Source organism: Trichoplax adhaerens, genomic scaffold (assembly GCF_000150275.1).
Source record: "Trichoplax adhaerens TRIADscaffold_5 genomic scaffold, whole genome shotgun sequence".
Taxonomy (NCBI): domain Eukaryota; kingdom Metazoa; phylum Placozoa; class Uniplacotomia; order Trichoplacea; family Trichoplacidae; genus Trichoplax; species Trichoplax adhaerens.
The window spans coordinates 605,032-749,210 of record NW_002060947.1 but is presented as its reverse complement, the minus strand read 5'-3'; the positions used below and the strand labels follow the sequence as shown (position 1 = coordinate 749,210).

The following is a 144,179-nucleotide window of genomic DNA, read 5'->3' as shown; positions in this document are numbered from 1 at the left end:
AGAAACCAAGTCCTCAATAAATTTTTGATTGTAAATTATACAGGTTTAAAAATCCGTCATAAATAATTACAATTAAAGAAATAAAAAAATTATAGCTGTTCTAAAGGAATCTCTCCTTTTCAGGGATAAAATATTATTTTGAATGATTATTTAATATCTATTGTAATTTTTAAGGTATTTTCTAAATTTTATTAATCGAGACTATCCATTCATTATCTGCTCGATAGCTTTCCAGTTAATAGCAGTGAAAAATTGCATAGCCATTTCTATTGTTTTGGTAAAACTTACTATAGCAATAAATTGCTAAAGAGTTCACACATGTCTGTGGAAAACTTCATAAAAGAAGATCATGCTTGCTTACGAAAATTGCTATGAATGTTGGTGTTTATGTAAAGTGGGAATATTTAAGGTAATTTACTATACAAGAATAATATTATACGGCATACCCACTTTGCCTTACGCGTAGTAGAAAACGTATGAGTTTAAATTACCAGCTGTAGAGAAGAAGGATCGAAATAGCGATTAATGTGTTATATTGTTTAAGTGTACAGTGTTCGAATCCATCTGAATGTTTGATGGGGTAGTCTGGAAATCTAGATGTGGCTTTTTTACAATCCAATTTTGGTGTACTCTTCGATGACGTCTTTTAGAATAGAATATAATCGGATTAAACACGCTATTTGAGCACGATAAAAGGAGTAGATAGAGGTCTACAGTTATAGTCGTTTTGGCCGCTCTAGTAAAGTGTAATAGGTTGCTGATTGCGAAAGGAGAGTAAGATATCATGAATAATGAAAAGACGGTTAGCAGTGTCTTAGCTAATGATATATCACTTGGACGAAACTTCACATGCCGGCTAATTGATGTACCAGTGGCGATGGTACTTTTATCCTCTCCAAGCATATTTCGCCTATTATGGGGTACACTTGAGTCATATTGAGCGACAGCTTTGGAACTTTGACGAACAACTCTGTAAATTCGATAATAGCAATAGGCAATGATATTGGTGTTGATTAAAAATGTAGGATACATAATGCAAAATGCATATAGCATCTGATTTAATCTTATTTCTGGACCAAAATCAAATAGGCAAATACCAAGATTAGGATAATAAGTTAATTTTCCAAAATATCCAATTAAAGGCGGCGACAATGACAGTGCAGATACCAGATAAATACAGCAAACTATATACCATGCTAACTTTCTCGTTATTTCTAGTTTACTTTGTACAATTTTTAAATAACTAGCCACAGCAGACGCAGCCAGTAAGTAAAGATTGACGTAAAAGGAAAAAGCACAAGAAACCATTAGCAATCAGCAAAAAAATGAATTAGTAGAAAATACTGGTCGATGAATTCCAGGCAATGCCACAGGAAGTAAGACCCAACTGCTGTCATAAATAATAATAATACGAACGTAGAATCAGAATTAGGTAAAGGAGAGTAGGACTAATGATTATATACTATTATTATAGCCTATCATATTATGCCTAAAAGAATAAATGATAAATCGTATTAAGTATTGCTGTTGACTGTAGTAGACATTAATAAAATTTTATCTTCAAACTGAAGATTAACTAAAGTTGCCTTGTAGTAATACTAACTACGAAAGCTTTTGAGCTTCAAAATATGGTGTGCCAATTCTATACTAGCTAAGTAGCTTGCAGTTCATTTTTAAACGGTTTTATATCTACATGGCTACGGTAATTCATAATTTATCATTTTATACTCTTAAAATGTAGAACATCAGAGTAAAATAGAATAGAATCTAGTATAGTCGCAAAATATTATAGGGATCATTATTTCAATAACAATTTTAATACGGTTAATATAAATAGCTCTACTTTTACCGGCTATTGAATATCAATAACATGATTAGAACTAACATGAAGTAGTACACTACCATTGATTTCGATCGACAGCTTCAATTACATCTTATAGTAGGCAAAAAAGATCCTTCAAATTCCAACTACTAAAGCTCATAATATATGTTTATTTAATATAATACTCACAATGAAATAACGTAATAAGCGTCGGAGATTGAGATATTTAATATTAGAATGTCATGAGCAGTCCAGCTTTTACGACGATAAATCATTAAAGATATAAAAAATCCATTGGTAGCAATTGTTAAAATGAGAACCAATATGTAGATGCCAACTAGTAATCGAGCATTTTCATTTGTTGGAAGCTGAGAGTAAGAATCGGATAGTCTATAACTTTCATTAAGTAAAGTTAAAATTGATGTTGAGGTAGTGGTTAAATTTTCATCATAAACTAACATGATAACTAAATTAATATTTCTTCCGCAAGCTATAGTCCTCTGCTAATAATTTTATTATCATGCGTCAAATGGCTATAGAAAGAAATGTGGGTATAAATATAGAAGAGAGCAATGTAGCCTTTTAACCATCTGCTAGACTGATAGGCAGAAGGTAATTATTGCTTTTTTAAAAAGACAATGTTTTTAAACTTAATATGTTGGTGTTACCAACTAAGTAAAACTTTTCAAAGCGGCCATTGTTTTATAGAGAAACAAATATGCGTAAATTAATTAATCTGAAGACACTAGATAAAAATGGTGGAGTGATCCTGCTATTGGAGTAATTGCTAAGAAACGTAGTCATTGCTCTAAAATAGAGCCAGTTTTTGCATCTTAAAATCAATTAATAAATCGAACCTATTCTCTTGTGATTATATTAATCCACTATATCATTCCAACTCACTTTTAACCAACAATAGATTAGTATTATAATCATTATTACAAATAAAGTAAAATAATTTATAGATTTATCAGTTGTTTTTATTGTTTAGGAATCTATATTTAATACGAACCCTAGCCAAGCAATGTTACTGGAAGGAACATTAACAAGGAAGCACTTACAGAAACATTAGATTTTTTAAAAGCGAATTTATGAATTAAATTCTTGATTATCAGGATTATTCATAAACAAAATGCTAACTATTATCCACATTGTATAGGGCCTATAAGCCTTAAATTTACCAAACATATACTGTTTACAACAAAGTTTACTATAGCTATTGAGAAAATTCGATATCAGCGGTTGTTAGTGAGGACAGAATTGATCTGTTATTATAATGGGAACAGAAAATAAAGAGGAGATGCTGGAAAATGGATATTTAATAAATTAAAAGACATAATTGTAGCTCATTTGGGATTAAATTTTACTACATTCTTCAGGATTGCCGAAGCACTGGCAGTGTTTTTGCAGATAATGACTAACTATTTTTTTAATATTCAGCAACAATCTATTAACGAATAGTGAATTTTGTAAATAAATTTTACGGAATTTACTTAATTGGAGAATAAATGTGAAATTTGATTTAGTCGCAAAATTTCTGCCTATCATGATATATTTAGATTGCGCTTCAACAGAACTAGTTTCAAAGAAAACAGTAGTAATGTTTAAAACAATTATACCTGATTTATAAATTAAATAAAGCACAAGATAATAGCACAGGGATAGGCATTGAAATAAATTGACGTACCTTACAGAATAAAATCTATAAGCTTCAGAGAACTATCCAATTTTTCTTTTAATATTGGACAGGTTGATAATATTCTGATATGATTTATCTCTAGTAAAACTCGGGCAGCATGAAAGCGTTAGAGTAAATGCTGCGTCGTACAAATCAAGTTCATCGTTTTCATATTTATTTAATTTCAGTGCATGTTGGTTAGACATCAGATTTAATAATACTTGTAAAATGACCTAATTCTGTCTAGCATATATTTCTATTAGCCCGTTTGACGGAAAATAAATATATTATGTAATGGAAAAGAACAAGACAGTCCCAGAATATGGGCTATTTTTAAATATTTTTCCAATAATAGATTGATGATATTTACGTACGTAATCTTTCGTAAGTAAAAAAACCTGCTGCGAATTATTTATAAATATACGGCAGATAAATCATCCTTCATTTGTTGTATGAAATTCTCGTCTCTTATGCAGTTTTGTGTTTGACTAATTATCAATTGACACTGTAGAACAATATACTACGGGAAATGCGATCAAAAATGATTAAACCTACATCTTATTTAGCGGTTTACTAATTAATAACATTTTAGCAAGTTCTAAGCAGGCGTAATTCATATCCTGAAGCTACATATACTAAAGGAAGTATTAAGGAATATTAAATTTATTATTTATTACAGGCAAACTGAGTAACTGATAAGGAAACTAATTCGTTTATTATGTATAAATTTTGTTTCTAATCTAGATTCTATGTTGGATAATAATGACTTGACTAGTTATAGTAAATCTTAATATGCTCAAAGTCTGTGATAACGCAATTTATTTTAATTCATGTTAATTACTTATTATTATGAATTAAGCTTACGTAGTATGCTTACGACTGGATATCTACATTTGTAAGCAATTTATATTATTCACACCTAACCTAAAACTAATCAAGGCAGAATGTGAACGTCAAATAGCTTTATTTATTCTTCGCCTACTATTTCTTTACTGTCGTCTGATTTATCTATACCAAATCAACCTAGAGAATAAAAGAAGGGGTTATTTAATTTGTGACAGAAAAATAAAAATATAGACGATGTTTTACAATATTAGGTACGTGAGCAGTTCATAACATGAGCCCATGCAGGGTTAAGATTCCAGGCGTGAATTAACATTACAATCTAAAAAATCCAATCCGAGCAGAGATTAACTCACTGATTCGATGTTTATGATTTCGATTATCTGCCCTGATTATATCATCTTTTGACTCTATTTAGCAGATTTTTTGCTTTGAGTTATTATTTAAAGGTTACAGTTACGTAAATTCGGGATATTCATAGGTATATAAGATATACGACCTATTTGGTATCATACACTCCCAGTAATCTGTAAGCATTGAATGGCTGCTACCTTTAAGATAGCAATATTTCCAAATAATAGAAATTTAATTTTGATTTTAGAAATATATCGGAGTTATAATATTCTGTTTGATTAATAATTCTATTCAAAATAGAATTTAATTTCATATACTAGTCAGAGTCTCAGAATGAAATGATTCGAAATCGTAGCATCATTAATGTAATTCGGTTCAGAAGCGAACGAGAAGCATGGGACTAGTTCTTCTAAGCAAAATTACGTAGGTTTCAGCGTCTATTTTCCAACACCTCATTAAAACATCGGGTATTTCAATAAACTTAGGCTATTGCCGGCAAATGACGTCTCAAATTTCATATCACGGATAGCATGCTTTGTTATGTATTTTTATAGGATTTGGTGTTCCAGTCGAAGTCGTTCAAAATTAATAATCTACAATACTTATGACCGTCTCAAGCTTTAACATCACTCATTTGTGATGTAACTTTCTTACTTAGGAATTAAAATGTCTCGCTGGAGATTGCCCTAAGACAGATCTATCATTCTTAGACTTCAATCTCTGATTCTTATAAATTTTACTATATTTTAGGTATTTACCGTAGCTATATTGATTTGCTTGGTATCAATACTGTGGTGCTTCAATAGTTGCATTTAAAGGTGTTGCTATGTGTCTACTTATTCGTGTTGAACTCTATTACACAATTAGTAAACGAACTCGTAACAAGTACTTCGACATTTAGAAAACGAAAATACAAAGAATTTTTATCGTACGAATCACTCAATTATTTAGTTACATCAAGGATTCCATATACTGTAATAAGCTATATTATTGACGTGTATATTGGAAATTAAAGGCAGATCTGGAAAGCAAAATAGAATACAATAAGGCACAAGTCTGCCAATGATTTAGGCTTGATGTAAAGTCAATTTCTGGATCCTAGCAAGTTGAAACATCACATTTTATTTTTATCGGATTGCGTGTAAAGATATGGCTTTAATGCATAATATTGGAATAGTCAGTTCTGTGGCATACAGTATAATGCGTTATTTAGTAAATTTTACTCGTTTGTTAGATTTCAGAATTGTCTCTTATCCTTCACGTTGAAAACTACTGTTCTGTTCATATCTTTTCATAATCATATAATAATCTCTAAGTGTAGTTTCCGCTGCCGGATATAACCTTGCGATTTAAAGGATATTGGCATAGCCATTTCTTCCCGGTAGCTATAGTTTCGCGTAATAACTATTATAACAGTCCAAATTCTTCCTTATGTTGCCATATTTTATCATATTTTAGGAATAAGCTCGATTTATTGCGCTGTCAATGTTAGCGAACATTTAGCAACCGATTAAGTTTACTAAATTAAATTCATACCGAGAAATTGATACTTTGGCTTAATAATTAATTAAAATTTGATACTAGCATCCGATTTTAAGCGTTTATGAATAAATATCATCAAAAGCTTTTATTTATTTAAAGATCAGAACGGTTTGCTTTAATAACTGGCAATTTGACTGAAACTCTATAGGGATAATTCCGTGTAATACTTTATCTAATAAGATTTGGTATCGAGCAGTTAAAATAAAAATTTTGATAATTATCTCCTATCTGTTGTGGACTATTTTGATTTTAACACCAACCGCTGCATGAAAAGAAATTTAGTCATTCTTAATCAGAATAACTTAGAAAACAAGAAATTTTGCTAGAAGCCAACGTAAAGGTAAAATAAAAGCACTATTCCATGGATTACTAATTCTTGCAAACATTGGTAACTAATGATTACTATCAAATGTGTACTTTTCTCAATTACAAATAGCAGCCAAAAATCTATTAATGTTGCAAATTACAAAGTGCAGAACAGAAGATAAATTAATTCCCTAACAATATCCGTGTTAAAAGCGGAGATACTTGAATTAAAAATGTGCAAATTTTCTGTAGTATGCTATACAATGTATTTGCATAATTACTCATAAATACAGTGATTACAGTCGTTGTTGTTGTAATACTGATTTAATATTAATAGTTGATCTTTTCATAAACATGGGTACCAGGTTTAAATTTCCTATGCTTTAGAATCTTACTGATTAATTACATAAATCATTTATTCTACATGTCAAATATCATTTGAAATATTATTTCAACGAATTTAGTAAGATACACCATATTTCTCTAAAGTAATACTAACGTCAGACGGTAATTTGTTTAAGTGCAGCATGATTATTAGTTGAGAAATAGTTAGTGCATATCTGGCCGTTATTTTCGAATACAACTTATTAAAGACAAAATATCAGTAGCAATCTGTATTATTACTTATAAAGAATCTTTATTTTTCTGATTACTGCGATATAATAGTTATGGAACCTTCTTTGCGTACAGCAAATACGTATTCGGTAACACTATGACAGAATCCGTACTGATTCAATAAAAATAAATTTTATGAAAATACTACGAGCGAATTGCTAATTAATATCCCAAGATTATACAAGTTACAATTGGCGTTTTTATTATAAAATTAGCAGTACATGATACTAAAATTACAAGGTTGTTTGGCTAATAATAATGGGCAAACATTGACGAATCCCATGACAGCAACCTACATTTTCTCCCAGGGAAAAGAAATCCGCAAAATGATGAGACAGATATCAGAAATAGGAATTAACAGTAACTATAAATTGTTTTCGATCAAAATAGCCATACTTTTTGACTCGTAGCATTGTGACATGTATTAGAAATTTAACTACCCTAGCATTTTCAGGTAGCGTAAAATAGAATTAAATGGCAGTAAAATAATTTAAAATCATACAAATTTAATGTGTAGGGGTAGATTAAGTCATGTAAGTTTACATTTAGTTCATGTGCTAGTTACAGATCTTAGCAAAATATTCTTTTTAATTACTTAAAATATGATAAAATGAGGTACTTGTTTGAATTGAGAAAACACCTATTTACATTAAATTTATATAACAGTACTATTAGTACCTATTACTGATAATAATGGTAATGAAATTGATTATATCATTAAAAAAATTATTTACGAGAATTACCGAGTTTGTAGATTAATTTAATAGCATAAAAGTTGTTATAACTATTTTTTGTCATGATTTATAGTGCAATTTTAATTTTGGGGTAATTTTTGATTGGAATGACATAAATTCTTTATTCCTTCTCTATCACTATAGCGCATGTAATTACCTTTTCTTTATAGATAACTTTCTAGTTTGACTATAGTCACTAAGAAATGAATAAAAATTCTTTAGCCACACTTATAATAAGCCATGTTGCCTAAGAACAGCTCTGTTGGCTGCAGTTTCTGGGCCTCGATTCGCTCGATGGCGTTTCCGATTTACTTTTCTTGTACTTCGCAAACCATAATTTCGGATAATCAGAATAGGATTAACTATAGTATTCGCGTAGCTTACGATCATGAATATTAATATAACGGTTAAATTCCATTTTGTATTACCAGCAAGGGTGAAAATAGAATAAATAATGCAAGGTAACTGAACACACAGGTCTAGCCAAAGCATTAGGAATAATGTCTTTATTAAGGCAAAATCTCTCTCAACATGAAATAGATCGTTGTTGACAATTCTAACTTGACGATCACCAGCCTTGTTTGTGTTGGCTATTTCAGGTGCAGTTTGAAATAACTGTTTTCGAATAGTTGATCCCAGTCGACAATAACATATAATAATTATAATCAAAATGATCGTTTCAATGCCAGTAATAAGTGTGATGTGGTACAAAGCGCCACTTAACGAAGTATAGCTATTAATTGCAACGATACATATGCCAAGATTGCTTAGATAACTAAGATTCCCTAAATTACCAGACAGTGGAGGTATCATAAGTATCAGTCCACATACGTAAGCTATAGTAACCAAGATAAATGCCCTTTTTGTTGTGAAAACTTTGTTGAAAAAGTTTGTTTTTTGCATAGAGAAATAGCACGACATGATTGTTAATGACAAAATCAGAAAATTAGCTATATCAAATATCCTGATGCTTATGAAGCGTAGTCTGCAGCTGAACGATTCATGTAAAAATACGAGAGCGTTTGAAGAAGGCCATGAAACAGGAATAATGAAAGCTAAACTACAAAGTAATACAAAAAGAGAAGTTTTTAATATATTCAAAATGTAGATGAAAATAACAATACTTCTGGAAAACTGGAAAGAGTCGATTGCATTATTCAGACCATTAGTGAAAGATTTATTTATAAATATTAGAAATAATATGTACGTAAGACTAAGTATGGCAAATTGAACTAAGATAGAAAAGAGATATAGATCAGGTATCGATATGAAGGAAGAAGTTAAAATTCAACCGAATCGGAAGAAATGAGAAATAAAAGGTAACGAATAAGATGAGGGATCGCTAACTTAGAAAAATTTCCATAAAAAATCCTTTATGAACTCATCAGATTTTAACATTTATTTTATTTTAAATTTAGACGTACATGAAGATAAGGGTGCAGAATTACCGTAATCGAAACGCGTGATCTTGTTTATACGTTTTCAAATTAAGCTATATATTGTCAGTCAAACCAAATCATACTTACTTTGATATCACATAAATAATATCCGAAATTGATAAATTAAGGATAAATACATGGCATATGGATAGAGATGTTCTTTGGGCTATCATAAATAAGATCAATAAAGAATTAAGTGCAATTGAAGGTACTGCAATCAATAGCGTGGCAATAGTTATAATGGTAGACATTTGAAGATTTGGCTGTTGAATATTTGCAGCCCAATTGATATTTGTTGTATTATTAGAAAATCTGATATTTTCCATCTTGATTTGACCAAGAACTTTAGCCTATCACTATACTAAATAAATAAAAGGAAAGAAATATACTTTACGCACGGATCAACAAATATCAAGAATAAACTGAGTAGGAATTAAACATTAAATGACAATGTACTTATAAAATCAAGGCTAAGTTCCCAATATTTACAGTTACAAATATGGCTTTAAGTTCAAACGCTCATTCCAACTCGAAACCCACGATATAATTATGCACAGATTTAACCGAAAGTGATCTTCTCAGATTTTTTCCTTGCTTTCAGCGCTCTCTTAATATTCTGTATTATAATTCTGTATGGCATAAAAATAGTCGACACATACGTTGGGCTTTGTTTAAGTAAATAATGTACTTGGTAATAGCTTTATGCACTAGAATGGAGCAAGTTCCCATTGGTAGTAATCTCAAAGTGAAAAGGTTAAATGATCTACCACTAGTAATTAAGGGCTTTTGTCTCATATTCTAGTATAAAAATCTATTAATTTAATAGAGCTTATTATTTTTGATATAATTTGTCAGTTTTTACAATATCTATGCTAGTGCTATATGAATTATGAATTGAATATAAAGAAAGGTAAAATAATAAAAATTAAGATAAGTAATATCGTGGTAAGGTTTTAATTAATTTAACGCATTTATTACTTTTAACATAATCTAATAAAAGATGCAATAATGATTATTTCACTAGAAAACCATCTTCATTAGTGATTTATTTGTTTTTTTAAAGTTAAGAAGCTGTGGAATTAAACCATTTAAGAATCTCACCGAAGGAAAATAGCTAATACATGATTTTTAAAGAAAATTATTAAACTTTTTGAATTTGAAATCTATACTGTGATCAAATAACAATGAAGACTTTTTTTAAAAATTATTGCTTATAACCTTCGTAATCGAAACTTTCGTTATGAAAACTAACGGAAACGGTTTTATATATTTCTTCTGATAATTATCTTAACTCTCTAAGGGAAGCTTTTATGCTACTTAAATCGGCTCTATCACTAGTTTTGATTCAACTTTTAATGCAATGAAAATCTTTGAATTACCTTTACAATAGATTTTTTGCAAAAGCAATAATAGTCTCTCATGTTGAATCTTGATAATTAGTACTTCCCCATAAAGTTTTTCATAGGTCTTAACAATCTATTCTTTCTTCATAAATAAATTAACTCCTCTTTAAAACAATAATGATACCAATCAACTAGAAATAGATATTATCAGATAAAGTAATACAAATCTGTTTTTTTTGTCGTGATCTTCGATATGTAAGTAGCACGAGTAGTGTAGCATACTTTGCAATATGATAAAAATTGTTTTCATTAAACACATATCGGGAATGAAAAGTTATAAAATGTACTGGTCATCGCTTAAAAACTGCCTTTCAGTGTTAATTTCTTCTTTATTCGTCGCTGTAAACAACAGAAGATGATAACGAGGCTGCCAAAATACGTTATATTTGGCGTCAAGTTTACGTTTATTCATACGTAGCCTACAGGAATAAACACTTCAAAGCAATATTTATCCTTGAAAGTTTCACCCTAACACGACTTATTAATAATAAAATCTACTTTATTCTTTACTGGATACTATTCTTTTTGCCGATAACTTTAAGAATTTGTTAGGAATCGAAAGATAAAATAAAGTTAAAGATTTAAACTGGCTACTGTATAGTATTTTACTTATCATACAGTTTATTTATCTACTTATTTTATTTTTCCACTATACGTATCATAAGCTAATTAGTAATGTAAATTAAATCGTAGTTAATAATCTGTATTGATTATTGAAAGTATACTTTATTTTCAGCTGATCTGATGTTTAAAAAATTAACTTAGGATAAACAATTATCAAGTACTGCAGTTATTGATTGATGAAACCTTATAAATTCGTTATGCCACAAAATTACACTTGATTGCCGTATGCGTTGCCATCAGTAGCATATTCTTTCAATGACATCGATTGCTACCCTCTACATTAGAATAATTAAATGAAAATTTTTAGTTATTTCTTGGCTGAATATACATGATAATATAATTATTATTAATTCCTTACTTAGAATTTATACATCATTCACAAAATCTATTATTTATGCTTCAAATTAAGAATAATTGTATTAGAATTGCACCTCAGTGCTACGATTTCAGAAAAGCGGAGATTTATTCAATAACGGTAATATTCAATATCCAATGGGTAATTTAATTGTATAATAGATCATAATAAAAGTGCCATTTAATATCGGAAGATATGAAAAGAAATAAATTTTATCTTATAAAGTTGCATACAAAATTGGTTTAATAACAACTCGTTAAAGAGGAAATAAGAAGGAAATATTTGCGGATTATGATTAATTACTAGCTGATAGGCAGATGGAATTAATATATTTTGGCAATAATACAACAGTATTTAAAGTATCGATAATATTTTTAAAGCTAGATTTTATCTTTGGACAATGTGTGTGCTATGGAACAACTTTTGCGTAGTTGTCTTAACATATATTCCATAAGAAAAATTATCTAGGAATGTATCTATATTAATTTGTCTATGACGTTTTACATATTTTTAATTAATAACTGCATAGTTTTATAATATTTTCTATGAACTGGTAATTGATGTTTATGGAGATTTTCCATGAATTCACTGCCTTTTTTCGATTAAATTTGGATTCAGTTATGTCTAAAAGAGACTAGTGTTGTGTTATTATTCCTCCTTGTGATACGAGATTCTAGATTTAGGGTCGTATTATAGGTAGACATCCGAAAGAAAAACCTGACAATAGGCTCACAGTGTAATTTCTATAATATTTATATTTTAATTTTTATTAGCACAGACACATTACAACTTTTCGCTAAATAACTACTTACTTAAACGCTCTTTTACTAAACGTTAAACACATACAGCAAAGTACCGTGAAGATAGAATTTTTATTAGCACAGACACATTACAACTTTTCGCTACACAACATAACTCAAGTGTTCCCGTTTATATATGTTAGGAACTGTCTAATTTTTAAGCAGCATATTTGTAGTACTAGGTAAGATAAGTAATGCCTTAACGCTGATAATACTTGTGGTAGTTTATTAATAACCTTACATATTTGATGTTGATTGTTATTATGTGTAGATAGTATTAAGATGATTCAAATTCTAGCTAATGATAGTTGAACTAGACCACTGTAAGACAGTGTAATATTGTATTCTAATTTGATGATAGATTTAGCAATATCTACCGTAGTTATTGTGTTCAACGTGTGATAAATATTCCGTTAGAGGCTTAAGTATTAACTGTCTTTAAAATTTTATGAATATTCTAATGATCTCATAAAAGCAAATATTTATGATGGCGATACTATGGCCAATGTTAGAAAATGAATTTAGCTGTATCTTTAATGCTATATTCCGTAAATTCCAAAGTTTATCGATATTTTTTATGATATATTAAAAAACATTTTCTTACTAATGGTCATTTCTGGGGTCATAAACAAGTTTAAGGATATAGTTTACTATCCATAGTATGCTTATTAATAAAACCATTTGTGCCATAACGTAAGATCTCTTTGTTAATCAGGGTTATAACCACAAGGAGTAATATTGTTATGATAAAGTGTCTACTCAAAATTACAGTAAGAACTACAGTTTCTAGTAAACTTTACTGAATTACGTAAGATTAAATTCGACTTACAACTACCAAGGATTATCTAGCTGCGATCAGATGATCGGATTTTTATAATAAAGTTCACAGTTTATATACTAATAGATACAAAATGATTTTTAACGTTATAATCATATCTTACCAAGTTAGTCGCAAAATCAGACACAGCATTTATCATAACGCGATCTATTCATAATTTATGCATCTATTTAAGCATTAAAATACAATGTTCACAGCACTACCATAATTAGAGCAGTATATTATGATCTCAGAATCTTCATATAAGCATCGCAACAGAATTATTGCAGTATGTACTGGTGAAAATTAATTAATTATTGCGTCATCAATGACATAATTTTGTTGAAGAATGAATCAAATGTTAACACCTAGCCATTAATTAACTACTATTAAGTGTCATAGAAAATGTGTCGTGATTCTTGCTATATTCCGCACGTAGAGTTGGCTATAAATTTATTATTGTTTTGCACCAACGAAGTTTGTGAGGTTATATAAAGGTCTCAAAGTTCTTAACGGAGGGAGTTGATAGTTAGTTGATAAGAGATGGTTATCAGTTGTTAGTAGTAGATTGTAAGTTATAAGTTCAGTCGGTTATTTTAATAAATAGCTTTTAGAATAAAGTTTTAATTCTTAGCACGAGTATTCTATCGTCTAAGACTCGAATCTAAGTTTGTTAGATTAAAGAGTGCTTAGAGCTAGTTGCTTAGATAGTTGAGACTACTCTAGAGGAAAGAATCCCGGTAATTTTTGTGTTGCAATCTTGGTTGTGACAGTACTGTAAAAACCTTTTACAACTATACACTTATGCAATCACATACTTTAAGTAAGATCGGTGCAGGTCGTCAAATTATCGCTATAATTGTAATTACTGTAGCAGCAATGGTACTGATGCTAGGTAGACAAACGGTATAATTACTGTATACAGTATATGGTATGTTTGCGTGTGATATATACCCAATCACGAGATTCCAAATTTTAGAAAAATAAGGGCTTTATTGAATCTTATACAAAGATTAACTACTCACAACTCTACTCTAGCCGAATACTACTACTAAAGACTTCTACAACGAACTAACAGAATAATCTAAAGTTGCATGCTTTTATACTTTTCGTAGCATTCGCAGCTACAATCCGCATGGTAAACTTTTACCTTATTTTACACATAGTTAAATTATTCTTAGTAAGACTATTCTACTGCGGACCATCATTAATCCAATATGGATACGACTACAGTATTTACGTAGACGTTATTCACACCAGCCAAAGTACAATGAATTAACCATATCTTAATATATGGTTTACAGTTCTATTTTTACCTATAGCCTTATTAGTAACTCCACACCTTACTGTATATAGTCATCTGTACTCTAGCATAGAGTCTACACCACTACAGTCTGTAGTTATAGCTACCAAATATCTCTTAGGATAAATATCTACCGTATATTATACTAAACATGGCTAACAGTCTACAATCGCAATACTAGTTACATTACATTGCGCTATAATATTCTGTATATTGCGCTTAATCGTTGCAAGTTGTCAAACTGTCAATATAGTAACTACCCCCAATAGGGTAAAAGCTTATACACCAGTGCAAATCCATGACAAGTCGTCAAATTGTCACTATAATGGCGCTTACCCTGATGGCCCTTCATATGGCACGTATGCTTCAAAATTTTCTGTGCATTAGGAGCAATCAGTATAAAGTACTTAAATTGTTACTATAAGGATTACTGAATGCCTAAAAGCTCGAGCATCTTATCTACTATTGGTATACTTATTTCATATTTAAGCAGTATGAATCTAATAAAATTGCTTTAGCCTAAAATCAGTAAGACGACGAACTCTACGTTCTAATATAAATCGATAAAGTGGGAAATTGGTGTAACTAGCAGCAAAAAGTTTTATCTGTTTCATAGTATATAAAATTCACACCTGTAGCTTATACTAGCATCGATCAATTTCAGGAAATCATCACACTTTGATGATGTATAACTTAATTTCACTCAGCACTCCTGTAGATAATGTGTCAATAATGACAATAGCCTAAATATATTACTTGCGTAAGCTATCCTAATCAATGTATTACATCTTATATTAAGAAATTAACAGTACGTTTAAAGCAGTTTAGACTATTATTTGCACCTTTTCTTGATGAATATGAGGCAAAATGTAAAACACGAAACTTTTCATGTATTAAGTCAGCTTTTGCTTAGACTTTATATTCTATACATCATCAAATCATTTAATACTTCGATATAATAAGTATTTGAAACTTATTATAACGAATCATTTTGCCAAATCTAAATGAAACACAGCGGCAGTCCTTTAAAAGATTTTTTGACCCTTTTCTGCAATTTTTTACCAGCAACTAAACGAAATTGCTATGAAGCAGATTATGCCACAAAGTAAAAGTAAAAAATCATCCTAACTAATTGAAAGCAATTTCATACGGCATAATATCGGATAAGTTGAAAATGCACGCTAAAATCCGGAATGAACATCATTACAGTGCCTTCAACTCACTGAGTAACAGTACGAAAGTTTAATAGCTCATATTAATACGTTTGGCTCTATGATTATCATGTGCAAACAAATTTATTAGACATCCGTACAATTAAGTATTAGCATTAACGTGACTTAACGTCAATTCTCTACAAAAAGATATAGTAAAAAGCAATAGCAGTCTTTTGCAATGGATTCGAACATCAATATCATTTTCCTGAAATGACCTCAAACTCTTAAATTAGTGTAAATTTTGGACACGCTTACTATCAGATTATTTATCTTTATTGCACCTATAGAGTACACGGTAAAAAGTTACTGAACCTCTGATAGGTCTATCAAATGGTAATACTATCTGTTAAATGAGCACATTATCGTAAACCGTCAGCAAAGCGACGGGAGTTTGCACTAGTGTTACTGAACTACGTTCCTCTGTTAATAATCTCGGATGTGTTAATAAACTAACTTTGGTTAGCTGTTTATTTTAGTGCTAAGTTTACATGCATTAGTTGGCTCGTTAAATATTTATCTCTGATTATAATTATAATGTTATTTACGAATCAAGTCCATACTGAGTAATATTGATTGCCTGAAGAAAATTCGCTACACTAACATGTACAAAATGTAAAAGGAGTCTCTTACTCGTATGACCCATGAATATCCGTAGAAGGTATAAAAGGCGAACGAATAATCGTCACTCAGTTCCTATTTTACTAGTGCACTAGACATTAATCCGACCTCAGATGGAGTTGGTCATTATACATAAAAGTATTACTACCTCAAGATGATTAGGTACGGTAGATGCTTTACTGTGTAGGAAAGTTAGTCCTCCCTCAGTAAGATACTTTTAAGTTAGTTGAAGTCTACACACTGCTACTGTAGTATCTTAATAAATCGTTCACAAATAATTTGTGATAAGTAATAATTCAACTTTTATTCTCGATTTATAGTACGTTGAAAACTATCACCATGTTCCTAAAGACAATTTCATATTTCATAATAACCTTATAATATTATCGAACTATACATTTGTCAGATTTGGAGGGGTTAATAACACTAAGACTTTTTCATCCTTGTTTACCAACTTTCACCAACAATCTAGAATTTGCATGCTTTGAGATTGCTTGGATATAAAGTATTTGCCTTATATCATTATTTATGCACTTATTTTTTAAAAATTGTCAAAGCCGACCAAATCGACAACGTCAGCAACTACTAGTCTACAACTGAAAAATTGAAAAGTTAAAGTTCATTATAGATATGCAAATTGTACGAAGTGTTAAAAAATCTTGCATTCAATCTTTTCAGCATCATCGTACATTATGACAGGTTGTAACGCATTTTAGTGTTAAAAATTCCTTTTAACACTTGGCTATTTACTGTATTAGTCTATAGAAAATACTCCATTATAATATGAAATGATCATTTTAATTCTCTATAATAAGTGATGAAGTATCAAACATACACTTCAGTATACTTTATGATTTAAATAAATAGTCATATTGTATTTATTTATTTACATTTCACAGAAGTTAACTTTGCTGTATAAGTCCACCTACTACAGTTGTACATATATCATCCTTGAGAAGTCGAACATCTAATAGTCGCCATTGACGAAGTAGGCGTATAGTCTTAACTTGAACTAAAAATAACTTACTTATTTATTATAAAAATTTATGATCGTGCTCAATGATTTCCTGCTACTCAAAAATAAGTAGTACAGTTCGTAACGGTATCAAGATAAATTTTCTGAAGTTTAAATTATTTAACCACTTCCTTTACGGTAAAGATCAGCCATAGTTTACTAATTATTTCTCCGACGTCATTGTCTCTCGATTTATTGATTATCAGTGTATGAATAAAACGGGCAGGATAAAAGTTCTCCTTTGCTTCTTCAACAATAGTTAATGATTACAATTATGAATATATTGCAGCAACAATGGACCGCTGTTATAATTTTTGACGTCACTTACAAATAATTAGTTACAGGAGATTATTATCATTGCTTTCTTTAGGATAAATACAGTCGTAGCAAAAAAACTAACCTATAAATTAAAGTTTATTTTTATCAGTTTTACTTCTGGGCTTAAAGATTTACATTTCTGATTGCATCAAAAAGTGTGATAGAACAACATATCGATGACTATTATTAAATCTGTTTATATTAGCATCATTAGCCACAAGATATAAATACGGTTTTAGTTCTAATCAGTACCACACTTTGCTATCCATTATTCATCAGATTGGTCTTAAATCTAGTAAATGTACTAAATTCAGACTTAGACTCCTTCATCGAAGACTTCGAATTAGTTTAACGAACTGTTACCGAAGGAAATAGCAAACGTCATTTCTTGAATTTAATGAAAATGAAAATCAAATTTCGAACAATTATTTTAATCATCACTATTTATTATCTGCTACTTTGGCCTCTGTCATCAGAAGGTAAGATTAAATTAAACACCATTATATGCACTGTGCTTCCAAATTTGATACAATCTTGAGAATATACTCTCCTTCTAGTATTTAATCCGTTGAGCTTACCTAATACGGATAAATTTTTGTCTGCAGTAAAGTAGCGTTTCAAGCAAACGATTTCTTAGAATAGACAGAAAAGGGAAATAATGCTTGACAACGATCTATCATAATCTAACATAAGTATATGCTGCGATGTATAGAAAAGTAGCAAATGACTGAATTTTTCGTCATTCTTGTCACCACAGAAGGGACTATATTAAATGACTATGATGTATTAATTCGCAAATCTTCAATTGAGAAGTCTCTAATATACTGTAGGCTGAAAAGTTCTTGCGGTACCTAAATCAGCAGTGCGACATCGCTGTCATTAATTCAAATAGTTTTAAGACGACATTACTAAATAGTATTATTTGCTATCTCCGTTAGAGCATATCAACTGTTGTAGAGCATTTATTAGCTGGATCATGGATTATTAGATATATCTAGTAGTCCTTTATCGGACTTTTATTCTAGTTCTTTAGTGTTAACCTTTCTTAATTGCAAAATTATCTCGCATCACTGCTACTAATATATTCTCTGGCTGAACTAGTGCTCTTAGAGCGAACATCAGTAAATCATATCAACATTACTATTACAATATCATACGAAGAGTTTTATTTTGTTAATTGATACAATTTAAATTTATTTTACTATAGCATTAAAGACATCGGTAACTAATTTCGGTAAGAAATTTTATCTTGGATACATGCAGGCTGCTACGACAAACCAACATGGTTCACATTTTCCTTTTGTCGTTATTACAACTTTAAATCAAGCTGCGCAAGTGACTATTACTAATAATTATGATAAATCCATTAGCCTTTTTAGTATTAGTGCACAAAGCTACCGAGAAATTCCGCTACCAATATCACTCGAAAATAGTGTAAATGGAGTAAGTAGCAAAACTGTTCTTGTGACATCGGATCAAGATATCATTGTTGAAGGATATCATGTACACCCATTATCAGCTGATGGATATCTTGCTTTACCGACAACAGCTTTTGGCAAACAATATGTTATTGCAACGTATACACCGTACCAAAGGTCTCAATTTTTGGTTACTGCATCTCAAGATCAAACCCAACTCAGCATTATTTTCCCGCGAAACGTTAACTATCTAGGTACCATTTATTCTCGAAGTAATCATCTGATCGTCAATTTACAGAAATCGCAAAGTTTCTACTTCGGATATAATCAAGACATAACCGGAACAATCATCAACTCAAATAAGAAAGTCGCCGTTCAATCTGGCAATCGATGTGCATTAGTACCTGTGAGAATAATTGATTGCGAATATCTTGTAGAGCAGCTATTACCAACAAATTCTCTTGGCAAGAATTATGTATTGACAACTTTCGCTGATAGAACAGCTGGTGATATATTTCGTGTTGTTGCTGCTTACGATAATACAAGCATTCGAATGCATTTAAATGGACAAATTCATATTATTTCTCAGGGTTCATTTCTTGAATTTCATCTAGCTAGCGATACAGGAACGTATTTAACATGCAGCAAGCCTTGTGCAGTAGCTCAATACAGTAAAGGGCAAAATGCCGATCATTCTATTTCAGATCCAATGATGATTCTTGTACCATCAATTAGTCAATATCAGTCGAGTTATGTATTTTACAGCGTAGACACTGATGGCGATGAGATTATTGACCGCTTTGTTAATATCGCAATTTTGGATAGCCAAAAAAATGGATTAAGATTAGATGGTAGCGCCCTTCAACATGTTCGTTGGGTTACAGTTCAAACTAGCAACGGCACATATGCGGTGGCACATGTCTTCATCCATGGAGGTAGACATGTGCTCAATCACAACAGTTCTAGCGTCCAATTTTCCTTAATCCAATATGGTTATGGTCCAATAGGGTTGTCCTTTGGATTCCTAGCTGGAATTAAGCTATCCCTTGAATTGGATGGTCAGTATTCTAATTAACTGAATAATCGTTATAAAGAAATAGTCGTTACTTTCGTAGCAAACAAGATACTTCCTTTAGTTCTTGTAATCGTATAACCGTTAAGACTGAAGGGTATGTATTATCAATTTAATTATTTTTCTAGATTATTTGTACATCAACCAGCATCCAAGTTCAAAAAATGTATCTGAGGGTCAAACTGTGATACTAAGATGTCGAGCAAGCAGTAACTATCAGCAAATTAACGTTATATGGCTCAAAGGCTCCACTCATATCAGCAATTACACCACAACAAATTCCAATGGCGAAAGTCAACTAACACTTCCCAAAGTAGCTGAAAAAGACATAGGATGGTATCGTTGTAGATTTTCCAATCCTGCAGGACTGAATGAAACTGAATCTGCTTATGTCGACGTATTTGGTTATTATTAAATTTTATAAATGACTATCTAGCATGTTAAATTGTCACTAAATGTCTGTTGATAGCGCCGTACATTTAACTAATATTATGAATTTCCTATCTAATTTCTACATTAGAAATACCACGTATTGTTATCAATCCTCAAAATGTTCAAGTAAATCAAGGGAGTTCTACCAATTTTCATTGTAAAGGAGAAGGTCTGCCTACTCCTACTTGCATTTGGCTCAAAAATCAAGTTACAATTAACAGCACTAGATATCTCATTCTCTCATCCAGTGAAATTAAATTACAGCTAAACAATGTAGTTATCGGAGACGCCGGCAATTATGTTTGCTTCTGTTCTAATGGTATTGGAAATGCAACAAGCAGTATAGCTACTCTAACTGTGTTAAGTAAGTTAGGATAAATATAACAATTATTAAGTTTATCCAAGGTATAAATTTTAATTCGGAAATAAACCTAGATGAGCCCAGAGATTTCTGGACTTACTTGCAACTTTGCTGGTATGCGTAGCATACGAGCGCATACGCGCAGGATATCACGAATGATTAACTAGACTAACTGTGACTATAATAGAATCTCTCATATTAAAACCTTGAACGGTTTCTGTGATAACATTTTACATTAAAAGCTTATCGGACCCTAAATTGCCTTTCAATTTTGGGTACAGGCTTACCTATAATCATCACGAATCCAAGTAATATGGCAGCACTGATTGGCCAATCAATAAAATTACTCTGTAATGGAACTGGAAATCCGATACCAACTATTGCCTGGATAAAGAATGGACAAGTTGTAAACAATTACACAGTAATCAATGCTGTTGTTGGTAGCTACCGAAGCAGTGAACTGACTATCCAAAATATCAAAAGTTATGATATGGGTAGATATTGGTGCAGTTTTAGCAATAGTGCCGGAACAAAAGTATCGCTTGCTGCTACTATTACCATCTATCGTAAGTACCAAGTATTTCAAATACTTGCTTGATACGATACTATCTTTCAGTCAATCTCTATCATCTGTAGTTATTTCATAATATCTCTTTTGTAAATTTAATGTATCATCTTAATCATTCAAACATATCCATTTTCAATGTTATAATGCATAGTTAAACCGACAGTCATAACTCCACTCACAAGTTATACCGCGATACAAGGAATAGCTATTAATATTAGTTGTCAAGCCAACGGATATCCTATTCCATCGATTAAATGGTTCAAAGATGGAAATCTGATTAATGCTATACACCAATCATCGATATCAGGTGGCTCCAATCTATATTTAACTAATTTAACGCCTCAAGATGCCGGAAATTATACATGCTACAGCGAAAATATTGCTGGAAATACGAGTAGTCTTGTTGGTATTTTGATTATCTACAGTAAGCCTATGTTATTGCTGTTATTCAGCTTCTATTCAAACATCTTCAGTTACAATTTGAATTTGCTTTACAAGAAATTCAATTCCTATATACTTCATTATATTTTCTCGTAGCAAAACCTGCAATTATTATTTCACCTGTGAATACCACTGTAATCCAGGGGAATACCTTAATGCTTTCCTGCCAAGCTAGCGGCAAGCCGCTACCAACTATCCAATGGATTAAAGACGGTTACTTAGTTGATAGTAGTCTTTACTCGTCTTCAACTTCAGGCTTATCGCAGCTTCAAATACCTCTTATCAAGATTACAGACGTTGGAAATTATGTTTGCTTTTCTTCGAACTCATTTGGAAATGCTTCAAGTATGGCAGCTTTCATTACTGTATACTGTAAGTATAAATTCCAACCGCAGCTCTAGATATATAAAACTTTGCTTATGATTTAATGTGTTTATCTGATTACCACCTTCATAGTAACTTAAGTCGCATTTAGCAGCGACATTATGCTTAAAAAACTTGCTTTCATAGAGGCTGATATCACGTAAATATCAAAGTTGAGCAGAAGCATAATTTATGCCAGTGGAAAGCTAATCGATTAATTATTTTAAATGTCGTTTCTCTATTAAACTGATAGATTCTCCAGTTATTAAACTAAATCCTAGTAATACTGGAGCAACTGAAGGACATTCGATCACGTTACTTTGCAGTGGAACTGGAAACCCATTACCTCAAGTCTCTTGGTTGAAATCTGGACAACCAGTCGAGAAAGGCGACTTTAGTAGCTCCTATACTGCATTCTCTATTTCCAGCAATATCACCATCCAAAATGCAAATCTTAATGATACTGGCCTATACCAGTGTAATTTTTCCAACAGTATAGGAAGTACACAGAGTAGTAATGCAATCGTAACGCTATACAGTAAGTAAATTTGGACTTTAATAAACAGCCAATGCACATATTATATCCGCACTGTTAATCACTTAGGAGTATCTGCACAACAATTACTATTATGCTGCTCAAAATAGCTGATTTGAAATTATTGTATCGATAACTAAGTAGCAAAGACATTGCTTCTGTAGCCTATTAATTCAAATATATGATTATAGTGTTTTTATAACCATAGTAGCCAAGTTGTAATCTGTTGCTATCAGTTAAAGAATTACTACTTTCATTACTTCAGTCTAGATTACAGCTTAGACAGCAAGTTATGCAAATTTTATAAATTATATACCAGATTTTTCAAAGCTTATAGCATGGTTATCTTCTTCTTACTTAGAATTTTAATAATTACATGTGTGACAAAATTTCTTTCACCTCTGCATTTTTTCTAATAGCAAAACCTGTAATTACGAGATCACCGAAAAGCCTGATGATAACGGAAGGTTCCTCAATTAATCTGACCTGTCAAGCTACGTCTAACCCTGCACCAGCCTTCGTGTGGCAAAAAAATAAGCAAATTTTAGACTCAAAAATGTTCTCTTCATCTATTAATACGTCGATTTTAATGTTGAGCAGCGTAACTAAAGAAATTACCGGCAATTACTCCTGTATTGCAACAAATTTTGTGGGCAATACAACTAGTAATGATGCAGTCGTGATCATACATTGTAAGTAATAAATCTTTTCACAGTTTTTTAAGTCAACTTACTATCAGCTTATGAATTGATACAGTTCTAAGCCTTCACAGGATAGGATTAATTTTAAATCTTACATCCAATCATGAAGATAATAATTTCATGAAAATCTAATTTAAGCGTTACAAGGACTGTTTAATAATGTTCACCTTTTAGAATAGCATTAATTTTCGTTTTAAGTTGAGTACTTAATAAAGTTCCAATCTTCTGAGATCTCTTATCATAAAATTTTATTTCTAACTTTTGGCCACCTTTTCTATTTAGATAAGACGGCAATCAACAATAACCCTACCGATATAGCGGCTATTGAGGGACAAAATATTACATTATATTGTAGTGGAATAAGCGATCCTATATCTAATGTTACATGGTTTAAAAACAATAATTTTGTTGGAAATAATCACAACTATACCATAGTAAGCAGTGTCGATAACCTGATAGCTAGCAGTCTATTAATTATTTATGGTGTCCAGCTAGCAGACAATGGTGCATATCAGTGCAAATTTACAAATCCGATAGGATCATCACTAAGTAGAAATGCAACGCTTAAAATTTATGGTAAGTCATCCTATATCACTCAATAACCTACAGATCGACGTTAAAATTTGTATGATTCAATAGATCATGTAGCGTAACTGCAATTCTATCGTAATTGTGATTATTGAATGAATATTATGGTATCAAATCTGACAGAATTTGGCAAACTTTAGAGTACAGAATATTACGATAATAACATTGTGCTATATGTTATTTCCTTCTGCTTAGAAAAACCCATTGCAATCATTAGTTCTGGTACCAGATTTGCAGTAACTGGAAAAGTTTTGACATTGAGTTGTAGATCCATCAATTATCCCCCACCAAATTTTTTTTGGTTCAAGAACGGTCAAAAAATTAATAATTCTGTAACATCATCTCCATCACCGAACTTGTCTTTACTGACGATCAGTTCTGTTACCATGAACGACGAAGGAAATTATACCTGTTTAAGTACAAGCGTAGCCGGAAATGTAACAAGTAGCCCAGTAAAGATCATCGTATTAGGTAATTATAATTTAAATATGATAGCAGATCATTGGATCATATTTAGCTATTAAATGACGAGGAAATCAAATAAAGAACAGAAACTCATTCCCATTTTCTATTGTGCATGAGTTTGATTCATGCTCTATAATGTCTCGTAGAAATAATATCTTCTTCAGAATTATCTAATTCTTTTCATGATTTTACTACTAGTTTTTCCGGTTATTGTTGTTCAGCCACTCAGTACAGGAGTAATAGAAGGGATGTCAATCATATTGCATTGTAACGCGACAAGCAAGCCAATAGCCACTATTAGTTGGCTAAAAAATGGATTTTCGCTAAGTGTTAACCACAATATCGCAAGTTTTATATCCAATGGGTATATAAGAAGCAGACTGACAATTTACAATAGCACTGCCAAAGATTACGGCTCATATCAATGCAACTGCACCAATACCATCGGATCCGCTATAAGTAGCATGGCAAATATAACTATATATAGTAAGTGATACTAGATATTTGGATGCAGTAAATATTATAAGCTACTTTACTGTGAAATTAAGATATTTCACGATTTCAGTAAGAAAATGATGATATCTACAGCTTTATTTAAATTTCATAAAATAAGTGCTGCTTCTCATTTCTGCCAATTTTTTGTTTTAAAACTATAATAGGTTCACCAGTTATTGTTAATACTTCAAAAAGCATCACTGCAATGCGAGGAACCTCAACTGAAATGCTGTGTCAAGCAACAGGCAATCCTCAACCAAAATTCAGTTGGCTTAAGGATGGAGCTAATATTGCGGAATCCCAGTTTTATTCACATAGCGTGGATCAGTCGGTGCTTAGGCTAATTAACTTAACATTAAATGATGAAGGAAACTATACATGCGTGAGCAGTAATCTCGCTGGAAACACTACAAAGACCATTAAAATAACAGTACTTGGTAAGTAAAACTAATAACAAAGTTTTAGGAAAATATAGATATTGAAATTAACATGCAATTTTACGACTCAATAATCCTACTGTACCCATCTAACCTCAAACTCATTATCAGATCATATTTTTGGTATAATAGTAAACATTGGTAACTGTAATACATCACTGATACATCTTAATGTGAGCTATTGAATAAATCACTATTTCTGATATTATATATATATATACTTAAAGCCGAAACGATAGTTACTCAACAGCCCAAATATATAGCTATCATTGAAGGGAATCCTATCAAATTAAATTGTAATGCTACTAGCAAACCTATATCGACTATAATCTGGTTAAAAAATGGTAATCCGCTTAGCCAGAACTATAGTATCACAGCAATGAACAGCAAGTTACTTAGCAGCAGTATATTAACCATCAGTGCTGCGACTAGGAATGATCAGGGTATCTATCAATGCAACTTTACGAATATCATTACGACGGTATTAAGCAAAGCGGCCAACATTACAATATACAGTAAGTTTAGAATAATAATCATTATCTATCGATTAGTAACTTTCTAAGATTTGAATAATTCAACGATTTAAACTAGAAAGCTAATTCTACTTCTAATGTAGCAATTTAATTCTATACAGCCTATCCGATTATAGTTTCAACACCACAAAACATTACACTATCTCAAGGAGCTTCCTTGACCTTCAATTGTCAGGCTACAGGCAATCCTTTACCCACTTTTATCTGGCTAAAAGGTGACAAGATTGTTCCTGAATCTAAGTACGATGGATCTACTCCAGGTTTATCGATATTAAATTTGAATAACGTAACTCGGAGTAACGCTGGCAAATATGTTTGCATATCGTCAAATCTCGCCGGAAATACTAGCATAACTAATATTCTAACAGTTTACGGTAAGTGATCGATAAAGATAAAGATTTTATTAACTTAATATTTACTTTAGGCTATTTTACTTTGCATATGAATAGATAATAAATGATCTCAGCGTACAGTAAAATATCTATATACTAATTGGGTTACTTTATCGTAAAGCTCCTCCAACTATCGTCGAAACTCCGCAAAGTATTGCCGTAATTGAAGGATCTACTATAATAATACAATGTAATGGTTCTGGAAACCCTAACCCTTCCATAATTTGGTTAAAAAATGGAATAATAATTAGCAATTACAGCATTAGTAGCACAATATCGTACGGATATACGACCAGCAGTCTTGTCATTCAGAACAGCCAAAAATCTGATGGAGGCCTATACCAATGCAGGCTTAGCAATCTATTGGGATCATTAAGGAGTCAAAATGCCTCTATTGTCATTTACAGTAAGTTTAGAAATTACTAGCATTTATCTCTTCTTCTCTGATCAATTTTAAAATCTAGGCAAGAAATTCATAAAGCAATTTTTCTTTACAACAGATTTTACCTTAAATATGGGTCATAATTTTTACGTCAATCATACAGTAATATTATTTACTAGTACGTATATTCACATGCCTAATATGATCAATCATTCAAATACCCTAGCATATTTACAATCATTATCAGTCCTATTTAAGAATTAATAATGTAAAAACGGTTAACACGGAATGCTTGACCTCTATAAATGTATTCTACGATTTTACATTAAATCATATTTTCATAAGCTTATATGGAAACTTGCGCGTATAACGAAATCATATGGTCATTAAGAATTTCTATAAAATTTTACACTATAAAGTGTTAGACAACAGATCTACTAGAGTTGTAAGGATGAAAATTATCTTAGAGAGTAAAATTTTTTAAGATAATTTCAGTAGAAGCATCGTCGTGATCCTGGAAATTACCTTTCATATTTTATGAATTTTGTCTATCAACCTGCTATGAAGAATTATATGCAAGAACCCTGCATACAACTAGATGCAATCATTATAGCAATACTTTACATAGGTCGCACTTTTCCATATTTACAGTGTTAGAGTATAAACTTGTTCACTAAATTATCATAAGAATAGACACATATTAACATAATTTCTACGATTTTTAGCAAGACCAAAGATTCTTGTTTCTCCAAAAAGTCAAAATGTTAGCCAAGGTAGCTATGTAACTTTATCTTGCATCGCATCTGGATATCCCCTACCGGCTATCAATTGGATGAAAAATGGGCACATGATGTCATCAAGAAGAAACTCTGATATCCTTACCTTTAATGCCGTTGCCCTGAAAGATAAAGGTATCTATCAGTGCTCAGCTGGTAACCTTGCGGGAAATTCTACAAGTTCATCAGCCGCACTTTACATCTACAGTAAGTTGTAATATTTGCACTGAAAAGAACCGTGTTAAGATAATGTGTTAAGAGTATATTTTAGAACGATGCATATACAGATTTCCTAATTAAAGACAAAAAATTTTGTATGGATAACTTGTTAGCTTTGCCCATTATCGAAGATATATCAAAGAGCGTTGCTATTCCTATTGGTAACTCGGTAACATTAAAATGTACTGGATCAAGTATTCCAACTCCAACAGTAGAGTGGTTTAAGGATAGCTCTGGCACCCTGCAAAAAATGACTACATTTTCGCGTCATCAAACATTAAATAATTCCGTTATGAGTATATTATCTATAAATTCAACTAAATCGGGTGACGCTGGATCATATGTTTGCAGAGTCAAAAATCAATTTACTCCACCGACTTCTCAAAGTATTATTATAATACTTCTAGGTACGCTATTATATTATTTACGGAAAGATATTTTTCCAATTTTCTATAAAAAATGTTGCATCTTGTAAGTTCAGCATACAGTAATCGATATATGGGCAATATTAATTGTCCAAATGAAGATTTATAAGCAAAAGAATAGGTTCAATTAAATATTTGCATTTATCTTAATGTTATCTAATGTAAGTTAAGAAACTTGAAAGAAGCTATGATATTGCAATTGATCTTTATTTAGAACCTCCTTCATCCGTCGTAAATGTTCAAGTTTTTAACATTACTTCGTCTGGCTTTAAGATCACCTGGCAAGCTCCGACTTTTACGGGCTATACCTCTATAACCAACTATACTATCGAAACGACTAATTATCCACCAGCAAATACTATAAATCGATGCCAATTTAGTCTAACCGACAACGAATGTATTGTTAATTCAAATAGAAATGTAGTTACCTTCTTCGATTTAATTCCATACAGCTCTTATAATGTTACTATTTGGGCACAGAACATTGCCGGTAAAGGTAAAGACATTACTGTAACCTTAAGAACAGATCAAGCTGGTAAGCAGTAATACTATAATACGATTAGTTATCTTATAATTAATTACGTTACTAGAGAATGAAATCAACTGTTAATTAGCCATTAGTAACACGATGAAAGTATTTAAATTAGACTTGTATAATTAAATTTCTACATCTACATTTAATTTTAAATCTAAATATATTATAGCTCCAGGAAATTCAGTTACCAATTTAATTGCCTTGGCCTACAATGCAACTGCTATTAAAATTGAATGGAGTCTTCCTACTCTTCCATACGGCATGGTAGCATATAAATTATACCAGTGGATTAGCCAGAGCTCATCAGGAATCAGCAGTTCTGCGGGAGGAAATACTACTATATATAATGGAGTTGGTACTACAGTTTATTCCTCCAATCTAAACGAGAACCAGCAATATTTCTATCAAGTGATTCCCTATAACATTAAATATGGCTTAATTGGCCCTGCTAGCACAATTGCTACAGCTACTACCCATGAAGATGGTAGTACTTCCATTAATAAGATTAACTATAATTGTCGTACTTAATAATTGACAAAATTAAAGCTTAACATTACAGATGATGCTATTTTTATCTAAGTATTACGTAATTTATGATCTTTCCTACTATTCAGTCACCTGACCATAAATGTAGTTGTCAAACTTTTTAACGTTATTAACGCTATTTATTCGTCTTTTATTAATATTTCTAGTACCAAAATCATCTCCAATAAACATCACCGTTAATGCTGTAACTTCTAAAATAATTAAAGTATCTTGGAAACCGCCAAAATTACAGGATCGCAATGGCGTTATCATCACATACGCTATTACATATTATGCAATAAATGTAAATAATGCAACTACTATTCAAGTTGATGGATTAACAAGATCCATAGATATTGATGAATTAAAGCCGTATACGATTTACTATGTCAAAATTAAAGCAGCCACGACTGCAGGATTCGGGCCTGATAGCTCCATTGCTAACGTAATTACAAATCAAGCAGGTATTTATAGACAATCATGGTCATCCTGGCCAAGTTATCTCAATAAATTCTTTGCTGTAAGATAATATTTTAATAATTTTCTTTGACTATTAATTGACGACAAAATATTATTTTTGAATTTATTTCAATATCCAATAATAGCTCCTAGTGTTGGTCCAAACATTCAAACAGTTTCAATAGTTAATGGCAGTAGTCTCCGAATTAAATCAAACGTGAGGGATCGTAGCATAGCGTATAAGGAAAATATTTAAAATTTTAAGTATTACATAATGAGTACTGAGGTTTTATAGTCTATCGCTGTACTTTTTAGTCATAGTGCTACATCTCTGCATACTCCTGATTATCTATTAAATTATAAATAACCATAAACAAATATTCAGTACTTTATTAACACTCTACGGTATTGATATTTTGTCCTTCAGATAATTTCAAATGAAAACATAAATGGTATTTTGCAAGGCTTCTACGTGGTCTTGCAGAATAACAAATTTCAGTCCACCCGTAGCATAACCGTGCTCATAAATCAAACAGATACTCAAAATCAGACTCGAATTCTTATGATCAATAACTTGCAGTTCTATTCTCAATATCGGATCTCATTGCGAGCGTTCACCATTGCTGGACCTGGTCCAAATGGAAGCGAAGTTTCATTTACTACACCACAATCAGGTTAAAATCCTATGTCTATCACCGTTAAATTAATCGATTAGATGCCGAACCTTACCGGTAGTGCTTTATTATTTCGAAGTTAATTGTAAGACATCAGTCATTTTGCAAAATGCTTAAAGAATATCAGACATTTCGCAAAATGCTGACTTCGTAAACTGCCAGTAACTTACTTACCAATTTTTTCCAAATTTTATCATTATATAAAATTTTTAAAATCTTCAGCATGACTAGTTAGAAACTCATAGCTTCTTTCATTTCCCATGAATCAGTTCCTTCAGCACCACCTCAAAACGTCCAAGCTAAAGGAGATCAGTTGCCGGCATCAAGAGCCACAGTAGTTTGGAATCCACCCCCACTAAATCAGCAAAATGGAGATATAATTGCGTATAAGATAAGATATGGTCTCAGCAGTAATTCCTCAAATAATATAGATAACAATATTCAAGTCATTATAATTAAAGGCCAAATGCAAGCACATCTAATCAATTTACAACCGTTGACCGATTATTCCATCGAAGTTGCAGCTTCGACGATGATGGGATATGGGCCATTTGGTCGGCCAGTCATCTATCGAACTCATAGTGCAGGTAAGCGCGTAGAAAGAGCAAGTATTAATGAAATAATTTAATCTAGACTTGCTCTTCTATCATTAATTCATTTCTTTGATCCAAAGAACATTTAAATTATATTACTTGCAGAATCACCTGATGTATTCGAATCACCGAAAGATCAATTTATACCAGCTGGATCGAACCTAACTCTGTACTGTAGTGGAAAAGGAGATCCAATTCCCCAGATCCAGTGGATCAAAAATGGTTTGCCAATTAATCCAGCATACCGAGTCGTAACCAATGGCAGTAAGAGCGAATTAATCATTTCGAGAATAAGTTCTATCGATGCGGGTTCTTATCAGTGCCGTCTTACAAATGTTAAAAGTTCCGTTACTACTAAGCCAGCCGTAGTAACTGTAACTGGTAATAAGAACTTTATAGTAAATTAATTAATAATTTCTATATGAAAGGTTAATTCCATTTTTATTATTCTATTTCAAATATCGAAATTATTGATTTTATTTAGGCACTGATAACTTGAACGGCTACTGTCCAACCGTGATTAGTAATGATATAAGATGGCAGAAAATTCAAGTTGGTAATACTGCAACAGCTCCTTGTCCCGTACCGGCTAGAGGTTTGAATTTAGTTTTCAACTAATTTTATTACATATCCAAATAAAAGCGTTAATCATAGTTTCATTGAAACAAATACTTTTTTATCCTACATGCATCAGGAATTGCGTCTAAAGCCTGCACCAAATCAGCAGTCACAGGTTTACCTATTTGGAAGCCGACAGATACCATCCAATGCATATCACCGTCTTTTAATGCTCTTTCCAATATGGTAAGTTATCTTTCGCCGATATATTATGGCCGTTATTTATAGCACATAATGCTATGCTTTGATTAATATTCATCTTCAACGATTCTTAGCTCGTAAGCCTAGATACAACAAATAAAAGCGCAGCAGAAACTGTAATTAATTCCTTACAAAACGCAATTAGTAGACGAAAGAATGAGTTGTATGCTGGAGAGCTTGCTACGGCGATGTCAACGTTATCAAAGCTTAAATCGTTCACCTCCATTTCATTACAATTGCTAACGGTTTGTTATAGTTTACTTCTAATGTTTATTCTAAAATTAATTCATAAGTGTGAAATTATCAATGTCATAGCTAATACTTTGTTGAGCTATAGTAATCGTTACAATGCTGCATGGAAAGGATAAAAACTGAATTTCAATCCACTTTGCAGAACAAATTTATGTGATGGATAAATTTACTAATCCATGCTTGATCAATTAGGATGTTATCAACATTACGGGCAATTTGCTAAACTTACAAAATAAAAATGGGTGGAAAGATGTAATACAGGTAATGCATATGTATTTCGATTGCATGCTGATGAAATTATAGTAAAATTAATGCGAACACCATTTTATATCGGATACCTTTACGTAATAATTTAGTTACTTATGGACGTCTTCAAAATGAAGTATAAACTTACGATCTTATTACTATAGAATAAAAATGGAGAATTTACTCTAATGGATACGCTGGAAAATATTGCAAGCAAGGCGGAAGTACCTTCAAGCAAATCGAGGATAACTATTACAAATACCGAATTAGGTTATCATATGAAGCTATAAAAGTGATAACCTTACCTTTCAACAACAGTGATACACAGTTCTAGATCATTTCATTTTCTGCATTTCTTTATCGTTTTATCGAGCAAATTTCTATATGTTAAAATGCTGCCATCGGTTTATATTTCCTTTTTATCATTAATTACTGGTATATCATGATATGAATAATATAGCAATGCAGAACTTCTATGGTATTCGGAAAAGATTATCAACATATGTATAAATTACCTTGTTATAGATCTAGAGATAGCGCGTCTTTCCGGATCACTAGCTACTCTCGATTACCAATATCCCAAAAGCAGTTCAGGAGCTGGAAGTAAATCGAGTAATCCTGTCACTTTGAAATTATCCGCGTTATCCCTTAGGCGTTATGGATGTAATATTTACAATTAAGCTCATTTTAAGTTAAATAATAAATATCATATAGTTGCCTGTAATGCAATACAACTCGCTATAATATAATGTTAAGTAAGTAAAATTTGGTACTTGTTTGCTTTATAATAATTTTTATAGTTACAAAAGGCATCGTATTATCATTTAAGACCCTTGCAGATATTCTTCCGTCAACATATGCAGTACGGTAAATATAACCTAAGTCCAAAATGGAATAGTAACTTATAGAAATCAACTTTTTAAAGGAAGAAATATCCTTAGCCTTGATTGTTTTGTCACTTAATATCATGTATTTCATCCAAATTAACTAGTATTACTGTGACTGTGGTGATCAAGGGATGCAAATTTTAATTTATAATTTCATTCTTTATAGGGGAAGTAATGCTTCCAGAAACGCTATTGGTATTAATTCAATGGTACTTTCAGCATCCTTTTATCCGAAATCTTCACAGAATTTAATAGCTCCTCTTCAACTAATCTTCGCCAATACTCAGGTATTGCAACATTTTTTGAAATATAATAAAGCCTTATAAATTAATAGTGCATCTCCAATCAAACACGCATTTTGATGTAGCTTTGTGACCTTTAATATATATGATTGTTAAAAATATTATTTCATGCATTAAATAGCCCATTCTCAACCAAAATAATACTATCCAGCGCATGTGCACATTCTGGGGATCCTCATCAAGGTAATGTCCTAGAAATCGTAAGAAAGTAAATATTAAAGTATATATTACAATAATATATCAATAAAATAGCATTACAAGAAAAATTTAACTTCTTACAAATTGAAAGAGATTGTAGCTGGCTAGATTTTAGTATGCTACTAACGATCAGTTTCTGTGCACTCCTTGATCCTTAAATACAACCAATTGTGGGATTAATGTTAATTCTTAATTGCAGTGGCTGGGGATGGCTAAGTTCTGGCTGTTGGGTGGGATCAAACTCCAGTGCTAACTCCACTGTTTGCTATTGCAATCATACGACTACCTTTACAACTTTGATACGGTCGGTTCCAACAACTGTAAGTTCTATCATGATATGAATCCTTTAAGATATAGTAACCACTTCCAGCCTGTATTTATGAAAGTTGCGTCATTAATTTTAATTTCAATTACTACATTATAAGAATAGTAAGTAGCAGAAGATATTTTAATTCTATGAAAGCAAAAATATTTATTACAAAATTTTTGACTTATTTAGCTACCGGTTAGCGATTTGAAATTAGAAATTATTACTTATATTGGCTGTGGATTTGTCGTCCTTTCTCTACTCCTAATCTTAATCCCGTACTTGATATACTGGAGGTGTGAGCATCAAAAATAGCATCATAACTAATTATTATGATAATTTGTTATTTTATGTATAGATCAATTTGTATAATATTTTAATAGATGATATATTATAGTATTCAAATAAGTAGATTAGAAATGCAATCAAAGTAAATCTATAATCTACGCAATATCATATAAAAATTTGGGAATGATATTGCCGTAACGGCATAGCTTAAATTTGTTTATTCGTCTATTTCCTAGGTCTCTTCAAAGCTTATTTACATTAATTAGTGTCAACTTTGTAGTTAATATAATTCTGTCAAATTTAATGGTTGTTACCGGTATTACGCATGTACAGTCACAGGTGAAATATGGCACTAATTCCTTACTATTGCTAGTCTCTCAATACAGAAGCTTGGAAATTAATTCATGCCCTAAAATTTTCCGTTTTCTGTATAGGCTGTCTGCGCTGGGGTGGCTATAGTACTGCATTTCACAGTACTAGCAGCTTTCATGCTCCAATTACAACAGAGTATTCACGTCTATCGAAAATTGGTGAACTCATCAGTATCCAAGGTGTCAAATGTATTTTATATGGCAACGGCTTACTGTAAGTGAATTAAAGTATTACTAGTTTAGTTTCATTCTAGTGTTACAGTGTGCATTATGCCGAAATTTTCACTGTTGGATTTGAGATTTTGATTTATTATACGTTTATAGACCGCCACATAATTTTACAGTTTATTTGTACGTATGAATAAATCGACATCATTCACGAATCGTTTTAAACATGATCATAGTTAACGTATAAAAAGAGATTTCAAGACCCGATGAATAGAAACTAAAATAACTGCTATATTCTATGCAAATAGTTTAGTAAGTCGTAAAATATTTTAAGATATAATATCTTCGAAAATCTATCGTCGCAATCAGCAGAGCCTAAAATGATGAAAGGCAAATAGAACTATCTTTGCAATCTAAATGTAGCTATCACATTCCCATAATGCCATATAAGTAACGGACGAATTTTTCCTCTTCCAGTAATTCCAGCTGCCATTGTTACTACAACAGCTGCCTACGTCATCAAGCAATACGGCTTGAATAATTATTTGAGCAAGAATGTGTAAGCTGATCTACTGCTGATACTTTAGTTGAAAAAGAACTATAAAATAAATCCGAAACATTAAGTACATTATGAAAATCGTAATGCTAAAATTTATATTTCTTTAGCTGTTGGCCAACTGCAGATCCTCCTGTAGTTCTAGCGTTTGCAATTCCTGCTCTAATTATGGCTTTAGTAAGAAATATCAAAGATACTTTTGGCCAATTTTTCTAATTCGGTTCCTTCATGCTCTGATAGAAGCTAGTTCTTTCATCAATATCTGAATATTAAAGGATTGCCTAGCTCCTATTTGACCTTGCACCTACACAATCAAATTAAAAAGCATGTAACACAGCTTTACATTTGAATGATAAAATGCTTTTGCTTTACTAGATCAACATCTGGCTTTTGGTGGCATCACTCAGAATTTTACGGAATAACCAAAAAATAACGCACAGTTTATACGATGACCAGCTTCTTACAATAAGGTATAACCATTCGCACAACTATCCGTGATCTTTATTTAATAAGTCAATCTACTGCATTATTAAGACGCTTTAGCATTAATATGAGTAAGCAGAGTACCACTAATATTGAAGAATCATTAATATTAAAAATATTTGATTACACATTTTTCACTTTGCATAATCAAAATAAACAGCAACACAGTTACCGCAAACTTATTCTTGCTACCGCTATTAACCTTTGGCTGGGCCTTCTTTACAACTATGATAATCTTTAATCAAATTGCACTGCAATACCTATTTGCAATTTTCTCAATTCTACAGGTAATTTTTCTTACATACTTGCTAAGAACGATTTTAATATCTACTTTCGGGTATATAGATAGTATTTCGCTTTATTATATTATTATTAACCGTCTAATCAGGGCATGAAATTTAATCTGTTAAATCTATTTCAATTTACGTCATATTTCAGTGCTGTTAATTACACTTAAATTTCTTGTATTCAAAAATTTATAGGGCCTTGCAAGTATCTTTTTCCTAGTTATTAAAAACGATAAGGCAAGTCCAGCTATACGTATAGTAAAATAATAAATGTTGATTCTACAAGTTATTTTCTATATACATAGTATATTATAACAATGTCAACATAGATTCTTTAATAAACAAATTTCTTTGAAAAGCCTTCACTCATCTTTTATAAAGTCATTAAATATAGTTACGTCTGACACGCTCTTGCAGATTTATCAAGCATATAAGTTCCCTCCCAACATAGAAAAAATGACCGCGATAGTACTGTCCAATTGACTGCTAGTACAGGCCTTCGCCATAAACTGCGGTAAGTTAAAGCTTCCAAAAAATCATTATGAGATAGCTACATTGATGTAAAATATATTAGAAAGGTTAACTATTGACAGTACAAACTTAGTTAAAATAGCTGAATTTGAATTTGATGTATCAATTTAATCTTGTAACCATTATACGTATCGATATTTTATGCTCAAATGTTGACCTGTAACTATTGGCTTTGTAGTTGGTCCAGGCGTTCATTTAGAGATGAGAATGATCCAAATCCCAATCGAAGCTTTGTTGAAACCACAGAAATAGAGCATAACATTTATCTTCAGGTATTCTTAATTGTCCTTAGTAGCCGATTAAATACGAATCTTAATTCTAAACAGATGCAAAATAGAGTTTTAAGGTAACTCACAATCATTCGATTTGAATTAATTTATTAACAACGGAAATAAAATAAATTTATAGGATGGTCAAGATTTATCTTTAAATGTCTTGCCCACTAAATCTGAAGTTATCATGGAATCAATATCTTAAGTTGCTTGATATGGTAAGTGAGATACAGAGGTACACTATTAGAATAAGCCAAAAAGATTTTACGTAGATATTGACGAATTATTATCGGTATTTGTTCTTTAGATTTGAGCATTAGCTGAGATTTTAATTCTAGTATAATAAAAAGATAGCTTTTAAATTAACTTTCATTTAGTAAAAATATTACTGGCAGTCAATTGTGTTCAGATAGAACAAAGTTATACTTATTTCTCTAGAGTCTAGTTAGAAGTAAAAATTTCTATGCTGCCTACCTCATTGCAATATTTCGTTCATTCCCAAGATAAGCTAAGGTTTACAATGATTTTCCGTAGCCATAGCTAATGCTATCATTAGAACAACCAAAATATAAGAATTTCTTACAATATGGAAGTAATAAAATAGAACAATATGTTACTGTAATGACAGCTGATAATATAGTTAACATGGCATACATGATAAGTCAAAAAGAATTAAAAATATTAGAGCACACAGTATAGTAAATGTTACACGATTCTGCTGCTTGATGATTCCTATTTACTTGTAACTGCAAAATATAAATTTGGTAAGGTAGTGTTTCTATGGGTTATCAAAATGTTAGTTAAGCCAATACCTACAGAAACATCTTGTTTAGCACTATAAAAGATTCAGATTGATTGCTAATAAAGATATTACGAATTCTATTCATACTGATGGCCTGAGCTGTAGAAATAAGTTCTCAAGAGAATAAGATAGATTTTAGTTTTATCAGATGAATTTCTTGATCCTAATACTTTAAAAGACACTATTTCTACTTCTATTGCATAATAAATCCTTTTCTATTGAAGCATTTACCCCTAAAATTTGATCTTTGGCATTAGTAGCTCGATGCTAGTAGACAAGTGTGGAGAAAATTGATTACAATAGATTTTAATTTAATTAAATAGGGCTTACTGCTGAAGCCAAAAGTAATAATTGAAAGTGTAATTATATTGTAATGAATAAAATTTAATTATACAATTTAATTTCAGCAATTGGTAATATAAGTTAATCACATTTTACTATAATACTAGCAGGTGAATTTTTAGCTACAAGTAAATACAGAAGCGAAAATGAATTATAGCCTTTGGAATACCTTATATTATGCTATGCGACTGCATTTAAGTAATAATACTTTCCGATTTCTATCCTGCTACAATGAATAATCTCTGCTATGTTCTCGGCAGAATCGGCTTGATGTCTGTTAGTATGAAACTGAATACGAGAAACTTAATTATTTTCTTAGAAATGTGACTGCAATATATTATTTTCTCCATTGTTTATTTTTAATCGTTGTCATTTCTGTTTTGAAAGCATTTATCGTTTGTGACTCTCTATACATAACAAATAGGGTCACTCTAGATTTTTAACATTCTGCTGTGTTTATTTATAATTATAAAAGCTATAATTAGCCATATAAAAGTAATAATGTAATATCAACGCAATATAACTAGTTAAGCACTAATTTAATTCTGTACGAATTTTATGGCACATCAACTAACTTATTAGCAGACACTACATTAATTATTTTACATTAAGAATCCTGCATGGGTTTAATATTTATTTACTTCCTGCCAGAATTAGTGTGACTTCTTGTTAACTTCTTGACTCTGAATTGAATAGATGAAAGGCGATCACTTTATTATCATTATAAAACTTTAAATTTTCCTAAATTTCAGAAAAAATTATTTGCAATAAAAATCTATTTTTGGTGGAATATTGAGAATTTTATATGAAATGGCAGCATCTCAGCATGGTCAATTACGGTCGGTAGTAGAGAAAATATGAATAGCCATACAGATAAATCTTATTCTAAAAAGATGTAGCGTAACTTAGTATTGCTGATTGTAGATTATTAGCCATGGTTAATATGATATTCGGTAGCCTGGATTCTATATTTATCATAAAGTATATTTAAAAGTTGAAAGCCATAGCCTGTCATTGAAGATTCTGTACTAGAGTACAGATGACCATAAACGTACAGTTAGATGATAAGTCACTATTGATACCAGAGTTAAAAATAGATATGTATATCATAATTTAGCGTTGTTATTACTAAATTGCACTGTAATTGGGACACTTTGAAACAAGGCGGAGATTGTGGATAATACCGATTTATTTATTATATTTTATCTATCAAGCCGCTTACAGTAATCGGTGAGTCTTGCAAACAAGTATAACATTATACTGGTTGGCATAATCCATCCACTACCATCTAAACTTATTTAGATATTATTTACGAGCTATTACATTAAAATGTTAAATTACGTTACAGTTCATCATTAAATCTACCAAATACAAAGAAATTCTCTATGAAGCAGAATACTAAATATAAATCTTCATTACATGTAGCTCATATATTAGAATATGATTAGTTTATCGTACTTTCGCTGGTAGAAATAGTGTCAACTTAAGTACTTAGCAGTAACAAAATTGGATTATAGATGATCGTCTGTAAATGTTGTTGCAAACAATAATCTGACTAAATTTAAAATAGGGGACGATATTGATATGTAGATTTTAGCTGCGAAAGCTACGAAGAGTATTTAAATAAAGATCTGATAAAGTTCTAATTTTCCACAAATTTGAAATTTTATGATAGGTCATAATCACATTTAATCGCATATATTACAAACGATAAACTTTGGCAATTACTTCTTTCTGGTTTGCTTATTTCCGTAATAATAACTTGCGTCCGATCGTGTAAAAAATGGCTAAATCGTACAAACCATGACTATAATGAGTAATTACTCTTATAGAAGTCTAGGAGGTCAAAGTCTGGTAGCATATACTTTTATTTAATTAACAGCACTCGTTTACCAATCTAATATCTCGCCATATCATTATTAAAGGCATTAATTATTTAAAAACAATTATATTGGGGATCTTTTATATCATTGTTCAACTTTAAATAATTCATTAGTAAGTTTTAGTTGAATATTAAAGAATTTATAGGATAATGAATCTTGATGTAAATGCTATAGGGTGCAATATGGCATTATCATTTCCATCTGTGATTCTTTCTTAAAACTGTCAGAGTTGGTGTTGGGATGCTAACTTGAATATGCATACTTATTTTCTGTAATTCATTTGAACAATATTGAGCTCTTTCTAATCCTTCAAATAGAATTGAACTAGTTTATGATTACTATTAGCTCGTATTTTATTTTAAAGGAAACTGTGATGTTTCGAAAGGTTGAGAGTTCGGCATTAGCCCCAATAAAGTACAATAGAATAATTAACGGAAGAGTAATCTTTATTGAGCTAGTGTAAGAGGATAATCGTGTAAGATTATCATGCGAGTAACGACGTGACTAGTCGAATAACTATAGTAGTGTAGAATAGGTAAAGCGTGCAAAATTACCGTGTAACTACCACAACTAACTAATGAGATAGGTGAAAGAAGATAGCTTTTATAATGTTAAGAGCACAGCAGGAGGAAATTACTTATACTTACGGATGATCCATAATAATATTTTACTTCTATGTAAGGGTAATGCTACGGTATAATCTAGCTAGAGTCTAAGAGATTACCATAGTGTAAATTGTTAAAGATAAGTTAAGCATATTTAGAGTTATATTCCAGTCTAGTGGAAATTAACCTTTCACTAAATATGGACTATACCGTATTTAGAAGTAAACACTAAAGAAACTACAGTAAATATTATTATTAGTGAACTATTGGCACTCTTAACTTATTTAAAATCTATATTTCATTTTACTAACAGACTAGGTAGTAATGATCATAAACTAACAATTTATGGAATATTTATCAAAGCATCCCTAAATAAGTAATAATATATATATACAACTTACTCGGTATCTAGACAGTATCGTACTTATCAAATTTTTAAAATCTACATAACTCCAACTATGACACATTTAAAATGCCGTACTGATAGCAATTTATATAAATAATCTAACTTAATGAAGAAATTCTAAAATTTAGTATACCAGTATCGAATAGAGTGGTATCCATTGTTTATATTTTAAAAAACTTTAGTGATTGCTATATACGTATAAAGAATATTCAAAGTACAACATTATCCATGTACAAGGATCTGAAATACCTACGGAGTCAGAGCTATTTTTTAACTATTTAAAAAGTAAATGACAATGCTATAACAGAGATTAGTGTAATTCATTATCACTGTATGACTTTTTATCAAAATCGATACGGCAGACCTTAAAATTATCATGTCGCTCGAATGAAATCTATTTAAACCATTTTAAGATGAATTATTCTCATTAGAATCACTTTTCAGTTGAATTGATTATTTTTTATTTGCAGAAATTTTTAAACTTAGTACAACATTGTCACAAAACAGCTTTGCAACAAGATAACGTAATGTACGATCAATAAGTCAGTTCCTTGAACCACGTATCAAGGAACGATATCTGCACTATCAGAAACACTTTTGCTCTACTAGCAGACTACACAAAGACTTAAACGCCTCGTATTTTACGTTAAACACTAAGTATGAGAATCCACTTTATTGCACGATATACTGCATTTATATATGCTCTTCCTCAATAGTTCATGAGTCATAGTTAGTACGATTAACTTGTAGACAACAGTATTTACGAACATAGATATCTGATGACTAATACAGAATAGTCAGATTACGATATATCCTATCACGGAACATTTCCACGATAATTTACAATCTACCATAAGTAAGTTACAATCACAATGATTCGAACTGTAAGTAGATGATTTGCATTGCCTATTATAACTATTAATTTCAGAATGTGCACATGTGTCACTGTCATAAAAAGTTAGTGCTATATTAAAACATAGTATATCCAAATTAGAAGTTAACTAAATAAGGACAGACTAACAGAATTATCCTAACATAGATATTTCTACTCTAATACAGTATATAACACTGTCGCAAACATTCATAATGAATTTCAAGTAGCTTAAGATAAAACAATATCTAAGCATCTTATTTGCAGGAGAAAAGCAATATAATGAAGCAAGAATGTCCCTTTAACTAATAATAAAATTATTCACGGTAGGATGAAAATACGTTTATAAGTAATTTTAAAACTACGAATATTTTGATATGATTTCAACGATTTATCAATAATTATCTTTGCGTGCATTTATAAATGTAAACCAATTATCAAGTTAACTATGAAATAGAATTTGTTACCTATTTCTATATTGTAAACAAATAGTAATTATAGAACAAATCTAAATCGAACCTAATAGATTTACAAGAAAATGAATCAGAAATGGTTTATCATCACTGTCAGATTACTTTAATACTCCTATAAAGGATGTAATATTACAGTAAAATACTAACTTGAATTAAAATTTACAGCTAGTAGAACACATGCTCATTTTCTAGATTACATATAGGTAAATTCTCAAACTATCTTTGATTAAAGCTGATTTCATTAGTCTAGCAAAGGTTTTGGACATGTGGTGTAACCGCGAGGTAAGGTATACTATTCGTGCCTACAAAATGCTTATCTGACTAAATCCAAGTAACAAATATTTGTGAACTATAAAATTTTAGAATATTCACATATTCTCTCTTATAAATATGCGTTCCATCAGTACGACTAGACCCAAAATATGCATAATAACGTGATCATCTAATATTCTACCTCTATGCACATTTACTATTACCAAGATTTTCAGTTGTCATTCAAAGAATTTTGAATCTAAATAAGTATTAGCAGTTTCACATCTAATCATTAAATGTTTAAATATATTCGTCTCTCACTTTTATTATCGGTATTTATAGAGTTAGGTTTACTACAATTTAGCTCTATCTCATTATTTCTTTTAATATCGGAGAAGTGCTGCATATATTCTATATGTATAAAAAATTAATTTTATCATTTAAGCTAATAATATACAGTAAATATCATTAAAACTTAAGGTCGTAGATTTTAACTTTATTTATTTCATCCGCTGCTAACATTTATGCCTGATGTATATTTACTCTTCACATTTGGCGGAAACAATTCTTAATGACAACGAACCGTTAGAAATTTTTCTTTGCGTAATGCGATAGCATTCTATTGAATTTAGAAACAAAAAATTGTGCACAGTCACTATTAGTGCCAATTATTTCCGTGTTATACCGGTATGTAAATCAGAGGATTTAAACGTCTGCTTCTATAACTTGCTGGAATATAGTAAATTGATATCGATGACTTATTACTGAAGTATGAATTAGAAAAATATGTCTATTCCTAAAGTAAGTATTTATATATTTTGTTGGTATCTAAATTTAAAGGCAATCTTGATTAATACATCCTTTGATTTAGTTACTAAGTTTATATATTCCTCCTAATCAACTCATCTTTTATCTCTACGATTAAATTAATTAGTTGCAATTAAATTGCCCAATGGAATATAAGTTATACAATTTTCAGCTTCAAGTTAATCTATGACGATATTTTGCTACATATTGTTTTAGCAGAAAATTTTTAATTACTTCCTTGGGCTATCATAAAACTTTAATCATTTATTATGTAAAGAGAATTATATCAGTAGAAAAAGAATCGTAACATCCGCAGAGTTTTCAACTATGATCAGTAGCTAAATAACACTCAATTAATGGTATTGTCTATCGAATCACTTATGTCCAACATAAATTTTCAAAAATAAGTAATAATTACTTATAATTATATTTAAAAAATTTTTGTTCAAACCATCAAAACTATAACAACAATGTGTATTATAAAACAAAGCAGCAGTATTAAAATTCAAAATTAGACAAGGCAATTCACTTGATATCAAATATTGAAGTCTATTATGTATTTTTAATTTTTCTGGCCTGACCTTAATATAAACTAATAGCGGAACTTATTATTCTTCTTAGCAAAAACTGTAAAATTATGATAATATGAATAGAGGAACTACTATTAATGGCTGTTCCCTTATTTCAATGTCCTCAATATTTCACAAAGAACATTTTTCAGTAATGATACTTAATACAGAAATAACACAATTAGGGTCGTACATATCATCGACTGGCTATACACTTATTTGAGTGCTGCTATCGTTTAGAGAAAGCGGAAGTTTATATTTAGGCACGCTACTAAACTATCCATCAACATTACTGTTTTCCATCAATAGATGAAATTACGTTAAATAATTAAGAATAACTCAAAAAATTTTCACAGGATATCACACTGGTTACAATAAAGCAATCTTCCCATAGGACTGAATAGAACAGATGAGATTATTAATTGTAGGCCTTTCTACCATACAAGAACATGTTTAAAAATTGATATGTCTAATATACATCAGTGATATCGATGGAACGAATAAAGTCGATCAGTTATAAATTTGCAGAAGATATTACAATGCTAAACTATTTTGTCGAAGATACTAGAATTTCATCATGAAAGAGTATCAATTCTAAATAACTTGAAAGATATGAATACATACTGCAGTACTGTGAATAATGAATCAAGATTTAAACTATACGCTTTTACTAGCCGTTTAACGTTCATAATATTTACTGCATACAAGTTATCAATAAAAAGGCAATGATATCTGTAACTTCATATGTCTTATAACCATTGATAATCAGCTTTTAATTTTTAAATCAAATAATTAGATCAATCTTTTCTAGGCCGGTAGCAATTTATTCCACCTGTATTTATCAAATCGAATTGTATAACTATTTTACGTTATAACTAAATAGTCGCAATTTTTTGCCTTATGTGTTATCAAAACTTACATGATAATTTTGAATTATAAATTATATTACAATTGTATTTTTATTATTTGGATTTACCGTAGCCTCAATCTTTTTATTAAAACTCCCGTAGAAAGCTAATGATGGTAGTTACATTAATTAATAACCCTAGATTCCTCCACTTCAACTGTGGATAACAGAGATCAGTTCCTTTTCAATTCTACGGGCTTGATAATATCCAGGCACCAGTAATAAATAATTCGATATGAATTAAATGAAACGCCAGCACTATCTAATAATGGATTATTGCGCTCAAATTTTATCTTCTGCGATTACTGTATCGTCTGTTAGAAATTCTGAAGAATAAAATGTTACCGTAGTAACATTCGTACTACAAGTTGTAACGAATATTATAATCACTATACGAGATAATCTGTTAATCACTCTACAAATGTACTCATTTACATTACCAAACCACACGAGAATTTTTAAGTAAACGACAACTAAAAACTTAGCCATCTTGATTGGAGTAATAAATGGCAAAAGAAGTAACCTAGCGTCGCTTCGTAAGCGTTTAATATTCTATACGCCATAAGAAACCTTTTTGTCAATTTTCCCTCATACTTACATATAAAATTTACACAAGCATACAAAAATTCAAAAAGTGCCTATGTAAAAAATTATTGTCCCTAAAACATTTTTTCAACGGCTATGAGAAATTTCAATACTGTATACTAAAGAAAGTAACATATCCTTCCTTTATTTGAATCAATAAACTATGTTGTTGACCTAAATCAGTATCTTGCTAATTATGTAGGAGAAATTTTCATTTTGTCCGATATCTTCATCATTGAATGATCTCATTTCAATATAATTATAATTTCCTAAAACTATACAATACTGTCAATGGAATATTTAAACTGTGGCCGGTTAAAGCTTTCTTTCAATCTTATACTCCTATTAAATATGAGTTAAGTTTTAATGCTAAGAATTAACACCCTATGTAGTGGATTGTTTAAATTTCATAAATCATTAATTTGGCAGCGTAATTAATTACTGTACAATTTTACTCTCAAATATGCCAAAATTTAATTCTAATAACAACTAAATTATTTGGCAATGATAGTGAATGGTTTGTATTAAACAAAATACCGGTACCACGACTATCGCCTGTAATGAAAATGTTAATGTTTATAATATACGTGTACAAATATATTGTATATGTATATTATTCTCACACTAACACAATACTGTTAATTTCTTGTGAAATGAAATTGTCATAATCTAAAAGTAGATAATCATTACCGTCACTATGGTTAACATGATAAAATGATAGATTAGTTGTATTTAAGCTTTGTTATTCTCAGATGATATGAAATACTCTTTTATATTTTAGTAAAAAATATTTTATTTACCTTCTACTGCACGTAGATTAAGATAAATAACCAACAAGAAATAATAATCGCCGTCTAGCCTAACTGTACCTTAGGCAATTGTCATTTAAAATGACCTTAACTTAACAGTAGACAATTGCAATCGATTTGTTGATGTCCATTGTTGATGGACAACTAATTGCTACTCTATAAATACAATATCTTTATCGGTTCTATTTCAAGATGAATAGCTAATATTACTAAATTTATTAATAATAGACAAAGGTAATTGAGTTTATAAAATTCAAGTTAACTGATAAAATATTAATTACAAGGCTTTTCTCTGGCATGAACGGTAGATGTATCTTAACCTATAATCATTATTTTATGCCATCTATTAACAACTGTGACGATGATGTACATGCTAAATACTACTGAGTTTATAATTGGAGATTTATTCGATCGGCAATAATCATTGTCGGTTCATCTGGTTTGATGGGAACGACGCTGGAGTTATAGTCCATAAATTGAACGACAATCCAAAAAATTTATTACTTTTCGCAATTTTAAGATAAGTTTGTGACTATTTCTCATCGAATATAACATATCACTATTGATAACTCAAACGGAGGTATAATAGGATTGCTTACATAAGAGAAACTATTAATATTTTTTGTTCTCTTGCCATTACTCTCGATATTAAAGCGGAGTCGCTAATTTTCCTTCCTCCAAAATTTAGATCCTAGGAATAGATAAAATAGCCAAATTGCCTTTGAAGTACTTTTGGTTGTCTCTAAAATTATTATGACGATGAATGTGACTTTCAACCCAACTTCTAGTATCAAGACCATTCATGAGCAATATGCGAGTATATCAACTTTGACTACGTTTCAATTACAAAGTCACCAAAGCGAATACACATTTCCGTGGATTGCAGTTGCTTATATCGTGGTCATGATTATTGCTATTCCAGGCAATTTTTTAATTTTATGGATTACATTAGCAAATAAAAGTATGCGTTTACCAATTCATCTTCTGGTCTGCAATCTAGCAGTTGCTGGCCTTCTAATTGCACTAATCAGAATACCAATTAGGACAAATCAATTAATTTATCCTAGTCATCAGTATCCGTTTTCTATGAGTGTATGTAGAATGGCTCAAATAATACCTGCATCGTGTGTCACCTCGATTTCCATTACTTTGACAGCAATTTGTGTCGAGCGTTATTTTAATATCATTTATCCAACCAATTTAAAATTGAGAATGACTGCCAATAAAGTATATCTACTTATCTTTATATGTTGGGTAGTATCAACGCTATTTTGGATACCTTATACAACCTTTATGCACATATTTAATATCAATAATCACACCAAAGCTTGCCTACCTAACTGGCCGACTCAACCAAAACTAGATATTATAATACGCAATCAAACTACCAACGCAATTATTCATCATATACCATTTTCTAAACTGATAGTTTGGCTGTTATTTATCATTTTCGTATTTCTAATACCTGCTATTGTTATGGTAACATTATATGCTATTATTATTAAACGGCTATGGAGAACACCACCTGGTCATCGTACAATGTCGATGTCGGCTAGTCGTTCAAGTATGAGTGGTAGAAGAGAAAATAATCTTCACTCGGAGAACCACGGGCTAAAATTAAAACGACGTGTCATTAAAATATGCGTAGCTTGTGTTATATTATTTTTATTGACTAATTTTCCCTATTACTTCCTACTAGTATTATTGGATTTTCACTTGATTCAATTTACAGATCGTCGTTCAGTAACAGTTATTGCTGATATTTTAATTTTACTCAATTATACTTGTATCGCATACAATGCCATTATCTATGGGTATTTTAATAAAAATTATAGGCGAAACGCTCCAAAATGGCTTAATCTACGTGCCAAGTAACCTAGCTTAAAATATGATAGCGAGCATGGTGATTTAAACAACCTCATATCAGCGATCATAACCATTTGCTCGAAAAACCATAAATTGTCCTAACAATTGGCTAATTTCCATATTAAATGGTTTACCTACTGGCTTCAAAAACTAGAATTTTTTCAGACAATAATTCAATTTCAATAACAGAATTATACCGTCTGGATTTAACTTTAGAAAACAGCCTATCCGCAGGCTACTTTCTCTTTCAAAATTTTGTCGTAGCCTGTAAGTGACTGTAACTGAAAGTTGATATTAAGTTTAGTAATAAATTAAAAATTTGCAGAGAACTATTTACGGCATTGACATAGCTATATAGCCTCAATGTCTATATTGAATAATAAAAATCAAAATAGAACATGAAATTATCTTATTTTCAGCTTGGCTAAAAATTGCTTCTAGAAAAAAAGGAGCATTACGGATATTAAGGTTTTAAACTATAATTTCTGCAGTTAGGCATATGAAAATTTTTCCTCAGTAGTCAAGCCTCTTCTGGTTACATTAAGTAATAAAATTTTTAAATTGTAGCTGTGAATTTTAGAAAACTTTGCATTGATGATTCTATTCATTTTTGGCATCGAAAATAATAATGTATAACTATGACTATGTGTAAAGATAAATATACGAATTTGCTATCTGCTGCGAAGACCAAATCTTTGTTGAAATCTTTATTTAACTAGATGAAATTGAGTATTTTTGATTTTAAAATTTATAGAAATTAAAAATTTTCGACCTGGTTTCTTCCATTTCTTAATTAATGAGTATTATAGAAAGGAAAATTGTACGCATTTTAAGTTTTCAGTTAATATTCTGCAGCGTTCATAATTCCGCTCTGGCGGCAGATATCGCTAAAATTCAATTGAATTAGTACGCTAAACAAAATATTAATTATTAAGCGATTAAATTTTACCATAATTGATGCTCTAGCATTAAATTTTTTTGTGATTCTTCAATAAAGTTTCTCTAAATTATAGAAAATATAGATAGCTAATACGTATATGATAAAAAGCTTGCCATAGTTTTCTACATACACATTTTCAACAGCAATAAAATGCAGGGTCTCGTTACAGAGAAAAAAATTGATTGTTAACTTTCTATTGTTATTAGTACAATTTACATTTGTCTAGAAAGGAAAAAATAAGAAGTTTAATCTACTCGAAAATTTTAGCCGCGAACGTCATGTCCATAAACTTTTTAACTGTACAATTTGCATTGTCTTGAAAGAAAAATAAAATGTTTAATTCACCCAAAAATTTTTACTATGTGCGTCATGTGCATAAATTTTGTGCTATTATAATCGATTATTCAATTCAATAAAATCAATTTATAATATCTAACAAACCTGCAAGTAGCATCATTTTTTATCAATTATTTACATTTTAGTTTACACAGCATTCAATTAAAATAACTCATACGATAGTACGTATATTCAATTTCCACATACAGACTTGAAAAATTCTATTTTGTTATATAGTAAATACACAATTATCTCCACTTTACAACAATAGATGTGATCTTCTATCCATTTAAATAATTACTTTTCGAAGATTCTTACTTCTAACTAATTTCTATGATGTATGTCAATGTATGCTTCAAAAAATTGATGATGGAGCTCAACATCTGTTTCAATGTTTATTTGCTCCTTGCTATCGTTAATTCATCTAAATTAAATTGATAACCTTATATTATTTTGGCAGTCATCACAGATGTTGTTTATAGAACTATTATGTAATATCTACGTATTACGTCATTTTTAGCTTTTTAACGTACTGTTCTTGTTGATCTTATAAAATAATTCATCTCATGTCCGTGTCATTGTATGTTAGGGCTAGAAAAGCGTTAATTCCTCTATAATTTTACAATTCCATTAGACTATTATTATCAATTGCTCCTTCATGCATGTTGCGCTATCATTTATTAGCATAACTTTGCTTTCTTGTCCATCTTTATCATGCGATATTTAAGATTTATTTTCGTTTTGATTAAATCACGCTCATGGAAATAGATTGAAATATCATAATGTCACGGTACGAACTACCGTGAAGAAATAGCCATCTAAATCTGGTTAATATCATATAGTGATAATATATTACAACTAGTTACTTACAGTAGGGATTACTCTAATTATAAATGTGTTACAGTAAATTTAATGCTGTGCTGTAATGTGCACTGAAATGATTCTGTGAATGGACATATTGTAGTCCGACTGTGAAAAATTAGTTAGTAGATATTCTCACCTAAGTATTTTTATAAGATGACTCGTGAATATTGACTGCTGTAGAAGGGTATATAAGCCCGTCAGATAGTTGAATAAAGCAGTTCTCAATTGTATAGTTGTTTTAACGTGGAAGCAAAGGCGTCTAAATTCTTGTGAGGTAGTTAAGGGAAGCTGAATCCCAGAGACTATAGTAATTTAGAGATTTGTTTTACGTTATCCTTGTCACGAAGCTGGTTTGTGACACGTAAATCTAAATATTTTTGTAGAATCTTAAATTTGAAAAATTTCTCTAACTAATAAATTTATAAATTCGATTGCCATATTCTCAATGATATTAATTGTAAATAAAATAAAATTGAAGTTTTTAGAGCATAAGCTATTGATCAAATAATCAATCTAATAAACTGTAGGCAATTCGAACGATACAACATCGAAAGATTCATTCGATATCTATTCGTTTTTTAACCTGTAAATTGAATAGAATACTATATAACCTACGGTACAGTAAATATGAAGTACGTAGTATACGTGATGATTAGATTCCAACTAGAGTGTGAGAAAATTAAATCGTGGGTGTGATCAATAGAGATAAATAACAGTTACATATTAAAACAGAGAATGAATACGTTGAGTAATAGAGTATAAGCGAAAACTAATAGTTTGAAAATTTTTTAATTATTTCTTATTGGAAAAGTTGATCTCAGTAGTGAATTGTAATTGATTCAAAGCAGCAATCAATTTTGCCGTGATTTAACATTAGACACTTTTTTATTCTAAGTCTAATAGGGTAGAATGGCAATATGTAAGATATGCGGTAAAGTACGTGTCGACTGTTGCATTTTAAGCTATATTATCATACAGTATCCTAAATCGAATATTTATCTAATTGTGATATATACCGATCACAAAATTCCAAATTTTAGAAAAGTAAGGGCTTTATTGAATCTTATACAAAGATTAACTACTCACAGCTCTACTCTAGCCAAATATTACTACTAAAGACTTCTAGAACGAACTGACAGAATAATCTAAAGTTACATGCTTTTATACTTTTCGTAGCATTCGCAGCTACAATCCGCATGGTAACCTTTTACCTTACTTTACACATTGTTAAATTATTCTTAGTAACTCTATTCTACTGCGGACTATCATTAATCCGATATGGATACGACTACAGTATTTACGTAGACATTATTCACACCAGCCAAAGTGCAATGAATTAACCATATCCTGACATATGATTTACAGTTCTATTTTTACCTATAACTTTATTAGTAACTCAACACCTTATTGTATATAGTCATCTGTACTCTAGCATAGAGTCTATACCACTACAGTCTATAGTTATAGCTACCAAATATCTCTTAGGATAAATATCTACCGTACATTATACTAAATATGGCTAACAGTCTACAATCGCAATACTAAGTTACATTACACTAATATTAACGTTTGTAAAGTATAATACATTTCGAGTAGCTGCAGGCACGTACAATATCAATGTTTAATTTAAGGGCTTCAACGGAGAATATTTCCTATATGCACGTGAATTTGGGTAATGATTAACATAGGCTACAACGCTAGTATACGTGACAGTAATTCATCCATGATTAACAAAATATTGTAATCTGTTTCCCTTATTGAAGGATAAAATATGGTCCAAATCCATTTAGATTTAATTTCTCGGTAGAAAAAAATTAACTTGTTTCGCTATAAAGTATGTATCACAAATTTATAACGCGTTCATTTTGGATCAAGAAATACTTTTCATACAAACACTAGAATTAAACGTGATCAACAATAATAATAATATATTACTAATCAAATACCTTATTGATAAAGAATGATAATCGAAAATTTACTATATACGTACCAGGGTTATTACAGCTACGCTAGTCGCATTCGAATTGGTAAATCATTCTGATGCCTAACGTATCAGATTATCATCCACATAATCTTTATGAGTTAGATTGACATGGTGCTGACTAATTAACATATTAAAGTCTACTTGAAATTTGAATTTATAACACTTAAATCCACAATTACTTTTGCAGTATATTTTAGTAATGAGCAATTTCAAAGGACTTGAAGGTACTAGTTTCGCACTAGTAAAAAATTCAATTTTAATTTTGTGTAATAAAGTCGAAGACAAAAGAAATAAGCCTTTCAAATAAAATTCCTAGAAAAATTATTGACGTAAAAATTCGATTATTTTTTCATATTTCTGGTGGTAAAAGCATACTACGGGGGATATAGTAATTTGTATCAACGTTGTACAGGATTTTGCCGATGGGAGAATGAATAAAAAGCGAACAGCATTGATGGTACGAAATAACTCGATAAATAATCGCGCTGCTGCTAAGTAATCTGAGACTAATATAATAATTTGATACTTTGTATAAGCCAACTATAATATTAGCTAAAAATAGTGCAGTATCTCATTAGGTTATATCCATATTTCAATTTTTTTATTGTATGATAGGGAAGTTAATAAACGACACACTTGTATTAATTTTGTCAATAAAATCCACTTATTTATAAAATTTTAACATGTACCAGTAGTAGCTGACCGATTTTAATCATGTAAGATCCTCTACGATACAGTTATTTGGCATGTTTACTATTATCTTTATCGATTTAAGTTAAGGTGATATTCCAATCCAGAATCACTCTAACAATAGGTCTTTTTGTCGTTTTATGATACCCTGGTATAAATTTTTCAACTCAATAATAAGTTGTAGCTTTTATAAGAAGAAATATCGTAATAATATTAATCCTAACCTATACTAATATTAATAATTAATATGTCATATTACCATTCATAATTTAGACAGAAGCAGCCAGTTTAGTAATATATAATTGACTGTAATGATTTCAGCTAATTCCAGTAACTACGTATTATGGAACACGGTGATCGTATGCAGTGTAGAAATTTATGCCTTAATAAAGTATTGGTAGTAACTAGTAATGAAACGGATTTCTGGTACTATGCGCTATATAACAACGTAGTTGATAGCCATATTAATTACTGTTATATAGCAATGTGCTAATGGTGATTTAGTACTCCTATGTAGAAAGTATTCAATTTTAATTTACATAAAACGTATAGAACTGCTGTCGATGTGACTAATAAGTCATTTATCTTAGCTAATTTATACTGATTTTATGAGGGAAAGAAATTGAATTCTTCTCAGACAAACGAGCACAAAAAAGTTGCATTGAAAGGTAATGATGCGGTCTTAACTAATTGTAACGCACTCAAGATTTGCTTTATTTCAACAACTCAGAATTTTGAGTTGTCGGATTGCAAATATACTGCATAGTTCCATCACAATATTTCAATCACGTAGCCACTACCTTAGATCTGTGTTATTAGATGACTACGAAATAAAATTTTATCTAGACTAAAGACTCAGCTCATTTTGTTACGGTTTAATGTAAAGAAATAAATTACCATGATGTTAGAGAAAAATCTTTGAGAATGATTAAGGTTTTTTTATCTCCCTAAATTTGACCGAAAAGTTATTATGGAAATATTGGATGATGTTATTGTCATACCATTATAATCGTATTCACATTTAGGTAAATTTACTTGTACGTGCCTATAATTCGATTACAAAAAGCTACGGTTATAGGTATTTACATCATACGAGTACAGAAATATATCAATAGTATCATACCTCACATTAGCGAAGATGCTGTGTACAGTAATCACTACTATTCAAAATTCAGCCTAAAGCAACATTTTAAGAGATGTATTCGGACTAAGCAGTGTTTCATTTCAACTTGGCTGCGGCCAAAGATACACTAGTTTAATAGGTGAAATTTTCTTAGATTGAGTATGTTCCAGCAATATTCTTAAATTGGATTTCTTTTGCTTTAGCGTATACAATCATCGTGACATTCAAATCAAAATAGATCTTATTTGCAGGTTTCAATTTCTCTGATGCCATCCCACTATAGTATTTAAATTTTTTGACCACTGATCATTCATAGATTTGCTAAATACGCAAAGACCATTTTCTTTGCTTTCACATACCTAGGCAAACCAAGCATCGGATACAACGGAATATAACCGTCCATGATTATTCGTATTATCTTAACATTTTAATCGGTAATGATTTTCATATAAGTGCTTTGTAATTTAATGATGCCATCGGTAAAAATTTCACAGCCGTGATCTTTGTTTAATTGCTATTACTAGGTGAACCAGGTCAAATCCTTTTCATTTATATTTGTAGCCCAAATATTTTCTTACATACCTATCCAATTCAATAAAAGTCTGACGCAGTATGGAAAACATTTACAATCTTATTAAAATTCGATGAGAACGTTTATTTAACCTAATACTGTATTTAAATTCCACAGCAACGTTACCTCACTAGCAATATTTCAAGCCTGCGCTGCTAACTAGTATTAATTAACATTTCGTGTTACTAAAAATGAAAATTATTTAAAGGCTTTCTTTGATCTTTTCTTATATGGTTTTTATCACTATTGTGCCTTGTATTATTTCTATTAAAATCACAGTAAAGAATAAAAGATACTTATCATAATACCTGATTCTAATTTTTAGACAACTGACTTGTAGAATATTACATCTATTATATTAAAAAAGAAATACATATTTACTATTTAAATGTTAATTGTTTATATTTTTAAATGCAAGTAAATTGCGTTTATAAAAGACAACACCGCAATAGTTGTCAATAATTTACTGTTATGTTTTGTTTCTCTTTTCAAACTTTCTCTTTCAAGTTGTTAATATCTTTTTATAAAGGTTTACTTGGCCTTTCTGCTCTAGAGTTGTATTAAAATCTTTCAGGCAACTCAATTAGTTTCCACGTCTTTACGATTATTCACACCTTGTCAATTTACGTTTACTTTATGTCATCTCAGATAGCATTCTTTCCGTGTCGTTGTTATAAAATCTTCGACACCTTTCTATTAATATCCAATTATATTTATATTGTTCATCATTTGAAAGAAATGATTTTTGAAGTTAACGTCTTCTAAAATATTCATGCTATGAATCTGATAGTCATACATCAGTTCAAGATCTGTTCTTTATTAAAGAACCCGTCTTAAAATTGAATAGCTTATGATATCCAGGAATAAAAATTTCTAGATTGTTGGAAGTGCAAGAGACAGTAATACCTAAAATGGAATTATTTCGTCTAAAGAAATAAATTTCTGTCCTTATCAACAATTATAATCTATTTGTAAATTTTAGAAAGTACATAAGCATATTATGAGTAGGTCAGGAAGAGAGAAACTGAGGAAAAAGAAATTAATTAATTTTATCTATGTATTTTTCATTACATATTTTATGTAGACTCTGCTACAGTAAACGACTAAATAGCTGAAATTTTTTACATTAAGTTCGTAATTTGTCTAGGAAAAACATTTAGTTCCTTTGGCCACTTTACGATGGGAGTTCGTCAGTACTTACTATTGTTCTGAGAGAAAATGTCAAGGGAACGTCCACGTTATGATTTACTTCCAGCAACCTCCTTAGGAAACAGTTACAAAAATCTGAATTACTAATGCTTAATTTACCGCTTTTATATTATAGTGCTCCAATAGCTAGGCGCCGCTAAGATACAGACGGTTTAGTAAATTACCCAACCTAAATGCAATGAATAGGTAAAGATTTTCGTAAGGATCTTAAATATCTGCTCTATCATACTGAAAAATGAAGAATTCTAGATTGTGAAAGTACGGATTGAATATAAAAGATTGATATACTCACGGATGATATCATTTGAAGGTAGTAGATCAATGCAATTATCATTGTTTTGAATAACTACACCATATTATCAAGAGGTTGCAGATTCTAGAAGCTAATTACGGAAGCACTTACAGAATGGTAAAAATATGATATTAATAATCTGAAATGTATACATTTTTACTGCGACAGAACCTACTTGATCAAGTTACGTCGAGTAGTGCTTGATATTGGGGTTTAGTCCATCTTAGTAATGGATGGAAAGCACATAAGCGTATACTCAAAAAGTGACAGCAGTATCTGACGAATAGATCATATTATTTAGCTAAAAAGAATTAAATTTATATACTTGCCATTATCTAAACCATTCCAAATACCATATGATGTCAAACTGTTTGAATGATTATAAATTATAGAAACCACTGCTAGGTTAGAACTGAGTATAATATCAATTAAATTCAATAAAATATTTCCTTATTCTAAAATATAATGAATATTAGTTAATCAGTCTAAAGAATAGTAAGTGTATTATAAATGTAGATGATAACTGTATTTGACGCCGTCTCACTACATTAATTCTAGAAGGTGTCATCCACAGTAGTTTTTTAACATTCATTAAGATCATTGCTATCAGCGCTTTAGGTGGCTCCGTCAATCATTTCTATATTATCATACGTAATTATACCGAATTTTTCTAATAATATCAATGTAATTAACATCTTTCGTGAATTCTACTTATTTCTACTTCTAAGTACTTATAAATGTACTTATTTACTAACAACGAATATTGGTACGTCTTACATTTATAGAGACTGCGATACATGATATTACGACACCCGATCATGCATAATTGTGTAGTAAGAGTCAAGGTTCATAAAAGATCGGATCTAGCACTGTCTGGTACTGTAAATATCCAGTATGGACGATGAATCTAAGCCTAATATTGCTAAATTTAACGTCAATATTTTAGTAAGCAAATTCTGACTAGAAAAAGTAACACTGTGCCTTATTCTAACATTATCTTACTATTATGATATAATTAAAATCTCATACAAATATTGAATAGTGTACAATTGTACATTATTAGGCATAAATATAAGTCACGAACTATACCTTATAAAATTCAGTAATCAATAGGTGAGTTTTATCGATATTAATTTAGATGTTCTAAGTACTTTAATTTCCACCCCCTATGCAAGATACATTTCATATGCATTACTTTTAATATCACTCACGGTAATTTTATAAAAATCAAACACAACTAAAAATTATGGCAACCGAAATATCGCTTAAAATCGCGATAATTTTGTCTGCGATATAATTTAATTACATGAAACATACGAAATACAATGTAAGCTACGTAAGAAACTCTCAATTATAGTGTTTTATTGCTTAATCTCCTAGAGAACTATCATTGCATATAATAAACAAGCAATAACACCCAAACTCATCGATCGTTATAATTGCTTATGTTCAAAACATCTTCTAAGCTAATTAGAAAATCGAACTGCTGTGAACTGTTGTTTATAAATTTAATTAGTTAGTTAGAAATTATAAATCAAAACTTACTTATTTTCTTCGCCAGCCATTTTATAGTAAAAGATACTTCTAAAAACACTATATCTCGAAGAAATAGTTTTTTAAATTTTCAGATATAAAGGATTAATACTTGTTATAAGTCTAATGCAGTATGAAGATATTCACCATTTACATTTACATATTGCAAAGCAAAGGAACTATGATAACTAGATTTATTCTTAACTTCTATGGCCATGTTAGCTAATTTCAATACATAAAACATAAATAGCATAAATTGCATATCAGTATTAGCAAGTTATCAAAAATTGGTATTTTCCAGACATATTTTCATCTATCTAGCAATATAGCCTTAAATTTGATTATAGAAATATCAGGTGCATTGAATACGTATAGCAATAAACAAAAATTTTTAAGTTTATAAAATTACCTAGTGAACTATGAAACATTTTAAACTAGAGTCTGTGCTTATCTGAATACTGGCTTATTTTGATTTAGATTATTGTGATGATATTACAATGAATATTTACCGGAAAAGCATCACCGTACATTCATCAGGCACATAATTATTAGCTATTCCTAACTTTTCGCATACAATTACAAAGCTTAAGTTATGATGTTGTAATTTTAATTGCAATCTTAATATATCAATAGCAGATATCACGTACCGACGTTGAATTCATATTTCCTTCCTGAATCACTAAAAAATGATCAAATATTTAATTAGCGTAGATTGAAAATTATATTTAATATAATAAGAACTGTAACAATTTCGATTAATTATTGAACGTAATGAGCTTAATTAAGATTCATGTTTCGCCAATTGTAGTATAAGTTACTAATTCGATAAAAACAATACTATAATGCTATAACTTAGACTGGTATATGTAATTTATAATAATAAGTAGACTGCATTGAAAAATATTTTGTTTTCATGTTAGAACTTTAAGATAAATAGAAGATGAATTAAAGACTCGTAATCATTTTTGGTAAACTTACTAGTTTTCACACAAGTAAATAATATCAATTTTATAAACTAAATTCTTAATACAGCAGTAGTTATATTACGTGGAGAGAGGATAATACTGTTTTATTTCAATTTCTTGCAGCCTTTAAACAACGACATAGATTCGGATGTCTAATATTGTATGCAACGTTATTACTTTAAATAAATTGCTATCTACTTAACGAAAATTTGCTACGGTATTAATTGGAAAGTAAAATCTTTACGTTAGATATAAATATGTATATGTTTAAGGCAGAGAGTGTTTAAATATCTTTATTTGATTTCTAATATTGTATATTTGCGTATTGTGACTTTCGTAACTTATCTGCCGTATTCCATTTAACATCAATCAAGTATGGATTCTGTTACGAATAATCACTGCTAATAATTTAGATTTCAAAGCTGTGATAACAAAGCATACTATAACTTATTCGAAATTATTCCATATTTTATTTCTACCATTTTTGTAGTTCTTCCATCTAGCATTTTGTATTTTTTTGCTGCTTATTTACTTATAACACTGGTATTGCCATGACCATGCGATCAGAAAGTATGAATGCAACTATCAACATTACCTACTTAAATAGTTGGAACCTATTGAAAAATACGACAGACTTAATAAATGTCAGTCATAAAATGTTATACATACAACAAGTTTCGTTGGCTATCGGCATATTATACGTCTTATTGATGGCTATTGCAATTCCAGGAAATATTCTCATATTATGGATAACACTAGCAAACAAGAAGATGCGATCACCAGTCCACTTACTCGTGTGTAATTTAGCAATTTCTGGACTATTAATTGCTACTTTCAGGATGCCAATTAAAGTTCATGAATTATTCTATCCTCTTTGGATCTATCCATTCAATATTTGTATATGCAGAATGGCACAAATTGTGCCAGGATCCTGTATTACTTCAATCTCTTTCACATTGACGACAATCTGCATCGATCGCTACAATACAATAGTTCATCCCACACGACCTAATCTTAAATTAACAGCAAGAAAAGTCTATGTCGTTATTCCTCTTTGTTGGATAGTCTCTATTCTGTTCTGGATACCTTATACTTCCTTTTTGGTTATATATCGATATTATGACGGACGTACTGTATGTGCACCATTGTGGCCTACTGATCAAGGACTCGATATTATTGTAAATATTACAGTAGAGCAAAGGATATTCTATATACCTTATTCAAAGATAATTATCTGGCTTTTATTTATATTTATCGTTTTTCTGATTCCAGCAACTGTAATGACTGTATTATATGCCATCATTGCTAATAAACTTTGGAAAACTACACCAGGTCAAGGTTGGACTAAATCTTCGTCCAGAAAATCTGATCAACCTAGAATTAGCTTAACTAATAAAAGTTCTCGAAAAGACACATTAACTCCAACTAGCCGAAGCTTCCATCTGAAAAAGAGAGTTATAAAAATATTTATTGCCTGCTTAGCTTTGTTCATCACTACTAACTTGCCATATTATTGTGTATTCGTACTACTTGATTTTCAAATTATATTAATTAGAGACGAAAATCTTTTAAAAATTGTAATTAATGTACTAATTATCTTAAATTACACATGCATTGCTTATAATGCCATTATTTACGGCTATTTCAACAAGAATTTTAGAAAAAATGCTCCAAGATGGTTGAATGGAAGCGGAAAAAATTTTAGATCGACCAGAGTCCAACTCGTAGCTGATAGTTCCAACTTATAAATGTAGAATGATGCATATAGTACATGCGTTATAGAACTTGTGCAATCAAATTTTGTAAATCATTTTATAAAATGATACCTTAAAGTGAACCTAAAGTGGTCAGCGGTAATAATACTAGCGCCATATGACTTAGTATACTTTAAGAAAGAAATAAGCTATCACTTGAAAATAATTTTTCACGTGATACACAGTCTATATTATTACTAATATTACAGCCTAAATTGCTATAGCTACGAGTATAGCAGGAATAAACTAATAAACTCTCTACATAGTGAAATTTAATCTAATTAATGACAAATTCAATTAATTAAATTAATAAATATGCAATTATAAATTCTTGGATATTTAGCTTCGCAGATTTTATATTTGTAGGCTGTACACTGTTATGGCAACGTATGTAAAGGAGGAATAGAACTTCTTATTTACTCAAATTAGCAAAAAATACTTTAATGCTATCATAATTCTTCAGGCAATTGTTACGTTTCTGCTGAGTAACATTATATTAAACTTAATTTACAATATTCAAGATAATTATGTATATGAGAATTTCAGGTATCTTTGATAGATATTTGCATTCCTTTCGTTATGATTATGATGATTGTATAGGTAAATTTTGCATATAACGTAATTTTAGGTATATTTACAAACATATGGCTTATTAATTATATGTTATGACATCTAACATTATTCATTAGGATGTATGTAACATGAAGTCATATAATAAATTTGTCAAAAATTTGAATATTCATTTAAGTTTTTTCTGATAATGTGAATGCAAATTAATATATATGTTACTTGGCACTCTTCATTATTGCTGTATTATCAGTAAGTTCATAGTAGATTCTGACTGCAAAGGTGTAGTGATATAAAGCAGTTTATGATAAGAATGCTAAACATTATTTTTTAAATTGAGACTCCTCATTATTTTGCTGACTAATTAATTTTATTAATATTTAAAGTAAATCGAATCAAATATAGACTAAAAGATTCAGTTCACATCATGAAGTCAACAATAAATACTGTAAAAGATACGATAATTATTGCTATTTACCAGTATCTAGAGTAGAAATTCCCGATATATACGAAAATATAAATCATCAAGGGCACAGCTAATATCAGACTTCAATTTACCAGCATTTATGCTTAGCAATATTTATGGTAATTAATAGACAAAATATTATGCAATTATAGATTGGTTTGTTGTATCGTAGCTAAGAGATTATTATTTCAATAGTTTGCTGAATTTTTAATATGACGCTGTTGCAATCTAATTGCTATCATAAGACTTTCATTTGGGTTCATATCCTTATACATCCTTTTACAACTTTTAAAATTATTTCGAAAGCAAATAATGACATTTCAAACGTTGCTTAATTAAATTACTATAACTAGACAAAATTAACACAGCCAGCTTGTAAAATATCATTAATTCCTGTTTTTAAACTAGAAAGTGACCCTAATTTGACTGATTATCTATTACATAGAAATACAGTTGATCTGTCTTGATGTTTTCTAGAACTAAGAATTACATGTAAGAGCAAGTTGTAAAACACAGCGTTATCAACCAAAACTTTTAGTCTCTTAATCATTAATCTACATAATATGATTTTATATGAAAATTTTGAGATCTTGCGTTGGCAGAAGCGCGTATTTTACTACTAATTCCGGAAATTTCATATTTTTTTGAACTGTTCATGGTAGCCTCTTAATTTTAATTCCGATAATTTAACGCAGAAATAGTACTCAAGGAGAAATAAAGAAGGTGCCTGTAACTTAGTATAGCCTAGTAACGTAATCTTAGATTTAAATTCCAGAATAGATTAACTAAGCTATTTCTAATATGTATCAGTCGTGTTCTCCATACATCTTAAGTGTTACGTACCAATAATACTATACTTCATTTCTTTACTCCAACTAAATAGTATAAATCTTGCTAACAGTTGTATTCGATTGCGATTACTAAAAATTAATCAAATGAACTTAGAATTTACAAGAATACATTTGAAATAGTAAATATTCCATTGATATGATGCTAATAGTTTCTCATGTTTTGCTAAATTACTCATAGGTTCAAGCTTCTTAGTCGAAGCAAATATTGGGAAATCAGCTTGAACGCAAATGAAATTAATTTTTATTTCGAAATATTGTTATTCCATTGTCTTTACTATTTAGCAACTTGACAATCAAACTTAAAGTTAAAAATTATATTATTTTTAATAGTCGGAGCGTTAAAGCATGAATTTTATAGCTATTATTATCGCATTACCAGCAAAAACCTTTGGTGTTAGTTAGGTTATTTGTGCAATAAGAAGAATAACTTTAATTAAATATGCTGACGTTTAGATAGTAATTCATATCTTAATACAAGCTAAATTTTACTAAAACTGAGTTTTTGGGTCCATACAATATCAGCTGATTAGCTACATATTGAAAAACATATCAGCATGAAAGAAATATATTATTTATGATTCTTACATTAGGTTTTATATGTAACATTAATAATTTAAGTGATGAATTTCACTATGACATGATAAGTTTGTCTTTCAGAAACAATCGTTTGGCAGAAAAGAAATATTCATTTCATATATCTAAAATTACGACAAGAAATATTAAATTCTGAGAACTCTACCGTCCTTCGAGAGTTATTATTTTATTGTGAATTTTTATTTAATATACAATGAAAATATGCAACGAATATATGATATGATTATATGAAATAATTACGTTGCAGTACTTGACCGGTGTATTGACATCAGATTAATGTAGCGCAATCAAATATTTATTTAAGAGATTTGTCGTTTCTGACGGATTGTACCAGATGACTCTTGATAAACTCCTTTTGGAATATGTCGTAGATGTTGTAGCATTAAACTACTGGTAAATTTATCATGCATAAAATCTATACCATGATACTTAATTTAAATACCGCTGATTTACTTGATTCTTCAAAATTGGTGCTGTATAGTACGTACCATCTAAATATATGCAACTGTATAGTCGAATAAAGCGTTATGGTCCTTCATTCTATGGATGAGCTTTGGTTTATACATAAGTGAAAGCAAAACACCTACTGTAATATACGTAATATGTGATTGAAGCAGCATTATACACTTTTACTTTGTAATGAAGTCACGGTCTGTCCCATGAATCGATTTCTTGTGATGCGGCTGAAACGATGAATTACATTTAATTGTATATTCGACGAATTGAAGGATTTCCTATTTTTAACTTAGTATTCAAAATTTGAATTCTGCATCGACTAAATTAGGAGTTAATACGATAATCAAAGTATGATAACCTCAGTGTTATACAGTGATATCTATAGTGCTGTTAATGTGATGAATTTCACTTTTGCCAATAAATAGTACTCTGTTCATGTAAGCCCTTCACCCCAAAAATAATACAATATTATTCACAATCAATAGAGGAAAAACTAAATACAAGAAAAATAGTGCTTAAATCTTTAGTATTAATCAATATGCGTACGTCTCACGCTTTGTATTTATAATCATATTATCCTGTTAGCTTGTAAGCAGTAGGATCGTAAAATGATATAGTTCAGGTTGTACGTTACCTAGATTGCTAATAATGGCATTAATCAAGGCCGATTAATATGTAGTGTATCTGTGTTGAATAACTACGGCCTGAATACTTAAAGTCAACACCAGTTCTTTCTTAACTGTTAATAAAACTCTTCATTACACATTTTGCTGATTATTTTATTTCATAGGAATTGGAATTGATCGTTTTGTAGTATTATACTATACCGTATAAATATTTCCAGACAGAGAATCAATGTATTGTAATTTAGCGTATTACTACTGATCTTGTGTTAGTATAATGTATTTCAAATTGATATAGTAAAATTGAAGGATGTTGCAAATGGCCTAATAACAATTATTGTACTAGACAATCGATACTGAAGAGTTTATATGTTGATACATGTAATTGGTTGATATTTAAGGCGAAAGATAGGCTACATGTGAACTCTGATAGAGAGAACTTAGCCCATTGCATATTAATTACCTAAAAAATGGAAAAAATTATGGCACTTAAATCAATTGCGGGATTTTATATCCAGTTATATCAAGAATACCTAAATTCCGCTTTATAAACTGATATCCTAAGAAACAAAGCTGTAAAGTATAATTTAAGTCCACAATGCCGGTGTATAATAACTAACAACTGTATACCTGAGATACTAACAAAATAGTTCAATTATTTACTTAGTGGCTACATGAATTACTCATGAATACATTTTAGCTAAATAATCGAGAATGATGTCGTAGCTCAGTGATACCAGTAACCATGACCATTGTCATGGAGATCTGCAAATCGATGCTATAGTGTACTGTCATGTTAGTAACGTTACCTATTGAGGTGCACGTGTGCAACGAAAACGGATAAGACTATCAGCTTTATTGACTGCTATGAATAAGTATGAAAAGTTGCATAAGAAATGCAAAGATTACATGGATTACAGCATACTGCAATGGAGTTTTTTATTATTATTTTTCTATGAAAGATGACTGCAGTGCATGTCCATGACCATCGTCATGGAGATCTGCAAGTCGATGCTATAGTCTGCTGTCATGTTAGTAACGTTTACCTATGGAGGTGCACGTGTGCATTGTGCAACCGATTAGAATATCAGCTTTTATTGCCAAATATGAATAAGTATAAAAAGTTGCATAAGATATGCAAAGATTACATGGATTACAGCATACTGTAATGGAGTCTTTTATTATTATTTTTCTATGAAAGATGACTGCAGTGCATGTCCATGACCATCGTCATGGAGATCTGCAAGTCGATGCTATAGTGTACAGTACTGTCATGTTAGTAACGTTACCTATGGAGGTGCAGTGTGCACTGTGCAACGAAGACGGATAAGTGACTGTGCTACACTCCTTCAGCTATCGGTTGCCGTCACAGAATCGATTCCTACTCTTTACAGTAATCAACCATTGAACCCAATATGAAATGTTACAATAGGTTTTACTTAGAGTTGGGCTTTCAAAATTAAAGATTTGAGTATACCTCAAATGTCCCAAATCGATTCTCGAGCGGACACAGATTGACATTTTACTGTACATTATTATATTCTTCTCTACAGTAGTTCCTTAGTTTTGGCGCCAAAAACTTTTTAATTCTAGCCCTCTTTTCTTTTCGAGGAATTTTGTTGTACAGTACGGTACGGTGCGGTACGGTATGGTACAGTACAGTGCTATAAATTCTGGGTAGACCTCTAATGAAACACTAATTCAGTACGTACTTTACAGTACGGTACGGTATATGCACATTTATTGAACAGTACAAGTACTGTATGATCCTTTTCCAAACCGATAAATCAGCGCATAGTACTGTATGTGCTGGCATTTTTGTACGAAATCCGGATAATTTTTAATAGTTAGAAACAGTAAGCTCTCATGGGCATGTTTCTGCAATTTTTGGGGGTAATATAAATATTGAAAACGTTTTTCTTTCACCATTAAAGTGTACCGTTATCATTGTGAAATCGCCATTTTACAGTACATTGTAGTAGTAGCTACAGTGTACAGTACAGTACAGTAAGTGCATTGTACTGTAGTGCACCGTGGAATCACGTCATTGTTGATAGTTCGTACTGCCCCAAGTTCACTAATAAAAATGGCTGGCTAGTAAGAAGCAATTCTACTTGTTCGTGATGATTAGCATTATTTCTTCCCTGGTGATTTTCTCTTGAATGTTATTTATCTGATGCTATCATAATTGTGTGAAAAAATCATTTATTCCAGTTAAAGTTACGGCCAACAATCATGGTTAAACGGGGTAAGTGATGTTGTAACGACTGTTTTTGCAACTGTATGCAATAGTAGGAGTTGATAGTGAATGGAACATCTCCATGGCGAAAGGCTAATTGATTGAAATGGATCACATTGGCGACGTACATTGTATACTGTACATCATTAATCTTCTAACCTATATCATGGAAAATAGAAGCCATAAAATCACTTTCTTCTATTATGGGTCATGGTAGCATTGAATGAGAGGACAGAGTGTATTTTACTGTACCGTACAGCTATTGAATAACTAACCTCCAGTCAAGAATTATAATAAGCTTCAATCAAGTAATATATACGAATATATATACTGTATATTGTTACATATAAAGTAGCCGAATATTGATACCAACATTGCATACAAATTGATGTCAAGTATTCGCAATAGCACTATCGAAGTACCTGGTAAAAGTAGAATATGGAGATAAACTACGTTATGAAGTTGAATAGGATAATAACTTCTAGTCTATTAATGGTATAATTAATACTTGTCGTAAAATTGCTTTATCGAATGTAGAGAACAGCAAACCCATTCAGGTTTACACTAGCTTACCACCCAAGGTAGTGGGTTATATTCGATTTACGTTGACCGTTGACATCAAGGAAATTGTTTACGCTACAAGTTCTTTTCCGGAAGCGATCTACGTAGGAGTAAAATGGTGGGGTGAAGATGGTAAAGGAGCACTATTTCGGTAAGATAGATGAAACTGCTTAAAAGTTAACTTGAAGCAAATTTTATTGCTTGATTTTTTAGCCATGACTATCTTGATACCTGATTATTTATGAATAATTAATGTCTAATAGCTTCGACCTAGCTATTGATGTTAGGCTCTGATAGCTAGCTTACAATCTCGTCATAATCTTATTGCTGCACTCTTATCAAGGATGTCTTAGTCATACTATAGTAGTAAAATAATAACTTGGCACAGACTGCAATGACTACAACCGTACAGATATGTTGCATCTGCTATCTCAGTTCAATAAAATCTCTAGTAATCTACGTAACTCCATTTGGAATATTGTAGCCCTGCTTCTTCTCACAGAAACTGAAAAATTGACTATGATCCACGTTCATTTAGATCATCCCCTTCGAAAAATAAGAAAACTGCTATCATTAAGCAATGTGCAAAATATCCTGTTAAGGCAGGATTAAAGCAATTGCTAACTTATTTAAATGGTAAGCAATTACTTGTACACTTCCTATTACTGTATGATTGTCAATGTAAGTGGATATTAATAGTAATTTGTAGGCTTTAGGCCCCACCTATGGATATACAGTGACTATCTCTATTTTACAGACTTTGGCAAATGAATTATCATTGATATAATATATTAATTGCAATCGGTGTGGATATTCCTATTTATTCCTGGCTATTCATAATTTGTGGTTCCACTATGTGTAGATATGCAGTACCTCATGTTGGATATTCTTTCTAGCCCATCCATGAGAAGAATCGGTGTAGTACGCCTTGATAATATCAACCATATCTCTCCAAATAATCCGATCAATGGGTAAGATGTCCCCCGTATTGTTGCTTCGATAAATATGCCTATCATTAGTTAAAGAAATGACAACTTGCAAATGTAGCATACGGCTGTGAAATTTCTCTGATTAGACCTTCTATTTTTAGAACTATTCTCACTTAATATATTGTTAATGAAAATACATTCTTAGAATAGCAAGTTGAAAATCATTTTTATTTAAATAAAATACTCGTACTAATATTTACTGGCGATGTAACTCTAGATTATTTGCGATACGAGATATCGAAGGTACCGAGTTAGGGCAACTAAAAATGTCTATAAATTTAAAGCGAATTGGTAGGTCTATTAATATACCTGTATGATGTAAATCTTTCTTATACTCTCATATTATTAAGTATTCTTCAAATCATGATAATTATCTAGATTCAAATTTTGCTTTGAGCGATACCAGTAGTAAGACGAATTCTAAGACCGAAACATTCAAGGTATTTATGTGTTTTTTTATTGTACCTATTTAAATTATCTTAAATAATGTCTTAACTTCTTTCTTATAATAATGATTAATACTTAGCAGCTCTACATTGTTCCAAAGCCTATTCTTAGCTATTTATGTTATCTTTACAATTTAATAGGGTAGTGTAACATCAATGCAGAAAAAGCCGAATGTCGACAAGGATGATCAAAAAATTTCTTTTCCAGATGATCATTATCTTGATGACAATACTAACTTTAGCTCACAAATACCTAATGATGATCATCATCATAATACAGAATCTCAACAACAGATAACTGACGGTTTGTCGATGCTAGATGATTTTACTTATTTTTAAGGGCGCAATAGAATGTTAATTAATATGCTCGTATGTCTACCGTCTAAAATTATGTGGCATTTAATTACTACGCCATTGTTATTATCCAATAAATGAATATAGTCGAAACCGATATTTTGGAATCTTTATTGCACCGTGGAACTGAATTGCGGAAGAAAATGATTACATCCATTGCGAATGATATTGAATTATTAGGCGACTACAGCAAAGAACTAACTGATAAAATAGCTGACAGCAGCTATGATAATTCAACAAGATCAAAAGACCGAGTCCAAGATAATGATCCGAATATGTAATTATAATATTCAATGTTGTATAAAATAATTAATATTAAAAACAATTCTATTTTCTGTGTTGAAAAAAATTTAAATTTATCTTCGTCTTTTTGTTACGTTATTATTACTATTTTTATAACTTTAGCTATGCAGTAAAACCTAGCAATCATTTAGAAACTTTACTGCACTCTGGAAATAGAAGAGAATTTAAATCGTCTAACCAAGAAAATGATGAAGCTACTTTATTAAAATTTGTTACCGGAAATAACGTGATCAATGCGGAAGATCTAAAACTCGAATCTATTACTGATTCAGAAGATGGCATGGACAATCAAAGTTTAAGTGATTTAAGCGATCCTGTACGCGATAACGAAGTATTGCATTCGTTATTCTATTATAATGATGAGGTACGATAGCTGAGGGTTTTGTGACTAATTAGATCGTGTAAATGTGAAATTAGTAACATCTTTAATTTTGCGATGATTTAGCAGGATTCTGGTAGTTTATCGTCTCTTTCGTTATTATCGGACGAGAACCCTGATAATACCAATAGCGGATTACAAATTGAAGCGCAAGTGAGTGGTTAAGCGTTTTATGATGTACTATATTATGATGTTGTTAAGCAAATTGTACGACTGATTTTATGGTCTGGTAGCGAGATGATAAGAATGAAGATATAACTCTGGAAGGAATGGACGTAAAACTGCAGAGAACTGAAAGTGTAGATTCTCTAGTTGAAACAGGTAACTGCTAAAGTTTTTCAGTTTAGTTTAGTCTCGAATGGTTATTATTATGAAATAACTAAATTTCCAAAAATCATTGTTCCTTTCTATTTACAGACTCTAATACTGTCAAAATACAGGATGACATAACCATAAACGCAACAAAGTATCATAACGTGGCTGATGTTACTTCCGCTAGGGTAGTAATACAAAAGCTCATTTTAGACAAAAATTTTTTATCCACGACTGGCGTAATTAATCATAGGTACTGTATGTTGGAATTTGTGCTCAAGACAGATGTCAATGCCCACTATAATATAGATTCACTTATTTATAATGCTAATTAAGAATTACTTACTTAGCCGATGTAAGTATATTAACTTCGATTACTTTTGTTTCTACACTTTATGTTTGCAATTAGACAATTTTTTATTGAATATCAATTTCCTGTTACGACTATTAATAAAGCCGATGACACAATAATCGGTGAATTGGAACGGTCTGCTTCGAAGAATGTCAAAGAAGGAGGTATTTTTAAGTAAACACTAATACAGATATTGTATATAATTTCTTTGTATGCTTCCCGAACGAAAATGACGAGAATTTGTTTCACAGAGGTGGCTTTTGCTCATGTATCTACATTTCCTCTTCATTTCAACGACTCACTATTAAAGCATTGGCAAGTCTCAGCTCTGCAATTTAAAATATTTGTTTTACTCCCGCAAGAATCGGAGGTAGTAATTAAGTATAGCTTCATAAATTGTCAATTGAATTGTATCTGTACAGACTTGAGATCTAATTGTACTTCGCTGTCGACAACTCATTTTTCAGCCTGTTTTGGTGGCTTTATCAGAAGTTAAATTAGATTCTATCTTAACTTCTAAAGACATGTCATTGCAAGCTTCACTTCCAGTTTTTATGGAAACGGTCGATGATGTACATAAACTTGATAAAACCAAACTTCCTAGTCTTGGTAGTCTTGAGGTATTTGTATACTCTGATTTTAGTTCTCTTGAAGCTTATCAATTTCTTCCTTTTAGTCAATTGATTTATCATTTAATTAATATGGTATATCGTTACTTCAATAAGGTCCAGGTCGCACTTAAAACAGATACTACCAAACCCATATTGCCGAAAAGAGCTAAATTTGTAAAGGTTTATCCAGATGTAACCCGATCTCCAGAACTTTCATCTTCTGAAAGTAATCGGAACAATGATCCATTGTCTACAAAGCAAGCACCAAAATTGACAACGAATGAGATAAAGGATGGGAAAAATCCTACTCGTGCTCCTATTAGTAAGTATATTGGCTTAATAGGAAACCTTGTTACATACTAGCTTAAATAATCTATTAGGATTAACTTTATTTTAAATTTATAGGGACCCCTTTTCAAGGCAATGAGGTTAGCGATTGAGTTGCTAATGATCAATTTTACTTTGCTGTCTTAGAAACATCTATTTGTAACTTATAATTTATTCACTCTTATAAGGTGATTTAACTCTAGGAAATCTAATCTGTCATGTAACTGTTGATATTATTTTATGGTTAGACGTTGACTTTGCAAATGTACGTTAATGTTCGACACGGCAAAATTACGTTACCGTATTTGTCAGCTGATGCTAATGATATCAACAAGACTAGCAGAGCGGAAAAGCCGTCGACTTACGTAAAGATTAATTCAGTATTATCTGCTGAAAGCTGTGCTGAATCAAATATCCTTTGGTCGACTTTAACACCACGTTACGACCTGCAACATGTCTGTTGTATTTAAATATTTTTATTTACGATAGTCTAGGGTATTTAAATGAACTAATTGATTAATGTTTGCTTTTCTCCTTTATTAATATATAGGTATTCCCGTTTACAATTACTAGAACTTCAGTAGAGACCTTTCAAGATAATTTTTTGTTTGTGGAAGTTTGGGAGAAAGAGCGTGGTAGACAGGAAGATAATGTATGCCTTATAGTGGTCTTACAACAGTTATTATAGCACTGTTTTTCGAAAGTAATGTATACATTTTTCGCATGACAAATTTATAGTTGCTTGGCATAGTCAAAATTCCCTTGGATTGCATTCGACAGTCAATAATTGATCCGAAAACAACAAACATTTTACTGAAATCGAAGGTATTTTGAAAGTATTAAATCTTATAAAACTCAGATGCAATCGTAACACTATTTCCGGTATTGATTACTTTGATAGCATCCAATCATAGTATGTAATGAAGATTCTATGGTAGTTAGTCCCTTTACCGGCAAACAATGTGGTTGCATCATGGTCTTGGTCGCTTTCGGGACCGCAGCTCAGGTTTAAAAATGTTTTTTTTTATTATTTACTGTGCAGCAGTTAGCTTTGTAGTTGCTGGTCAATCTTCTTGCATTCATTAGAAAGGAATTACTTTAATTTTCCCAATAAATCATTCATGAAAGGGTTTTGTCCCTTATATTGTGTAAACTGTGTATAACTGTAGTTAAAGTTTCGATTTTGTACAGATTGAATCTCTGCAAGTTGGCCGTCATCAGAACCAACATCCATCTCGTAGACGCGATATTCCAACTATTCGTTCTACCATCAGTAATAAGTACGTAATATATTTATGACTTTATTGAGTAATTTTGGCATTTTTCGCAACAGTATTGTTTCGTTCATATATCAAACGTGTAGTGTTACTAAATGTATATCTTTATCTATTTAGTATCAATATGGGTTCATTTATAACTGATCCTAAAAATGTTCAACAAATGATTGGGAGCGATGAAGGTCTAATTAAGTTGAACTGCTGTCTAGTTTTTATTAGCTGTCTGCGAATAAACCTGTACTAATTATATAAATTTAATTCACTAAACTGTTCCGAAATTATGTGCTATATCAATTTGCATTTATTCTTTGTAGATTACTTAAATCACGAATTCGAAGTCATTATTGAAAGAATTCACGGTTCTGTCATGAATGACACCCTATGGGGAGAAACAGATTGCTTCATTCAATACCATTTTCCTAATCAAGACGTCCAACTCGGTTCATATGGTATTAAACGATAGTCATATACGATATACACCTTATAGTGATGTGCCTACTTAGCAATTGATGTACACTACTATTATTTTCGATAGGACCATTAACACTTACAACGCATCGTTCCCCAACTACTTTATATGTGCCCAATGCATCCTTTCAACATCTTGTTAAACATAATTATATGCTACCAGAGAGTATACCTCTTCAAAAGCAACTGATGAAGGCTTTTGGTTCACCCTATAAAGATGATGGTGCTACAGTTGCTTTCGAATTATGGAGGAGATTTTATTATCCTAATGTTCGTGACCAGCTTGTTGCAAAGGTACGTACAGCAATCATCATTAGCTGTGAAATATTTTACATTCTTAGCTATATTGTTACGAATTCAAGCCATCTTATGTAATAATTCCTTCTCAAAATAAAGGCAAAACTACCTTTAGCTAAGGTAAATGCTATGGCCATTATGGGACGTCAGTATAATGATGGAGAAATATTAAAGCTCTCTTTGCCTTTACAACCAGATATTGATGCTGAAGTAAGCTGAAGTGCTAATAACTAATAATGTATTGAAATTACGCAACTTCGTACTGCGCGTAGCTTGACGTCATAATATAATTTTTTTAGCAAAGCACTGCAGGCTATGTTGACATAAGTATGAGATATATATGCAAACCAGTTAAGGTAAGATACAGGTGGCAGGATTAGTTTATATCCTGATAGCGGCATTAAGTCTTAGATACTGATGCTTAATAAAAATATTAGTTGTGATCGTTAAAGAGGTATTCTTTATGTACTGAGTTGCTAATGACTTATTTTACGAACACACTGCGATCGTGTTTACGAAATTTTTTATCGTTATTGTAGAAGAATATCACACCAGATCTCAACAATTCTTCACTTGTCGCGATATCTTTGGAGTTAGGAAGAGCTACAGGCCTAAAGGTACTTATTTTTGAATCAGTATTAACAGCTATAAATAACAATTCTAAATTGCGGAATAGTCAAGCAAATTTACCCATGGTTATAAATACACAGGCTGCTGCGAGATATATCTCTGAACAACATCCAGATATAAAGAATGTTGTCACCCTTGGTGTTAGCAGCTATGCAACAATATCGTTATCGTTTCTTGATGAAAAGGTTATTTTCTGTATCCCGCTCAATATATTAATGTTTGTAATAAGCTAATTGTTGTATTCGCTGTATTGTTTCTTTAGAAAAAAAGGCGGACAAGAACAGTTGCTAATAGTTTCGCCCCCAATTTTTCATGTCAGGTGGATTTTACGTTACCCGTAGCCTATCACTTCAATGAAGGCAGAAATATCAGTTTAGCTGAATTATTAGAGACTTCTGAAATTTTGATTGAATTATGGCATAGACGACCGAAATCGGCTTATGAAGTCATCTTGCCTGATAAATTAAAAGATGAAACCTTAGATGATATTCGTTTGGGCTATGTTGCAGTGCCTCTCATTAAATTAATATCAACGTCGAAAGGAATTACGGGTTGGTTTCCAGTTTGGGCTAGTAGAAGTGAAATTGATGCAGCAGATGCAAAACAAGATCTAACTGCTAAACAATTTGCTGATAGCAGCCAGAGATCTGTATTGGGAGGACTGGAGGTAAAAGCCACATTTATCGATGTAAGTTATCATGATAAAGTAATAATGACAGCCAAAGGGATGGGTTGGTATCCAACACGATTTACTGAAGTTGATTTTACGTCTATTTCTTCTGTCATGGATAATGGAAAAGGAAGCAAGTTTAGATTTATTACTGTTAATATTATGAATGCTTGGATACCCATTTCATTGATAAAATTTAAGCACAATAGCTCAAAATTTCGGTGCTATGCTAGATATAAATTTTATAAAGAACCAGCAGTAACTACGCCGGCATTGTCTTGGCGCCAACATGTTGACAGAAATGGTACACCATTTATGATTTTTGAATTTGAAAATGAAAGAAAATTTCGGTGTCAGTTATCGCCGTCACTGAAATGGTATTTAATGGAAGAAGTATTAGAAGTTCAGTTATGGGTTGATACTGGCACAAAGAGTCAATGGTTAGGATCAAGTTATCTTGATTACCCACTGGATGACGATAACTCTCTACACTCTAGCCATGTCCATTGGTGGCTTTTGAAACCAGATACATCCGATATGTGTGGTTCTTTTATTCGAGGAAATGTTGTTATAAGTCACACTGAGCATAAGTCTAATCCTTTAAAATTACTAGAATCGGACAACGAAATAGATCGACCTCTTCATTCAGAAACTGATATAATTACCAACGCAGATGAAACTGTTTCTATCTCATCAATATCGGACGACAGCAATCCAGTAATAAATGGTAAATTTGACTATGACTTAGAAGTAACGATAGAAGAAGCGGTTCATCTGAATTTGCAATCACCAGATCAGTCGATCTACGTATCTTTTACTGTGCCTGGTAGTACGAATCTCCTTAAGTCTTCAGTTATTCCAGTCAGTCAAGCGGTTAATTGGAATTCTGTTCACAAAATATCGTGTGATCTTAATGAGATTATAAATCATACACTAAATATTGATATATACGCGTGTGATGTAGTAATGAAAGGTAAAAAAAGGCAAATTGGCTCTAAGATTGGAACAGCAAATATTGACTTATCTGGACTGCGCTTTGGATTCCTAAGGATTAATGGTTGGTATCACATATTAAATGTCCGACAGCAATCTGTTGGTCAAATAAAAGTCGACGTAAATCCTAATTTATCGGCCTTACCGCGCGAAGCAATGAAGCAGCTTAGTCGTAGATTTTTTGATGGTAGCAAAAAGTATTACGATGATGGTAAAATAGCATCATCTATGACTGTAGATAATTACCTTGTGTCCGAGACTTACAGTACTAGCAGTACCGTTACAACGACAAGTATACAATCGTGGGACTATGTCAAAAAAACTATGGGTGATCTAGAAACGACAATTAACAAATTATTGCGTGGAGATCAAATTCGAAACTCTGCTACAATTGAGAATATTCATCATTATATCAATAACAATGAAGTGCGCAATACCCTTAACAACTTATTTAAAGTAGGTCATAGACAGCAGATTGACTCAACTTCCGATAAATCTAGTTACCCCCCAAATTCAGATCCAGATAATACAGATAGTATGCCTGCACTTATTTCAAACAGTGATAATGGCCAAGTCAATACCAGAGGAAACGTTGAAACAATAAATTTTCGTCAGGACCAACAAACAGTTGCTATAGCGGAAGACGAACAGGAAAGGAGAACTACTGAAAGTCTTCATTCTAGCGACGGTAGAAGAACCTCTAAGAAATATAGTAGTAAAGAAAGTCTTGGTCCGTATTATTATGATTTTGGCTCTAGCGATAACTCTACAATTGATAGTAAGTTAAATGGTATTGCGTCAGTTCGAAATGAGAAGCCAAGAAATCAAAATGTTGGGCGGCCTATCGATAACGATGCAAAACAATTTATTCTAAATAACAAGGATTCCGTAAGCCCTGCAAACGATCAATTTACCAGCGCGAAGGTTGATCTTGGTAATCGGAAATTACTCATTGAAGAAATAACGGATGACTGTAGAAGTCAGGATGGAGATGACTATTTAAATGAAGAAATAAGTGACTGTAGTGTTACTGACTTGGACTTGACTGCAATTGTACCTAATTATATTACTGATGGGATATCAACGAACCGAAGGTCTTCTGGCTCTAATTCTGATTTGAAAGGTGGTGTAAACCCACTTCACGAGAATTTTGAGGTAAATTCTTGCCAAACTGAATCGATTTCAACTGATGGCATTCATGAACATCAACATGATATAGTATCAGAACATAATAAAATTATTTCAGTTATTGAGGAAAGTTCTTTCGATCAGCATGGGCTTCCGGTTTTTATAGAGCAAAGTAAACACGCTGATGACTTTCTCGCAGAATCTAACAAAAGTAGCTCTTTAGTCGAAGATACAATTGATAATAATGGTCGCAGTGTAGCCGTAGCATCAGCTACAGAAAGCCAAAGTAATGCACTTGTCTCTTCCGTAACTGATAAAGATATAAATTTAACTGATGTATCTGAGGTATTGAAATATAATCTTGAACCTGATGCTTACAGTTCCGAAGGAGAATTAACTAAAGCAGATCAAAAAAGTATATATGATAGACTTAACAATGATCAAAGTTCGAAGAATGATAGTAATACAAAATGTGACCGAAATTCTGAAGAAAATCTTCGTAACGTGTCTGTGCCCCCTAGCGAAAATGAAACAAATGTAGAAACTGAAATTTGGAATGAAAGTAATCCAGACATTTACGATAATACCAACGTATTTGATCTCCGATATAACGCAAATATTCCCAAAGTCATAAGTAGGGCTGAGGGTACGAATACTACCGTAGATTGCGCTGGTATAGAAGGTAATGACAAAGTGATAGAATCAATTTCAAGTCTTCGCGAACTGAGACAGAACGCAAGTTTCTTCGATACGTCAGTAAGACGCACCGAAAGTAATCAAGAAAAAGATAATGCACTCGTTAATCGGAGTTACTCGATTGAAACCAGTAATACCAAAATATCATCCACTATGGAATACGAGTCGAATGATCGTGGCGTAACTGTAATTGAAAGGAGGCGTTCAGATACAGCTAGAGAAAGCACCAAATCAGGTAGTCGGAAGGATAATAAAGAGAATCAAGCTGGTCTTGACTATGCTGCAACGAAACAAGAACTTAGTTTTTTCATGTCACCTGCAGTCTTTCAGCAGTCTCTCCATGTACTCCAAGAGAAATTAGATCAAGATTCAGAAATGCGACATAAAATGGCTGAGCATAAAAGAGCAATTATTCGGCAGAAGCTAGAAGAGGAAAAATCGAATTCAGATGTATCGGAAATGTCTCAATCGACTCCATTGGTCAAACGTGTCATGGAGCACAACGATGTGCGCTTTAACTTATCTGCTAGGGAAACGAAGCGTATTGCTAAAATTTTTGCCTCTCGCCATACTGATAGTAAATAACTGATTTTAATTTGTGCAGTAGGCTTTTAAGATCCTTATATTACCAAAAAATTCATTTATTGAAACTTTAGCCTTAAAATCAATTTAGATTATGTATTTTATGTAAACAGCAGTCTACTTTTACGTAAGTTATGGCATTTACATATAAGCCCGCAAGCTGGAGACAGTTTTATGTTTCATAGCTGTTTGACAATACATTGCAATAGCAATAACTGATTTTACGATGAAAAGTAAATTTATTTATAAGTTCCGCAACCGCACAAATTTTTCAAATGCAACGATATTGTAAATATTATTCCTGTACTTAGCTATTTGACATCGTTGGACTATTTGCATTTCGTAACAAGCAAGAAAGAAAAATGTATATATTATGAGGTGGATGAAAAATTTCTAGTACTTAAATATCTTTTTCTCACTTTACTAGCAAAAAGGCTACTCGCTTGTCGAGATTGTGAAAAGAAAGCGACTGACTGTAAATTACTAGTTGTGTTCAATACAATTTTCTGCGAAATTCGAATGAAACAATGAAATTGTTAATAATTTGTCATCATTTTTGACGGTAAAGGTTACCGAGTATATTAATATTATCAGCCTGAAACTTTTAACTAATAGTGAATATCATAATTCTGTTTTAGATTACAAGTTAATTTCATTATGATAGACTATCGATTGGCTACTTTTTCCGTCATGATTTTATTTAAAAGTACAGGATTAGCACGTCCCTTAGTTTGATTTAGTATTTGTCCAATTAACTGTCCGATAGGGCTTTTCTTAGTTTTATTGGCGAGAAGAGCCTACAAAGTACACAACATAAGTGTAATATTAGGTATCTGGCCGTTCCCAAAGTCACAAAACAATACATACTTTAGCGGAGGAAGTACTCAGAACTTCATCGCACAATCTTGAAAGTTCTTCAACATCATTTATTTGTGTTAAATTCTCGCGATAAATAATCTAATAAGACCATAATTCGTTAAATAAATTTTTAAGCATTAGCTTTATCCTACTGTACTCCTGTAGATAATGAAAGACAGTATTGGAAACGAACCTCCGCCGGTGATGCATGCTGTTCATCTAAGATTACCTTCCTAATAACCTAAAGAATAATCATTAACGGTATAAAATTGCTAACTTAAATTCGCGATTTAACCTGAACTACGAATTACAAAATAAAAGTAAGAAATTTTCATGCGATATTTAGTTCGCAGGCTCGAATATTAGAGACATTAATTTAGCAAACGTACTTTCTTTGCAGTTGCAGTAGATATTGTGTTATTACCAAGCATATCTATAACTTTACCAAATTCAATTCCGGATATAGGACTATGAACAGTTGTTGAAATATAGTATTAGTATGAGGCTCGCTAATAATTAAAGAAAAAAATTCATACCTTGATTTATAGTTAAACGCTTTCCTTCGTAATACTCCTAATAATTCAGTTGTAGCCCAAATAGCTGCTATATTTCCATATTTACAATTTGACATGACAGTCTCGAAATATTCTATGCCATCTTCCGCCTAATAGTTATGATCAAATTGCAATAATTTCAACAATTAAACATCACAATTTTCTCTTATAAATATATAGCAGATACAATGTGGGAATTTTTGTTACATGTAATATAAATGCCTCTTCCAATGATATTCCTATTGATTAAAAATAATAACCAAATGGTATAATTAGTTCGGTTTCATGAATATTAATTAACATCTTATGCCGTATATAATACCATATGAATCCATCAAATTAGCGCGAATTTCTGCAGGTAATATAGGCATTGACTTTAAAACGGTATGTATATTAACAGGCTTCCAAGGGTCATCATCGGGTAACTCAGTACAATCTTCCTGATGCAAGAGGACCAATGGGGGTAAATCAGGTTCAGGAATATACCTATGATTAAATTTATATCCACATTTATTATATCACTATCACGGTACATTGCATGGTCAATTAACGTACAGTACTGACCTGTAATCTTTGTGACCTTCTTTATCTCTCATGCGTAGTGTTAACCTAATCAATAATCACAATCAAATTTCGTATGGCGTTAATTGTAATTTTAACTAGCACCAGTTACTACATTATGATAATTTATAAAATCTTGTAGCCTTCCATTTATGCTATCTATCCCTCAATAATTAAGAAGCTTGTCTTCACCCTAATTTTTCATCGTAGCCTCTTGTTTCGTGGACGATCTTACCACCAGATTCTACATGATTAATCTGACGTTCTATTTCATTATCTAAAGTAATTATAATTAATGACATAAGTAAACTGCGAAAATTTATATCAAACCAGAGTATCAAGTGTTTTTACCTATAGCTTTTCCTAACAGTCTTAAACCAGAAATATTTTTAATTTCTGTCCGAGTACCAAATGGATCACCTGATCGATTTATAGAAACATTTGCATCGACACGAATAGCTCCCTCTAGTAGCAATGAATCGATGCGTCGGCTATAAGAGTTTAGCAAAATATCTACCGTATTGTGAATTGTATTATAAAATCTAACATACCATCAAAATTGCCAGTACAAGTATTTATACTACGTAAAACTGCAAGTAACTCTTTGACAAAGCCAACAGCTTCCTGACCACATCCGAAGTCGCATTCTGTTACAATTTCCATTAAGCCAATACCTGATAAATGATAGAAGAGCAATTATAATACTGCACTCACCATCACGCTATTTCTTGATGTCATACGGACTGACCTGCTCTATTTAGATCAACTAGAGTCTGACGGCCGTAACCATCATAAATACTACGACCACTATCTTGTTCCAGATGAATTTGCTTTAATCGAACCGATAAAGTCTTACGAGGCATAAAAGTGCCATCAATTAAATGATTGACCTTTCTTGGACTTACGACATAAGAAGTTAATCCACCATCTACTCCTAATGGAACCCGTTGCTGAGTGATTTGGTAGCCGGCCTTTTATACATAAATTATTTTATAGAACGGAAATATTTTAGATATCATAGGCTGGCTAGTTGTAATGGAACATACGCGTACATAATTATGAAAAATATAGAATCTGTGGGTATTACTTGGTATGCCATCGATATAGTAGCCATGCACTGTACTGCATTATATCATCGGATAAAATAATCAATTTTTAATTACGTTCTTTTCTTTTTATATGTATTGAGTATATAGAACAGTTTTCAGCTGGTCAGGTAGTCATCAATTTAGCTAGTGTACGAGTAAGATAATAGTAGACCAGAATGGCAACGCTTCTCTACTTCACACCAAGTTTTTGCAATTTAATTTATTTCAGTAACAAGAAAACCCAACATCATATACTATACAACAAATATACTGATGAATCTAGTTTTATGCTACCTTATTTCATGCTACATTGATTGTGTTAGGCAATAATAACTTTACTAATCAGTGCGCCATTAAGGGATGCTTCCCAACAAGGTAATTCAAGAACTGGGTTAATACTTTACTTACCGGTAGGTCACAATAGAAATAGTGCTTCCGGTCAAAATAAGATCTACGATTAATTTTAAAGGAAAGAGCAAGAGCCGTAGCTACTCCAGCTTTGACACATTCTCTATTAAGCACCTAGACATCGAAATATAGCTTGAGTACATGCAGACGGTTAAGAGCTCATCTTGCAAAGATAACAAATATGAGCTAATGTTGTTTATCTCGTATATCTACTTCCATAGCATTTAGTGGTTCATATCGCTGGATAAAATTTAGCAAAAATTACATCTATTTAATGCGTTTTAGCTATAGTACATGAGAATTGTCATTAATACCGGTAAAGTTCCAGGAAGTGCAGCATCAACGTATGAAACCAAGGTATTGGGAGGAGCATAAAATTGAACAGGAGAGGATGAAAATAATTTGCATGATGTGTTAATTTGGGCATGAACTTCTAAGCCTACTTTAGCTTCCCAATTCCAACCTTCACTACCACTACAGTACCTAATCGAGATTGAATCATTATATCATGATTTAGTAAGCATGTAAGGGCTGATCTTAGTGCAAGATTACAATTATTAACCATCAAGTAAATATTAGATGAAGTCTTGCCTTCTCCAAGGTTGTGAAATCGTCCGATATCGGATGAGCCTAATCAATTTTACCATATCCATGCGATATTAGTCACTGTAGGTAAGCAATCATTCCAAATTCTATACCTTCTATAACGATAAAATTGTAGAGAAGTTATAAAAGAATCGTCAAATCGTGTATCAATTATGGAAAAGCAAAATTTCGGAGATGAAGATTTTAAGTGGGGCAAGAGCAAGTGAGACAGAGTGAGGAGTGGAGCAGAACTGGCCACGACATCCGTATGTCTGTATACGATGATGCTCCTTGGAAATGGAGGTGGCTCCATGGGCATCACTGCGCAGAAGTAAATGCTCATGGCGGGGAATGAAGAAGTTCTCGATGAAGAAAAACAGCTCAACGAAAATGCCAATGCTAGCATAAGATTGACTAAATTACCTCAAACTCGTGTTAGAAATATTATTAAGCTAGATCATGACGTTACTTTGGCTAGCTCTGAAGCTGTATACTTGATTACCAAGACCACGGTGAGTTGTATTCAATAGGGTTAAGACACTAATATAGTGGAGAACTTCGACATTTGCAGAGATTGAGTAATTTGCTTATTCATTGGGCTCGATTCCATACATTTTCCCATCGTGATGTTCTTCAAGAAATCGGATGATAATCTGTTGATATAGCTGATGAATGCATTTCTATCACAGATTGGTCTTCAATTTGTAATAGAACGCACATTGATAGCTTTAATATCTTTATGTTTGAATTACTTGTCATTGTAATTTAAATTACATATACAAGCTTCGCATATACCAGCATGCATGGAATGGATATTGGAAGGTCTTCATATGAAATCGCTTTGGATAGTTGCTATAACTAGTCTTACCTAAAGTAATTAATCATCCATTTCTAATTACTAACCTACTACTGCATATATTGTGTATATGTTCAATACACGCGTATGTAGGAGTTATTCGTAGAATACTTCACAAAAGAAGCACATAAACGAACGGTCGAATATAAGAGAAAAACACTACAGCGAAAAGACTTAGGTAATTTACCAACCTTTGAGTAAATGCTATCATTTTTTATCTGCTTTAATATTTAAATATCTGAGTACAAGTATAAAATATGATTCTTAATGTCTGCATTATCTTCATTATTATTTTATACAGACGACGCTATCAAGACAACAGATCACTTTGCATTCTTGGAAGGTAAATCACATCGACTCTATAATCATATAAAACCAATAATTATAATGACTATAACATTAAATTTGAAAAATCAGTTCATTTATACTGATACGCTACTGTGCGAGTATTTCATATGAGTAAGTAAAAGGTTTTTGTAGGAACTTTTCTGTATATAGTACTTGATGAACAGGCAACTACTGGTTTAATATTAGTGCATTATAAAGTAGCTAAACCGTTGCAAGATTGGTTGTTAGATTACGACTGATAATCTTAAATCATAAAGCATCCAGATATAATATTTATCGAACTTTACAATATTTTCTTATTAACAATAACCCTCGTTCTCTAATTATTTTATAGATATCCCACTTGATTAAGTGGCCAATATGATCAACTTTCTGAATTGATAATTAACAATATTGTTCGGTTAAACCCCATTTTGGGGTACATCGTGATTAATAATATCAATGTAAACTTGTACAGTATGATGCCCTACTTCTGTTGAAGTGTTTTATAGCTGTACTCTGTGATGGTATGAAATTCATCTAGCTACGAGAGGATAATAAATTTATAGAAAGCATAGCTGTTTAAATAAGTAATTAAGTTTGATGATGAATTAGATATACATACAGTATATAATACGGTGTTATTTATTTACCCTGTGTAATAGAAGTTGATTTCACTTTCAGTGATAAAAGCAAATTTCTCTCGACAAGTATAACGAATGCTTATCACGAACCAGTGTATCATTTACCGTAGGCCAAAGTATAGACATATATGGTAATAGACTAAATGTCTAGCCAGAGTCGTTAGTGGACTTTTGAAAGGTTTCAAATTTATTAGAAGAATTTTTAACAGCTATGAAATATCAATAAAAAAATTCTACGAAATAATGAAACATCACAGCAGGCATTACATGTTATGATGCCTCAGTTTCAAAAACCCATTCTAATATAGTGCATTTCGGAAAGTTTACAAAGGAGAAAAAATACTACTATAGCTGGATTTTATTAATTTAGTTATGAGATAAGAAATACGGAGAACGAAAAGAGACAATTCTTAATCGCAACAGGTCTGACATGAAATACACAAAATAATCAGTATTAGTAAACAAACCAAAACCACGCTAACAGTTTTAAGCTCGCTGGCTCTATGATAAGCCGTGTATCATATTTCAATCGTACTATATCACGAAGAAAATACATTAAACAGCAAAAATTAAATAAAATAAAAATTTTTTATTCTTTACTATGACAGCAACAATTCTTATATTAACTACTTAACCAACTAAATCTGAGCAATAAAGAGCCACACCGCGTTCGTAGAAACTATGATTTTTGCCTGATCCTTCGCCGCTCATTGCGAAATCAAGAGTGAAGAGTAGCTCCGAACGAGTTCGATTTAGATACACCGGCAACGTAACCTAGATAGATGTCAAAATTATTCATACGACTTTTAGTGTCACTATAATTTTTGATGATCGATATATAACGGTTAAAATTTTTCTAAAAGGTTTCAAGAAGCTATAATAATTACCTTGACACCGTTAGTACCTCTAGTATCTGCAGTCCGTCTAAAGTTATAATGTAGATGGAATAAAAGTTCATTGTCAGACAAGTTACGAGATATCGTATTCATCTGTACCATAAGTATACGCATATATTATAACATTAATTTTACCTTATCCATTTCAAAAATGATAACGGTAAATCTGTAGCAATAGACGATGATAACTGTAGAATGTTGTTACTACAATTTGAACCCATCAATTTCAATCCTGTTACGCCAAAACTGCAGTCGTCAGCAGTCATTTTCTCCCCTTTATTAGTAACGTAAATATCTAAGAATAACTCTTCCAGGGACCAGTTATTAGCTTGAGCTACAAATTGCCTTGTTGCTGTAACGAATGCTTCCGGGACAAATAATCTGCCAAGGTCAACAGATAGTACTTTCAGTGCTTTTGCACCATCGGCATTGGTTGCTGATACAATCTTCTGCAATTGTTTAATACGCTCACTAAAGTCAGCGATCCATTGTATAACAGTAGTATTTCTCGGGACTACATAACGACTCCATCCACGAGGCAATATACCTCTAGTTAATTCACTCATAATGCTGCGATGATGATTAGTTGATTTTTTTGCACCTGCACATATATCAATTACATCTCTCAAATCTCTAAGAACAGTCCTCAATAATGAGATACCGATTTTACACTCGCGATCAAAGAACCTAAACAATGGATCCTTAATGTTATCGACCGTACGCTTTAACCCTGGTAAAGATTCTGGTACCGCTGCTAACCATGTCGTAGCAGTTGTATGAAGTGTTCGCATCCACGCTGGACGTACATCGCCCGCTTGTTTCTCTTCACCAGATGCAGGTTCCAATTCTTCAGTCTCGCCCATACCTTGCATTTTTAACAACTTCTGGAGCATTGCATTTCCTCTGGCGGTAAGAAGTACCTTCTCGGCATTGTTCGGTAGTCCAAGCCAAGATGGAGTCTGTGCATCAGGTAAATTTTCTATCCATTGCAAAAATTGTTCTCGTCTAATTCCTTCAGGTACTAATATTTGCTCACTGTCTTCGCCGGCAACGCGCTTTACTAACTGAAACTCGGAATCAAAGCTATCAATACCAAAAATTCTTGATAAAAATGAAGTCATTAATCGTTGATCAAATTCGTTGTCTATTTTACCACCATAAATTGACTGTGATAAAAGCGTGCATAGGGCATCCCAAGGAATTTTATTTGGTGATATGTTAGATCGACCTTGAGAGACCGAATCCAACCAAGTATCTAACGTATCACAGCCACAACGCAAATCCGATTCGTTAAATTCATATTTCTTCGACCAGCCTAATGGAGAATACCTTAAACGCTCTTGCACAATAGCGTGAAACCATGCAAGTAAAAAGTATATTCTAGCTCTCTCATTCGGTGATTTACACATACGGGCACTGGGTACGGTACTAAATGTACGCAGCAGGTTTGCTTTAACACCTGGAGGCGGTTCAAAAACAAAAATTCGAGATACCCGAAGCAAATTCACAGGGACTTTTGGATTAATTTCGAGAGTCATAAAAAGTCTGAAATTGGTATGAGTCGATAAGCTATGTAGTTTCTTTTCCAATTGAACTAGCCACTGTGGAGCTAAATGAACATTCTTCAACATAACCCATCGACCGGATTTAGCTGCTGAAGATATAGCTTTGTCAGCAAGAGTAAATCCTTCTGCAGAGCCAATTGCGATACTGGTACATTGTTTGCCTTGTTCAGCAGCAAGATCATCTACTCTACTGCTAGCATCGTATCCAGGTACAGAACATAATAATACTGGGGTAGATGGTTTAATTTCTTTATCGACAATTTCGCCTAAATTTAATTCTAAATCTGCCTCTTGTAAAAATTTTTCATTAATCGCCTTTTGTACAAATAACGTTGACATTCTTAATATACGGTCTGGTCTTAATGAAGCAATAAGAAGAAGTTGATATAATGCAGTCACAAAAGGTGATTTGTGTTTATCAGTAGGAGCTTTCCATAAGATAGGTACATTAAGCTCTGGTGAATTGGATTGTAACCACTTGGTAAAGTCCTCTCCTTGAGATACAATTTCGTTGCCAACATCTTTAAATACATGAAGCTTAGATATTCTATGAATTGCGCTAGATTGTTCACGATTTAAGCCAGGTAATTCGTTACCTTGCTGATCAACTTGTCCAAACTCGTTACCTCTAAGAAGGTGATTAAATTCTTCATCCAAATTAACTGATCCAGATATGCCCTTTACAAATATTTGAGCTAAGAGCATGGCAAAAGCAATACGATCTTCATGGAGCATGCCGCGAGCCACCCTGTTGTATACAATTTGAAATAAATCGTCCGTAACAACCTTCAATCGTTCAGCATGGCCAGTGATACCCTTCAAATGGCTATTATCATACAAAACATTCTCAAATATTGCCAAGAAGAAATGGAGTGAATACTGATACAAGAAGTGCATTTGATGTAGCCGATCAATAGTAAAGTAGATAGAACTACATGAAAGCGCAAGTGGCCTATATTGCTTAGAAACAGTTTCAACCTCAGCCATGATCGTATCAGTTTCCTCTACTTTATTTGAAATTTCTGCGGCTTCCTTTTTAAGGGTTTCCAAAGTTGTGATTACGCTATCATCATCTAATATTCTACCCTTTGAATCATTTAAGGCTTGCAATAACGATTTTTCAAGCTGTCGTAACCGTAATTTGTATTCTCCTTGTAATTTTAGCAAGTCAGATCTTTTAGCATCAATATCGGGTCGCTCTGCCTTCAATACTTTATTTAAGCATTGACTCTGTAAGCTGCTATGAGTTACAGTGAAATTTACAAATGTGACTCGAGAACAAACATCTGGTGGAAATTCAACAGTAGGATCTCTTGTTGACAGAAAGATTGTAAAGGCAGGAGATAAATCAATATCCTGATCTCCAATTGTAATAAGAACACGTCCAGCATTACGCCTTACTTCCTTATTTAGGACAGGATTTAGGATAGGATCATAACTTTCAACATCTTGTACAAGCAACGGATTACCAAATCTAAGAGCACTTTCAAGATTCTTCCTGAAAGCATCATCCAAGAAACTAGTCCTTGTAATCTTTTTATCCTTAAATTCTTGCAATAAGAAGGCAGTAGCCTGACCTGACGGATCAATAATCAATGGATAGCGGTTAAATCGTTGTAACATAATTGCATTTTCATTGCACAGATCATCAGCTGGTAAACTATTCGCTTGCCATCGTAGTCGGTCATCAGGTGTACAAAGATACTCGGTCAATGCTAGATCTGATCTATAGAGAACACCAGCCTGATGCAAATGATTAGATAATGTTGACCACAAATACTCTCTTAGCTGTTGATCAAAATAGCCTGCATAAGCCATGAAAGCAGCTGAAAGTAATACATCACCGACTATAGTTGACATCTGTGTCTTAAATGTATTGCTTGTTGATTCCCAACGTTCGCGTTCAGACGAAAGACTTCGGAGTAGCGCTTGACTTCGAGTCACTTTTGCTTCAACCGATTCTTTATCAGCTTTTATAGCTTGAGCTTCACTTATCAATTTTGCGTACTCCTCTTTATACATGGCTATACTTTTTTCCAACTGTGTAACAGTTTTTTCTAATTCCTCTTTCTTAGCTTTATTTACGTTAGCTTGTTTTTCTAATTGTCTTAATTCATTTCGCAAGGGCTCAACCTTTTGCAACATCTCAGCATACCCGCATTGCGCTATTGCCCACTTGACTAGAGGACCACAAGCAGCGCTTGCCCGATTTACTTTTTCAAAATTATAATTAGGATCATTCAGGTATTTGTCCATTTTCCTTCTAATAGAATCAGACATATTTTCAGTTGTAAAATTTACAATTGTCCCAATAAAATTGTCTTTCATTAAAACGCCACGAATAGCTTTCCAGTCTGTAGTATTTTCTCCAAGAAGTAAGCATATCGACTCCAACGCCATTTTTACAATAACTGGAGGATTACCCATAGAACGAACTTCAACCAAATGTTGCTTTTTGATTGATTTAACAGCCTGGGCAGCATCTTTCACAGCCGGTTCAACTTTTGCAAGATCTTCTTCTACAACTTCTCGTCTTTCAGCAATCTCTTTCGTCTGTGTTTCAACACGGACCTGAACGTCTTGTGCTTCTACTTTTTTCTGTTCTGCTTCTTGCTGATCTTTAACCATTTGCTTTAATTTTTGATTAGCGGCATCATTCTTAGCTTCCAATTCACGACTTTTGATAGCTAAACTTTTCTGCAGTTCTTCTACTTGATCAACCGTATCACGTATCTTTTGTAAACCGACATTTAAATGCAACTGTTGTTCTTCTAAATCAGCACGTTTTTCATGATGAAGTTTGACATATTGATTGATAAAATCTAAATAATGTCGTGGAGTAATTGCCATAGTCCTATTTCCTCTCTTTCTCTCACGATCATTAGTTTTATGAAGAGTCTGATGTACGTAAACAAAACCGTTAACTATAGCTTCACGATGAGTTGGAGGTATCGACACTCCTTCGTAAGCAACTGGGAAATATTCAGGAGCAATGTAATCAGATCTTTCCAAGTCTAATTTATCCGTAAATTCTCTACCGACTTGGTAGTAAGCATGCCAAGACCAATCACCAAACCAATTAAGCACGCAGCGGTTGAATAAGGCTGGTGATGTAGCTGCTCGATCCTTTAAACCGTCTTCAGATGGATTCATGGTAAATACAACATGCAAATTACGGCAGACTTGGTTCGTAAACCATTTATACAGTTCTTCATTTGAATCTAGCATGTGACCATCTCGTTGAGATCCTTCTTTACATTGCGTCATTAACGTTGTATGTTCGTCTCCTTCAAAGAGACCGGGTACTTCTCCGTTAGCCAAAAGTGTATTCATTCTTTCTAAGAATCCAGAATCCAATACATTTGATTCATCTAAGATAAAAACGATCTTTTCATCTTTCGTGCCGGCACGTCGTAATACTACGCGTAAATCTTCGTCGAAATCGTCACCGGTGTACTTATTGTGAACCTTGATCTGATACATGCTCATGCCATTCATCCATGCAACAAACCTGGACAAAGTAGTCTTACCTGCGCCACTTACTCCAATAAATAACAAATGGCCTTGAGTTTGCTTAAAAATACGATCGATTCGTAATACGTGATCTAAAACTTCGTTAAATAAAACTAGCGGAACATCTAGCTCTTCCTCATAGAACACCTTTAATCTTGCTTTAACGTATTCTCTTAGTTCTTCACGATCAACCGGAGTGTAATCTTTCGATAACCAGTTGCTAAATAGTATCGGTCTACCTAGCGCTGCTTCCTTTTCAATACCAGGGAAGTGCTTCAGACTAACATTATCAATGTTGTCATCAGTCCATTTTCGCTCTTCATCAAATACTAATCGATCCTGGAAAAGTCGTAATGCTTCATGCGCCCATACACGTACTAGGCCTTCAACAGATAATGACTCTACTGGCCTTAATGCTTCCAATATACCACGTACCCATCGAGTCATTTCACGCGGGCTATAAATATAATGTGGTTGCATATCAGGTGTAAAACGTTCTTGAGACATTGTATAAAATTCAACCATAGCTTCAGTCAAAGGTTGTGCATATGTTCTCAAGTTTGGAACTAAACGTAACATCGCTCGGTTAAATGTTCCATAAATTTGTGATAACGATGCAGGTCCTGGATAATCAACGTAGACCACCGGTACATGACGAAGGAATCGATGAGACATAGGTACACGACCCGGATCTGTTGGTGGATTACAAGCACCAACGAACTGGATACGGTCAAGTGTAACCCAAGTATGATCAGAAATTCGGTAAAATCCGTTATGTTCAACCATTTGTCTGATAAACGAAATAACACGCTGTGTACCATATTTATCCTGCGCTGGCAGGTTAATTTCATCACAAAACAATACCAACCATCTACCAAGTTGTATAGGGGATAATATAGTACCATTTGGAGTTTTCTTATATTCGCAATAATGATCAAAAGTTTTCAGCATAAGTTCTGGTGTAGTTGCACTTGAAAAATTCAATCCCACAACTTCCATATCAGGAAGGGCTCGAAGGGCACTAAATAATGTCATTGTTTTACCACTCCCGGGTGGACCACATAGTACTAACGGTTTATGTTCGGCAAGCCAAGTATACAATAACGATTCGTGACGCACTGTATCAACAGTTGGTACTACAACATCAGGAGCGGCAACTTTATGCGTTTCAACCTCAATTTGCGGTACTTTCGATTGCCATGATTGCCACTCTCCGGTAATTGAGACTTCGTAATCAATTAGAGAGTTATTGCCAGGTGGTAGTGGTATGGTCGTGATGCTGCGTAAATAATCACTAAGTTCTCCACGAGCTTTTAGTTTGCAATCACCAGAAAAAGTCCAAACTAGTGAATATACGAATTGTGCTTGAATATACCGCTCCATTTGATCCTTGGGAAGCGGAAAATCTGGATGCGATTGATTATACGATAGTATATTTCTTACTGATTGGTTGACCATTGAAAAGAAAGCTCCTAAGCAGCGTAATCTAGTAAATTCCATAATGTGATCAAGTTTTACAGCGTAATGTATAGCTTTCATAATAATACCATCAGCTGTGAAAAATGGCTCAATAATAGCAGCACAATCGCGTTGTACTTGAATACATGATGAAATTTCTTCTTTATCCTGAGCGCCTGTACCTATACGGATATCGTCTTCATTTTCATCAACAGCTACATTGCGCAATTTCAGTAAAAAGTTCTGGAAGATCATATCGCATGTAAGAACATCTTCACTAAACCAAACCATACCACAACGACTAACAGTGGCCAACGTTGCATACTTTAGATCCTGGACTTCGAACATAATACGTACATTTGGTGGAATACCTAAACGTTCACCGTTAGGAAGTGTCAACAGTTTGTTATCATCTAAAACACTATTTAAATTTTCCACCCATTCAGGATCAACATCACCATCGAATATTATCCACTGCCGTTTTCCGATTTCTCCACGTACATTATCTATGATCTTTCTTAAGACGTGAGTAAACAAACCATCCGTCCATTCTCGTGTATTAGGATCTAAAAATCCATATAGATCATCCTTACTAATTGCTTTAGGGTCAATAACATGGGCAACACCTTCAACTCCCTCTAGTCTTTCTAATGCCTTAAGTAGCGTCTTCCAAGCAGTCGATTTTCCACTTCCACTAGGACCAACCATCATTAAACCGTGGCTCAAATTGGAAATTTGGAATAATTGCAGAACTTTTTCAACCCAACTGCCGCCGATTTCATCTCCCTCTCCATAAACTAAGTGATTTTCAGCACAAACTTTTTTCAATTCTGCCTTTAGAGCAGCCATTTCCGCCTGAGTATAAGCAACGCCAGGAAATACGTCGGATAATAAACTGTGTAAAAGTGGGATATCGTCAGCAACTAACTTTGGTACCATGGTCTCACATATACTTTGAATTAAAATTTCTTGCTCTGGTAAATTTTCGGAAATTTGTCCTTCATCTACTTCTTCTCCTCGATTTTTCATGTCCTCTTTTATGGATTGAATACGATCACGTTTAACGTTTCCAGCGCTTACAAGTACTGATTTTAAAGCACGTAGTCCAAAATCGTAATGAGACTGAGCCGATAATTGTTCCTGACAAAGTCTGAAGAATGGAACAACCTTACTAGCTAACACTTCTGCTGTTCTAAATCCTTGCGAATATAGCATGACCTGAGCAATTAACTGGCGATCCGGTTTCGTCATGGCTAAATTTCTAAATAACTTCTTTAAGTTATCCGGTAAGTTGGAACGGCCGGCATATCCAGGATTCATTGTAATAAATATTGCCATATCCTCGCTAACTTTAACATTTTTGCCAATTAATTCAACCTGTATCGGGCCGCTTTTATCACCACCTTTCCTTAAAGCTTTCTCCTTTAGAGCTTCTTGGATTGTCTGTATTTGCTGCGAAACAGCCGATAACATCCTTTCTTCAAGACGATTAAATTCATCGAAGCAACCCCAAGCTCCCACCTGACACAATCCAACGAAAATACGACCCATAGCTTGAAAATCGAAAGTTTCATCACAGTTAAATACCAAGACAAAACGACCCAGTTGATTACCAAGAGCTTTTACAGATTCTGTTTTGCCAGTACCGGCAGGTCCAAATGGTGAGCCACCGTATTTTCCATCCAGAGCTTGTGTCATAGTGAGATAACATCGATCAGTTAGTGGAGTTTGAACAAGTTTATCGGAAACACCGAGGTATTCGAATCCATAGTAAAAACTAGCGTTAGCCATTCGAATAGTTAATTGCTTAAGCACTTCGCTCTGATTAGGATCAAAATAAAAACGCATTTGTTGTAACCATTCAAAAGCCTTAGCACTAGTAACTTTAATATTCATTAAAGATCTAGTAACATCTCGCTGATGTACCAATTCTGTAATAAGGTGTTCCATTTTTTTTCGTCTAACAGGAGGTTGCTCTTGTAGTACACAGTTGGCTAGTACTCCTAACGTAGCTTTTACTATCTTTAATACATTTTCTATAGGTTCTGAGTCATCCGGTTTTGATGCCATAGCTTCAAGAGCTGCTTCGATGTTCTCTGACCATGCTATTTGGGATGCTAATGTAACTAGCTGCGCTTGATAAGAATCGATCCATTTAAGGTAGTCATCCGTTGGAATAGATACATTTTTAAATGACTGCATTCCACTAACTGCCCTTGCCAACAATTTTGCAAGAGTCATTCTCATCTCACTTTCAACTTGTGTTAGCCATTCATTAATCTTTTTATCCTTTAATATCACGGGATTTAAGTACATAACCTCTTCTCCTTCACGGGATACGATTCCTTTTATAGCTGTTTCGTCTTCATTGATAATTAAAGCAGCAACTCCAGCAAACATTTTCTTGAAGTGCTTTTGCAACTTCGTAACATTTTTACTATTACCTATTATATCAAGCAAATCTTCATCTCCAACAAAATAGAATCTGGGAAAGGAGGCGCGCTCTCTTTCAAGATACTCTCCGAGAGCTTTTTGAATTTTTCCTAGTAGATCGGCTAACCGTTCCAGTGAACGCTGAACACCTTGAATACTAAGAACGTCTAAAACTAATGGCGATTTGGCGACTTTTTTCATTAAACCAAGAAATTCAGTGCTTATGCTGGTAAATCGTGAAGTTTCAGTTGGTAAAAGATGCTTTATATCAGCAGAACCGGAAAAGATTCCTTCTAAATATACCCAACGTCGTTGGACATCAATCCAAATATCAAATATAGCATTTATTCGATTTAGTTTATCTTCCCATGCTAATGCATCTTCTTCGAATACCTAAGACACATAATTATAATCTCAGTCATTCATAATGTATAATCTGACCTATCTATTATATGTCACAATTGCAATACCTTATAGTAAGGAGATAGCTTCATTGCTGCGACACTGTTGATATGTTCTTTCAACTTATTAAATAAATCATCCCATCCACGGATAATACGGCATTTATTTTGGTAATTGATAAGATCAAGTTCGTAGGATTGCCATGTATCTCTGACCTAAATTAAAAATTATATCGAACTAGTGAGTGATAACATTGCAACAAAGTCCCCTGAGCCATGCTGTATCATAGTCTACTAATTTGCAAGTTACCTGCTTTAAAAATTCTTCCAGGGCCATTTCACCTTGGGCAACGATAAGAATATCTTTAATTGCAGGTTCATGTCTTAATAAGTCGACATCCCATACTTGCCCTAAGCTTAATTCAGATAATATCCAAGATACTCGTAAGCTCTTCATCAACATTTTCCAATGCCGTTCTTTCAAAGAATCTGATTTTAGCTCCGTCACTAATACATTAGCCTAAAGAAACGTACAACGCCATATTTAATTTTATAACGAGTTAACTATATGATAGTAAACGCATCATCAATTCGTTACCTTGACATAACTACGCAACACATTTTGAACATATTCATAAGAAGCATACTGTCGTAAACGAGACGGTAAACCCTTTAATAAATTGAGTAATCCATCAAGAGATTGGCGCAATTTTCTTGGTTGTATCGAGAGCCACGTTTTCTCCTTTAATTCATTAATTTGCTCCCAAACTTTGGACAGTTCTGCCCATACACCTTTCAAGTCCATCAATTCTTCATAAGCTGCAGAAAGGCGATCTTCAGCTACAAGTGATGTCTGTTCATGAAGTTCCAAAGCTTCTCGAGCCTTATTTAAATTATCTCTTTCCTCGCGTAAGCGAACAAATTTACCATCGAATATCGCAAGACTTGCAGAAGCCGCATCCGGTTTAATATCACCAGCAATTGGCTTTCCTTTTTCCCATTCTCCAAGTAAGTCATTGGTACGTGCTTCTACAACGCGATCTTCGCTAACAATCTTTTCTTGTAAAACTGCTACTTGTGTTTGTATAGCTGCATCCTTTCTCTTTAAGATGTCATTAAATGCATTCCATTCTCCTTCGACATTATCATAGTATAACCAACTGGTTGGGAATTGAAACCTTTGCCTTTCTAATAGTTTCTGACCACCCTTGTACGTTTCTACTTGTTTTTCCCAAACTTTTAATTTTCTCTTTAATCCTTGCATAAATGTTATAAATCCTACAGCTTCTGCAGTTGTTGCACCTTCAACAGAATGACTTTCTAATTCTGTCCGAGATTTTGTTATAGTGGTAAAGAAACTCTGCATATCACCACCAAGCTTACCACCAAATTTACTTAAAATGTCCTTATGCCACGAATCGTATTTAAGGTTAACCTTAGATTGTACCTGACCATAATCAATTACAATACACGTGAAATCTTTCTTGGTTTCAGAATTATCGAATGTTGCGCGAGCTTTCTTAATATCGTTCAAAAGTCTCATCCACAGACCAAGGTCATTACCAAGACGATCATAAACAAAGCCTCCTTCCATATCCCAAAGCGATTGATATTGTAGCCATATATGAACATAACCCTTCACCTCATCTAATTTTTTTTCTATTGCATTATAAGCATCTTCAAGTACTGAGGAGCCATCTGGTAACCTAGCCAGAATTGCTCTGTATGTATAATCTTCGTAGTCTTCATAACGATCAAAACTAACTTGGTACCTTGAACTCTTAATACGTGATTGAGACAATACTACCGATAACCAATTATGCAATTGCTTCAGTAAATTACTACGAGCTTCTTCATGAGGTGGATTTAAGTATAAAACTTGATTTTTAATTCTTATCTCATGCACCAAAACTTTTAAAACAGGTTTGCCACCAGTATGCACTTTTATTTCAGTTTTATTTTCTACATCTTTAAAATCAATGCCTTTCAAACAGTCAGTCCATAATTGCATGCTGATCTGCAATCGTTTTCCAAGAACCTTCTCTACTTTACTATCTAAGCTCGAAACCCAACTAGATAAATTTGTATAGGAGTGCAAGTTTAACTCATCAACAACTTTCTGGATTTTATCGAGGATATTTTCAAAGGTTGACAAGTTATATTCGCAATTTTCCAAACTACGAACATCCGCATCAATTCTTTCTTCCATCATCAATAAGTCATCCACCTAAATAGCATAGTAACAAGAAAAATTTAAAGTAACCATTCATACACAAACTTGCAATTATAAAAAAATATATTACTTCGGGATAAGCTACATCTAGCTAATAATTTTAGCTCAATACCTTCTCCTGAAATTGATATGATGCTACAGCTAGACGCTGTACGTACGGGTCTAATTTATATGATTCCCATACAAGTGAAGCACCCTGTACGAAGAAAATCCATCAAGTTTAATAAAACAAAATAATATTAAAAAGTGAGATCATCAATACTCGATATTAAGGATATTCTTACTTCAGCAATTAAACTTTGTACGTCTTTCTTTAATCCAGCTACAAGTGGGGAAATTGATGAGCCAGCATCCACCTAGATACACAAATCAGTTATTTAATCTTCAATTCACATAGTTAATAGTGCTCGTAACCGTACCAAGATAGCCAGTGGTACAATAAAAGACTACGAAGTTAAAAAATGTAGCACCTTATCGCAAGTTTGTTCGTATGTTTTAATACTTTCGATTAATGAAATAGCGAATGGATACATTTGATTTGCTTGATGCGCTTTATTTAGGATAGCCAGTGGCACTCGGAATCCAAGGGCTTTCAGATTTCGTGCCTAAAGGAAGTGCGTTTTTATTTACAATTTTAAAAGACACCTGGGTGAGAATCTTTGAATCTACGATAGAGTTATTACACCACTTACTTCCTTTGATAGCGTAATAATATCAGGTGAGAAGCTGACTCTTAATTTCAAATAATTTGGTCTTCCAGAAACTCGTGCACGCTGGCTTTCAATAGAGTAAATTTTACCTGATACGCCCAGGTTGCGGCCTTGAACCTACATAAAGAATAGAATAAAAGTGCAAATGTTTAGGACATTCGTTCATTCAAGCGGCACAATTATAAACAAGAAAATATTATTACAACACGTGTTTTCAGCATAGTTCTATGAAATTATCTTACTTTACGGGCCCAGTCTTCAAAAAGTTCGTGTGGATTCAATTTCTGACGAAAATTATCTCCATCGCTTTTTAATTTTTGTCCATCAACATGATTTTCCCAACCTTTACCAAGGACATCTTCAACACGTCTTAAATAAGCTGTCAACTGTCGATCAATCTATAATCCAATCACAATTTATCAGATATTACTAATGCTAAGATCATTTTCTGGTATTAATATTCAAAATGTAGTTAAAAATTGAACTTAATTTATAATAGAAACATTACAAAATTGATACGAAATGTACAGTCTTACTTGTTTGGCCCAAATAATAGATCCAGACACAGGTGGGAGATCGCGTACTTTACTCATACGATATGCCATACTATGGACATACTGGATCTACGAGCAAGGTAACGTTTATTCGATTAGATCGTTTCTGCAGTAGTTTAACAACACCAATTATAATCAAAGAGAGCAACCTTAAATTTATCATGCAAAAATTCGATATCGTCCTTGACACGTTGAATTAGCTGCGTTTGGTATTCACGTATTGCACCACGAATATGAGGCCTTACAAATAGTGCATTAAATCGAGAGAAAATACGGAACATTTCGTTCGCATTCTTGGCAGTACCGAGCTGATCTCTTAATCTTGTGGCAATTCTAGTTTCTACTCGGTCAATTCGCTCATCATATCTATCACAAAAGCAGTACTATTTCATCTACATGTACATAAATGTGATGTTCCATAACTTTTAAATTACCTAACGATGGCTGCTTCCCAGTTATCATTTCCCTCTTTCGATACGTCTAGACAATCAATTTCTTTGACACTCTCGTAAGCTAAATTGACCTCCATAATTGCATCAGAATCATCACCATCGGTACCGTCAGCTACTGCTGTTGCTGTGTTACCATGAACTTTAACTGTTTCAAGACTAGCTGAAGAAGCACCAACAGGTTTTAGAACGCGTATGATAACAACACGTAACTGCTCATGTTGATGTCTAAACCTAAATCGAGATGATCGTAAAGTCGTTCGTGAATAATTTTAATCAAGAAGTATTAGTATATTAAATAAATTCTTAAATATTGCGATCTAATAACGTATCTCTAATTCTATTCATTTACTTTCTCATGTGATCCAATCGCGATTGCAATCGCTTATGAGCGGGATTAGTCCTCCAAACCATTTTAAGACTCTCTTCTCTCTTCTTCTTTACAATATCTCTCAAAAGTGATTGGAGCTTATCGTATTCATCATCCCAGGTAACAAATATTTCGAAGCAAGTAGTCATGACCTTTATAGACAGCAATAACAACAAGTTCAATAGTTAAAACTATTACTATTACATTTACAGTAAAACTGCATCTTATCGTCAAACTTGGTGTAATACCTCAATTATATATATTGAAAAATTAAAAGTTATAAATTGCATTAATAAACTTATAAATAAAAAAAAATTTTGTAAACCTTTTCAAATTCATCGATGTTCATATGCATTAAACGACGGGTGCTAAGAATCTGTTTACACATTGAATGGTATTAGTGGAAAGTTTGCACGGTTAATAATAATGGTAAAGAAGAACTTCACCTTTAAAACTTGATTGCTCAAATCACGAGAGATAGCTTCGACTAATCGAAGAGCACGCTGAACGGGATATTTGGTACTACGTATCTTTCTTAAATGCGCAAATATAGAGCCTAAAGCTGGGCTCATACGGTCGAGTTCGGAAACGGATAAGAGATCATTCAAAGGAAAGTCTTTCATCAAAGTAATGTAATCATTAACCTGAGAAACAGCTTGCTTAAGACCTATATTGATCCAAGAATAATTACAGGCGCAATTAATTACCAACACTCCTACATCCATTCATAACGGTAACATCAAGAGCATACGCATAGTCAATTTTAATAGGACTGAAATTGCGCGATAATATAAGGACATGTGATTTAGCAAACCTGTGTCAGTGTCAAAACTAACGGTAGCATGAAATCGTTTGCCATGTTTCAAAATATCTAGAGTTAAGGTAATTTCGGTGCTTTCTCGCTTCTCCTGAATTCGCTGTAGAGCACGCTCAAGATTTAGCCAAAAGCTAATTTCCTGCAAGGCAGTGCCAGAAGCAGGATCGCGATCTAGTTTTGTTACCTACGTACAAGAAGAATATCCCAATGCGTTAGTACTACTGCGCGTAAAGGATGCATGCAAATCTGAGCAGAGGGCTGAAGTAACTGAATATTTATCTTCATTTCTTTCATTTTCTATTACTTTAGCTGTAGCATAATTTACATACCTTTTGAATTTCTTTAATCCAGCGATTGACACCGTTTTGTAGAGCGTTTAAAAAACTAGAATCTTGTACTTTAGCCCCAAAGTCAGCTACTTGCGGTTTCCGATCTTCTTCGGAACACTTTTTCATTACGCTAAGTACTGATGGGTTAATTATTAAATTGACCTCCGGAATATCGATATTTTGCTGCAAATTAAGAAATCCCATTTCCAACTCTGCCATTTTCTTCTCTACTGACGGTAACACTTTATCTCCGGACGCTTCCCTATCAAGAGTAAACATGCATGTTCACTATTGTGACCGTTGTATCCGTATTGTGCAAGGAACGGTAACATGTTGAGCAGCGAAAGATCTACTCTAAGTTAGTAGGAGTACTTGTAACCTTCACTACGTGTCAAGAAGAGTAAGTACTGTCAACGGAATAAATGAAGAATTCCATGCTCGCAAATGATATTATAAGCATAATGACGTACACGCGCCATTGAACAGTGAAGATAGCAAGTTGTAAAATACAAAGTTACTAACATAAAGTCGAAAAAAATTACCTTTAAAATAGAACTACACTATACTGTATATTAGAGTAGCTTTCTTTCGATGTATTACTCACTAGTCGAAGACTACAGTTTGCCTCGGGAAATCATGACTCTTTGTCTGAGAAATGTTGCAATACGCATGCTGTACAACTATTCAATTATACTCTTTCGTTTTATTGTAAGGCGGGGAAAGAAAAAAATGATCACTTATAGCATCCGATATTTCTACTTCAGCATCACTGCAGGAATAAAAAATAGCTTGGCTACATGATGATGATGATGAAATCGATCTCTGCTTGCATAGTAATACAATACTTACCGATTTCCACTACCAACAGAGCGAACATACGATTTAAAGTAAGGCGACATAGCGTTACTCATCAGCGAATGAAGTGTCTCAAATAAAGAGCCGTCGCTAAAGTCGATAATACGTAATTGAGAAGAAACTGTTTTATCATCTTCAATGACAGCACCACGCTTGATAAATACTACACTAGAAACTTTAGTACTGCTATATTGAACGACTATGGAGACAGAATAAACTATGTTGTCTTCAACGGTTAAATTGGATTCCTCCGTTGGTGCAGCCTCATCGCCTTCTTCAATGATCTCTTCCTTGAGCAATGTACGTTGTACAAAAAATGAAGTCACTTGGACATCACTAATAAATTTTTTCAACTGATCTCTACTTTGATCTTCGGATAAGACTTTCTTTAATGGTGCTAATTTTTCCAGACCGTCTTCCAATAGTAAGCTGACGGTTCGGCATATAAAATCTTCTACTTTACCGACATCAGCCAGAATCACAGCTTGTGATTCAGCGTCTTCAGCGGACACGCCGCCGTCTGGTTGATCGCCGGGCTGATCCATGATCGCGCCCCTTTTTCAACAAGTCAAGTTGATTTCGATCAAAATCGTTGAAATAATTGCTGCTGATAGAAATAAACTTTACAAGATGGATAATTTCGACTACAATGAGAACGCTTGCTACGATTGAGAACCTCTTTCGTGCTCTAACCGCGGGCAGCAAAGCGATATGGTCTTTGAAATTTACCCTCAAAAAACTCCACACCGTCTATACAATTCAATATACTGTACTTTCTCTCTAATACAAGGATGGCGTTCTTTGCTTGGGCTAGCCAACCAAACGCCTTCAATGCTGCGCATCTGATCACAGCTTGGATGCAGATGCTAGTGAGTTTGTGCACTGTACACTGTACAGTGTACAGTAGAGTCTAGTAAATGACTATGACTCCAGTGTACAGTGTGCAGTACAGTAGGTAATGACGCTACTTACTTACTGTACAGTACTGTACTCCTGGTGGTCATGGTTTACTTTGTGCTGTACACTGTACAGTGTACAGTGTACAGTACTTGAGAAATTCAGCTTGTACTGTACTGTACTGTACGGTACAGTGTACAGTATACTACTGTACAGTATAGTGTATAGTGTACTGTACAGTACGTATAGTAGCACTTGTAAACCACCCAGACAGTACAGTACACTGAGTACAGTACTACAGTACTGTATACGAAGCACTTGTAAACCACCCAGACAGTACTGTACAGTGTACAGTACAGTACTGTACAGTACTACAGTATACAGTACACTGAGTACAGTACTGCCGTACAGCACTGTAGCACTTTTTAAAAGCTATCCAAATAGCTCAGCAAATACAGTACTACAGTGTACAGTATGTCTGCATGCAGTACAGTATCCCGCTCGAAAAAATGTCCCATCATACTGTACTTCACAGTACATACTGTAGACATATTTTGGACCTAAGGCGCAAATGTGTCCGATTTACTGTCCGTCCTCCTTTCAAATTTGGAGTACAGTATGAGTACGCGTAATTGATTCATTTTTCATTGTACTGTAAAGTACTTTACAGTAATGATGCAAATTTCTCCGCTTTATTATTATTTTTTGGGGCCTCTATTACGTACAGTACTCACTCTATAGTGTATAATTAATTAAATTAAATTAATGACAATAATATTTTCTATTCTATGACAGTCTATTATTATTATTTATTTACAGTAGCTGTAGCGGTTGTTTGATATAAACACGTACCTCCTTATAGTGAGTTTTTTTATTTTTAAAAATTAGATCATACATTGCAAAATAAAACGTGTGCATTTGATACTAACCAGAGAGGAATAAGAATTTATCTGTATGATATTAAAAGATTTGGTTAACAGTGATATATCGTGTACGTACTGTATACTGTATACGCGTCCAGTATACAGAGTTTGCAATGATGCGTATGGACTAGAACACTGCGGGAGACTACTCAAATGCATGCAGTACGCTGCCTTTCAGTGTGACTTTCTAGACGGTGCAGTACTGTATTGTGAAGACAGTACTGGACACAGAGTGTACACTGTACAGTGTACAGTACAGACAGTAACTTCCTCTCCGGTAAAGGACTACTGTACTGTACTTTATAAAAGTTCTTAGCCTTAGCTGTAACTGAAACCAACATGAACACCGAGAATGGGATTAATTTCCATTTTATGAATAGTTGATGCAGCGCTGACACTGATTTTTAGTATACTTTACTGAAGTTAGTTATTACAGTTCATACTTCATAATTAGAAAAGGCGATCAATTTCCTAGCATACGGTCGTCAAGGATGGTTTCCAGCTTGTGAGAGTGACTGTTACAGCTTTGCCATGAGTCTGCACACAGCAATGCTGTCATTACAAGAACTCAAGTCATGAATTTCTTATCTTAATATGAAAAACACATAACTATTTTAGGGCTTAGTAAATCTATCAATGGTGTAAACTCATCAGCTGATTTAACGTCGCTTTTTATGATTATAGATTTTATATCATATGCAAGAAATATCCATTAAAAGAAATCCAAAATTTCAATTGAACAAAATGGTAGTGGCTTCTTCATATTCACCAGATAAAACTTAAATAGCGGTAGCTTAAAAAGAGATCATAGATAAAACTCAAAGTTTAATCACGTACGAATATAAATGGAATGCTCTGCAATATCGAATGATATCCAATTATCTATACTGTATAAATAACCAAAGATAACTATTTTAAACTTACTCTGCTAACAAATTGCAAGTACTAGTCGGATTAATTAGGGCTTACGTTATTCAACTCAAGAAATAGGGGTAATCATTTATACCTATCTAATATTGAAAAGGTAACGGATGGCTCGTTACACGCTTTACTTTCTACAGATGAATTGGCTAAGAGCAAGTGCATGTATATAAATCAGTTTAAAATATCCCCCAAAAATCGACAATCAAACAAAAATTGTACAACCGTTCTACACTAAAATAGTGTAGACTTCATAATATTCAAATGCCAAATCATTCATATCGTGGCGATCAGCTACTGAGCATGCTTTGACTTGTAATCTTTGATAGTAGCATCAATTGCCTCTTCTAATGGAATAACAGGCTTAAAATTAAACTCTTTCTTGGCTTTCTTACAGCTGTAACAGTGGTGCGTACCAGCTAAAGCAACACGCATTGGAGTAAATGTTGGCTTGATAACAATGAGTGGCTTTAAAATGATACACAAAAATTGAAGCAACATAGCAATTACGTATAACAATAGATAGGGAATTTTAATATGAGGAGCTGGGTAATCAAGGCCAGTCAGCATTTTGGTCATAAAGGTCCAGAAATAGATAGGTTCATCATTTGTAATATGATATGCCTATCGAAAGAGCATGGCACGGTTTAAACTGAGATGGAAACAACGGCATGGATATATTGTATAGTCGTAATTAAATAGAGTAATAATTTAGTTAGCTTACTTTTCCACAAACGCGCGATCCAACCTTTAAGGCCTCTGCTGCTAAGATATGACCGTGCACAACATTTGATACATGAGTGAAATCAACCAGGTTTTTACCGTTCCTACGACAGAAAATGTAAAATTATTGTTCTGTATTAAAAATACTACTACCACAATTATAGCACATATTACGATCTGCTAGAGCTAACTTACCCGATGATAAATTTGGATTTTCCTTGCTTAGCCATTTCCACTAGCGTTGGCAACATATGCGGATCACCAGGCCCAAATATTCCATGCGGACGAATAGCAACGGTAAGTAGTATGTTACCGTCGCTATCCGGCTTTTCCTGACAAGCTTTTCGAACTTCCTACAAATTCAAGCATACAATCTCAAGTTGCTGATATTGCATATTAATGCTAATTCAGATATACCTTTTCTTGTAGAATTTTGGTTTCAGTGTAATAATCGATTGGTTTCGAAGCATAAGGGAGTTCTTCCGTACCATTTAAAATGTCTCGCCCTTCATAGACGACACTTGCACTACTGGTTAGAACCAATCTCTACGGCACAAGTTAAAGTTTATTACACTGCATTCATTTGTCAACAAACGAATTTATTTTGGGTAAATTTTCGAATTAGATAACACTTTGGAAAGTAGTTACCTGGACGCGAGCCTTCTTGCAACATTCAATGACATTCTTGGTACCCAAGTAATTCACATTGTAAAATAGCTTCCTTAAATAGAAGAAATTAACAGGTTATTCCAGCCAATTTTATGTCGAGTTTTGGTAACATCGATTTTCGTAGATAAAACTTATTGAGGTGTCTACTTACTTATCACCGCTTGTGTATGGAGGTGATGCGCAATGGAAAGCCACATCCACTCCTTCTAAGGCAGGTACTAGATCCTGTAGCATCAAAACAATATTAGATGTGCATAGTACAGTATGTTTCATGAGGTAGAAATTGATTACAGCATAACATGACATTCGATCCATTTATTGTAAGCAAATCTAAATATGAATCGTACGCCCGTATTAATCTCAGTAACAGAATCAAAGGTCACATTACGTCCGTATACTGTCTAGTATTTTTGCATTGCATGGCTATCAAACTTTACCATTCTTAACCCTGAATCAAAGTAAGATCGTCCAAAAACGAATAGCAGTATGATATACTTTTACTACTCATTCTACAACATACCTCAATTTTGCACAAATTTCCAGTAAAGAAGCGGACTTTTGGATTATCCCAACTTTGGCGAATATCAAAGACATTGACTTGGTATCCTCGTTCAAGTAACATTGTAACTAGGTGACGCCCAAGAAATCCACAACCACCGATAACGGTACACTTTTAATATATCGATAAGCAAATTAGTCATTGTACAAATGCCTTGATAATGCACCAATTTCATTGGTCATCTTCAACTATATCTTTATGTCCCAAAATTAGTAGTTAACAGAATAGTTCTGCATTATGCTCTACGATTACAGTTTAGAACCACTGAGCGACAAAGTCGAATAAGCCATCATAACATACAGGCTATCTAAGCTGGAAACAACAATATCCATGTACTATATGGTCATTCCACTAGAAAATTAATTAACTTCACGGCGTTTTCAGAAGACCACGACAATGATTGAAGTTGTGGCCCTACAGTATAGGCAATGGCGACTGTTGCAATTTATACCAGTACTTTACGTGTGCAACGAGATACAATCGTATCACTTTGAACAATCGACAGCATTTTTAAGATTAACACTGTATAATGGCGTATACAAAATTATAATCGTTCTTGGTAGCAGTGCTAAAGAAAGACAGGTATGAAAACTTTGATACTCACCTTTTGTAAAGCCATTTCCAACAAATAACGTAATCGATATACTCGATATGCTGGTTTAATAATAATAATATATCATCAATTGGAGCAGAAGCCGAGCTCTTATGACACTCTTGCCGTGCAGAATACTAAATACTACTGGATCACTATGACTCCATTCGATAGGCTTTCGTCAATGGCGTGCGCGTGGCCTCTTTTAAAAGTACTCTACTGTACAGTGTACAGTACCATGGGACTACTAAAAGAAAAACTTGTTAGTAGTCCGTGAGTGCGCAGTACAGAGTAGTTACAGTCCGTAGAGTACTGTACTCTGCACTGTACGCTACCGTACCTTGTACTGTAGCACATACGGTACAGCATTCAGCATGCAACCGATGCAAGTGTCAAAGTGTTCCAACTTCCAACACCATTTTCCAAGCTGCAGTAGTAAAGCAAAGTATCGCAGGAGAGGATGGAGGAAATGTGGATGCTTAGACCCTTGTGAAAGACCTTCATTACCAATATTATCGCACGCTATTCTATCTCATTTATTAAATTAATTGATATACTGTATTATAGAGATGGATATTGCCGATGTAAGTGATGACTCTTTGTATAATTATGATGGATACAATAATATCTTCCAATAACTTAAGCTAAAACATGCTTGAGACTACGTCATTGCAGATAGCTTGATAAAATGTTGGATTTTGGGTGATAGTTACAGTATAGTCGTACAGGTATTAATATTGTATTTTTCTCCCCCTAGTTTCGACAATTTTTAATAGTCTACAATGCTATTACTGAAAAATGCTTTTCTTCCTGCATTACCCATTTTAAATACAGAAATACAGATGATGATGAAGTAAGTATTATGAAATAGTAATGAACACTACAATAGCTAAAGAACTTCGCGATATGTTGTAGGTGACTCTAATATTTCAAATATGAGATTCATAGTAGCTAGTTTTCTAATCGATCTGTAATGGTAGAAATAGAACATAAAGATAGATCACTTTATTAACCGTATAGCCATTTCCACTTTTCCTTTCAGAAACAATGTATAAATTTGTGTACAATGAAAATGATCAATGCCAACAACAGATTCATGCACCAATTTACGGAAAATGGACCATTAGCTGACAAACAAATTCAACAGGCATTTTTATCTCCTGGAACTAATACAGCAAATCCTCCTACACAATAATACTTGGCAGTCAATCAAAATTGGCGATACTCGAAATACAATTCTGTGCTATTGCTCTATACTTTGACTAAATAGAGCGTTGTGGTAATTTTGTAACTACAAAAGAATTCATCAAACTGAATTTGAATTAATTTAACTACAGTATTGAATGTTTGTACAACGAGAATGCTTATGGATATTAATCTGATGGAATCAAATTAAACTCAATGCAATAAAGTATAATCTATTGCACAATTTTACAACATTCCAGACTGGCACTGGATAATAGACTTCAGAATTACACACTGTATCTATATGCGTTAATGATAAAATCCAAGAAAAGTATGATGCTAACATTGGCAGGGAACTGGGGTCTGTACAGTATGCTTTAAAATCAGAAACTAGATTGAGTATATTAGCCTTGAACTTCTGCTTTGTAACTACTTTATTGAGCGCAACATTAAACTCAAAAGAAAGTAGCGATGAGCTTGCATCACTGTGTACGTTAAAGAAATCATTCACATCTGTTGTAATTCTTTTATCTTTACTGAAATACTAGCAGTGACTTTAATCCAGAACAGAAACTGTAAATCATAATTTTCCTAACGCTATATATAAACAAACGTTTGAAAATTGTATTTTTAGTCAATGACTCGGTAGTAAATTCGGAGATTATATGGAAATATTTCCTGCTTCAATGTATATCACTACTTCTCGTAGTTTTCATGACGTTGTTCATTTCTCTAAGTTGATAGGTAAAACCAGCTGTCACGTTGATTAATATAGTTCAAAAATGCTATTTGTTTAAATTAATTCTGAAAATGCATATGGTATAGCACTACTGTAAAATTGCTACCTTTAAAATGTAGACACAGTTCTTTAACTTATTGATTATTTATGCTGCCGCTATACTGTATATCTCAAATCGATATAAAATTATAAAAATCATATTTCAAAATTTAATCTGAAATTTATAGTTTAGAATCTGCGCCGTAAATTATTCTTTCGCTCCTAAATTTTAGTACATTTAAATTTTTTGCACACTAGTAGCGCAGACTTCATGATGTATGCAATAAGTTTCTTTGTTACTTAACTTGTAGCAAATACTGATGTAGGACCACAATTTACTGTGTTAATTTCTTTGTTATATTGATTACAAGACGTAAAATCAATCATTTCATAAAAAAACAGAAATATCATTCAAATACTTCTAAGAATTTTCACATCCATTGAATCCAGTAGAATTGCTCTGAAAACTATAACACTTATTCTACGAATTTACAGGCTATTTCAAAAGTGGTTTTGCCAGGGATATCGTAACAATTTATTTACAAGATGAATCGTAAAAATTATAAGAACACTTATTGTTGTTTCACATCCTAGTTATATTTGCTCCTGCCTCTTCTTCAGCTGAATCCTCTAATATAGGATCAACGAAGACATGTAGACTAGGTGAAGTGATGATCGTTTTTGGAATATTAACATTGCTATGTAAAGGTTCTATTTCTGATATTTCATCCATTTCCTCAAAATTTTTGTTGATACGGCTAGATGAAACAATAGAAGTAAAATTTTGTAACGGATTATCACTTTCTCCACCAAAAGGCGATGCATTTTTTCTCCGATGACTTAAGTTTAAGCATCGACATATAGTACTTAGCTTAATATTAACACGTAGACAAAATACAATAACTCCTACGAGGCAAATAACACCCAGAGAACCCAGTGTAATAGCCAAAGGTACAAGGTTGGTTGTTGGTGGACTAGTAGTTTCGGGTATATTGGGAGTAAATACTGACGAATACCAAGTAACACTAGCATTCAATGCTGTATAATTAGCTTGATTGTATAATACTATTAAGCCATGATGTTGAATTTCATAATTTAACTTATTGCTCATATCTATAACCTGGCCGTAATTATAGACACTGCCGGTTATTATAACTTCAAAAGGATTGCACCTAGCTTCCTGTACAGTCAGTGATAATATCGGCACTTGCAGAAGTTTAGACAGAGCTTGTTTAACGCTGATAGCAAATTTAAATATAGTCTGATAAACGGAACCACAATCATGACCAAAAGATATTATAAACTGAGGATATTGCAAAGATGTATCCATTGATGGTGTAGATTGTGATGATGTAATAGATAAAGTCGAGCTTGAGGAAATAGCAGGAGTCAGTGATAATTGCGAAACTGTTATAGCATCTGAAAACAATGTCGTAACAACTTCTGCGGTAGACATTATCACAGGATTCGTAGATAAAACTGACGTTTTCAAGACACTAGTAGAGCTTTCCCCGGTAAAATAATATTCTGATAATAATGTCGTTTGCAATACCGAAGTGCGATCTACTATGGTCTCTGTTGTGCGTCTAACACTTGAATAATCTAGACTATTGGAAATAGAATAAGTATTATAATGATCAGATATCAATTCGAATTTAGTAGCTATCTCTATCATTTCCATAGGAATGTCATAATCACTCATATCCATAATTGTAGATCGGAAATCCCAGAATGTACTTGTAAAAGCTTCGGAAGAATTGATATTTGCTTCTTGTTCATCGTAAATAACCTTAAATATAGGCTGCGATTTTTCTATCTGCTGTTGATTAAGAGGATTCGATTTCTGAAGCCTATTAGCAGATATTAATTCAACGTTTACCTTTTCTAACTGATGTGTTGTTGATGGGAGAGCGTGAACGATTTTAGAATCATGCTGGTCTGAGTATAGTTCATCTATATTCCTATGTGTAGTTCTTATATCTCGTTTTGCATGCAATTTGGATAAATATAAAGTCTCAGTCGTATATCGATGCTTTGCTGTTGCTACATTTAATGTGGAAGCTCTAACTTGATTGAAAATATCTTGTGCAGTTGTTGCCATAGGCTGGCTAATCATAGTCGAACTTGATATGGACACAGAATTACTTGCACATATTGGGTCGCGAAATGGAACGAGACTCCTAGCGAATTTATTAAATAATTTTCTATCGGCCATGCGATGTATGTAGCTATGCGATTCTTCCTGAAATAGATTCACGCTGCCATCAAAATTTTTACGTTGTTGATAGAGGTACTGAAAATAATTATACTGTAATGAATCAATTATCTGACAACACTGATCATAAATATTTTCACTAGAGGCCGGTTTTTCGTCATGACGTCTTAGTTTAGTCAACCCCAACAGAATTATTTTCCACTGTATCGAGATTATTATCCATAAGTAGCATAGAATCAATAGAAAAGAATATAAATATTAGTTTATAACAAAGGTAAGCATTTCTGACTAAGTTTTATTGTAATACAAGATTAAATAAATAAAACAGTACCTTGAAACATTTACTTAAGCATTTCCATACACCTATATATCATAAGAATGTACAAAAGACACGATCATACTTAAATAACTAAACAAAAATTAGGCATAGTTGTATAAATAGGAGCAAGAAACTCTCTAATTTCAAGAACTATTTCATAAGAATAATAATAACAATATTTAATTACATTCTACAATTGATATAATTTCTACTAACTTGAATCCAATGGTAAAGCAGAATTCTTATTTGATAGAACGTCTAAGTAGGTTATTATTCTAGCGGTAACTGTGGGATTCTGAATCTTTACATCTGTTTCTGATTCCTGAGAGCTAAATAATTAGATAAAAATGTAGCAATCTCATTAACCGTATAATCTTAATATCTTTATCCAGTCTTAGATGTTTATACAATAATTTCAGTTTGTTTATTACTAAAAGAATTGTTTTTTCATTTGATATCAATTAAAATTATATGCTCAAATTTATGTTATAAGACGCTGAAGTAATCAACGCGAATGCATTATCATTAATTCAATAGATATATAACAGGAATGCTTGGAAAGACAACTTTTAAACTGTATTCAAGCTAAGTCTATGTAATACCTTGAACTATTTATAAACCAAAGTATACCACAGAAGATATTGCAACCTAATTCTATATTTAATTGCTTTCTTTTATAAGAAAGAGAGTGGTAGAGGTCACCCAACTTTCACTTCTAAATGGTATCATAGAGTAAAACACTAATCGCAGTATCTGAAGACGATACCGCATTTTGCTATAAGCAGTTGCAAATTTATTACCAAATACTATGATGTTAAACTTTATTTCTGCCACTTAACTGACCATGTATTAATAGTTTAGGGTACGGCTTTTGCAATAGAATGATATTTTTTGAGTAATTTCTTTCAGTTGAAAAGATTATATGCATTTACTTAATCTTTTGGATAATGGTCATGGTCATCGAATGAGCCATCATTCGAATATAAGGCTAACTGGCGCTAATGTTTGGGTTTAAAGTAATAATGCTTATAAATAAATTTAAGAAATTTTGTAACTCCCATCTTAAATGATTGAGATAGACCCTATAAAATTAGCCCAGTAAGATACTACAGGAACTTAGTTTCCTAAATTCTATTTCTACTTGCAATTGAGTGAATCTTTTTGTTCTGTCAAAAACTAGCAAGAATTTTACAACTTTTTTAAAGGTAGAATATGCCATCTATGACGTTATGCAAGTACTATATAGATTAAACTATTTCAAAGTGAGTATCAAATAATCGACAAACTCCAAGCCTTTAATAATATCAAAATAACAGTAAGTTCTGGTTTTGGTAAAGCAATTCTACAATTAGGTTTTCATTGACTATGTATAATTTCTTTACTGCTACTAAACCAGATTATTTCCATCAAATATAAAATATAGAATAATAGTTCCATAATCTTTATGTTCAGAAATAGGAGGAAAAATAGAGTGGAAAACAGGATTAAGTAGAAAGCGAATGACTAATTTCTTACCATGGTAACAGCAAATTAGTATCAAGCAATGCATTTAATGAGCGGTCGTGATGATATATTTGCTTGGATAAAGTCACCAAGTTTTGCATATCATCTAATAGCCTTTGGCATGAATCAAAATTTCGGAAATTTAATGCACCTACGACAGGCACAATCGAAGTTGATCATTAATCAAACAGACTTTAAATAGCTAAAACTATTTCACGACAAGTAAGAAAGTTGATACATCCCATCGAAAGTTACGGTACATAATAAACAATTTACAGTCAACATTTATAGAAGTCATTATTAGTAGAACTGATTGTTAATGTCTATCCAGATGAATAACGATAATTGATAGACAATTTAGAATATGCTCACAGCCAAAATGTCGACGTGACATTTAAAACAAATTATATTTCCGGAGTCTTGTAAGTTACATAGTATAAATAATATTGGTTGAAGGTTGTAGTTGTAAAGAAATAACTAGCGAAAAATCAAACTATTTTATGCAGGAAAAATTTATCAATATCTATTCCCGCCTCTATTACATTAGTGGGCTAACAAATTAAGTAAGACTAAGTTTAGAGCTACACCATATTTGGCGAACTTCATTAAAAAATTTTACAGTACCGCTAACTAACTGATATGAAATCGAATTCTTCGTCATGAATTTGACACAGCCACTTACCAGTTTCTCTCCCGATCAGCTTGTCCAAGTGAAAGTTCGATACTTCTGATCTTTTTTGATGAATAAAGCTGCAGTCGCATCTTGCAGTTAATATTACAAGTATAAAATAATAAAAAAGTATCACATAATACAAATTTTTCTTCATGTTATGAAAAATTGTCCTGTAAAGATTACGCAGTCCTTCCATCAAGACTATATGCTAAATAGCGTAAACTCCTTTCTTTATAATAACGCTACCCTAATTGGCAATATTATAAATAAGAAAAGCTGCTTTCAGTTTGACTCTAGTTTCAAAGTGTTTCTATTATAAATTTAACGCCAATAAGCGATTACGCCTACAACGATCCTACTTATAGCAGGCTTAAAATAACATCTGCAACCTAGCACCTCAATTTATTCTTATACAATGAAATTTATGCTTAAAATATTGATCAACTTAAATGTAATAAATTATAATAATAAACAGTAGCTACCAATGACTTATTAATGTTAGGATTAATTGTTAGATAGAATTGATAAATGTTATCCCATAATAAAAGGTCATTCATTGTCCTTTATAGTATTTTTCAAGCGATACTATTGAAATATTAAAATGATCCCAAAATTCAATTATTATAAATTGCATATAAAATGATGATTGGATACCGAATAAAAAAATGGGAGTCGGTTTTTAATAATGAATTTACTACACCTAGATATTTATTGACAAAATGGATCAAAAATAATGACAATAACAGTTGTTAAGTTACAAAGTAGAAAAGAACAATCCATGGATTAATCCTGATAGCATGAATTGTTAATTTCCATGTCAATGTTATATTATTAATGGTAGGTAATTTTCTACTAATTTCACAATATCCTAAATGTGCATTTCTACTCAGGTCATAACTAATGTAGATCAAGAAATTTCATAAATAAGCTCCTAACTCTATAGCTGTTTATTATATTTTTCGCATACATAGACTCGTAGACGCGTCGTATTGCCAAAATATTCGCACGATATATATCAGTATAGGCACATATTTCCATAGCAATCAATCTCTTAGTTTATCACCAAAGACTAAAATATACGGAGCTTGAAATATTATTAAATTACAACGTAATTTCTCGACAAATGAACTTTTCTGAGTTAAGTAACAAAACAAATGTATTCCAATAAGATCAATTTTGGCTAATCACCTCTGTTTCACATAAATACATTCAGAAAATTACATACATAATAAATAATTTTAAAAATAGAATAGGCATAAATCAAACGAAGATTATTTCTCACCGCTAGAAATACGCCGATAATAAAATTGTATCATTTATTTTAATATCTATGAGTCAATACAATAATAATACGATATCAGAGCTAAATTTTGGATAGTTTGTAGTGACGTAAAAATATAGCAACGATAGAATGATCTAACTTGGCATAATAAGTCGAAATAATAGCTGATAAGCTAAAGCACTTTGTTGTAATTTGATCTGATTATTTCTCAACTCCCAAATCTTGCGTAAATTAAATTGTTACTTAGGAAATAAATCTTGGGCTTACGCTAGAATTTCCACACGATATTAGCAACGTTTATCTCAACTACATAACTGTAATATTTAAACAATGCAGTCTCTCGAATTGAAACAGCCTTGCATACGCTAATAATAACTTACTTGTAACTCATTCACGTAGCATATTCGCGCGCATTCATCCCATATGATGCTAATTGTTATTTAAAATTAAAAAAACTGGGGGCAATAGTTACAATGTATTAAACTTACAACTTGTGCCAAACAATAAATACGGTGCAAAAATTAATATTAAGAATTTATATAAATGTATTCTTGTATTCTAGTGTAAAATTATATGTAGAAGTCAATATTGTGCTGTACTTCATAAGCTACTAGAAATTACTAGAAATCTGTATAGATTCTGAGTAATTCATGGCACTATAGAGTACATCAGAATGATACTAGTTACAAAATAGTAACAGAGTTTACATTCCTTTTTTAATTGGTTCTAATGAGATCAACAATAACAATGCTTATTGTGTTGTCTTATAATTTATTTAACGATGATATAATTCAAGAATTGACTGCTATACATGGAGCATTACTAAGACTTTATAGCAGAATCAGCCACTAAATTACATTAATAATAGCTATACTGCAGCAGGAAAACAAGCCTGTACTTGCTACAGAATTGCTTGTGAGGTAGCTGCAATATACTTTTTGTTTTGATAGTTTAACTAAAAATTTACGAAAGTACGATATACAGTATAATAACTAATTGAGTCATTTTGTACACATTTATATAAGCAACAGAATGATGTCATAGTCTCATCTAAGTAATTATAATTCGAATTTGCCCAGCCAAACTATAAATTGATTAAAATTAAGTAAAACTTGGAATTTTGGCTTTAGTCTATTCAGAAATATACGCTGTCGGTGGCCTCGTGGTAATCGCTCACCGTCAACTTTTAAGGCAAATGCTGAAGAGGGCAAGTTTGATATTAGATTTGTAGTTAATTTAAGCCCGCAACAATTATTTACTGAACTTGCAGATACACGTAAATTAGTATAAAGTACAAAGCTCTACGTAGCTACTATGCTAAAAGCCAGTATATCGCCTTCAAAAATTAACATTGATTCATTTATTGAAAGTTTCATGCTAAATCCAAGTTGCTATGGAGTCTCCAGTACTAATCATAGTTCAGCGCTCTTCTTGCAGTGGACCATAATAGTATCAAAGATCGACGACGATTTTATTCAGTTATCTGCAAAGTTTTTCAATCACATTTGTACTGATCCAGACATAATAATGTCTGTACATCACAATGGCAGCATTGTTGCTATATGTTACAGTCATCAAAATACACCTGCACAACGAGAGTACGTCCATTGCATATACACATATTTCCGTAAACGATACTGTTAGAAGATTCTGCGTAAATATAGCTTAATCCTATTAAATTATCATACACATAGTAATAACCCCCGCTCTATTACAGCGATGAAAGTTTAGAACTTGTTATATCGACAAAGTAACGCGTTTTCTTATTTAAAACTGAAGTATTGCATACCGTAAGAAGACCCCTTTCATTATTATGGTACCTAAAATGATCTAGAAGGAATTTTATATTACAAGTTTATGCCACATATGTAAAATTGTATTAAAATGGCTAGAAATGGCGAAAACAAAACTATGCCACCAAGAATATTGTTTCTCTATCATTTTACCATTACATAGCGTTTAGTACCAGAAAGTCATTCATATTTATAATAAAAGTGCAGCAACTAAGACTAATAGCACAGGTTCCGCCGAAAAAATAAGCAACTCTAGCTAAAGTTCTGGAAACTTTATTCAACATATTCTACTTCAATATCAGCATAGATTAAAATTGCCTGATTCGCATTAAAACGATAGTCAGTATTTACCAGTGTATCACTGACTGCAGTAAAGGGTGTATTAATAAGTAAATAGGGTATTTATGCTAGTCTAACATGTAATGATGCAGTGTATATTTCTATTTTCATTATTACTGAATTACCATATAAAGTCTATCAAGGAGGAGGATTGAGTACCACATTAGTAAGCACTACGCATACAGAACCTGCATCATACTATAGCAGCGTTTACACATGTTATTAATGTTAGGCACAGCACATTCTCGTTTACAAATCTCTACAAGTAATAGATGCATATCCAATCACATACAGTATATTCGTATAAGGAAAAGACACTTATATATCGATAGCGTACGCAAACCATTCATTATAGTGCACATTATAACGTGAATTAACTGAAAGTTAAATAGATTCAAACACTTATATCCGTTGGCTTGTACTTGAGTCATTTATTAATATATAATCAGTCGGTTCACATTTATTAAGCACATTTCATTTGCAGAAAAAAAATTGTTTCGAATAAGAAAAATATGAATATGATATGTTATCAACCAGCTTAATATATCTCCATTGCCTATCTCAAAATTGAATCTAAAGTTGGAATTATATCTTATATATCTAAACCGTTCAATGAGTATCTTGCACGATTTATAAGCTATACCGAGAATCTGCTATCAACAGAATAGGCTAGGCTTATTGTCTAGTAGTGTTTTCTCAAAATGAGTTAGTAGTATTAAGATCTATGCCATTAAATCTTCAAATAATAGAATCATCTACTTTAAAATAGTTCTTACCAAAAGTTAATCTGCCTAAAATCATAAATTCTTTAACATTTATCATGCCTTATTAAAAAGTATCAAGATTATATTCTAATATCGAGGATAAAACTTTCAGCCATTATAGACAGATGAATGTACGCGTGTTATTACTATGTATAATCAACATTTGTCAAGGTACCATATGTAAAAAATTGACTGTCGAATTATCTATGACATTCGTAAGCCTATCTCACAAACTAATAAATCCAGAATTATAGATCCTAAATAAACAATAGGCGAATATATCACACCTAGACATCAAAATTGCAATTGATGATTTTGTTCCAAGTCTGGTATACAGATTCTTCTGAAGTAGACCATAGTAACCTTAGTAGTGACCAAAACGCATCATATTGATACATGACATAGTCGTTATCGGGGCTATGTTTATGCTCGTACTCTGATAGCACAATTACTTGAACTAATCTAGCCAGCGCCACCATGTATAATCCATTATATTCTACTTTAGTCAACGGTAACACTGAATGATAACTTGAGATAATATGTCCAGCCAATTCGATAGGATTATCATTACATGTAACCATCATGTGAATGATTAAAATTGCTAATTCAAAAATTAATGTCGTGTGGTCAACATCGCCGAAATCGATGACTCCAGCAATATCATATGAATTTGTATGCGTATTTAATTTTATCAAAAGATTATCATCGTTTAGATCATTGTGAATGACTGCTGTTCGTAGGTTTGGAACCTCTGTTTTGAAAAATTTGTAACAATAATGGTAAATGCACTTCAAAAATCTTCTTTTACTCCTTGGACAATAACGCAGATATTTATCTAGCTTTAGGAAACTCTTAAGCGACCACATACCGTGGTAATTCTTTAAATGATCGTCTGAAAAAGACTGCAAAATCAAATCATTTTCAATTAGCTGCAATCCAACGTCAATTAAGTCACAGAAAAGCTGCACAAAATGAGTGCATCAGCAGTTTCTGTGAACAAGTACCGTTCTACAGGAAAAATATCTAATACATATACAGTACCGTACGAGTTTTATTTACAATTTCAAATTTGCTTCTTGGTAACTTAATTATTTCAAGCTATTCAAATCAACTAGTAATAGTTCACCTGCAAATGCCCATCTAGGACAGCCGCATATTTTCCAACTTTGCAAAATATATCAAGGTTTGGCTCAACTTTGGACAGTATTTCACCTTCTACATAATTCATTAAGTAAGCAATATACTCTCTAGTAGTTTCTCTATCATCAGCATCATCCACTTCCTGCACTGGTAGGTGTAATTTGAGCGTCAGCTCACCGTCTAATAATGTCATTGGATTGCAACACTTAATACCAAGAGAATACAAATATTTCATGGCGTGTAATCTAGCGAGTGCTGTATTGATATTTCGGCTATCACTACTATTTAAAATTTTCAAGACATAACGTTGACTGGCATTATCCTGCACTATCGTACTTGATTCTTCGTCTGCTGAAGTATTATCAGCTGCAAAGGCAGACTCTAACATACCACTATAATTTATCTTAATTAAATAATTTCTGTCAACAAAGCTTTGTAACTCTTTAATATCGATGATAACTTGAGGCTGAACTCCAACCATTATTTCTAGCATGGATTTGATCTTTGTATTTGAAAGAGGCGGCGGTCGTTGAGAATCAGAATCAGAATCAGAGCTTGAATCATGGCTTGAATCTGCAGTGAAGTTTGTACTTGAATCTGAGCTTGAATCACTTCCTGAATCTGTACCTGAATCTGAACCTGAATCTAAATGCATCCTTTCTATCTCGAATAAAAGCTAGCGGCAAGCGACAGTGAATGATAGCAATCGAATTCTTGGCCTTCAATTGAGAGCTAAAACAAGCGATCAATTCAGCAAGCTAAATTAACAACACTGTGTTATTATTTTGCATAACACTAGCCTATACTGTACTGATCACTCTTGGATGGACAGACATTTTTGGCCTCATCTCGTCCAAAATATTGCGTCGAACACTTTGTTATGACAGTACTTTAGTATGTTGATGGTGGATTTTACATAGACTGATGATTCTTTTCTAAATTAAGTAATATTACGCTCAATCTCATTATCTGTTACTAAGTTCCACTTGGAGACAGTCCTATAAGATTGTCGATGTTGTTATTAATTAAAATTAATAGCGGCTGTTCAGTGCAAAATAATGAGTGGGTTTTACCATTTTTCTGGTCATTCTACAGTACAGTACTATACTGTACCCTAATCTTAATAGTTCCTGACTATACCGTGAACTACTAGACTGGAATCTCTCCTCGGATGGACGGACTTTTCATACCCGATAAGACCGAAAGTGTGGAAAAAAAGTGACTCAGTATAGATCTTCCGTGTCTGTTTTCGAAATCACTCGTATTCATTTGAATATCATTTATAATCTAAAATTGACAGCTTCTAAGCAGAGCTTAGTAACAGGTAATGGAATGCGATGTAATATGACTTGATTTAGAAAAAAACCACTCAATACAGAATCGACTGTCTGCAATACTAAAGTGCTATCATAATGAAGTGTTGGAGATGTCATACAATTTATTGACCAAATACTGTCAGATCCAATGTCTGTCCGTCCAAAGGAGTTTCCACGTACTTTTTTCAAGTCATCCATAACGCTACAGTGTACAGTACAGTACGGTATACAGTACGTACTGTAGAATACTGTACTGTACACTGTACACTATGCAGTACTTGACCTTACTAGAAGAAAACCTGGACCAGACTTGACGTCGTCTGTCCGTCAGGTCTAAGTCCTGGACTCATCATTCGTGGACGGACAGACATTTCCAGCTTCATCTCCTCAAAACATTGTGCTAAACACTTCGTTGTGGTAGTATGCAGACGGGCCATTTTGAATTAACGGATATTTCCTCAATATTAAGTATTGTTAGTCTCGTTTCAGTTATCTGCAGAGTTTTGTAAAAGGATCACGCTACAGACAACCCACACGAAAACTGTCAAGCATCAAAATTTTCCTTTTTGCGGAACTCTGGTATACAGTACAGGATACGCTGGGAAAATCCAGCAACGATCACCACCATCAAGTTACTGTATACGAAATGACATTGATACTCAATAATTCTTGAATTATCATGATTACTCTCTTACACCATATTTACATTCCATTAGTCATCGTTAAAATGAATTACATATCCATCTTCTCCCGATGAGTTGCAGCTAATAACCTGCGATCTTTTTATATATCTACGCATGTTTTGTATAAAGCAACGCCGGCAACAACCTTCATGAATTCATTCAGAAAAAATAGATTCGTTATTATTTCGTAAATGTAGAAGTAACTTGTATGGCAATTACATGCGATGATTTATATACGCGTATTAGCCAAAAAGAAACAAAACATTGATCTTAACATGAATAATGTAGCAGTCAGCAGAAATATCAAGCAATCAACATCATTCATGGGAATATTAGCAGGGATACTGTAACCCACGTAGCATAGTTTATTGCATAAAAAGGCGATATACATTGTACAGTATAGGCTTGTATGTGACTGTATGAAATCGAAGTAATAACAGCGATTTTCTATTTTGTTGCCTGCGCGAATTAAGTTAAAGGTTTGATGTACTTGAACTCTTTACAGAGAGCGGAGTTAAGTAGATACAACGACATCTAGGAAGAATAACCCTTCGATGGCTTGATAACTACTACCAGATTCGAAATAATACAATATTTCGTTGATTGAATTTTACGCTACCTATAAAGATCAATGAAGCTGTTATGTATGATAGACTGGTAATATCTAGCAATTATTGCGTGATTGACCTAGTGTCACACTAGAGAACATAACGGAAGCTATTTATACTTCAATTACCGCATTGAAATAAAGTCACAAAAAATTAAGTTGGCGATGCGATAACTACCAAGTTCATGTTACTTATATCGCTTAACCCATTGCGTTATCATCACCTTTCTTAACTTACTAATCTTTTTTTTTCATTTATCAATCTAATATATACGCAGAGTTTACTTTATATTTACGATCATATGCCGTGGGTTCTAAATTTGGGGCTATTTGTTGGCTTTTAACATTGTAAGCTCGCTTCCTGTCTCGTAGTTTTTTTTAAAAGCGGTAGTAAGTAGTTAAATTTGTTCAAAATTAGAACTGGGAAACGAGGGATTTTTGGGGAAGGGTCAAAATTTAGTCGGGAAATGCCTAATTCCATCTGCTTCACGCTCTTTCTGCTAGAGCTTTGTTGTCTTCCAATTATCGTGCGACATCATTTTCCCAATTTACTGATTTTTCCTAAGCCGGCACTCCGGCTTTAACAACGTTAATACCTGTGTTGACTGTAACAACAATAAGCAACAAGATAGAGTTCGAAATCGCTTTTAGAGAGTCATTTTTTCTATCATCGACGTATCGTCTATAGTAAGAAACTCAGTAAATCCACTTCCTCAAATATATTGCAAAACAACATGCATTCTGTACTATCTTAGTAAGAAAATAGGGTTGAAGGCTTTCAGGATGTAACACAGCTGTACTATAACCTTAACTAGCAATAATGAATAAAATGAAATGAAATTACGACGCCCTGGAGCTAATTACATATGTATAGTATAAAATTTGTTAATGAGAGATAATGAAGTATCATAGATGGAACGGCATAATAAAGTCTAACAAAAATTTGATTTATTATTATCAGCAACAAGTTAAGATCAGCAAGGTTATGGCTACTCTCCCACAAATTTATACCTACAACACTCAAAACAATAATCTAGAGGTAAGATATAAATTAAAGATGTTTTCAGTTAACATTCATGGTATAAGAATAATCTACTGCGAATCAAAAGTTTCAAATGCTTTGTTTGTAAGATCTTTAATACTGTGAAGTAGCCATTAAACGCTCCAGTATTTAAATTCTCTAGGGAAAAGTGTGATTACTACTAGATATGGAATTGACAATGATGGCAGCTATCTGCTACATATTATAGAATAGATATTGATTGCTTAACGTCATCGTCCTATTGTAGCCTAAATATGATTAAGTATTACGACTTTCATTAAATCAGTTTAACATTAATCGGAATAAAACCCAGACAGAAGCAGTACTTTATATTAGCTCGGCAGTACTTATATAGCATGTATGAATGCAATAAAAGTTAAACTCTAACTTCCTATAGACTAAATACTAATGATAAGCAGAAAAGAACAGTATCGCAGAAATGACCAGTAAATTATTTCGATGAAGTCCAATTTTTATGCACTACCCATGCTCGTACCGTTAGCTGTACCGTATATTACTTATAATGTGAAAAATCTTACATCAGAGACAGTAATTAATCAATAAAACAATCTTAACTAGAATAGTTCGATTATCATTGAATGCAATAGTGCTAAAATTAAAAAGGCGGCGCTCGATAAAGTATACAGATACGAATCTTCTTCAGTTATGACTTAAGCCAACGCTATAGCCTTTACATTAACACCCATAGAGTAATAATGACCGTAACTAACTTACTGGAAATCAAAATTTTTAAGACCACGTACTTCCTCACTCCTTTGTCTGTAATGTACAGTATAGATTTTAAACTGCTATTACAGATACCACTCAATCTCGAAATGTTAGTACGCAATAATGGTTGGATACTTTTTGAAATGCAAATCTACGATTCTCTATGATTTTTATTCAAATTTTAATCGTGAAAGTTTCTATCAATTATGCAGATATTAAAACTAAACGTTTAGCTTACTTGGTACAGCTATACTAAGAGTAATTCTTATCGAGTAGTACAATTTCCAATTATAAATATATCATGTCATTCTTTAGATGTAAATTGTAAGTACATTGTAAATGTAAAAAACTTTCTATCACCCCATACATGATATATTTTGGCATCAAATTTATCAGAAAATGTAATATGGGACTTTTTTACTTTTTGCCATGGTAGACAGTATAGCAGTAGCAACCACGACGGCGTCTAATAACAACACGACGACGACGACGACGACGACTTCCCCACTGTCAAATAAAAGTGAATGCATCATGATCGATAATTAATTTAGTTCACTGTATCTAACAAATCATAAAGTACGGTTGAGAAAAGCTACAATAAGTTCTATGCATAAACGCCGCAATTGCTACTTTGTAGGGAGTCTATCCCTAAAATACTTACCGATTTTTCTTCGGAAGTAGCCTCTTCTTCTTCGGTAGTGGGTTGTTCTTCTGTCTTTGTGGCAATCTTGAAGTTTTTCTTACCGTAGCAGCGGCAGTGGACGGTGGAACGGCGACGAGCGACAACACGACGACGACGACGACGACGACGCCACCACTAGCAAATTAAAAAATTTATAATTAAAGTTTAAATAAATACGGGATTTGTTTACTCCGTTTAGAGAATTGATACTTCGAACCTGTAACATTAAATAGACCTAAGAAATAATCTATTCATGTAATCATAACCGCTATTTTTAGATATCTAAGTAAATGTCTTACTGCTTTCTCTTCGACAGTAGGTGCAACGCCTTCCTTCATTTCAGGCTCATCCTCTCGTAAAGCTGATTCCTCTTCGTCATCTTCACGTACTTCTTCTATCGGAAATTCTTCATCATTGTCTTCACGAGCTTCATCATTGTCTTCTTGAGGAGCTACCTCTTTTTCTGCCGGTACTTCAGCAGCTTTGTTGGGTGTGTTGGCTGCAATAGCACAGGCCACGAATAAAAGGGCAGCGATCAATACCAATTTGAAATTCATTTTATGAGTCCTAAGGTTATTTAAAATACGATAACCAATCAATTTAATATCTACATGTATTATATCGACATCGATAATAAATAAGATTATAAAATATAGCAACATTCAACAAAACGTTTTAGATATGTATTCGATCAATTTTTATCACTCGATACATTAATGTATACGAAATTCACCTTACCTTACAATTATTGCTCCAACAACGGGATATGATGATAATCAGAAGATGTGTGACTTTTATACCTTTCCACGGCTAATGACGACAATATTTTAGCTAGTAACTTTATCACAAAGACTCTGCAAAACAATAAAGGAATAAATAAGGAAGATCATTTATCTGGTAAATATAGATGCTAATAATTGAAATTGAATAACTCAGATGCGTCATTCGAATTAATAAGAATCCCTACGGTTCGTCTAAATTATGATAATCACTTGCAGGCAATTAGTACTATCAATTAAAATCCTCTTCTTTTGCTTGAATATAACGCAATGAAGTAATTCATTCAATATAATATTTAAATTTCAAAGCCCGCAGGGAAAAAATAAACTTATTGTTAAATACATATTGATAATTCGCCGGTTTATGAATAAGGTATAGATGGACGATTAGTTCTTTCGTCGTAGCAATTGGATATTTAACATCTTATATTTCAGCCAGTAATAGTTAATTTAAATCAATCATCGCTACAAAAATTTATGAGTTCCGTTAAAATTTCATTGTAAGCCTATGTATAGTAGTATGACAATGTAATAATAGCCTGTAAGTTTTAATTTATAACAGTTAACTGTTAATAGTTATAATAGAATATACTACAGCAACTTGTTGCATAAATGAATTGTATTACTGCGTTTATCTATAACGCCTATTGTCAGTATACTGCCATTTTTACGCTAATATATATATCATTATATAAGAATCAATAACGCAAATCTGCCATTGGAGGCAGCATTTATAATTAGCATTGCGACGTAATGCTAATAATATAACAGTTAAAGGACATTTTGTTAACGAATATCTCTATTTGCTCTTAGCTCTTCTAGCCATTCAAACTGACTTTTATAAGACCTTTTCAAATTCAGTGTTGCTGTAATACATTGCGACAATTCAATTATCAAAAGGTACCGTACAGACTTAGCATGAAACCGCTGTTGATCATATGAACATAATATATTATTTCTGTACCCGTTACACTACTGTTATTAAAATACAAGAATGGATAAAATTTATTACAACGTCTACTAAATCAAAATAATACATTAAGAAAACAAGATCAAACTTAAAACTGATAACTTTTTTAAAATTATACGTAAATCTCGAATCTACAGGTGGGCAATGTCAGTACTGTAATGAACTTCTCAACTACCACCAGTACTTTGCCATTTGATCATTAACACATAAATTATCGTCTAGTCAATAATACTGCTTCATAAATAAACTGTTAGAAAGCCGTCATTTAGTGGAATCACTTTGACGTCGGTCCTGATAATATTGGCTACAATTTTAGATGTCAAACGCTAGTATTCCACTCAAGTAATTATCATTAAAATAAAAGTAAATGGCGTGACTTATGAATGCCATCACCATACAATTATGCGGATAATGATTTAGCTATGAACGTCATTCGATTACTTTTTAATGAAAAATATGCTAAAATTACTCGGTAGGTGAATAAATTATTACAAAGCGAGCAATCATGTTTATTTAGAATAATTGCTGGAATAATAAATTAGCTAAACTAAAAGTTTAGCAAGCTATAATAGCAGCAACTGCTATTGTTTTAATGACTACCGCTTCATTATATTTAGATAATCTACTGTACTTTCAAAGATATTTTTTGTTCTATTGAGATACGGAAGCTTAATTAATATCGTTAATAATAATAACCATTTATTCTATGCTACTATCGTCTTAGTATTATACTAAACTCGGTCTACATTTCAAGATAACTTTTTGGATAGACGGACGTTATTAAGCGATGGGGGTTTAAAGGAAAAATTTCACCGATCTTTTATTATATAACTAAGACTTTTTAGAATTTGCCGAAGAACTTTTACTGATTTAATTTATACTGTACTTTTAGTAAATCTTAATATAAGTGGTAATTAAATCTTGTATCAATGCAATTTCAGGCGTGTTACAAACCGAAATTTATATTAAGAGAATTAAAACTACAACTAGAAATATAACACTATGAGTTTACTTGCTTACTGTCAGGTTTATCCACCCTGACATCTACCTACAGTACGAATCTAAGTATTGACGATCCTACCATCATCCGTAGCTACAGCAAGCACTAGTCTCTCTTAGATAAAAATTAAACCCAAACTTAATTAATAAGTCAACCAATTTATAGGAAATTTTCAGTCATGGATATTACAATAAAGTATACAACCATCTACTAAATCTACAAGACACCATGGATAAATTAATATCAATACGTTATTACATAAGTTAACTTATTAAAATTATGCTACGACAGCTATGCAAAGCTATTCCGTAACAAGGCGTTATTATCCGGTTCAATAATAGTCAAAGTAGATTCATCTATCGGAGTTGCTTTTTAAACCTATACGGTATAATAATTGCCTTAGACTACAGTACCAATTATAGACGAATAAACGAATAGCGTAATAAAAATTATCTAAATATCTTTTCAGTTGAAAAATTGGTTATAATTATCCTAATAACTTCTTTTGCGTCACTTCTCCAAGGACTAATAAAATTTATTTAAACTCGTAAATTTACCACATATATAGCTATATATAATACTATACCAACTGGGTGTTTCGCGAATAGACTGGATTTTGTAGTTGGACGGGTACACTACTACAGTTTAGCGTACAAAATTACTGAGCGATACATGACTGTAAATCGTTGTTGTTTACAGTCAATAATGTAGCGTAAGCACAAAAATATAATTGAGCGACGTACTGCTGTAAGGATATACAAATTCACTATGAACCGAGTTTTGCTGCTTCTTACACGAATATGTTACAATGTGGAATTAGCTGCTATCAGTAACTAAATAATTATACTTTATCAAGTAATATTAAAAATAAAAAGATATTTCCAATGTATTCGACCTTTATAATTATTATTAGCAACTTATCATTTATCGATAATACCTTAATAACACTGCATTAATCCAACTCTCGGAATTGTAAGTATGAAATATCAGTCATTTGTGTAACAACTATCATCGTAAACTTTTAACTTGATATACAATTACAAAGTAACGCTAATCTTAATCAATAGTGCAGCAGGTCAGCATCTAAATAAATGCCAGTAATCCTGAGCTCAAACAAACTATTTAATAGATACTACATCTATGCTAATATACGGCACTCGTACCTTGTTATTCAAGCGATATCATGTATTATGCACACTCTGCGTGCATAATAGCGTTTAAAGTTGCCAAGAAGATGCAAGTATGATCGGTAATTTAGTATGCAGAATCTCGAGTGTCCATTTAATAAGTATTAAAATCTCAAATACTTAAATAAGTAGGATGTTTCAATTAATAAGTATTAAATTAGGTTTAAAATTACAAACACACTTATAATCTACTATTATTCTCCTAGTAAATTAAAAATAGATATGTGTTCATCCATCATGACATTAGAATGCTTTCGTACGTTGAACAACGATGCTACAATAATAGTCGCACTCCGACATTATAATTCTCAAAACTTCTGCCTTTAGGAACAGTATAGAATCCACAAAATAATATCTGGTGCTGATCAGAGTAACCTTACCGAGCTAGAAGTAGCAATAATCTGAGGCGATACGTTCAGCAAGTTTGTTATAAATAATAATTTGGATTTTTAATGTTATTGTTATCCTAGATATTACTTACCAGGTTGAAAGGTATTCTCGAAATAAGAATTATCATTAATGTTAAAACAGTCTAAGCATCGAATTAAACTATTTATTTATGATTTAATTATCCTAAATGAATATTGATCGCATGTTAGAAACAAACATTTAAAAAAACCATGTTTACTAATGCACTTGAAGGATATTCTAGACATTGATTTTACATTTCATTCCAAAGATTTCTAAATGATTATTCTTTGTTTTAATTCTCATGTTGTCGCCTTTAAAAGGATGTAAAAATTCTATTTCATGTCACCAATTTTACCAATATAATTAATTTGAGCTGTAAATCTCTTATATAACGTATCATAAAATATTTTATAGGATACCAGTATTTGCAATTTCAGTAATTGAAAGAATAGTATCTAAAAGCTATTAAATATATTTACTGCTTTTGGTTTCACATTTTCTGTAGCCTAACTTTCACAAATCATTCAAATAGCTATTCCGTTATGAGAATGTGAGTGTGAGCCTACAACATTTACATTAACGAGTGGAGAGAAAGTGAACTTAGCTTTAGTTTTTGTTTTGATGACTTTCCAGCCAATTAATCATCGATGCTGCTACTATTAGTATATTCTTCAGTAATTAGTACAGTAATTAACGGTAAAGTACAATTATTGAGTTACTATACTATCAGTATGTCATATAGCAACCTTTCAATGGTAAATTGCATTCCTTTAGTACGTTATGCACACACTTTTATTAATTAACTATTTAGTAACGATAGCATGTGCCGTATACAATATACGCAGACATTAGAGTCATTAGGTGACGAAGAGACAGCATTTGTCAATATACCTACATCAGATAATAATAAAAAACTTGCTAGTATTCTCAATTAGTTATTGATGATTAAGTTGATTCAGTTAACTTTTTTATACGTAACTAATCTTCATTTCTTAATTATCTTTTCTGGAAATGTAAATATAATTTTATACTTGAACTTTTTTCTCAAAATTCATAAGCAATTTTTTTTAAGCTAGATAGTAGAAAAATAGTGTTTTGCAATCGTATTTTATGACCGATCCTTTTTAAGATTAAATTCTTGCAAGTCTAACCAATGGGGCGCCTAAGAAAACTGTAGGTACAAATAAAGAGGAGCGATTAAATTACGTTGATTCTAGGCAGTAGGCGTACTATATTCTGATAAGTCTTCAGTTTAGCTAAGATGGTAAGTGATATTGCAATCATATTTAGATGGCAATCTAAGTTAGGTATAGGTAAATCATACATCTTCTGAAACTTTTATATCATTAAGCTAGAGTTTCTAGAGTTTCAATTATTTGCAAATGATGTAACAATTTTTTTTAAATAACTACGTAGGCGGTAATATTGACGTAAAATAAAACAATTTCGTACTAGTATAAGCATGCTTGTCTTTCTGCTGAAAATGGATTTTCTATCAGTACCAATTAACTGTTTCTATGGCTGAATCGATAAAACAATATACCGGTAGTCCAAAAACTGCTATTTATAATAACCTCGGAATTAATATTGAAAATTGCATAAAGATCCATTTCTATACCATTTAACATGGCAGATGAGTAAGTTAACTAGCATGAGTTTATTAAGTTAGAGTTTATGATAAAAACAGCTACTGAAAGGTGCCCTTAGCGATTTGATCAACAGCAAATTGCATATAGTTACCATTATAGTAGCGAACTTTGCGCGTAGTCAAACCAGATATCAATAATCTCGGCAATAACTTGATTATGTGCTAGTAAAAGCTACAGCAACGAAATAGTAAGAGATTCTGTTGCCATTACAATTTCGAATAATAATCTTCGATTAGTCTAACGGTGTATAACACGTTTAAATAATTGAGAAGTAGATACTCTCTACGATAGATTAGTCGCACTTACTGGAAACTAACTGGCGGAGAGTACTTGCCGAGTATTACTAAGCAATGAATACAGCATATTGAGTCTTACTATATTCGATCAATTGGTAACATGGATTGTTATTTTAATGCTATTTTGTCAGTTTAATTGTACGAAAATCACGTTCACAAGCCTAGCTTGATAACGTTAATATTAACGTACAGTATAACTCTCGGTCGGCTTTGGATCAGTTGTGTGTGTAGATACTGATAGTATTGACTAGTTTATTCCTGTAGCATTTATCGAATGCTGACAAAGCAAGCACGGTAACATGCTAAAATTCAGAATTATATCTTGTAGCTTTTCTTAGGCAGATATAATACACAAGTTCATGTAATGCAAATCTAATGTCTCTTTATTGATGCTTAAATTGCAAGCATATAAAGGGATCTACAGATTTTACAATATATAAAATCGAACTGAAATTAAGTAGTAGTGCTACCCTTTTGAGCCTAAATTGATTTCTAACAATGAAATACTACAAGGTACTTTCAAAGACAGCTAAAAAATATCTCATTAATCAAGTTTTAACGGCATCATCTTCACTGAATGCTGTTGAATTTTTCGAAATCCTTATCGTGAAACTTTTTACTTCTTGCCAAAGCGGCGACGTCTGTAGAGGAATCTACGCCTTAATAAGAAGACTCTACGCCTTAATAAGACTCTACGTCTGTATAAGAATCGACGTCTATAATAGCAGGTGCAGCGACGCCTGTAGAGAAAGATACGACGACGGATATAACGACGACGGCGGATATAGAAGCGACGACGACGGCGACGGCGGCTCCAGAGCTATAAAATAAAATTGAAATGTTATTCAATGTAATTAATTACTTCATTGAGCAAATTATCAATGCAAAACTTGTGATAGAGAAGCTCGAAAGTTTTCTACATGAAATTTTAATAACTGTTTAATGATGCTAGCGATTATTGCTTACGCTCTTATCGGAGGATTCTTCTTCCTTTACTTCACCATCATCATTTTCTTTTTCTTGAAGTGCGTTTTCATCCTCGTCATCTTCTTCACGTTCTTCAACTGGAGATTCCTCTTCTTCTTCTTGTTCTTGTTCTTCCTTCTCTGCTGGTTCCTCCTTTTCTGGAGTTTTAGCTTCCTGTTTGACAGGGGTTTCAGCTTTCTTAGCTGTGTCGGCGGCAGCAACACAGGCTACAAACAATAGAGCGGCGATGACAACCAATTTGAAATTCATTTTTCAGTCCTATAAGTGGCGTTTATAAGATTTAAATTATATTAATTTTATTTACCTATTTGTACTAAAAGGATATTAGTTATACAAGAGCCTTGATGACGAGACATAGATTATACTTTTACATTAGAAATATTTTCAGTTTCTTGAAAATATTTTTCACAAACAATTTATCCGTATCTTAGCGTTCATCTTACCTTACAGTTACCGTGGGATCGAAAAAAAATGAGGCGAAAGCTAAAAGATACCTGCTTATATACACATTGACAAATAATAGGGAAACTGTCTTAATTATCATCTGTATTACAATATCTACAAAGAAGAATTGAATCAAATATGATTACTTTCTCATAAAAGTGAATACTATTACAGTAAATCAATATGGACATGTCGGGCGTCGTCCTTAAAGAAGTAACAATGTTTTTACTATTGTTCAATTGCGGCACTATTTCCGCACGCTGTACATTAGTAATTTGAATCCATTGTTATTAGAGGACTTTACTGTTCTAGGATTATTCATTAAATACATTCAAAAATTCAGAGCCCCCAGGGAAAGAATGTATTATTGTCTGGTCTCAAACTGACATTAATGTTTATTGATTTAGAAGCATTTTACACGTACTTCATTTTTTAAGGTCCGTGAAATACAGTAACGTGAAAGTTGGTCAATCAGGTTACAATCGACTTTCAATTTCGAATAAGATCTAATAAAAGTACAAATGATATATGAAATCAGATAAACTTGTAAATCCTACGCGTATTAATTTAGAAATTAATTACTGTTTAAACTTAAAATCGTCTAAATAGCTATGAATAAAATTCAAGGATGCCATGGCAACTTGTTGCATAAATTGTTTTCAATGAATTAGCAAGTAGTGGCTTTCTAAAGCTTCAATGTGTAGCGACGGCCTGGAATGCAGCTTTGCAACAATTGAAAATTAATTACATAGACAAATCAGACAATTCTATATTTCTTTCTAACTGGCTAAGTAGGTTATTAAATACGGCATCGTTGAAGTTGTAAATGGAACTTAATGAAAGTGATGCTTAAAAGTTCTTATGAAAGTACAGTATACCAAAGTCAGTGATGACTTAATTGATTACCATATACTAGTAATCCCTTGATGATAGCGGTAATAATAGGTATGGATTTTGTCAACTTACAGTATGAGACCATTGCAAGTTGGTAATAGCGTCCTGACACTGCTAGTCTTATGCAGACATGTATTATAAAGATATAACATCCTGGGAAACTACCATAAGTATTATGACAAAAGCTTTAGCATTACAGTACTTTCACCCATATTTCTTATTGTAATGTAACAATCATCGGATTTAAGAACATTTCTATCGTTCTTTGAAGTAAAGTACGTATTTGAGTTGTTCAATTTTTTATTACTTAATCATGGTTATAGTATAGGCGGACAAATTGTTATGATGGAATAATGAAATTTTATGCTTAACAATAGTTCTACATTAGCTGAATTCAGGTATAGCAAACTATTGTAACTTGATTGTTTTTATAGCGAAGGGGCAACTATTACAATATAATTATAAATTTGTTATGCAGTCTGATATTATGTGCTGCATTTGTTGTAGATATCAACAATAAAAAATAAGTAGACAAAAAGAACAATAGCAAGTGTGCAATTCAACGCAGTAGTTCACTTAATTGAAAAATATGGATGAGTTAGCTCTAATTCAATTCACAACTTTTAACACCGGCTAGAATGTAACTGAATTAACTTTAGTCCTTATATGTGAATGCAAATTAGAGCTAGAATTATATAATGAGTCTTATTTTGTGTTATTTAATTAAATGAAAAATAAGATCACGTAAATTTCGGTCACTCGCTCCTTCTATACATGACAGACACAATACAGAAAAACTAAAATGATATTTTTAAGTTGATTTTTATATTGACAATCAGGTTAGAAATAGTCACAGATTTGTGCTAATGCCTCAAGGTAAATGATGTTTACGAAAATAATTTTAAAATTAATTCTCATAGAATTTTCTCGTCCTGCCTTTGATGTTGCTTTTCATGAATAAAATAATTGAATTAAATGTGCTATTTCCTTTAATTTTCAAGTAAATTTTTACAACTACAAAGAAATTATCACTATCCTTACTATAAATACGAAATACTTTATTCAAGTTACCGAATTGACAGTGAACTAAATTCATTTGAACTATCTAAGAATATAAACAAAAATCATCAAGCTTACAAAAATTTAATCAAGATCATGAGCAATAACCGTTGATAGTACAAAATATTATCGAGGTACTTTACACAGGTTGCTAAAGTTACAGTTCAATAGTAATAGTATAACGGAGACTTTGGCATTAATTGAAAGATTGAATAATTTGCAATCATGAAAATGATCGTTAGACTATGGAAAATTTCATGATAAATGTAACGAATTACAGTTTGATCAATGATCATATTAATTTGAAATGCTCTATTCAAGCTTGTAAAGCTATCGATGTGGCAATAAGGATTATAGGCATCTCAGTATTAGTAAAAATCATGATAACACCGAAATTGATCATAGTCACTGGAAAATATTGATATTACAAATATCGATATTTGTTACACTATCAGGTCTTCAAACTCAATATAAGGATTTTAATGGTGATTATTGAATGAATTACTTTTCTAAGTGAAAAAGATAAAGTATATCATATGGAATATTACATTATATTCATAAATCATAATAATAAATTACAGCCTAACTTCAATTCTATTCGTGCTAAGATTTCATTAGTTACGGTACTACGGTAAATCTTTCATAAATCTAGAATAACCCTAGCAACCGGCGATTTGTTATGATTAAATAATATGTCATGGCATTTCTACAATTTTTAAACTGACAGACAATAATTATCTTGCGGCAAAGGAGACTAATGGAAGTTATTGCCTGCAAGATGCAACTGAATTGACTATTGCATTACACCAACCACAATTTAAATTCGTTACAAGTACGGTTGCATAGAATTTGTCAAAGTATTGGCTCCAAATAAATTAAAAAACGATAAACTGAAAGTAGCTAATTTATTTTCGGTTCAAAGCATACAAATCCAAGCTTATAGTATTTCTAGTATACGGATTTAATAGCTATTTACATAATAATGCACAATTTTAAACATATAGTTTCCTTTCCTAAGTAAAATTTTAATAATAATTGAATACTTTGATACTCTAGTCTATGCAAGAATTTCATAATACATTTATAGTCCGCTGGTCGAAATAGGAGCATTGAGTATCACTGTTGGATCTAATTTTCCGCTTTTTACAGTAGAGCATTACCAGTAATCTCACTATTATTTTATTGTAGTTTAATGCATTGCTTCTACGAAATAACTTTCAATTAACATTTATGCAGCTTTAAAACAGGGATAAATTGAGATTAACCAATAAATCTTATACTCAAATATGAATTGCGGTAATTAATAGACTGTTTACTATAAGTTTATTATAATAGTTTGTAACACTTTTATCAAATTTATAGCTTTTACTACATTTCCTCTACTTGAATATGCGTAGCATTTCACGATTTGATTCGAATAAAAAATGAAGAGACCTCAAGTAAAAGCTCTAAATTTAAATGTAGACAAAAAAATTACCAAATGGACTTTTGAATCAGGAATCATTTGCTAGGACAAACGATGATGCAGTAGCAAATAATTCTCAGATTCGACTGGTAATATAACTTGATTATCCATAATATTTATTTCGAAAAAGCTTTATAGACATATGAAAATTTTAGAAGCGAACTATTTATATTTCAATTAAAATGGAATAAAAAATGGCAAATAGATACTCTACAGCAATCATTTCTCAATGGTAGCTGTTGACCTTTTAATATTTCACTTAGCATTAAATCTACGATGTGACAATTTATACTAGTTTCTGAATAGTTATTACTATGAAGACTTATTTACTGGAGCGGCTTTAGACGATGATAGGTTGATGAAATTGTAAGATTTTGACCGCCAGCAGCTCGGTAAAGTTAATAAATGTTAGTTAAGTCAGGAAATAGTGTAGTTTTCAGTAGCTTGTAGGTTAATTCAACTCTTAAATTCACATGCGAGTTCTTTCGGTGGATACGCGTTTACTGCGATAAGAGGATAACTCATCACTAGTCCTCCCTTAGTTGCCTCCATGGTGATGTACCTAAATGTAGCCGCTAGGTGAGATTGATATTGTTAACTTCAGTTTCATTCCTAATAGTGGTGGTACTTGATTGTTAAATAAAGAATACAAGCGGTCAATTTTATTCCAATTTTATCTATTTCGTAAAAGAAAGATTTAGGTGTTTTTGACAAAATTGATGAGATTGGCTTTATTTAGTAAGCTCTCTATATAAATAGAGACAAAAGAACTACCCAATGTTCGTTTGAAACAAGAATTATTTGCCAGGGCAAGCGATGGAGTAATGTTAATAATTGAATTTCCAGCTTTGGCTTATGATATAAATTGACTAACCATAACATATGTTTCAAAGATTAATAGATAGATGAAAGTTTTAGAAACGTACCATTCTTATTTAATTAAAGTGGAATAAGAAATAGCAAATAGACACTTGATAGCCACTATTTCTTAATGATAGATGTTAACATTTTTAATATTTCACTTAGTATCACACCATGATGTGAACAATTTATATCAATTTCTTAACAATTATTGTTGTGAAGGCTTTATTGTTGAAGCGATTTTGCGATTTCGAAGATGGTCGGCTGATAAGGTCGTTAGATTTGCATCACTAACAGCTCGGTAAAGCTTATGAATGATGGTGTATTTAGAAAGATAGTAGTAGTTTTCAGTAGATCGTTCAGGTTATTATACTGTCGGTAGATTTAACTCTTAGATTCATATGATAGTTCTTTTCTGCGGATATACTGCGATAAAAGGCTAACTTATCACTGGTCCTTCTTTAATGGTCTCCATAGTGCGGTACCACAAGGCAGAAGCTAGATAAGATAGACTTTGTTAACTATACAGTAGTTTGATTCTTAATCGACAGGGTACTTGATTGTTAAATAAAGGATATGGGCGTTCTTTCTAATCCCAACTTCATCTAATTCAGTGAGAGAATGACTCAAAAGTTTATGACAAAAATGATGAAATAGGCTTTATTCAGTTGTAGAATCAACTATTTTTTATGAAGTATTTCAATCAGACCTTATGTCCTTGATTTTCGCTTATAATATTCAATAGTTATGTTTGGCGAGGATGAAAAACCGAAAGCCAGTAAATTTTCTTCATTTTAATTGCTATCCTGATATCTTTATACGCAATTCCCTTCCTATTTTGAGTTAGTTGGATGCTACCATATACGAGTGCAAGCAGACATACAAAAGGTGAAAGTTGAATTTGCATCTGAATTGTACATAATAATTTCCTTGCGATTCCATCATTTCTTGAACGATTCTGGTTGTAATATTATCCTAGAAATTTGTTCTCTAAAAATTTATACTTCAGCCCATATCTTGATTAAATTGAGTATTGATTTAACTTCCGGCTATAATGGACGTCATCAAATTGAGGCATTTTGCGTATCTTTTATAAAAATTGCAAACTTTTGAATCAAAAATGACTATCTTTATACGTGGCAATTAGGTGAAGCCTGATTTCGAACAAGCTAACATCACTGTCATCAATTTTACAACTTTGTTGGGTAATTGGTTAGGAGTTGATTCCAGAGCAGAGGGTAATTAATTTACAAGTTATTCAATTATTTATCAAGCACGCAGTAGTAAACTCTCTTATTCGCATTTTTGCAGCAAAGACTGTAAAGTTTCCCCTTGATGTCGTCCTTGCAATGGAAATTTTAATTACAAATCTCGTCAGAATAGATCAATATTCGCGTCTGAACGGTACCACTATAATTTTGATGACTATTTTACAAGCTTGATGAAAATGAATGATAAACCTTTAATTTCTTGACTCAGCACATGATCATAAATTAGTATATAGTATAATTTATAAAATTGTTGACAGTAGCTGATATTACAACTGATATTGATTGATACATCGAGTAAGGATGGAATAGGCTAGTTCTTGCGAATTTTCATTATTTCATCCCATATTTTGTAAACTTTTCGCTCTGAGGCACATGATAATAAATCATAAATCTTTAATTTCTTGTCATAGTGCCCTTTTAGGTATTCATTTTCTGGAAAGCAAGAAATATGATAATCTACTAAAGTTATGGATTGAAATAGTCTAGCTAAGATCATGGTATACAATCCCTTGTATTCGATATCTGTTAAAGGAAATACAGAGTTGAAACCAGCAATTAAGTGACCAGCTGCTGTAAGTGGATCTTGATTAATTATCCACATTGCATAATAAACCATGATAGCCAATTCGCTTATTGTAAAAGCATAATCAACTTCTCCGAAATCGATAATCCCTGCTACTTTGTAACCAGTTACTCCATTATTTTGCTTAATGATAATATTATCAATGTTAAGATCATTATGAATAACATTGATACGTAGGTTATTCATGTTTACTTGGAAATAGCTAGCGCAGCGATCATAAATTCGCTCCATAAAGTCTCTTTTATCTTCTCGGCAATATTGGATATAGGGTTTTAATTCCAAAAAGTTGTGAATTGACCAAATACTTCGATTTACTTTTAGCCGGTCATCCGAAAAATTCTAAATTAAAAAGAGTGCTTGTAATTACCAGCAATTAGCTGTATAGATTACTACATAACGAAATTGGACTATTCATGTAGAAAATAAGAAATCATCGATATGCACAGTAGACACTGATAGCAGTTCATGATCTGAGCAGAATTTTTTTACCTGCAAATTTTTATCGAGCAATCCTGCATACCCTCCTATTTGGTATAATAGGTCTTCGTTCGGCTGAATTGTTGCTACAGTCTGACCATCAACATAGGTTAAAAGGTAAGCAATGTGTTCTTCGAAATTATCCATACTTTGATTACCAGCATTTAATTTCTGTTGAGGTAGTTTGACCGTTTTTATCCACTTTTGATTTGCTAGATTTATTGGACTAGGACAATTAATTCCAGTGTTGTAAAGATGCTTCATAGCGCAAAGTCGAGCATGGTGTAAATCATAAGATTCTTGATCAGGACAACTTAATATCTTCAAAACGTAAGACTGGTTTTCTTTGGCCATTTTACTATAAGTATGCACGGAACTATCTTGATAGTTTCCAAAATGGCGGCTTATTATAGGATAATCTAGTTGAAAGTAGTAATTTCGATCAGCGTAGCTTGGTAGTTCCTTCAGATTGTTAATATTAATGTTATTAGCTCCTATAAGATTTGTTAGAATTTCCTTGACTTGATCTTTAGGTAAATTTGGCGGACGTGTCTTAAAAGAGTGGCGTTTCTGATGCCACTTATTCTCCAAAGGTAAGGCTGTAAAGGGGATTTTTTGGTATACTGAGGAGTGAAAACACTTGAAATCCTTGACTTTGCACGCTACACGATCATAGTTGCTACATTTGAGGAACGAATTCACTCGTGAGAACATTAGAATAGAATTATTAACCGTATGCATGGTTAAGTAATCTTGTATAACTTCAACACATGAAACTAACGGTATCCAAGCTTCAAGATTGTGCAACAAGCACCGTCGTTTTAAAATCTCTCCAGACGGATTATTGGCCGTAAAGAATAGAGCTGATGTCCAGGATCTATACAACATGCAATTCTTAATGGCTGATGTAATAATTAATGATTGCTTTGTCTCTATGGGAAGCACAATAGAATTCAATACAATTGCAGTAATGTATTCCAGTTTCCATAGCATGAAATTAATACTAGTATTGAAATTTATGATAATGAAGGACTTAGAGCTAAAAACCTTGAGCAGTAGGGCGTACCTAGCGATAGTGAGCAGTATAAATAAATTTCGATTCAATTCTGTACAATTGCTGCCTTCACATTTTAGCTAATTGGATTATCTTAAGCAGTTGCCTAAAACCGAATTTCCGCTCAAATCTATAAAACAGAAACTGTAAGAGAGCATATTAATTGCATGAAAGCTTTAACTTGAAAGATAGTGCAGTAGCAATGATATCATTACTAGGTAACACTACGTTTATAGGAACCTAACATTCAGTTATGTTTATCATGCAAAGAGTTTTATTGCATATGAAACGCGTAGATTATATATAGGATGTTAAAATGTTTTAGAACAGATCAAATCTACTCGTTTTTTACGATATCACAAGATATTTGAAAAAATTTTTCTAATCCTTGGCTGTAGAAGTTAAGATGACTAACAGAGATAGTGAATATCACTACTGAAATAGCTAATGATAAGATAGGATGCTAGCATCATGTAATACAAAAAAAAGTACCATAAGAAGAAATACTCGGATATAAATATTCAATATATTCATCAATGTTAACATAAAAATGTTTGTGTAAGGATATCTGAAATAATAAATTATACTAAATCCTAGAACAGAGTTCAAATGATCATATCTTCGCTACACTTCAAGACATTAATAGAAAGTACATGCATAAAGGTGAAAAAGTTAATACACTATACGCATATCTTAAACTAATCTAGTATTAACTTTGTGCAGCCTATCAAATATACAGTGTCGTTCCATCTAGTCATGAATCACTGAATTGGCCTTTTATCCAAGTAACATGCAATTTGCAGTTAGATACGTATTACTAGGAGCTAGTTCTTGCAGCCTGCTGTCTTCAAATCGAGATATCTCATGCGATTCGGTGTAAATCAATAATTTAATTTTTCCGCTGTATTTTAATTTTAATGTCAGAAATCGAATAGTTGCAAAGTATTATAGATTTATTTTCGAATTTGCTAGCTTTTATTACGCGCATTGTTAATTTTGAAATCCAAACAAACTTTTCCTAAACACTTTAAACCTCCTTTTCCGGTGTCATATTTAATAAATGAAATATTCTGTATTTATCCTGATAGCCATTCAAACATAAGGATTTGTCAATTTTAACACACTACATGCGTATAGTCGGTCATAATGATTGATTGTAGCAGCCTGGCAGTGGAAATTTTACATAATCCATATTATTCTTCTGCAATTGGAAAAATTCATGGAAACCAGCAATCAAGTGTCCAGTAGCCTGCAAGGACTCTACGTAATGGCTTAGCATCATACTCGTATAGGCCATCATGATACCTCTAATTCAAAGATTATGCAGTCATAATGAACTAGGCTAACATCAATAATTCCTGCTATATTGCACTGATTGGAATCATTGTTGTATCAGCAGAATACAGTAGTATATAACTATAAGATAACATTAGTCGAGGTATAATTTTGGCATTTAACATATAGTAAATTGTAAACATCCGACAAAAACATTGACTATCCATTATTACTTTAGAACAGGATTGAACTTTATGGAAGTTTGGTGGCCAAGCAATACGAGTAAAGCAATATTCTCAAGCTTTTTGTTACGGGTGAAATGAGTATTCTTCTTCTAGTAGTGACAGTAAGCTACTATATCAAAAACAATGTTAAGTGGATACCTTATAATCACTACAAACCTGCTATAAAGTTTTGGATTACTACAATATAGCGAAAGAAATGAGATAATTGATTGACAAATTAATTGATAAATCAGATGAATTAATAATGAAAATGGTAGAAAGTAATTGTAGATCATGAGCGCGGAGGCATAGGAACAGAATTCAATACTGATTGAATAAGGTTACAGAAATCGTCTAAGTATGCATTTCCAAGTTAAATTATTATTCAATTATACTATTTTTTTGTCAATAACAGTTCATGACTGAAATTATAGAAAAAAATTTTAAACGATAGATAGATTTGATACCAATTAATAGCATTCCTTCAGAGACCCAGATCAATTTTGGTGATATTCTAACCGTGAGGCTATTTTAAATTATTTTTATATTTTATTATAATCTATTCATTTTTCAGAAAGCTATTAAAGAATTTTCTGTTATGAGGTATAGAATAAAATGAATTTATAAAGAGTATCTGTGTATAGTTTTAGAGAGCGTAATACACAATGACATTATAGTTACTGCTGCTATATATACTGTAAATACAATCATCAAACATTGTTAAATTGCTGACTACAATGATATTTCCAAATCAAGTATTACCATATATATATATTCCGAAATAGTCTTAATTAGAAAGGACCATAAATATATCTTAAATAAAATACAAACCCGATTAAACCATAGTTACTTAGCTATCAATTACTATACTATAGAAAAAAACCCTATTAAATCATTTCGTAACCTCCTTTCATGCGAATATGTGAATAAAGAATATAAAATTTGATTACATTAGTCAAATTTGAATATTTTCGCTTTCTAGATAATTATAAACGTCTTCTCCAACTGAAAATCCAACAATTTTATCCCATACAGCATATACATCTCTTTCAGGTATTGATAACAAAAATTTTAGAATTTCCAACTTTTCTTCATAGCTATCCATAGTAAATTCGTTGTCTGGTTGTAGATTGGAACTGTATTTTGTTAAAATTGATGTTTGCACTAATCGAAGTATAATGAGTGTGTAGATGCTTTTATATTCTACTTCAGTAAGTGGAAATACTGAATGAAAGCCTGAAATTAAATGACCAAGTGCTCTGATACGATCATGCGGCACAGTCAATAAAGTGTAAGCCATCAAAACGGCTAATTCGAAGACCACGCAACTATAATTCACTAAACCAAAATCGATTATTCCGTTGATATCGTAGTTATTAGTTTCGTTATTATATTTAACAATGATATTCCCATGATTGAAATCAGCATGAATTATGGCGGTTCGTAGGTTCTTGACATGTTTATTAAAGTAGGTTCTACATATTTGATTGAAAATATTTTCCAAAAAGCCTCTTTTTTCGTCTGAACAATATTTTAAATAATATTTACATGCTGGAAAATTTTGCAAAGACCAAATATTGTTGGCTTGCTTTATAGTTTCATCAGAATAAGCCTTAAAAAATAAAACGAATGTTGCATTTCATTTAGACGATAGAAAATATTAAAAATAAAGGATTTAGCTAAGTGCTATCGTTATGGAGTAATATATTCGCAGCTGTCATAGCATCGTTTCCTTAAGGTTACTTATCTAGGAATGTGTTAATATTAATTTATCTGTAATATTTTACATGCTTTTAGTAGATAAGTGCATATTTTTATAATATTATCTATGTACTGATAACAAAGAATTAGGTAGATTTACTTTGAATTGAGCAATTTTCAATAAAGTTGGGGTTCACTTTCGTCTAGTAATGGACGATGGAAGTTTTTTAGTACTTTGAGTTGTACTGTAGGCAAATATTAGGAGGACAAATCTGACAGTAATTTCGGAGTGTTTGTTTTCTGTAGTAGCTTTATTTTTCTCAAGTTATAAATTTAGGTTTGTAATAACTGTATAAATTATCAAAACACTATGACGTGCCCATAATCTATTAGAATTGCAGAGCCTACTTTGGACTTGATCCTGCTTTTTTTACTACCATCTGTAATTAGTATCACAATGAAGAGTGCGTATTTACATTACAGAACAGTATTCCCTATGTTTACAATTCGAAACGGCTGCTACTTTGATAAACATGGCTACACTAGCTTTAAACTCTTACCTGCAATTTAATATCAATTTCTGCTGCAAATCTTCCCAGTCTATAACATAAATCGAAGTTCGAATGAATTTTGGCTATAGTTTGGCCTTCAATAAAAATTAGTATGTAAGCAATGAGTTCCATGCTTTCTGCCTGATTCTTAACTTTTTCATCCGAAAGTCGGACTATTTTCATGATGTTGCCATTATGTAACGGTAATATCTTAGGACACCGTATCCCACAATTATGCAAGTATTGTAGCAATTTGAGTCGAGCAAGTGTTAATTCGTAGTATTCAAGGTAGCAAGGATTTAAAATTTTTAAGACGAAAGATGGTTTTTGTTGATTTTGTTTAAATTGATCATCTTGTAGTTGCAAGTCTTTGCTCTCTAGGTAATGTTTAAATTTGTCGTGGTCGATGTGGATATGATAATTTCTATCACAAAAACTGCAGAATTCATAGACACTGCTAATGCCAATGTCGGTACCAAGCAGATCTTTTAGAACTCCTTGTAGAGCTACTTTAGATAAAGCAGGTGGGCGATGCTGAATTGGAAAAAGCTTCCGACAGATATTTTCCTCCATAAGTATTGCCAAATGATTTGAGTTTTTATTTCTATTAATATCAGGAACTTCGACGACAATATTTTGAGCTAGTAAAAGAAATAATGCTAGCGTTAATAATGAGGCGAGATGGTAATTTAGAGTTTAGAATTTAACAATATCAATAGTAGCAAAACATTTCTGAATTGACACTACAGAAATACAGACAGGAAAGATTTTCTTCGTATTAAGGATGTAATAACAGTAGTACTCTTATTGCAACTCAGCATAAATATATAACTTCTGCTACCAAAATGTGAATTGCTGATACAGTAAGCAATACGGCTCCAGCTACGGGTATTTAAACATCAATTGTTATCGTCGTTATTTGCCATAAGGTAACGTCTCTATAATATGGTTTTACGTGACTAAGTCAATCGGAATTGCTCAAAATAACATTTATTATGAATTCATGAAGTTTTTTATTAAGATTGACAACACTTTTGGATCAGGAGAAAGTCGTTGCTATTGTATCAAAAGTATATTTAAGGTACGAATCATATCAAGATTTATAGGTCTGTTCTGCGGTTCAAAGTGGTAAAACGTTATCGCAAAGAAATATAATTTTTTTAATTTTTGGTGGTAGTATACTATACGATAGTGTTTAATGTGTGTACCAGCTGTCATACTTCGAAAAGCTTAATCTCGAAGTACATAATTAGTCAATAAATGAGGTAGATGTTTTAACAACTAATCGACATGAAGTAGACATTTCCTCCCATACCTAATCCATTCTTATGACTTGTCTTATAAATTTATATCAAAAGTCCGACTACAGCACGTTTAAACGCGAGCGATTGAATAACTAATTACGATCATAATACTCTATTTTTCTTTAATTGATGATTGAAAAGCCTATCTTCGATTTTTGGCTCCAATTGACTAATTACGTTTAAAGTATGATTTTATAAACCAAGGAACGATTGAAATAGTCTTCCCTCACTTTAAGTACTCGATTGAATGTGATTTAAGATTTTTTCTCGATAACTTTTGAATGATTGAAATAGTTTTCTCTTACTTAATGTGCCCTATTGGGTGTGGAAATGAATTTACTCTCTACCAAGTACAGAGCTCGTTAATATAGCGTTGCAATAAACATTCACTTAAAACAAATTCGATTGATAGTATGGCAATTAATTAATTATTGCGTCATCCATGATATAATTTCGTTGAGTAATGAATCATATGTTAAAATCTAGCCATTAATTAACTAATATAAAATGTCATAGAAAGTGTGTTGTGATTCTTGCTTTACTTAGCATGTAGACTTGGCTATAAATTTATTATTGTATTGCACCAACGAAGTTTGTGAGGCTATATAAAAGCCTCAAAGTTCTTAATTGAGGGAGTTGATAAGTTAGTTGATAACAGACAGTTATCAATGGTTAGCAGCAGATTGTAAGTTGTGAGTTCAATTGGATATTTTAATAAATAGCTTTTAGAATAAAGTTTTGATTCTTAGCGTGAGTATTCTATCGTCTAAGACTCGAATCTAGGTTTGGCAGATTAAAGAGTGCTTAGAGTTAGGTACTTAGATAGTTAAGACTACTTTAGAGGCAAGAAGCCCCTTAATTTTTGTCTTGCAATCTCGGTTGTGACAGATAGTTAGCGACTTTACTTTCAATAATTCTACAACTAAACGCCTCTTAACTGACTAATCGAAAGAGTACTTAGAACCTTAACTTGTGGTAAACTCAAATATTGAAATCTACTAATTGCCTTGACACACATATTTCTTTAATTTAATACGCACTAATCCAAAATATTTTAAAGTCTACACTAACTGCTCTATAATCGCCTACCCCTTCGATAACCATCATCATCTAACATACAAAATTCCGTTAATGGATATTTTCAATTTATGTACAGTAATCACCACACCGTTCT

At 32.3% G+C, this 144,179-nt stretch overlaps 15 protein-coding genes across 15 annotated transcripts; 5 read left to right on the top strand and 10 right to left on the bottom strand.

Moving 5' to 3' along the window:
• Window positions 1-8,122: 8,122 nt before the first annotated feature.
• Window positions 8,123-8,815, bottom strand: TRIADDRAFT_56181 (uncharacterized protein; the record flags this gene model as incomplete). The annotated part of the gene is made up of 1 exon (XM_002112260.1): window positions 8,123-8,815. One exon carries the CDS (start codon window positions 8,813-8,815, stop codon window positions 8,123-8,125), a length of 693 nt encoding a protein of 230 aa, XP_002112296.1.
• A 9,388-nt stretch (window positions 8,816-18,203) lies between these two features.
• Window positions 18,204-21,100, top strand: TRIADDRAFT_56180 (uncharacterized protein; the record flags this gene model as incomplete). The annotated part of the gene is made up of 4 exons (XM_002112706.1): window positions 18,204-18,279; window positions 19,008-20,276; window positions 20,419-20,694; window positions 20,811-21,100. The coding sequence occupies 4 exons, from the start codon at window positions 18,204-18,206 to the stop codon at window positions 21,098-21,100; spliced, it is 1,911 nt and encodes a 636-aa protein (XP_002112742.1).
• Window positions 21,101-21,843: 743 nt separating this feature from the next.
• Window positions 21,844-26,970, top strand: TRIADDRAFT_12078 (uncharacterized protein; the record flags this gene model as incomplete). The annotated part of the gene is made up of 5 exons (XM_002112705.1): window positions 21,844-22,075; window positions 23,410-23,682; window positions 23,974-24,267; window positions 25,404-25,676; window positions 26,723-26,970. Coding segments are annotated over 5 exons (1,320 nt in total), but the record flags the coding sequence as incomplete, so codon positions are not given.
• A 20,250-nt stretch (window positions 26,971-47,220) lies between these two features.
• Window positions 47,221-48,342, top strand: TRIADDRAFT_56177 (uncharacterized protein; the record flags this gene model as incomplete). Its single annotated transcript, XM_002112704.1, has 1 exon — window positions 47,221-48,342. One exon carries the CDS (start codon window positions 47,221-47,223, stop codon window positions 48,340-48,342), a length of 1,122 nt encoding a protein of 373 aa, XP_002112740.1.
• An 18,044-nt stretch (window positions 48,343-66,386) lies between these two features.
• TRIADDRAFT_56176 (uncharacterized protein) lies at window positions 66,387-77,768 on the top strand (the record flags this gene model as incomplete). Its single annotated transcript, XM_002112703.1, has 29 exons — window positions 66,387-66,399; window positions 66,928-67,102; window positions 67,490-67,587; window positions 67,814-67,922; window positions 68,158-68,231; window positions 68,319-68,380; window positions 68,528-68,690; window positions 68,828-69,017; window positions 69,146-69,407; window positions 69,489-69,575; window positions 69,656-69,743; window positions 69,840-69,987; window positions 70,144-70,250; window positions 70,609-70,706; window positions 70,812-71,019; window positions 71,103-71,125; window positions 71,273-71,479; window positions 71,575-71,676; window positions 71,763-71,849; window positions 71,926-72,030; window positions 72,216-72,304; window positions 72,419-72,483; window positions 72,616-72,750; window positions 72,837-73,063; window positions 73,166-73,276; window positions 73,366-73,422; window positions 73,606-73,683; window positions 73,777-73,881; window positions 73,959-77,768. The coding sequence occupies 29 exons, from the start codon at window positions 66,387-66,389 to the stop codon at window positions 77,766-77,768; spliced, it is 7,083 nt and encodes a 2,360-aa protein (XP_002112739.1).
• Window positions 77,769-79,473: 1,705 nt separating this feature from the next.
• Window positions 79,474-81,689, bottom strand: TRIADDRAFT_24957 (uncharacterized protein; the record flags this gene model as incomplete). Its single annotated transcript, XM_002112259.1, has 8 exons — window positions 79,474-79,663; window positions 79,742-79,786; window positions 79,931-80,015; window positions 80,090-80,203; window positions 80,290-80,412; window positions 80,487-80,709; window positions 81,235-81,348; window positions 81,549-81,689. Coding segments are annotated over 8 exons (1,035 nt in total), but the record flags the coding sequence as incomplete, so codon positions are not given.
• Window positions 81,690-82,160: 471 nt separating this feature from the next.
• Window positions 82,161-83,374, top strand: TRIADDRAFT_56174 (uncharacterized protein; the record flags this gene model as incomplete). The annotated part of the gene is made up of 4 exons (XM_002112702.1): window positions 82,161-82,331; window positions 82,769-82,853; window positions 82,977-83,018; window positions 83,358-83,374. 4 exons carry the CDS (start codon window positions 82,161-82,163, stop codon window positions 83,372-83,374), a joined length of 315 nt encoding a protein of 104 aa, XP_002112738.1.
• A 902-nt stretch (window positions 83,375-84,276) lies between these two features.
• On the bottom strand, window positions 84,277-100,774 carry TRIADDRAFT_24890 (uncharacterized protein; the record flags this gene model as incomplete). The annotated part of the gene is made up of 20 exons (XM_002112258.1): window positions 84,277-84,420; window positions 84,540-84,570; window positions 84,678-93,904; window positions 93,982-94,128; window positions 94,223-94,432; window positions 94,511-96,139; window positions 96,258-96,341; window positions 96,430-96,501; window positions 96,616-96,750; window positions 96,838-96,972; window positions 97,098-97,253; window positions 97,392-97,478; window positions 97,559-97,775; window positions 97,844-98,092; window positions 98,211-98,380; window positions 98,554-98,604; window positions 98,675-98,895; window positions 99,043-99,229; window positions 99,375-99,636; window positions 100,224-100,774. The coding sequence occupies 20 exons, from the start codon at window positions 100,772-100,774 to the stop codon at window positions 84,277-84,279; spliced, it is 13,965 nt and encodes a 4,654-aa protein (XP_002112294.1).
• Window positions 100,775-103,264: 2,490 nt separating this feature from the next.
• On the bottom strand, window positions 103,265-105,540 carry TRIADDRAFT_56172 (uncharacterized protein; the record flags this gene model as incomplete). The annotated part of the gene is made up of 8 exons (XM_002112257.1): window positions 103,265-103,594; window positions 103,695-103,797; window positions 103,889-104,046; window positions 104,111-104,239; window positions 104,342-104,414; window positions 104,514-104,587; window positions 104,883-105,032; window positions 105,526-105,540. The coding sequence occupies 8 exons, from the start codon at window positions 105,538-105,540 to the stop codon at window positions 103,265-103,267; spliced, it is 1,032 nt and encodes a 343-aa protein (XP_002112293.1).
• A 2,519-nt stretch (window positions 105,541-108,059) lies between these two features.
• TRIADDRAFT_56171 (uncharacterized protein) lies at window positions 108,060-112,275 on the bottom strand (the record flags this gene model as incomplete). Its single annotated transcript, XM_002112256.1, has 5 exons — window positions 108,060-109,892; window positions 110,023-110,054; window positions 110,227-110,339; window positions 111,526-111,627; window positions 112,196-112,275. The coding sequence occupies 5 exons, from the start codon at window positions 112,273-112,275 to the stop codon at window positions 108,060-108,062; spliced, it is 2,160 nt and encodes a 719-aa protein (XP_002112292.1).
• A 954-nt stretch (window positions 112,276-113,229) lies between these two features.
• TRIADDRAFT_56170 (uncharacterized protein) lies at window positions 113,230-118,159 on the bottom strand (the record flags this gene model as incomplete). The annotated part of the gene is made up of 5 exons (XM_002112255.1): window positions 113,230-113,319; window positions 113,849-113,897; window positions 116,728-117,115; window positions 117,233-117,266; window positions 117,491-118,159. The coding sequence occupies 5 exons, from the start codon at window positions 118,157-118,159 to the stop codon at window positions 113,230-113,232; spliced, it is 1,230 nt and encodes a 409-aa protein (XP_002112291.1).
• Window positions 118,160-122,056: 3,897 nt separating this feature from the next.
• On the bottom strand, window positions 122,057-123,120 carry TRIADDRAFT_63932 (uncharacterized protein; the record flags this gene model as incomplete). Its single annotated transcript, XM_002112254.1, has 3 exons — window positions 122,057-122,388; window positions 122,543-122,698; window positions 122,863-123,120. The coding sequence occupies 3 exons, from the start codon at window positions 123,118-123,120 to the stop codon at window positions 122,299-122,301; spliced, it is 504 nt and encodes a 167-aa protein (XP_002112290.1). The 3' UTR covers window positions 122,057-122,298.
• A 6,101-nt stretch (window positions 123,121-129,221) lies between these two features.
• TRIADDRAFT_63931 (expressed hypothetical protein) lies at window positions 129,222-130,097 on the bottom strand. Its single transcript, XM_002112253.1, has 2 exons — window positions 129,822-130,097; window positions 129,222-129,675 (listed from the first exon to the last, which is right to left on the bottom strand). The coding sequence occupies exons 1-2, from the start codon at window positions 130,089-130,091 to the stop codon at window positions 129,472-129,474; spliced, it is 474 nt and encodes a 157-aa protein (XP_002112289.1). The 5' UTR covers window positions 130,092-130,097; the 3' UTR covers window positions 129,222-129,471.
• A 6,049-nt stretch (window positions 130,098-136,146) lies between these two features.
• Window positions 136,147-137,784, bottom strand: TRIADDRAFT_56167 (uncharacterized protein; the record flags this gene model as incomplete). The annotated part of the gene is made up of 2 exons (XM_002112252.1): window positions 136,147-136,758; window positions 136,909-137,784. 2 exons carry the CDS (start codon window positions 137,782-137,784, stop codon window positions 136,147-136,149), a joined length of 1,488 nt encoding a protein of 495 aa, XP_002112288.1.
• Window positions 137,785-140,404: 2,620 nt separating this feature from the next.
• On the bottom strand, window positions 140,405-142,274 carry TRIADDRAFT_56166 (uncharacterized protein; the record flags this gene model as incomplete). The annotated part of the gene is made up of 2 exons (XM_002112251.1): window positions 140,405-141,061; window positions 141,711-142,274. 2 exons carry the CDS (start codon window positions 142,272-142,274, stop codon window positions 140,405-140,407), a joined length of 1,221 nt encoding a protein of 406 aa, XP_002112287.1.
• Between the last annotated feature and the right edge of the window lie 1,905 nt (window positions 142,275-144,179).

Excerpts from the sequence above, each read along its gene's own strand:
- TRIADDRAFT_63931 (XM_002112253.1), bottom strand. The coding sequence starts at position 130,091 with ATGAATTTCAAATTGGTTGTCATCGCCGCTCTATTGTTTGTAGCCTGT. Across the intron at positions 129,676-129,821 it reads AAGAATCCTCCGATAAGAGC|CTCTGGAGCCGCCGTCGCCG; the intron begins GTAAGCAATAAT and ends TTTATTTTATAG.